General features: G+C 35.7%; 4 protein-coding genes across 7 annotated transcripts; 2 read left to right on the forward strand and 2 right to left on the reverse strand.

The window, feature by feature from the left end:
* Positions 1–4,936: 4,936 nt before the first annotated feature.
* Positions 4,937–17,697, reverse strand: C1AH12orf50 (chromosome 1A C12orf50 homolog). The gene is made up of 11 exons (XM_050969905.1): positions 17,689–17,697; positions 16,054–16,177; positions 13,762–13,938; positions 12,498–12,575; positions 12,289–12,402; positions 10,875–10,994; positions 8,189–8,296; positions 7,766–7,963; positions 6,231–6,317; positions 5,582–5,673; positions 4,937–4,996 (listed from the first exon to the last, which is right to left on the reverse strand). The coding sequence occupies exons 1-11, from the start codon at positions 17,695–17,697 to the stop codon at positions 4,937–4,939; spliced, it is 1,167 nt and encodes a 388-aa protein (XP_050825862.1).
* Positions 17,698–18,517: 820 nt separating this feature from the next.
* C1AH12orf29 (chromosome 1A C12orf29 homolog) lies at positions 18,518–25,053 on the forward strand. Its single transcript, XM_009086687.4, has 7 exons — positions 18,518–18,660; positions 20,381–20,498; positions 21,124–21,219; positions 21,607–21,723; positions 22,090–22,284; positions 23,384–23,553; positions 24,105–25,053. Exons 1-7 carry the CDS (start codon positions 18,571–18,573, stop codon positions 24,291–24,293), a joined length of 975 nt encoding a protein of 324 aa, XP_009084935.1. The 5' UTR covers positions 18,518–18,570; the 3' UTR covers positions 24,294–25,053.
* CEP290 (centrosomal protein 290) lies at positions 25,048–72,557 on the reverse strand. 2 transcript variants are annotated; one of them, XM_030237782.2, is made up of 54 exons: positions 72,315–72,557; positions 70,174–70,230; positions 69,483–69,610; positions 69,267–69,344; positions 68,812–68,881; positions 68,564–68,610; positions 68,143–68,286; positions 67,898–67,951; positions 67,084–67,236; positions 66,562–66,744; positions 66,122–66,211; positions 65,924–66,046; positions 63,933–64,056; positions 63,223–63,395; positions 62,627–62,789; positions 61,914–62,014; positions 61,734–61,821; positions 61,148–61,260; positions 60,339–60,423; positions 59,309–59,451; positions 58,977–59,141; positions 57,924–58,073; positions 56,796–56,911; positions 55,241–55,343; positions 53,700–53,930; positions 52,392–52,565; positions 51,130–51,241; positions 50,162–50,367; positions 47,918–48,069; positions 46,831–46,942; positions 45,600–46,055; positions 44,363–44,527; positions 44,033–44,140; positions 43,820–43,954; positions 42,957–43,220; positions 41,736–41,843; positions 40,965–41,155; positions 40,103–40,316; positions 39,776–39,913; positions 39,443–39,664; positions 38,776–38,892; positions 37,530–37,675; positions 36,512–36,667; positions 35,789–35,912; positions 33,473–33,601; positions 33,110–33,196; positions 31,223–31,387; positions 30,790–30,912; positions 30,337–30,497; positions 28,558–28,699; positions 26,853–26,926; positions 26,601–26,704; positions 26,131–26,234; positions 25,048–25,835 (listed from the first exon to the last, which is right to left on the reverse strand). In XM_030237782.2, the coding sequence occupies exons 3-54, from the start codon at positions 69,582–69,584 to the stop codon at positions 25,650–25,652; spliced, it is 7,374 nt and encodes a 2,457-aa protein (XP_030093642.2). In that variant the 5' UTR covers positions 69,585–69,610; positions 70,174–70,230; positions 72,315–72,557; the 3' UTR covers positions 25,048–25,649. The 2 variants fall into 2 exon arrangements, with proteins under 2 accessions (XP_030093642.2, XP_050839732.1); XM_050983775.1 differs by lacking the exons at positions 25,048–25,835; positions 26,131–26,234; positions 26,601–26,704 and having other exon boundaries at positions 26,872–26,999.
* Positions 72,558–72,631: 74 nt separating this feature from the next.
* Positions 72,632–102,436, forward strand: TMTC3 (transmembrane O-mannosyltransferase targeting cadherins 3). Of its 3 annotated transcripts, XM_050983834.1 has the most exons (16): positions 72,636–72,725; positions 78,748–78,850; positions 80,249–80,365; positions 80,952–81,168; positions 82,239–82,457; positions 86,216–86,315; positions 87,015–87,130; positions 88,804–88,976; positions 89,813–90,065; positions 92,857–93,005; positions 94,847–94,967; positions 95,582–95,693; positions 96,410–96,513; positions 97,613–97,782; positions 98,544–98,770; positions 100,253–102,436. In XM_050983834.1, exons 4-16 carry the CDS (start codon positions 80,980–80,982, stop codon positions 101,062–101,064), a joined length of 2,745 nt encoding a protein of 914 aa, XP_050839791.1. In that variant the 5' UTR covers positions 72,636–72,725; positions 78,748–78,850; positions 80,249–80,365; positions 80,952–80,979; the 3' UTR covers positions 101,065–102,436. The 3 variants fall into 3 exon arrangements, with proteins under 3 accessions (XP_030093907.1, XP_050839791.1, XP_050839797.1); XM_030238047.2 differs by lacking the exon at positions 78,748–78,850 and having other exon boundaries at positions 72,632–72,725; XM_050983840.1 differs by lacking the exons at positions 72,636–72,725; positions 78,748–78,850; positions 80,249–80,365; positions 80,952–81,168 and adding an exon at positions 84,686–84,849 and having other exon boundaries at positions 82,310–82,457.
* The last annotated feature ends 41,743 nt before the right edge of the window (positions 102,437–144,179 follow it).

Raw genomic sequence — 144,179 nt, forward strand, 5'->3', positions numbered from 1 at the left:
TAAGACAACAATCCTCATCCTGTACCATCATGATGTTATTTTTACACTGCTTTTTGCCAATAATATATTTGCAAAAAACCCTCTTTTTATTGTCCCCCACAGTTCTGGCCAGCTTCATCTACAACTGAACTTTGGTGATGCAATTATTTTCCCTACAAGCAGCATCTCTGTATTCTTCCCATGTCACCTGACCTGGCTTCCCCTGGGAATACACCTTCTTTCATTTCCAAATGAAACCTGTGTTCAGCCAAGCTGGCCTTCTACCCCATCTGCTTGACTTACAACTCTTGGGAATTGCTTTCTCCTGGGATCTTAGGAGATGATGTTTAAAAAGTGAGCAGCACTGATGAATGCCAGCACCAGCAAAAATATTTTCCCAGAGGATTTCACCCACTAATCCTCTGAGCAGACTCAAGGCAGTTCTCCTCATATACAAGTGGAGGGTTGAAGTTTTCCTGGCATGTTTCCTCCCGCCAAAAGGGATTTTAATCTTGGCAACTTTGTGGCCACTGAAAGGAAGGATGCCTGAAAGCAAGAATTTACTTTCAGGAAAGAGAATGAAATCTTGTCATTTCAATGAGGATCAATTGGGCAAGCTTTGCTCCATATTCCTGCATTTCATGTCAATCCACTGGCTTTCCTTGTTTTCATGTCATATCAGGGGTTATTTTTGAAATTTAATTTTTTCAGTCCCTTCTCTGTCTCTTTGTTTCCCTTTCTTCACAGATTTTTGGGATTTCAATCAGAATAATTTTGGCAAGTTTTGGTCCTTTTCACTGCACCCAGTTTCATCTCAGTACAATTGGTTGTAGTCACTCCATTTAGAATTTTTGGGATTTTTCAATTTCAGTTTTGATTCAAGAATTTTCTTTCAGGAGAAGGAATGAAATCTTGCAATTACAATGAGGGTTAATTTGGCAAGCTTCGGTCCATATTACCTTTTCAAATGGCCCTGTCAATTTACTATGTAATATTGCTTAACATCCTTTTTTCTTAGGAAGTAAAAAAAGGAAAGAGGGAGTAGGATTTTAAGCATAATGGTTGTGCTTCCATCTGCCTCAAATCTTACATATCACAGTAGCGTGTTTCTGTCATTATTTCTGCTTCTAAAGTACACCAAATATGAAATGAAAGGCATTATAAACATGTAAAATGTTTACAGACGGGAAAGATTAAAGGAGACTCTCAGTCTGGAACATCTCTTTTCAAAGACCTCTCAGTTTCCCTGAGAAGCTTGTGGGGAGAACTGTCCAGAACAGGAGATAACAGAAAACACCTTTGGAAAGTGTGTAGAAAGAGAGATAAGTAGGGTTACATCACCACTCTGTTTTATGAGGAAAAAAAAATGCTATTTAGCAATTTTGAATGTAGGTTGTTGTAGTTCTCCCCGAGCTGGCCATTAAGTGGCCAATAAGGCTACTGTGGCCTTTTCTCTGAATGTGAAGCCCTTGCAGGACAGGGGTGGGAAGGTTTTGGCTGCGCAGGGAGCGAACGCAGCGCCCGCCAAGAAGGGAGGGTCCTGCTGGGCGCTGTTCCAACCCATTCCTGGGACTGCACCGCCCCCTGGTGGCCGCAGGCGCAGCTAAATAATTCACAGACTCGGCTGGTTTTTCAATAAATTTATATTTTTACATAATGTATTGCTGTACAAGGGAGCTTTCATCAGAAAATATCTTTATTGGGGAAAAATGTCAAAATCCTTCTTTTTAAACAACTTCTACAATTCCCAGGGACATTTTACTCTATTTTTATTTTACAGCAACCAATGTTTTTCTTGTTCAGGTGCTAACTTGAGATGGACTTTCCTACCTTAATTAATAAACAGAATACTTAAAATATCAGTGCTGATGAGATACTGGGAGTCAATGGTATTAATTTAGCCATACAGGTTTGTTAAGGAATGCAGGTTCTCAGACTGGAGGCTTTGCAAACTTTTGTCAAAATACAAGCGGTAGCACCGTTATTCTATTTACTAAGGAATATGATTCACCTAGATTCCAAGTCTGATTGCTTTTATAAGTATCATTTGGAAAAAAAATAGCATATTTTAACATGTCTGGGGTGAAATCAACAAATCACTTATTTCCCCTGGGCCTTCCAGTTCAGCAGCAGATTATGGCCATGCATACTTAATATCAGGGCAAGTTCAACTCTGCTTCAGTGGCCCTCGACCTCTGATCTTTGGCTCATTATCTCAGAGCTTATTTTCAACCACTATAAGTGTAAATCAGTGCAGGGGGGGGTTTGTCATGCAGTGATTATGCGGAAGTACAGAAATGCAATCAATCTTAAGGGCCTCACTGCATGAAAAACTGAATATTCTCAGTTTCCTTTGGCTCCTCTCTGGGGTTTTAATGACAGAGAAACCCAGGGAAGATTAAGAAATATAACAGGGAAAGAGTCTGCGATCTGGAAAACAAAAAAGTATTTTTATTATTTTAGAGCATCTTAGTGTCTTTGAAGCCGTGTAAAGGAAATCTTAATTAAGGATTTGATCACACAAAGCACTTGATCCCTTAATGTTCTTCTTATTTCTGTCAAGAGCAGCTAACATCTCACAGGAACTGTAAATATCTTGTTGAGACATATATTTAATGTGCAATGCTGAGATATTTTTTGGTATCTGTGAATTCCTGGGTTGAGCAAGTTATGACTAAAAGAACAGTACTTGTAATTTCTCTACAGGAAGCTCCAATGAAAAGAGTACTGAAGCTGAAATTAAGGATCAGCTCAGTATTACCCTCTTGACCACATCCTTTTCTTTCTGCATTTCCCTGTGTTTGCCTTGAGAAGAGTCTGACACTTAGCCCAACCATCTGCTGGGATATTCATATCTTAAGTTGCTAGAAAATTATTTTCTTTTGGCTTTGGTTTGTTGAGGTGGGTTAAATTGCATAAGGAGGTGCCTTGTTCTTTATGATCCCAGCCAGAAAGGTGCTCAGATTCTATAAAAGACCTCTTAAGATCATGATTTTTTGAGACCACACTAAAAAGAAAAGGAAGATAGTAGAATTAACCCTTCAGATGCTGGGAGCCTCAAGCCAAATGGGGCCTATGACCATAGCCCAGCACACCCTGCAGATTTCACCCGTGGGAAATTACCCTATTTTGGTCGCTCACAGGATTTTCCCAAAGAGGCCAACTCTATTCCTCATTTCTACTGTCAAACAGAAAGGATGCCCACCTGAGAACTTGCTGCACTGCTAAATAAAGGTGAGGCCCAGCAGGGAGGTAATCACCTGTACCAAGCAGGAGGAGCTGCTGATTTTCTCCTGTGGTAAGGGACCTGTGTGGCAGCAGGCAGCACATGCAGCACAGCACAGCACAGCCTGCACTTACAGATCCACATAGTAACAATGTTAAACACTTGCACAAATTGAATATTGAAATCCTTTTTAAAAGAATGCTAAAATCAGACCAGCATAACAACATTTGACCATGCCTATTGTTGGTCTTACCAAACTTAATACTCTAAATTGTGGCGACACCAGACAAATAATAAATGTAACATTTCTATTTCTTTTATGTGAAAAAAAAGGGAATTAAATGCCTTCATTGAGATATTAAAAAATAACTTGATACAACAGCTCTCTGAAATGAGATTTTAAATTGCCTTAGGCAGACAACATGTGAAATGTTGCTTCAAGGCATCATGTGCTACAATTTGAAACACCAATGTCTAATTAGAGGTGGAGGGAATATTTCCAACACATCTAGTGCTTGATTTTAAAAACACGCCTCTTGTTTTGAACATGATTGCTTGGCTAAACCAAATCCTCTACCAAACCATTATTGCAAATCCTCTACGTTCTTCTATTCTTCTCTCAGTTAAGAACAGTGATGCATAACTGCATACATGTCTATAATCAGTACAGCATGTTCTAACTTAAATGATTAAAAATTAAATTTCAAAATAAAATAAAAATTACACCACTATTGAGATAATCAAGTAGGGCAGAGAAACATATGACTATATTTCTCATATAACAATAGAATTATTTCAGGTAGAAGTACCCTGGAAGGTATCTGATCCAGCCTCATGTTCTAAGCAGTCACAGAAGAAAATGCTCCAAGGTGGTAAAATGCTTTCATTCTCACAGTTACAGGGGCCACCAAGATAATTACTGGATCCTAGTGTTACAGAAAGAAGTTTGAAGGGCTCTTTACAAAAACTGATTATGTTCTAAGAAGGAGCAAAAGTCAGGCAAATGCAAAAAACTGAAGAAACAGCTGAGAAATAGGTATGAAGCCATGTATATGTAACACTTCACTAAGAGGTTTGTTTCCCCAGAGAGCAATATTAAAGTATCCTTCTTATCAGTCTTTATAGAACTCTTCATATTTTAGTTTGAAACACATTTCAATACATATCTCAGTTAATTCTGAGTTTTCTTGTGAATTTCATTTAATTCACAACACAGTTATGAACTGCTGCTCAGTTAAAATTGCAAAATCTCAAGATCAAATTCAGAGTGAGTCCCCAAGCATGTGGCAAAGCAGATAAACCATGTAGGAATCTGGCTTTTGTACCAGCAAACCACATTCTAGAATGCATTCCACTATTGCTGTTTACATTAAAAGTCCTCTGAAACTGCTAAGTATAACTAATAGTATTTATTCATATTAGGAATTATTCCTTAAAAATCTATCAAATAAAATAGGGGAAGACTCTGCTTAGGGATTTTTTTTTCTCTATGAACTATCAGTCTATGGTGTAGAGCCGTGGTCTGTAAAAATAACTTCAAGTGCCAAAATTTTATAGTAGATTAAACATAGTGGATATAGATCTTTATATGTCACCATGCAGAGCATACTTTTAAGAATTTTTAACCAGTTTTGAAACACTATAGTGTGCTTCCTTCCTGCACCTTCTTTTTGGAATTTGTAGTTTCTTCATCTCTCTTCATCTTCTATCACATCCGAGTTGATAATTTCCTTATTTCCCTTTAGATGTTTCTTTTTCTCCTTTTTTATTCACTTCCATGTCTTCTTTACTCTGCTGTCAAAACAGATATACACAAAATTTTGAGCATAATTTCTTAGAGTAAAACTACATGCTCCTTCAGAAACATTTTAAGAAGTAACATTTCAACGTGAAACACGAGATAGAGGTTCTAATCTCAGCTTTCAAAGCAGCTGTAAGATGCAGGAATAGTCTTTAGGGAATCTTGCAAACATTTAGCAGCCTGAGTCCTTTCATGGCTTCAGACCTCAGCTGGTTATTGTTCAGCCATTGCTGAAGCTTCAAGAACAATCCAGCAGAGAAATAGATCAAACTCATATGGCCTCTACTGTGTTTGTCTGGTGCTACAATCCAAAACTTGCTTTTTGTAGCACTTCACTTTAGAGTACACACTTTGCTTTCATATGAGCATTATTGTTGAAAGAAACAGAAATCAAGGTTAGTTATTCAGGCAAAGGTACATGACTGAAAACAAAACAATTAACTGCTCTTTCAGCTACTCAACATTGATCAGAATCTCACAGATTTTGAATGAGGAAGTTATACAAGCACTTTTACATTTTCTAGGTGGGCCAATTCTCCTAAGAAGGCTGAACTGTAACCATTTCTATCAATTACCTGAGTGGTTATTTTAAATTTAGAGAATGGTTTTGCTTGTGGATTTCTTTTCCTCCAAGCCGGTGAATTAGAAGATCCTGAAGTATATTTGCCTGTAGGAAAAACATACACATTGTTTCCTAAATTCAGCCACAATTTCAGGAAAGAGTCCCTTATTCTGATATGTGAATTAAATATTGCATTGGCTGAAATTTCAATTAATGTACCAGATGAGTCAGACATTGCCTCTGAAACACAAGCTAGTGTTAAAGGCAGACTCTCTCTAGAACTTAATGGACAATTTGCAATATTGTAGCATTTCTATGAGACTCATGTGATCTTCCAAAAGAGGAGATTCTGCTATCAACATCCTTGCTTATAACAAAGGGAATGTTCCTGGGCTAAAGACCTTCCCGAAGACATCAACAGCTTCTGTTTTATAGGGCTTGTGAAAGCCCTGTATATACAAGGCTATATTATGGCTTTTTGATAGACATTTGATTGTGCCTCAGAAAATGCTGCCTAATCACAAGCCATTTTCTAAGAAATTGATTTAAAATGAATATTATTAATATCTTTTTTTTAATTCCTTCTTAATGCAATTAATTAAAATTACTAATTTTTAAATAATCCTACATTTTTCAGTTTATACAGAATGTGTAAATGTTACCATAGTTTTCTGTTTGTGTCCAAAATCTCCTATTGGTGTCAGGCTGATTCTTTTGTTTGGAGCCTTTCTGACCATAGGACTCGGGTACTGCTGAAAAGAAAGGCAGCAAAAATTTGAATGATTGCTCTTACAAGAAAAATGCTGATTTCCATTTTTTCAAAAATGTTTTATCCTTTTTTAACCTGGAAATTTAATAAAATGCATTCTTCACATAAAGAATGTTCTCTCTACATAATCTCTATACCACCTGGTCCACATTTAATGAAAGCAAACATTCAAAGAAAAAAGAAAAAAGACACACCTATTTGTCCTCAACACAAAGCACCAATGCTGCAATTTGTTTCACTTTACTTTATTCACCTTAAAGTAGGCATTACTCTGTCTGAAGGAGGTCCCTGTTATTAGAAATTAAGACAGGGAGGCACCTCAAAATGGAGAATAAGCCCAGCTTAAGAGAGATGACTGAAACTGCCACGATGAAATCACTTTTTTGATTTCTGATTATTTAAATTATTTACCACTAAATCTGTTGACAAAGTGACAAATGAAAAAACAAATAAGCCAGAGAAACCATGAACAGAGAAACTGAAAATTCAAATAAAGCCCAAATGATGTACCAGACTGGGTAAGGCTATATATATATTAGCAAGATAAAAATAAAGTGAGAGGTGTAATAAATCTGAAGCAGATTGCCAGAAAGAAAGATGCAAGACTCAGAATCCCACCTGTAGGCTTCTTGTCAAATTAATGACATAGCATGTACCATCAAGAAGACAGTAGAGTAAGATGAAGGAAAGTACCATCCTTTATGAGCAGCAGAAAGAATAGATTCAGTCCTCTGTCCAACATAATTAATGTGAAAAAAATAATACTAATGTTAAAAAACAAAGATTTACACTGCATTTGAATTGATACAGAATTGTGAATATGACCCAAACCCTTGTTTATTCAAGACAAAAAAATAATCCTAAATAATGAAAATAAATACAAATTCATAATCATGAAATCTCCAGTGAAATCACAGTTATGGAAATATATGCTGCAAAGCAAGCAGCATATTTCCTACTGGGAAAAATAAGGTTGAACAAGAAACATTTCTCGAGACACGACTGAAATTCTACTGCAAAACATACTTCTACTATAAGTAGTTAGAATAAAATAAGAACTTAAAGGTGGAGTTTTTAAGGTTTATTAAATATTTGAAAAGAATAAATCACATAAGACATGCTGTAAAAAGTAGGGATCACTATATTTTTGACCCCCACTGAATTCACTTCATTGCATCCATGAATTCCTACTGTAAAGATGGCTCAATTATTGCTCATGAATATTCTGTCTGACAAACTGTAAAGCTTTATAAATCTTTACATTTCTGCCTATGGATATGGCTGAAATCTACTTGTGAAAATAATGCTTGATCAAATTTACTCATGCCTGTATTTAAGCATAAATAACTAATTCAGCTGCCGGCGCCCAATTGAGAGCAGCACAAGACAGACAGGCATTTTAAGAATTCTGTGTACGAAGGAACCCACCTGTAGGTCCATTGAATTTTGGTTTTTGAGTGACAGTCCGGTAGACTACATAAGCTGATCGTCGAGGTTCTGGAGAATTTAGATGAGTGTATCTTCCAGTGTCTCTCCCATATGGACTGGAAGAAGCAGTTTCATCCTCCTTACTTTGACCCCTTTGTTGATAACCTGGTTTTACTTTGGGGTCCGGAGTATGAATTCCTAAAGGAGAAAATACAACCAAAAAGGTTGTCCTATTATTCAAAATTTCACAGAGTGCATGCAACTGAAGACCAAAAAGATTAAAAAAATGTTCTTTGTAGATAGATCAGTCCAAGTACGGGCTGTCCATATTTGACACTAAGAACAGAAATTTACTAGACAGTGCTAAAACATCTCACAGTTTTGTAAATAGAAATAAATAAGCTGATGATTTTTTCAAAATACCTTTGCCAGTTAGTGCATTAACTGAATTTCTTCGCTCCTCAGAAATCCTTTTATTTTCCTTTACTTCCTTAAAGTGGTGGTTCTTTACCAGTTCAGTGTAGTTCGTTTCTGAGAGATTAAAATAACATGTATTCACTTTTTAGAAAGCACAAAAAATGTTCATAGCCAAAAATACTGTGGTATTTTTATTTTATAATCTCCTAATTCATAATAGGTCCCTTGGGGTGGAACATAGTTTCAGATGTTAATTATTTTAAAAGTGTCATTCCCCAGAAAGAAAGCAAAAGTGTCTATATTTCCTCTAACAGAAGAAATCTTGAAGACCAACTCAAAAATTAACTCTAAATGCAAAAATCAGGTCATCCTTTCTCTATGTGGACCTCTAGAACACCCATGGCTGAACCCATGGAGGCCAATCCATGCATTTCAAAGGATGCCTGGCTGAACCACGAATGACTTCTGCCTGTAGCATCTGGATACACCCTGGACACGTGCAGTGCATGAACATAACAAAATGCTACAAATGATGGAGAGAAATTTAAACAGCATTTGAATTTTGAACCTGGTTGCCTAGGTAAGCCCACTTCAAACTACAAACTGAACTTCACAGGGAAAGTTGCATATTAAAGTAACCACAGTTCTCTTCTCTTGGCCCTGCTACTCTTTGGGAAGATGGGGTTTTGTTCTCCTTTTTTTCCTGCTAATGTAAATAAGCACTTTTGGTTCCTGTCATTTCAGGCCAAAATGAGGCAGAGATGCTCTACTCTGCTTCAGTTTACGGGGTAGTTTAAAGATCAAAATCTGTCCTTTTTTTTCCCTTTTATTCTAAAACTGCAAAGAAATAACTGGATAACAATCTACTCTCAATAATATTTTGTAAATTGACAAATATATTCTGGAACTCTCCTGTGAAAAGGATGAAACTTATCATTAAGGTCTTTAGTGTAGGTATTTTAATTTGCTGTACATGACTAGTTTTTGATAAACATACTCTATCACAACTATTATGCTCTTTCCTTAATTATATTTTTACTGGTTTTATTAAGTCCTGTGTTCTGTGAGATACTACCTACAATCAAATCTGTTTTACTTGTCCTGAGTAGAAAGCACACAGCATTCCCCATGATCTAATGTGAGCATCAAAGACTTTAGTAACTCAGGGACTCATAACTGAATCTATCAGAGAATGCAAACTGGCTGAAAGAAGCAGAATTAAACCATAACATACAACAACTGCTGTCATCTTGCAGTGAAAGAATTCACACTGTTAATGGAAATTTCACTTCAGATTGGTTTTACACAAAATAAATAATGTTCAACACACTTGCAGAGGAACAAAAGTAATCTAATCTAAAAATTTGCAAATATATAATAATGAAGTACCTTTCACATTGGAATACTTTGATGTAATTGGTTCTTTTTCCCGAGGTAGTGCCTCAAATCTGTTTCCATCAACAAATGTGCTCCTCTGCACCACAGAACCACCACCTCCTGTAGGAAAAGTCTCATAGTTATCTCTACTTGAGAGCACCCTGGGAAAGGTGAACAATGCAGAGTCTGCTTTTTAAATGGCATACTTTCAGCTGAAGTGAGTTGAAACCAAATATCTGATTTAATAAGGTCCACAAAAATTAGAGAAAATAGTCTGCTAAGCAAAGCTGTTAAACAGTCTGTTAAAAGCTTTAAATACATATAATTGTGAACAGAGATTCAATTATTGAATTGTGGCTCAGTGGTAACTGTTTATACAGACATAAAGAATATCTAAAAAAGAACAATACTTTTGTACATAAAGATGTCAGGAAAAGATGTAGAATGTAAGATTCATTTCTACTGAGCAATAGTTCTGGAGCTAGAAGACACACACCAGTTTGCTTCAAGATGGAGCAAGCAGCCCTAGCATGGTATTGCACTATTTTGCATTGACAAACTAAGGAGAAAAAAAGACTACAATTATTGCTATTTTCATCATTAATAAATATTTAAGAAAAAAGGATTGAATATCACTAAGTATTAAGCGAATTCAAGGAGAATGGGGCATTCTTCAACTTTAATGACATGATTCAATACTGAACTCAATCGCTCAACCCAGTTTATGCAGAGGGATCGGATCCTGTTACACAAGTTGCAGGACTGCAGCTTTGCTATTTTTTCTGTATGATAACAGAAAAACACAAAGCTTATTCATCTTATCTATGGATAGTGTCACGAAAGTAAGAGTTTTTGGAAGCATTTTGACTTCAGACAGTCACAGAATCACAGGCACAGAATATTCTGAGTGAGAAGGGACTCACAAGTATCATCAAGTCCAACACTTAAATTAATGGCCCATACAGGGATCAAACACACATCTTGGTGTTACTAGCATCAGGCTCTAACCAATTTGTCTGCATCTCTATGCTTGCTTTTTCATAACTCCACAGAACCTTTTCTTCCCCAAAATCAACTGTAATCTGCATAAAGGATTTTTTCCACTGCAATCCTAAAATAACCATAATATATAATCATAAGCAATGTTTGTGGTTTATTGTTATAATTAATGGTTTAGCATGAGAATGAGTGTCTAGAACATAAAGAACATATAATAACTCAAATGCAAAATGGGGAAGTTTAATGCATGCACATTTAGCTATTTTATTTACCACATGATATTCAGCAATAAATAACTGATGCTACAGTACATTACCTCCACTGTCAAAGGATTTATGATCTGTTCTGGGAATACTCTCTATTGACACTCTTCTTTCTGAATTCTCCTTTTCTTTTCTTGTATTATTAAATCTTGTAGGAATTGTGTTACCATCACCTGGAAAGGTAATAGAAAGAATGTTTAGCTGTGTGTAAGCACAGATAATGGCACTGACATTCTCTTCCTCCCACCCCAATGAGCCATTGATTAGTTTAGTGCAATTTCTCTCAACCTCTCATTTCATAACCTTCTTTCTCTTTTATTAATTATTTTAATCCTGTCTAGTGTAACCGATGTCAAACTTTCATGCTCAATAAGAAAATATCATAATTCATAGACTAAAGATGGCTCCAATGTAAAGACCTATCTATAAATCACCTGCTTGTTCATGAGCTTCTCACTTCCCATGAATTATATTTCTTAATCCTATCTAATGGAATTTATGGCATTTTCAGAATGCATGTCATCATAGTACCTGAAGCCTCAGAGAACTCAATTGAAAAACTGTTTTAGAGAAGCATATCAATCTTTTTCTATTAATGCATCTAATGATAGATGACACTAAATAAAGACACTTCTTAAAAGGTATGTTCACACATCTGTCACTGAGCCTCTCATCTAAAGACTAAATATATCTGTGTATTTGTTAGAAAGAATTTATCAAAACTATCTTAATAACAAACATTCCAAATTTAGAAATTAGAAGAGAATAGTAAATGATGAACAATAAGAACTGGGGTAAATGTTTATAAATTTGTATTCCTTTGACCCTAATTATGTCAGAAAGTCCAGAATTCAAAACAAAATGTAACTCTTTCGTTCTTCTCTTTTACAAGATATTTGAAGGAGGCATTTAATCTAAATTTAGTTTGATAGAAAAGTTTGACTTAACACTACATTTTGACATCAAGACACCCAAGATAGCCAGCAGAGGTCATGGAGCGCCTCTGGAAAAGTGGCTCATCTCAGCCTTTGGCACTGCCTAGTGATTCAATAAAAAGGAGATTCAATGGAGTTCCTGTCTCTCGTCATTTTCATGAGAGAGCCTGGATGAGAAATTTAAACTACATTCCTAACCTTAGGATGGTTAAAATTAGACTACATAAATCTTTATCTTGAAATTATATGAAAAATCTATGTTGTTTATGTCAGAAAAGCTTGGGTTAATAGCCCATTTCTACCTTTTCCATCCACAACTGATGCAGGTCATCAGCACAAGTGTGACTACATATATGGCAAAAAAGAGTGAAGTGTTTGTGTAATTTGCTGACAAACAGAAATATGTTTCTGCAATATTTTATTTTCACTAAATTTAAAAAGAGGGAAGGAAGTGCAAACTATGTAATAGTTTCTCCCTGTTACAGCAGTTTTAGAAGTGGTAAATACAATCCAAAGAAATCAAAATACTTGCCTTTCTGCAAGTTTTGTTCAGTAGTTTCCAAGGGTAATAACTCATCTTGCCATGGTGAAGACACAGTTTTTGTTGATTGGTGTTTGTAAGGATTCTGAATCCCATAATACTCTCCTACACACGCCCCAGGAGGGAAAAAACAAAATCACTAAAGTTTACTGTATTGGAAGCATTGCTTTTAAGGAAAAAAAGATTAATTTCATATTTACCAGATTTATAGCATATATCCCTTATTGCTCTTTCCTCTTCAATATCTATAACAGTCTTAGGCATCCAGCTAGAAACATCTGCAGGAAATGTTTGTAAAAGATTACAAGGTAATCATACGAAGACCTTCAACAATTCTTAATAATAAAATAAGATAATTAATTTAATTTTGTCATTGGTTATTTTAGGTTTTGTCTGCAACCTGTGCTTCTAGACTGAAAAATGATTACTTAATATTAGATATTTCCATGTAGAATGGGATTGCAGTTAAAACACATTTTTATAAGCAAACTTTTGTTAATTCAAACATATCTCCAATATTCATTTTCAAAATAATCTTTCATTTATACCCACAAGGAAATCTCATTCAATGTCTCACCAGAGAGTGCTTGTCACAAAACCTCTGCCTAAAGTTACAAAGCCCTGTAATGCCTGCTGGCAGAGCTGGTGAAATGAGTGCTCTGGATCTCTCTCAGGTAAGGCTATGAAGATTAGCAAAGCCCTGCTTTTCTATATTGTTTAAGTGGCATACTCAGGCTGAGACCAAGTTAGGAAACACTAACAGGCTGGTCTGCCAGCCAACCTGATGGGCAGTGGGAAAGTGAAAAGTGGGTTGGGCAGCACAGTAATTTGCTGAATGCATCCCTGAAAGTAGGTCATTCTTTCATTGTTCACTCTCCAGGAATATGACATTTGTTCCATCCCTATGAGTCTCTTATCTCTAAGTGAGATATGGTCAATGGTTTAACTGTATTAACATATATGCACACATAAATGTCAAAACATTCAGTTCAACTGCTGGAGAGTTTGCATCAATTGTCTTTGCTAGATTTAAGAATAACTTTTTCTAAGAAATTACTGCCTATAGAGTTTAGTAAATCAGCTGAAAAAATTACTTAAGTTAAAGTCACACAACTATCTTTTGTAAAAAACTTGTGACTTCACCTTCACTGATGAGTGCATACAGCCCTTGTTCAAAAATTTCTCAGAAACAAAGTACCTTCTAAACTTGTAATTTCATCCCAAAATTTTGAAGAGTTTTTGATGGCCATTTGAATTGGATTGCAGGCTTTAGAAAATACTGCCATGCTCACATCTGGTGACTACCAGTCCCAAAATTTTAAAGACTAGCTGAAAACTATCTCAAAAAACTTTTCAACTATTTTCTAAAAATTTCCTGGTTATTATAATAAGCCAGTTGTGAGGTACATTGCAAGAGCTGACAAAACCCATACAACTTGCTTATAAAAGAAAAAAACTGCTTACAGTTGTCTTCCTCGTCATCATCCTCATCATCATCCTCTTCGTCATCCTCTTCATCACTGAGGTTTATAATCAGTGGAGGATGAATTGGTACTAAAACATTGTCTTGATTTCTGAGTGAGTCCTGACGATGGGCTGGATGCAAAATGCCTCCTTGGACATCCTGTTTCAATGGGACATCTGCAGACAAGAACATTAAACTTCTTTTGTTAAAAGGAAACTAAAGCATCACATCCAGCTTGACAGCAGCAGGCATACTTCTGAAAACATTATCAAGATTAGACATTATTTTGTGCAGAGGCAGGCAAGAGAGCACCTTCCAACTCCAGGAAGTATGAAAAACACAGGTGCCAGCTCCTCTGAATGGACATGGGCACTGCTGTATAGAGACTTTTGAAAAGAGGAACATTTTCATCACTGCACTATTTTAAAAAGTTGTAAACATGCTGTATCAATCCCTACAGCATCCATTTTGAAGAATTTAGCAATGCCAAGCACAGGATTGCTTATTTTAAATTTGAAGACTTTTTTTTTAATAGCAAACTAAATCTCAACTCTCATTACAAGGTACAAAAATGTAGATTTTGTAAAGGAATGTGAAGTACACAAAAATAATTTACACTGAATCAGAAAAAAAAATTAGAAAAATAAATTATTTTCCTAAGGAATTTATATATTCATTTCCTAAGGAATTTATCTCCACACATAATATTTTCATCAAAATGGCTTTAGTACTGGGATTACACATTCCAAGAGCCGAGAAATACAATGGATTAAAAAGAAAAATTATAAAAGATAATTTGACTGATTTTCAAACACAATATTCTGCACATTGTATTAAAAATATTTAAGTTTGATAAATTTTCCAGTCGAAAAGAAAGTGTGGGAATTTTTCTATTATTCCAGTTGTTTTTATTCTTGTGCATCTCTTGCTTGCTTATGAGCAGCATGCATATAATGTCAAACCTATTCTCATAACATGATTGCAAATTAGATTTGTTGTACCTCATGTAAGAGATGTGTAAGATACAACACTAACTTGATGGAGCCTTTCTAAGAGTTCAGAAAAGGCTATTTTTAGCTCCATGTAGAATAAGCCAAAATAAACTTATAGTTTAACAAGATTTTTAAGCATAAGAACAAAAAAAAAAAAAAAAAAGAAAAAATCACAAAACAAAAAAAAAAAAAAAAAGCAGGAGGCTTGGTATCTGCAATGCTATTGTGGCACACACAGGCTTTGAACTGGTACATATTTCAGTAAAAAGTAAAAGGGTTTGGTCTGTTTTCCAGCTGTGATTGTCAGACACTGCTCTTGCACAGGATACCCTTGCCCACAGTATCTTTTGGGTACAGTCTCTGACTTCCACCACAGCCAAAAGTGTGCTTTGTAAGTGGGAGCTGTGCTGAAGGCAGAATGGACACTTGGAAAAACAGCACTCCAGCTCTTGCCTTGATCCTGTGTGCTTAGTTAAGCTCCACATACACAGATATGACAGGTTACACTTTCCTGGGCAATTTCAGGAACATCAGGTTTCATGGTGACTTGCTTTCCTCACTCCTGCTTCTGACAGCTGTCTTTGTTGTTTGCCCTGGACTCTTATCCTGCTCCAGGTTCCAGCTGTCTACCAGGATTTCTGGTATTTAAGAGTTCCTCTTAGAAATGGTTGAGGAAAAAACTCAACTTGTAAAGGTGGTGTTTTCCACAAGTAAGAGTGCTGCTTTACACACTGTAATATTACTGTACTTCAGTAATATTTAACCAATGTTCAAGCCCCAGATTTTTATTCAAAACAACAAACTGGGAATACATCTGCACAAACAGCTCTGTAATCTGATATTATCTCCACAAGGGGTGTCTCATCCACACATGTTGTGCTCTATCACAGATATTGGTGTCCCTACCAACCTCCTCCTCCCCCCACACACTGCTTTTGATTTGTCTTAAATCATTACCTGCATACTAACCATTTCAACTACTAGAGAGGTTTAATCTATCAGGAATTCAAGTTAAGCAACATTTTTATTCCATGGATCTCAGAAACCTAAATGTGACTTCATTTTTTATATCACTAATAGGTATGAAGATTCTTAATATGACAGCTAAAATAATTCACGTGGCAATCTTATTCAAATTTCTTTCTTTCCCTTAAACTTGCTGGGCTAGCAGATCATACTTGATTGATTTGTCATGGTGCATTTCTTGACCTCATTATATATTACATAAGAACAGGAAGGATGTTTTTGTCTATTTCATTACTCTAATGAACAAATTGTTTAGAAAATACTTTTACTCACTGTTACTAGGTGGCAAATAAAGTCCATTTATATTACGGGGTTTTCTGTGAAAGAAGTCACAGCTTATCCTTCTACAGCCTACGGGCTCTGTCTCCCAGAAACAGGAAAACTTGCTGTAGTTTTGCTGCAGGAGAAAACAGTTTTCAAGTGTTGAAAATATAACAATCAAAATGAATAAATGAATTAGCACATGATGTGTGAACACAGGATTGAATAAATGACAGTTCACACTGCTATAAATGTATGACCAAGATTTTGTGGGACCACATTCTTATAGTTTATAACATTTCAAATTATCTTTTATTACTTTTGTCATAAGCTCTAGATAGCTCTAAAGTTACTGAGTTAAGTCAATGGTGTTTGGTGATGTAAAATTGTTTCTAGATTAGAATAGGGGTAAGACAGTCTACTTAGTTTACTGCAGACTTTTCATGAGCTGGTGGGAAGGAAAAATAAATCTCTTGAGTCATTTAAGTGATATGTGGCTGAGTTTATTTTTCTGCACAATGGAAAAATCAGATCAATCTCCAATCAAATGTGATGTACAAGTTAAAATCTTGTGCTTGTACTGCCTTACTACAAAAGGACAGGAATCTATGGGAAAATGTGGTAAGAAACAAAACCCAGAAAGATTCCCAACAAAAACTAAAAAATTTGGGACTTGATGTTGGCACTACTGCCATTACACTGCTCACAACATCTTTCAGCTTCAGCTGTTTTTAAAGATGACAAACAAAAACCTAATGGGACTAACAGACTGTCTACATGGATTTGTTTAATTATAGCTTCTTTACTCATACATATACTGCTGCTGTCCCTCTATTGATCAGTGTGGCACCAGCTAAAAAGTCTACACAATATAACAGAGATAGTACTTTCACAGTACAAGTCACTTCTTGTACTAACTATGGATAATTGATAACTAACTAATTGAATGGATAACTAACTTCACAAGTTAGTTATCCATTCAATTGTTGTTCCACATCTCCATCTTATCAGAGCTCATAGATTTTAGCACCATGTCTGATGAAGCAATTCACTTATCCTTACAACCTGAGGTATCTTTCTCAAACATATGATAAACTTGTAATTCCAAAGAGTAAGGGCTCATGAGATTTACCCTGAATACGAAAACTCAGGCTTATATCCTGGATGTGAATGGCATTCCACCTAAGAACTGTAAATGCCAGGTTGGAGGTTATTTCAAAATGAGTTTCTGAGTAATTTTTTAAATTAAAACAAGGCCAAATACTTGAAAATATTGGAATATTTGGAAGCAGGTTTCTCCCACTTCCAGACATTAACAGCTATGTCTAAGAGCACCATCTCCAAAAACTTTTGGATTGTAGTCAGTACAACTGAGCCACCCCCTGGGACACAAAGCCCATCTCCCAGGCATTAACACCTAACTCCCTGATCCTTAAAAATGGATGGAATAACCAAGGGCCCTAAAACCATCCCTGGATTTTTACCAGGCGGAATGCAAGTACTTCTTTGAATTAAAGTTATCAGCAGCCAGGCTAATCATCTAATCCTGAAAACAGTTTTCTTCCAAATGCCAAACCTTCAGATGACATAAAACTCAGTGGGATAGTGTAGCTAAAACAAAAAATAGTTGAAGGAAGCATGTGGTACCTTCTCCATGTGGCTGAACTGTTGAACTGAACGGAGAGCAGTTGTTAGCCAGGATGGAATGTTACATTTTAACAGTTGCCAACTGCTCTTCCAGCTTGGGACACCAGCATGATGCTGCTACATGACCTGTCCAGGCTGAACACCTTTCTTTCTCTCTACTGCATCCAAGTAAAATACAGAATATCACATCGTTTCAAAGAGTCGCCCATTCTGGTGCTTTTTTAATGTGAAATAGAACAAGCCAATTTAGCGAAGCCAAACTTCTTGCTGAAGCGACTGTGGTCTTAAAAACAAATCTCTGATACCACAAAGATACCACAGCCTGCTGGGCAACAACAGTAAGAGGGAGGAGTGAGAATATGTGTGAGAGAAAGAACCCTCGGCCACCAAGGTCAGGGAAGAAGATGGGGGTGAAGATGCTCCAGACGCCGGGGCAGAGAGTGTCTCCTGCAGCCCGTGGTGAAGGCCATGGTGAGGCAGCTGTGCCCCTGCAGCCCAAGAAGATCCACGGTGCAGCAGAGATGGACCTGCCGCCTGTGCAGGGCCTCACGCCAGTGCAGGTGGGTGCACCCAAAGGAGGCTGTGACACCATGAGAAGCCCGCGCTGAACTAAGCTCCTGGCAGAATCTATAGACCCGGGAGGCCATAGGAGCCTACTCTCGCAGGAGCCGGTGCTGGAGAAAGCGCAGCTGCCCGGGCCGGGCCGGGCGATCGGAGCCATGGCGCCGCCGGGCCTGATGTTAGACGGGAGGCGGCCCCGCCCCGCGCAGCAGCAGCGCCCCGGCGGAGGCCGCGGCGGACTCCATTTCCCGTGGCGCAGCGCGGCGAGGCGGGCACAGACGCAGGCACGGCGGTGGCGGGCGCGGGTGGCCGGCCGGGGCCATGAGGCGGCGGGGCGCGGTGCAGCGCAAGGTGCCGTGTCTGTTCGTCACCGAGGTGAAGGACGAGCCTTCGGCCAAGCGGGAGCGACAGGTGGCTGGGGCAGCACCGGGACGGGAGGACGGGGGGCAGGCAGATGGGGCTGGGCCCATGCCCGAGCCCAGGGGAAACCTCTGGGCCGCGGCTTGGAACAGCACGGACCCCCAGGCACGGCCGAGTGGCGAGAAGGTCGGCTGCAGATTTAAGGGAATCTCATGGGATAGGCTTGTATAGGGGTCTGCAGCTGAAATGCAGAGAAGAAGGCCCGTCTGAGTGCCGTGTGATGTCAGCCCCACGCTTTTCCTGGCAAGTACATACAGGTGTTCACCCTGATGCTGTGTTTGCTTTTACTAAGTGAAGGCCACTCCAGCATGGCCGCACGGGGAGCCTGTGTGAAGCCGTCCTGTCATTGCCGCCTGTGAGCATTCCTCAGGAAGAAAAATGAGGCTGTGAGATGTTGACAGATTGGGGTGGCACACTCACCTGTCTAGCTGCAGACCTCCAGCTTGTGTTCCCTGATTTTAGTAGCAGCTCTGTGGTGAGATTGAATGCAGCTGTGGGTGACCTTCTCCCCTTGGTGATTGGCTTCTGGATGAAAGAGCTGAAATGGTTTTCAAAACAACAGTAGCATAATTGTTCGACTTAGAGTTAAACCATCTCAATAATGGTAATATAAGGGTACCTTCCTACACTGGTGATTGTTTGCACAGAAAAACCTAACAGGGTAATAGATTTGGAACTGGCATGTGCTATTTTTGTTTGGCTGGTTTTGTCTTGGGGATTTTTGTACTTCTTGTTGTTGCTTTGATTTGTTTTGTTTTTTTAAAGTTCAGGCAAGAATAAAACGTGGTTATGACTGGTAGGGAAGAAAGGGGGTGGTACTGGTGGTAAAGCCAATGGGAATGTTTTGTCACTACCCTGAAATTTTTAATGTAATCTTCATATATGCTGTTAGTTATGGTTAAACATCGTATAATATGAAACAATTATGTCATGTAACACAGGTTCTCATTTTATGAATTCCCCATTCTGTTTCAAGACTTTTGCAAGACAAGGACTTGCTTTGTGTTTTGCTAGCAGAGCGAGTTCAGATTAAAAGACAAAGCTGACTGGGGAGAGAAGAGGGGGGTATGATAATTACAGAGAAAAAGATTTGAATCCAGACATCACTGACTGCATGTTTGCAGTGAAACTGTTAGAGAAGCTGTACAGAAGTTCTAGAAATTTGTACTAGTTGGCTGTTTAAGATCCACAGATCCTGTATTTCTTTGCTCTTTTGAAGTGCGAAAATGTTTAACTGGCATTGCTGATACTAAGTGTTTAATACAGGATGCTTTTGCTACCTTGCAAAAGCACACCTGCTCTGTGTATTGCACTAATATGGTGGTTATTGTCTTTCATCTCCAAACTGAAAGCTGGGGAGAGCTAGTCAGGAGGAATTCCTATTGCAACCCTAATGCAGGAAGATGAATCTCAAAATGCTGCTATGCTGGATGGGAACCCTTGTAGTTTATATGCCCTGTTTAAAGTGGACAGCAAAATCATCTCTAAATAATAATCAAGAATGGGAAAGAGGGAGAGACTTTACAAACAGATTGCCCTAGTTCTTCTGTCTTAGAGAACTTTGCAAACTATCAAGTTTTGAAGAAATTATTAGAAATCAGCCCTATAATGTGTAATACTTCAAGAGCTGGATTTATAGAGGCCAGCTGTAAAAGGAGCAAGGATCTGTACGAGAGCAAGGCAGTAACATAGCCACTTGTCTTCTTTTCAGCCATTTAAAGTTTTGGCAACTGACACTATTACTGGAAAGGCATTAGAGGCAGATGTACACAATGCAGTTCCTACTGAAAAGGTGGATGGAACCTGCTGTTATGTAACAACGTATAAAGGTAATAAGGAAGATCCATTTGTAGATTTCTCATGCTGACTAGAACTCGTTTTTCTTAGTTCTCCCTTTTTTTGTATGATTTATTTACAGCTGTTGTGAATTCAAGTGTCATTAAGCATCTTCACCACAAAGTGATGTTACCATAGTTACCATAGACTTAGAAGGTGTTTCTAAAGTTGTTCTATCTAGCATTTGTTCTCTAAAATATCTCAAGTATGATTTAAGTGAATATGAATATCCAGGAACTATTCCAGCTTTTTAACTTCCCATTAGTAAGTCTTCCTTGCAAACTGGGTCATGTATAATAGAGTGCCTACTTTCCTTGGGGAAGATTTATAGAAGTACAGAGGTTGGGAGGAAATGAGAAGACTGTGGTTCATTGACTCACTCAGGGGCTCATGCCTTCACCTTCTGTATTATGCTAGGCAGGACTGTACACAGAATCCAAAATAGATTTGGAAATTCACACAGTGTACTTTGAATTTAAATAGTTCATGGCTTTGCTTATAAAATTTCTCTAGTGGCAAATGGGAATTTCTATCGTGCCTGTTATGTAGTTGATTTCAGTACTCTGCAGGGTATGGTCAGCTCAGTAAAGTGCTGGTTTTGTCTTTGGAATCTCCTAGGACAGCCCTACCTGTGGGCCAGGTTGGATCGAAAACCCTCCAAACAAGGTGAAAAAAGGTTTAAACGATTCTTGTATTCATTGGAAGATTGCAAAGGTTAGTGAAGATTTCTTTCCTTCTTTTGGACAATGTAAGTTATCCAGTTAGAAAAACAACTAGGCTAACAAATAATCAGTTATCCTGCTCCAGTTTTTTTGACATCACCCTTTACATTGAAGAGCTTTAAACTGGAATAGGTAGCTACATTTTTAATCCTAATTTTTGAACTTTTAACTTCTTAAAGACTAAGTGCATCTTTAAACTATCCTAATGGTAAACCACTTGAGTGTGACAGATGTTGGTGTTAGTACAAAGTAACTGGGACTACTGTCTGTAACAAACAAGGTTTAAATAAATTGTATTTTGATAATTGCATTGAATGACTACTAAAGCAAAGTTGGTTAATGGTTTACCAAAAACAGAGTATTGCATTTATATGTCTAGAATTTGTTTGGAATATTGAAGAGGATTTCAAGCCTGTTCCAGATACCTGGATTCCAGCGAAGGACATAGAGTTCTCTAATGGCAATCCTTTGCCTGATGAAAATGGACATATGCCAGGTACCTATGATGCAGCACAGGTAAAACTGGGGAAAGGTGTGTGTGAATGTCTGAAGTAAATTAGAATTAATTCCAAGGTTAAAAATAGTAGTTAACATATTCAGAAAAAATAAAATTGGAACGTCATTCATTCACTATCCAGAAAGGCTTTGTTCTTCTGACACATGGAGATAATTGCAGTTTGCTGTACAAACTTACAGGCCTTCAGCTGAAGGCATAATTGTCACATTTGCATTCTTCTAACATACAGCAGTTTTTACTCTTTCTGTTTGTAGTTAACCGTAGGGTTTTTTTATAATGCCTGTAATGGTTTCTAGTATGCATTTAATAACTTCAGATATTTTGGTAAAATGTGTTTTCTCATAGGTTGGGTGCCTGTAGAGAAGAACAGTAAGCAGTATTGCTGGCACTCATCTGTTGTAAATTATGAGGCTGGAGTAGCACTGGTATTGAAACACCATGCTGACCCAGGGCTTCTGGAAATCAGTCCCGTGCCATTATCAGAAATTCTAGAACAAACATTGGAGCTTATTGGAACTAATATCAATGCAAATCCATATGGTAAGTTTATATGGACTGTTCTTAAATGCTTTTTTCTTAAGTGGTATTTTTGAGTGAAATCAATGCATTTTCTTTGTGTTAGTTTTTTAAAAGAGTTTTCCAATATCAACTTTATTAGAAAAGAGAGAAAGGGCTGGCTGGAGGAACTCTCACCCAAAAATACTCAACCTTAGAAAGCGGAGTTGTCATGGGACTAGTTATATCTATTAACCTCAGTTACTATAAAAATGCATTGCTGTTGTCTTTTAAAAAATACTTTGACTGGAAAAACTGTTGTAAATATTACTGTTAAAATACTAGTAGAATTTTTTAAGTTTGTTTCTTGGAGCCTTCACTTTTTTGCATACTCTTTTGATGAATTGAAGTAGAAAACTTTATTCAGCCATTTTTTGGAGTCCCTAAAGTTGCAACTTTTAAATCAAGAAATAGGATTTTTTTTAAGGAAATGTAATTTAGGCTAAATTTCAGTTGTGGCTTCTTCCTTTAAAGGCCTTATAGTGAGAAACCAATTACATATGAGCACAAGTGAGCTCTAACTTTTGTGCTTTGCTGTTAAGATAACTTGCCAGGATAGAGGGGAAAAATAGTCCTACCTGGTCCTAAGCATTTCCTCAGTACATACAAGAATTGCAACCAAAAGTTCTAACAGCTGTGTTCTTAAGTGAAGAGTTATGTTAACAGGAAAAGGCAATGCAGTTGTTAACAGCCCAGTTTTAGGTGTTCATGAGAAGATATGCCACATTTTCTGGAACTAAGGTGTGTGTGCCATTGATTGTGATCTAAAGTATGAAGGATTTTGCTGGTAGCTGTATGGTGACTGAGGAGGTGACCACAATGGAAAATAGACAACTGTATAAATCTGTGTCATGTTTATTTTATACAAAGGAGGATGAGGTTTTAATAAATATAAATTAAAATGTGAGGAGAGACAGCTGAATTTGGTACTTGAACATTTAATTAACTGTTCTGTTAAAGGCAGGACAATATTGTAGTATCTAATAGAAGTTTACCTTTACGGAGTGCTTTTAAGATGTCCGCAATAAAAAAAGTCAGGAAACACTTTTAACTAGGAGGAAGGTATTTGTTTCTTTAAATGTAGGATTGGGAAGCAAGAAACACCCTGTACATCTTCTGGTCCCGCATGGAGCTTTTGAAATAAAGAATCCACCTGCCTTGAAGCAAAATGACATACTGTCTTGGTTTGAAAGCTGTACAGAGGGTAAAGTTGAAGGAATTGTGTGGCACTGCAATGATGGGTGTTTAATCAAGGTAAGTATGTGGGTGAACATGTGGAAAGCTGTAAGAATTCATAAAATGTGATGTACTGTATTCATTTTTCTTCTTTTTCTCCAAATTCCTTAATAGTAAATGTTCTCCAACAAATGAGATGACAGTACAATTAGTAAAGCCACTGAATCACTACAATGGCAACATAACATATTGAACTTTTTCATTCCCAACTTGAGAACATATTTTCTTGCCTCTTGGTATAGAAATCATTAGTTTTTAAGCTTAATTCCTCTATTTAAAAATTCAATTCTTGTTATGTTGACTAATAGAACAACTATTATTAATAAGAATGTGATTTCTGATTAATTAGCAGGTTTGTATTATTTCTGAAACTGTGGAGGGCACCTTGGTTCTGGTTTGCCTTTTGCACTTTGTTGTTGTTCATGTTATAGAGAGAACTTATTCATGGTTTTAAGTGCCCTGATGCAGAGGATCCTGGAATCCACAGATACCTACACACTTCCCAAGCTGGGAATTTTTGCACTACTCTATCAAAATGGCTAAACTGATCTTCTTTCCTTTTCTTTTAGCTCCATCGCCATCATCTTGGTTTACCTTGGCCACTTGCAGAGACGTACCTGAATTCTCAGCCTGTTGTAATTTCTTTTAATGGAACTAAATGTGACTATGACTTTGAACCAAAGAGTTTGTTTCACCATTTTTCAATGTTGGATGGACAGAAATTTGACAGACTCAAAGATATCAAGTTTGATGCTTGAAATTATTCTTTGCTTTTAAGCTAATTGTTGTATGTTCTGCATTCCTCTTACTTGTGTCTCTCACAGAATTCTTCATGAATACTCTTCTAGCTTTGGCAACAGCCCAGGTACTACTGTATCATTTGAAGTTTATCCTAAATGACTAAATAACAGAGATATGACAGCTAGAGCAGAGATCTAGCTTCCAGCATGTTTGTTTTATAAAAAATCCCTAACTTTTGAACACATTCCTGGAAACTGTTAGCAGTAAGTGTAAGGAAGTATGTTTTCTAACACTGGCTGGTCCTAAAAGCTTTACTAATGAATGCGATCAACTGGAAAAGTTATGTTGGTTGTGCTTCTACAAATGTAATTATTTTGACACTGTTGTATGTAGATTTGAGACTTAGCATAAAGCTTCTTAACAATAAAAAGATATATTTCACTTGGGACCAGAATTAGTCCTAAAATCTGACAATTTTTTTTGAAGCTGTAACTGTTTCTTATGGGGGAAAAATTCCTGGTATCAGTTAACTGTACATCTGCAGCATTATGCTATTATTTAAAAACCCAGTTAACCTGTTTCTTACAGGCACTTGCACTATTTTGGGACAAAAAGAGTCAATAATAGAAAATAGTTTTATTTTGGAGAGTCTAGTAAGTAGAGAGAAACATGACTTGGCTTAGTAGTTGTAAATGGGAATTGTGTTTCAATAAAGAAACTTATCACGGGCATATTAAGATAAGGTATATAAATAATAAAGGTGAGACTGAATGATCATTTGAGTTGGCTTTATTTCATCTCTGCTATAAAAGTATACATCCAGCAATATAAAATAAGCAAAATGAAAAATCAATTATGTACAAAAATACTAGTGGTTTGGCTGAGATACTATAGCTTCATTTTCAGTTCTTTGTTCTTGGATTTTTTAATATTTAGGTAAAAATAACCAGGAATAATAAGAACAGACATCCAGCACATTCACCCTGAGTTCAGAGTTAAACATTATGGTTGCACAAGACAACAAGAGCAAATTACATAATGTTACTGATCTGGGACTTAGTATACTTCCTATGGTGACAGTTTAAATGTTTATTGACTTTTAAGAGAAGCCTAGTTTCAATTTCACCTGACACCTCATTACCCAAATTAACTGTTCTTAATTAAAATATAATATTGCACAAGAGCTGGGAGAGGTAAAACTCGCTTCTATTTTGACTTTTGTATATAAATACTGACAATGAACTGTTGAATAGTCCAATTCTGCCCTCTTGGGTGTGTGCAAACTAACATAACTTTAAGAGACTTGTATAATTCCAAGCTAAACACAGACAATTTTATTTTTTGTACCAATGATGAGGATACTGACCACTACCCTAATCAACAGAAACATTGCCTGGACTATCCTGAATGCCAAACTCTTCACAAAGCTGCTTCAATCTCTCTTCCAAGATAACATTTTTTTTTACTTCTTCTTTGTAGTTATATTTTAGATCCTCAAGTTCTTCAAAAAAGGAAGGATTATAGGTTTCTAGTTCTCTTCTCAGCTCTTTTGTCTCTTCCTATTGAAAAGAATGAAGGAGTATCACCTTTATTCAGAACTTTGTTAATACCACACAACACCCTTTTTTACCTTTGTCTTGGGGGCATAAAATGATATATGATAAGAGAATAACAATCTTGGCTAGAAGCAAAAAACTACCCATAAACACTACCTTCATAAAAACAAAATAGGCTTTGTAAACAATGTTTAAGAATTGACTTTGTCATTAAATATTAATTCAGCTATTAAACAGCTCTTTCTAGCTAACCATAGTTGTGCTTGTTATCTTGCCTAGGATGATCCTTGCAGCTCACCTTTAATTTCTGTTTTTCGAGCTCTGAAGCCTGCAGTTGTGACTGGAGGTCATCCATTTCTTTCAGTAGTTTGTCAATTTTATTCTCCATACTTTCATTATGTCCTGCAAAAAATAAATATTTTTTATGAAATAATCTTGTTTCAATAATTCTGCATCTCCTGAAAACTGAAACAGGTAAATAAAACCAGTTGAGATCACCAAACAAATAACCCGGGGAAAATCATACAAAGTTTACAGCCTGTTGCTCAAAATAATTGATTATCAAGATTTCTACTGAAAATTCTCCTCAAAAAGCTTGTATATGTACTCAAAAATCCAAGACCTTAATCTGCTTGAGTTTACGCTACTTCAGTATTAATCTACTTCAAATAATTCTGTAGATTTATTATCACTTTGCACACACATGTTAAGTAGTTTCAGACCCTAAATACAAGAAGATCATTATTTTAAGGTATTGAAAATTATTACCAGCTGCAGGACCTTCACTTGTAGAGGTGTGTCTTTCATTCTTATAAGCCTGCATCAGATGCACTAATTCTGCTTTTTCTTTCTCTAATTGATTATTAGTTAATCTGGAATATAAAAAAAAATAGATTGTTTTCATTAGCAAAATATTTTAAAACATAAAAATATTTAACTAAAAATTGCAGTAGCAATTTCCCGATCTTCTTATTTCCTGTATGTTGGCTGAGGTGTTTCGTTAGTTTAGAAGTTCATTACCTTAAAAGCTGAAGCTCCTTCATGATGTTTTGCTCTGTCCCTGCACCTTCAGGAAGATGTTTAAGATGCTCAATCTTAAAAGAAAAATTAAGGAAGTTTTATTCTTGTAAATCAATATCCATGGCAATGGAGTTCACATAGAGTTCTCTTGAATATAAGATTAAAAAAGAACGAAAATAATAAAAAGGATGTAATCAAACATTAAGCTATCAGAAAAAAATAAATTGTTCCTGTACATTTTCTACACACAAAGCTCATTCTTGGCAGTCTTTCCAAAGTTAGTTCATATTTCATGAAGGGTGAAGAAATATTATGTTTAGAATTTAGACTTACAAGGAAAGTTGGATACATAGCTACACCAGCATACTGTATACATGTGCATAAGGAATTCATATGCCTAAATAATTTAAATGCTTTAAAAATATTACACGTGTGCTTATTTGCACATGGTAGTCCCAGTTCATTTTGAAAGAATGTATGAAAACCCTGTGATTTGCAATGACAATCCCAAGGATAGTACACTGACTAGGGGTGACCTGCAGTTAAGATAGAAGAGGTCCCTGACCAGAGAGGGAGGGAGCCTCTGAAAGAGATGCCTGGTAAAGACGCAGGAGCACAACAGTTTAAATAAGTGATTAAATACAGGTAATAAATGCAGTGACAGTTCAGGAACTCGCATGAGGCTACTAGCAATGATAGGTTTTTGTTCTGTTACTACCTAACATGGTAAAGATTTGTTTTGGTTTTTTTTACACCATCAGGTTCAGGTTTTTGAAATGTAGTTAACTTTGATCTCATCCCTTCATCAGTACTTGAGACATGAAAGAAACTGTGTGTTGCTCCCAGAGTAATATAACAAAATGAAAGACTTCTATCTCTGTGTTAAATCTGCTGCTGGTATATACTTCATGTTAATAACACTATTGTTAGAAAAGGAAAAATGGGAAAACTAACAAAGTAATTGTTTTACAGGAATCAATTCCAAGTTCTATTTATTGAACACATCTACTTCCTTAGGTAATATATATATATGACTTCCCAAATTGGAAGTTTTATATTTGATACCTTACACTGAGAAGGGTCAGTACCAAGTGCCTGGGGAAGAAAATCATCTGCATGTAAATAAATGAGAAGATTTAGCACAATTCTAGGACTGCACCTCTGTACTTAAATCCAAAACATGATACATCTTTGCCTGAGTTAAAAATTCATTAACTCTTCCACATGTACAACAGTACTTGTAAGACTACTGGAGACTGCACATAAGAGGTCAGACTGAAAACAGAAATGAGGAGCCTGTTTGGGATAGCGAATTCAATACACTCCTGCCCACCACCAGAAAAACCAAACAAGGGAATAGGGAAATCTCTGCAGCAAGCTCACTGCAGAACAAGCTTGTAAAAAAGACTGTAAGACCTTTTGAAGCATCTGTCTACAGGATTTCATGTGATCACTGAAACTACAGTAAAAAACCCTACAGAAGAACACAGAAAAATAATTGTTTTCCTCAGACTGCAAGTCAAGAATATATATTGATAATATGTGGTAAACCTTATTAATTGGCTAAAATATGTAAATTAGCACCTATGACTGAATAAAACCTAAAAAGTAAAAGATTGGAAAAAAAAACAAGTATTCTGCCACTACAGACATTACAAAGATAAATTAAGCATTCTACTTTCAGAGTTATCTAGCTTTTACTCACTTGTTGTTTTAGATCTTGTAGATTTTTATCAGCACTGTGTTCACGTTCTGTTGCTTCCTGAAGCAGCCGTTTAAGGTTAGCAATGCTTTGGGTTTTTTTAGCAATATCTATTTCCATTTCCTTCAACTTAGTTTCCTGCATTCTGGCAGTATTTTCATTTAGAAAAAATAAGAGCAAAAGTTTATACTTATGCAGAAACAGAGCTTAAAATATCTTTAAGAGAACAAATGCTGTAAAATACACCCTAAAATATGTTTGGGGCATTGGCCTTGAAATAACCACTGGCCTTATAAATACAGTTTGCTGAAAGAAGCATCATGAGAAACACATCTTTAATCCTTGAATAAATAAAGGCTTTTCTAGATATTACACTTCCGTAGTTCTCTTTTTATGCCTACACTTTATTAAAAGGGGACAGGAATCTTTTGATGCTACTGCACATAAACCCCAAACACCTGCTGCTAAAAGTGTACATACTGGTGCAGTATGTACACTAGCTGGATCTTACTTCAGTGTTATACCTTTGAAAGTATTTTTTTAATGATTTAGTAATTTATGGAAAATATACTGAGAAAAGGGCTAATACAGATGGAGAAGATGAAGACTCCAAGGCCAAAACTATTCTGCAGTAAGTTGTTTACCCTGAAGGAAGAGCAATCTGAGGAAGATTCCATTTTGCTTTGAGCTTTACAAGGCTACAAAAAGGTTTGTGTAGAATTTGAAATGTTGTAAGGTACCTCTAGAGGTCACATAGCCCAGTCCCCCATCTGAATCCATCTGGATTTTCAGATAGCAATACAGTGTCCAACACCTTGCTACCTGCCAGTCTTCTGAAGGGTCACTGGGATGACACCCCTTTGTCTGCCCTAAGAAACACTTACTGTTATCATGTATATGCATTGGTAGATGTGCTGGTGAGGTGGATTGCATGTTAAAGTTCCCCAAGCAGCTTCTCTAGGCTAGTAAGGTCATTATGTTATTAAATTACTTTAAATTCATGTTAAAGTAAATGCAAATAGAAGGCTTTATTCACATGAGCTGAAATAGGGAAGTACAATTAAACATGACCACATATTTTGTACCTGTACATAATTATGTATCTAAATAGAACCAAGTAGAAATGTTTTTCAAAAGAGGTGAAGAACAAAAAGAATAAATGTATGAATATTGCTGTGCCAATATGCCAGCTGTTAAGAGCCTATGATCTTCACTGCATGCTCATATCCTCTCTGCTGCAGCCATTAGCTACTTCCATCCAGTCCTGCAGTCGGTTTTGCCCTCCTTCCTTAGACAAATTATGGTTGTCATCTGGCCTTAGAGACATTTTACCTCACTGGATAGTTCAGGGGAAGGTTAAAAACAACCAAATGGCTTTTTGAAGTCTCAATGAACAAATGGCTCAGCAATATGTCAGAGTAGCACTAGACCCTCCAAGGGATCCTGTGGGAGTGCCAGACCAGGAAGGCAGTAAAATCTGGGACATCAACAATGATCTGACCTAAAATGAAATTAGACAAGTCTCTCTCCTGTCCATCTGATTTTATACCCTACCAAGTTTACTGTCAGAGGTTCTGATTTTTGTAGATACCTTCCATTTTCTGTTCATTAAAGAGTACTTTGCAACACATCAACTTACTTCACTCTAAAGTCATGCAGGAGCCCAGGACTAAGTATTTCTTACCAAAACTTGCTCTCTGCCATCCTTACTCAGGACACAAGTTGTTTATTTCTCTTAATTGTATCATTTTTCTGTCCTCTTATTACATTCTCAATTCCTACCTTGTTACAATGGACTTCCAGTTTCTGCTGTCAGCTCCATCAAATTGGCTCTCAGCCAAATTTAGCTTCTTAATGGTTTCCTCCAGCTGAACATTTAACTTCCCATTTAATATCTCCAAGTTATTCTTCTCTATTCGTAGCTTCTCTATACTGTCAGCTTCCTGTTATTCAATAAAAGCAAAGCTTTATGGAATACTTAACCTCACAGGAAGCATCTCAAACAACAGTGAGAGAGGGTCAGTGCTGCTGTAGAGGAAAACTGCAGCCAAGACTACTAGCACAACTTCCAGATTTGGTCTTGGGCTGGTCCTTGGATATCTCCTCTCCACATTTATTTAAATAAAACTGTCATAGCAATATCAGTGTTATATCAACCATGAAAAAAATAAAAACCATATACTTACCATAACCAGTACCTAGTGGAAATAAAGGGATGCATTAAAATGATCATACCTTTTTCAGTTCTTTACGCAGTCTCTCATTTTCAGTAATGAGTTTTTCCATTCCTTTGGTTTTAGATTCACAACGTGCATTCAGCTGCCCCTCCAGATCAAGTTTTGTTTTTTCCATTTCAGACTAAAGATCAAACCATTTGTTAAAACACATTTACATCGCTTAGTAGATTTCAGATTTCCATTTTTAAAGCACAGCATAGTTCAGCTACTTAGCACAGTGAACATTTTATCACAAAGTTAAATATATCCTGAAGGTACAAAGTACCTTAAACTGTGCAGTATATTTTGCTAAAATGAAGTTTTGCCTTTCTGTTCTATATATTTCATAACAGTTTTGTGCCAGTCAGTATCAACAGGCTTGCTATTCCATTTTGTTACTAACTTGCATATAAACTGTTACCTAAATATCATTACTGGAGATAAATCTGTACCTTTAGCCTCTCATTTTCCTGCTCAAGACCAAGTAATTTCTCATTAGAAACCACAGCTGGAGCTTTTTTCAGTTCTTCATTTTCTCTTTGGACTCTCTCTACAACCTTTTTCATCAAGCCAATTGTTTTTTCCAGTTCTGGGACTGTCTTTCCACTTCTACCACCCTACAGAAGGGGGAAGAAAAAAAGTAAAAGTGAGCAAATAGTTCATCTTAATGTTCTGAGATACTCCAAATCTTACTTTATTGCTTATCTTCCCATTGCAATTCATATTATAGGAAAAAAGTATGCTTTATTTTGGTATGATTTGAACCCTAGAATTTCTAGCATACTTACCTCTCCAAAACATCTAATGTTTTATTAATTCCCCAAGTCAACAAAGCAACTCCTTCGTTTTCTACGTTCCCCTAAAGGCCTGCAGTTAAGTCTCAAAATCTGCTGTACTTATGAGTTAAACTGAAACATTAGGAAAATAAATCAAAGAACTACTTAATTTATTTAGCTTTTCTTGTAGAAAAATTCCCCAATCCAACAGACCATGCAATTGCTGTTATGGGCATTGGGGAAAAATGCTGGGCTGGAAGCTTGAGGGAAGAAAAGAGGGCCCCTTTTTAGCAACCCTTCCTCTGCTGACTTAAAGCAACAGAAGAAGTGATTATATATTAAGAAGTGACTATATAATATAATTAAAGTGACTACATATTAAAGCATAAATAGATCTCCCTTTACAAAGAAATATATTCTTCTTGCAAAATGATAAATAAATAAATGTGGGGGAAAATATTGTAATTTCTCTATTTTTCTCTTTTTACTACATTAATAATGAGTTTAAAAAATCTGTTTAGTCTTCAAATCCATTTATTTTCTTATCCTCTTTGTAGCAATTTCCTCAGCAATCATAATTTAAAGATGCTGCTGATTCTAGTTCTGGGGCCATAAGGTATCTCATAAGGAAAATGGGGAGGATTTTACTCCCTGGACTTCTACATAAAGGTATATAGCGACCAAATTTCATTATTAAAAAGTATTTATTTTTCTTTAAAATAATTGGAGGGACTAGGACATTTGTGTTGATACACAGCAGAGTTAAAGAAAAACCTGTCATATCTTGCTGCCTGTGAATGGAGAAAGATTTAGAATTTGCTTTCTCCTCAGAACCTTTGAGTGAAACAGTTGTCTAAACTGAATTTTCTTGTCCAAGAATGCTGCATAAGAGAGACAGGTACACAAGCAGTCCATGCAAAGCATGAGTAAAAAAATGAAAAATATCTGATTTTTTCCAGGTATGCAGAAGCAGAACCCAATTCTCCTTGCATACTAAGCTCCAAAGAGTTACAAAGTCACTTAGGAGCTTTTATGAGTTTGTCTTTCTCTAGAAGGTCACACAAGTCATTTGATAAGTGAGCTGCACTAGACACACTGCTGAGTACTTTTTTCCTTGTAGCTTTGGAAATACTGTTCTATTAAGGTAGTTGACAGTAGCTAAGGTAAAATTTAGCTGTGTCACCTTCCACAGTACAACAAACAAAGACCTTCACTAATAGTAACTTACCCTTTCTACATCTGCATCAAATCATTTACATAAATACATGAATATAATTGTCATTATTATGGTTGTAACTGCTATTTATTGTACAAATATGCTTCTGAAGGTAACTAATCCAAATGACTAAATAAGACCATGATAGTGCAACTATTTAATAGTTATTCTAATGGTCCTGTTAACTTAATGTCATTAATTCATTATTGCATTTTGTCAATAAAATAAACAGAACAATTTATGTTTGACTTTGGTTGATTCCAAATGATTTCACTTCAATAATACTTAGCATTTCTTTTGCATTTTTTTTCATTTATTTATGGTGAAAGTGCTGTTAAAATGCTCACCCCTCTAATGCTGTTCAGCTTTCGTTCAGCTTCTGCTTTCTCTTTTTTGAGAAGTTCACACATTTCTTTTAAGTCCTCTACTTGGTCCTACAAGCCAAAAAAAAAAAAAAAAAGTAATAAACACCTTAGATCTCAAATTGAGGTGAAAAACCAGTGAACAAATTGCAGTCGTTTTACTTGGAAAAATTTTCGAGAAAGCAATCTTCCATCTCAATGATATTTTCCATTTCAACCAACTATTCAACCTTATCTTCTGTAAAAACATAAAAATTTTACAGTATGTACAGAAAAAATGTCCATTTCTTTTTAAGCAATTTCCTGACCAGTGTGAGGGTAAAGGGGACTAAAGTAAGAAGATGTTACCTTTAGTCTTGGCAAATCTTTATTGGCCTGCTCTAGTTGGAATCTTAGCTCAATGTTTTCAGATGACAATCTTATGTTTTCCTTTTCTTGTTCTCTTCTATACTGATCACTTGATCCTGTTCCTGATGTCTTGAGAAAAAAGGGGAAAAATTATTATGAAGTGATAATGTACTAATATAATACAACTATCATTTGTAGCTGATTAAGAGCAACAGAAAACTAGTATTTTTCACAGGAATTAAAAAAGAAAGCATTATTACAGTTTTGATCTAATCTGCTTTGATTTTAACAACTGCATTTCTTAAACTTGCTTAACCTTTAAGGGAAGTTTACTGATCAGTATAAATCAGTAAACATTTCATCAAACTAAAATTACTTCTCAAACTATTCTGTAGAAGTAAACCTCAAGGACTAAAAGATAAAGAAGCTACTGAATGAAGTAAGCTGTGACACTGTACCTGGAAATAGCACCTGATTTTAAGGGCATACTCTGATAGTTTTTTAAGTAGCACATATATCATAAGAAATTTCAATTATGTCAAATGGATCAGAGAGCAAGCCAGAAATAGAAGAATGCAACTCTCATTGAATCTGTTAGTTCCCAAAATCTTAAGTCTTTATCCATGGAGGACAGTGATTTCAATTACACAAAGACAGCTTTGCATACTTAATAGTGCCAACTGAAATCAGTGATGCAGTAAATTATTATGCCTGACTAGTAAAGAGTAAAACCTTTTAATAATTTAATAATCAGTGTTTTTTATTTATGTAATTTGGGAATTACCTGATTAATTACTTTATCACTAACTAGAGCAATCAAGTATTTGCTTCATTAAAGCAGTTGGTTTTTTTAGTGTAAATAATAACATATCATAAGTCTTTTAAAGAATGGAAGATATCAATTAGCTCCTAAAACTGTCTGGATCAAAATTTTAGGATTGACAGCTTACTTGCAAGCTGACATGCATGCTATCATGAATGGACCACTTGGTGAGTACTTCAATACCCCTGCAGACCATGCTTAAAGCACTGCTTTATCAAGATCAAACAATTCTATTTCTACATCATTTGTACTGAGGAAATGCTAGAGGGCCACTACAGTATCAAACCTCAGGCATTTCACAAAATTCTGGGGTAGTTTCAATTCCTTTTGTACAGCTTCGGTCATTTTCCTGTTTACTCTCTGCAATGTGTTGATTCATTTCATTATTCATATTTATTTTCTCTGCTTCACAGTCATTAGCTTGATTAGGAGGCTGCCCTGAATCAGACTGATTGCAGCTCATTTTGTCAGCATCAGGCTCCTCCAGACATTCTTCTTCATCGACATTTGCTTGCTTGAAGATTTCTTGCTTCCTCTCTTCTTCTTCACATTTCTCATTAACTTTTCCATTTTCAGGCTGGGTTATATTTTCTTCTTTTGCACCACAGTTCTCTTTACCAGCTTCAGCTATAATTTTGGTTTTCAGTCCTTCCCTAGAAATCTCTGTGTCCTTGCATTTCTCACCATCTTCAGGGTGCTCTTCAGGAGACACTTCTCTGCTTACAACTGCAGCAGCCTCCTGGACTTCACTAGGCGTGATGCATGCTTGCATGTCTGTGTCCTCATCTGTTTCACTGCCATCGGTAACTCTATTATTAGTCTCATGTTTAATTTCAGCCCTATTTGAAATTGATTTCTTGTGAAGGAAATTTAGATACTTTTGTTTACTGACAGTGATAGGAACAGACTTGGTCAGTTCAGTCTGGTCACATGTACTCTGAGTCAGGTTGAAGACAGAGTGAAGCATGAAAGGAAAGCAGAACACAGTAAAAGAAAACAGGAAATAAAGGAAAGTAGAATGTACTGCTAAGTCTATTCTTGAAAGATTAAGAAAACTTAATAATGCAAAATTTGCAAAGTAAGCAGCCTTGTGAAAATCAAAGTGGGACAAAAACACCTAATGTAACTGAAATAAAGCTCAGTATTTCCCCAAACTCTGTGCATCATTAATTTTTTAATAATTATGTAATATAAAAGTAGTCTCTCAGTTGCAGACTCATGTTTAAAAAGCTATTTTCCTTATTTCTCCACATATGCTAGGATGCTGAATATTCCATCTTCTACCTGTAGGACACAGAAACTTTAAATTTTGGGGTTTTTTGTGTTTGGTTTGTTCGGTTTTTTTTACAACCACTAAAAGTTGAGTATATCATATCCTGCTGTTGGATACTGTCATTTAAATAAAACCAGCTAAATGACATAGAATACCAAATAGAAAACACATACTTCTCCTAAGTAGCATTCTATATACTATGGTTACATAATTAACTTACAGAGGGTTTCAAAAACGTCTCTCTTGAACATTGTTTCTGCAATGCATGAAGTTTTTCCTGCAGGTATTGATTTTTGAAGTGTAAATCTTCTACAACAGAGTCTCGTGGGATTGCTTGCAGTGTTCTACATAAAAAAACGAATCAAGCCAAAATAAACAAATGGCTACTAATTCAGAAAAACATCCCTTCATGTAAAAGCACTGTGAAATTCTGGATTTCTACACTGGACTTTCCCACTGTTTCTAAGCTAGTTATTTTGAATCAACATTGGCCATATTTCAACTAATCCCAATGAATGGAAGATACTTGCTTTGGCAAAAGGAATCCACTCTTTTCAGATGTATACAGTTTCTATTACTCAGGTACATTATACACTGTGATAGTGGACAACTGGTTAAGCACTTCCTAACTGCACTTAGCAGTTCCAGTAACTTTCACCAACTCTAAACTGGAGTTACAATTTTTCACAATAAAAGCCATATGTTTTTCATATTCTTTAGCTTTTTAGAATAATGAACCAATGCTGCATATTTTCTGAACATGCATAACTGCACCAAATACTTTTAAGTTTGGTAATCATGGACTCCAAGAAGAAATTTTAAAATTCCTGTTTCTTTTTTTCCTTCTTGAATTACAGTTTGCTTATTAGAGACTATCTCATTCCACATATTTTTTACTGATTTAGATTTTTCACTTTTTATATTCTTTTAAAAAGTCTCCCACCTCAAGTGTGCAACTTCATTTTCTAACTCTAGATTCTGTTTTCTTAGTTCTTCCACTTCTTTTTCAGTTTCTGTGGCTCTTACTCCAACAACACGGTCAACAGTGACACCAGTAGTTTTCAGTTTCTTCTGCAGCACAATTTTCTCTTTTTCACTCCTGCAACATCCAGTAAATTTACATTTTAAAGCTTATTTGCTAAACTGCTTTCTTGAGTAGAAAATATTTTCTGTCTTAAAGAATCACATTTGGATTTAATCTGCCAACTGAATCACACCCCCTTTTCTATTTAATACGGTTACTGTACAGACAGTAAAGCCTTAACAAAATCTCAACTCAAAGCCCAAAAAAAACCAATGGACATTAAGTCAGAATCATGCACATCATAAACCAGTTGTTGGTGTTGCCTTGTTCTATGTGAAATTCAGGCAAGGCTTGCTAAGAATAAGAGCCAATTTGAAGCAGTTTCAAATCACAGTTTAGTAACAGCTACAATCACCACCATATCTTTTATCAGTGAAATCTTGCCATTACTTCACTGAAGTAAACATCTGCAGAGTGTATGGACAACAGTTGTTTCCTGAAAAGGCTTCCAACTCATAATCCTAGAACTGTCATTACGGCAGTAACACTGCAAGTATCCAGTCCTAGCAACCAAGCTAAATAACACCACTGTGAGAAACAACCTGTCTTCATAAAGCTGTTATTTCCTTTATGAGAATCACAGAATGCTAAACCAGGAAGCTTAAAAAAGGACTTAAATTAATTTTATCTTGGGATACTTTATTCTAATAAGGGTAGTTGAGAAAGTATACTATCCTTTCCCACAAGGGAAAGGATACTAGAAGAGTCAGCAACCTGCTCTTGAAAAGTAACTAATCCTTTTAGTCTCAACAGCAATGTCAAATTCTCACCATCAATTTTATAAACGTAACAAACTGCAATAATTACTGTATGTCAAACATATCTGGATTTCCCTGATGTCATCATTTTGTAGCTGAATCAATTAAAACCAACTCACTTTGTATAAATTTCCTTCAATGTATTCAACTGTTTGGATAAAGCATCTGCTTCTTTTTCCTTTTCCCTTAGTTTGTTCCGCAATCCTTCCATTTTGATTTGCCATTTTTTACCTTCATCCCATCTAATTATCTCCTCCTTGGAGGTCTGTGAGGAACATAAATAGATTCAGTATTTCCCTTTGATTTCTTCTCTTACAGCAAAACAAGCAAACACTTTAGAAAACTAAGAATGATATCTTCTTCATTCATCAGTTTAAAGCAGGAAGCCATAGCAGGCATATATTATTTGCCATAGTTAAGTAGCAGGTTCAGTTGGATACACTGCTGTGATTTGAAGCTAATGCAATTGATTGCTCCTACCAAATTCTTCCTTAGATTTTAATATTCATTTTACAAAAAAAGAAATTAAGCATTTAATGAAATTAGAGGTACTAGTGCAATGTCTCCTTTTACTTCAAATTACACATTTGATTTTAGACAAAGTAGGTTTTTGTATGGCAATTTACAACAGATCTGTCTTCTACAACTCACCAGGGGCTTGCTTGCCCCTGCTGCACAGCTTTTTTTCCTACAAGAAATAGAATCTCTACTTAGAGTTAATACCTCAATAACTATAAATTATACATTGGTTAAAACCCATACCTATAGAATCACAAATGGCTACTGAAAAATCACAGTCAATATTCCTGTATGGAATTTTTGCTTTGGTTTGGGGTTTTCTTTGTTTATTTTTAGTTGCAATTTTTCCTTCTCTGGTTATTCCCTGTACTTTATTTTCTGGTTTTGCTCTAAACAGTTACTGCTATGAAGCGATGGAATGAAAGGAAAATCTTAGAAAACAGGAAAAATGCATGCCAAGTGTGAGAAAAATACCTCTAGACACAAAGCAACAGGTATTTAAACATTTCAAATTATTTGAAAGCACACATGCAGTTGTAGAAGAATATTTCACATCATACATCAATCGTCTGACTCTCATTACACAAGAATGCTATAATATTCCAGCATACTTTATAATTCATATGAGCAGCCACTAATTAGTTACTGACATAGTAACAAGCAAGAAACCAGCAAAAAACTTATAAATTAACATTAACATAAATTAATCTGAGTGATTAACATAAGAAGTTGCTGCTGTTTTTCTGATCAAGTTTGGCTGGTAGGTTTTAGAAGAAACAGGGAGAGGTGAACAACTCTGGCCTCAGCTTTGACCTCTTTCAAAGCCATTATATAAATATCACATACCTTGTCTTCTCTTAGACCTTTTTTTTCTGTTTCTTCACGCTTTTTCTCAAGTTCATTTTCCAACTTTTTAATTTTTTTCTGAAGCACATCTGTCAGATTTTGTTCATCAGCTTTGCTCTGAAAAATTACAAGTTTTTACAGCTTCAAGTTCAGTGACCACTGAGGTTTTTCTCCAGTCAAAAATCATTTTAATTCTAAATTAGTAAAATTAGTTGAAAACTTAAATGATCTTTTAAAAATTATTTTTAAATTATTAAAATATTGAAACTTAATTTTTCTCTGAACTGAATAATCAGCAGTGAGTAGCTGAATTTTAAAAAAAAGATAAGATGATTCTTCTGTAAATCCCTTACTTTTCTTCTAAAAGGAGAAATAAGGAGAGCCAGGAAGAAGACAAAATACCATTTTTCCAAGAAGCTATGAAAGTGGTTATTCAACTCAGACTCTTTCAAACACATTTCAAAAAGTATGTAGTTTTTTTTTTATTATTTTTAATTTTTTAGCTGAGGCAAAGAAACAAGCTAACAGCTTACGTGTAACCCAGCTGATGAGGAAAAAATAAATTTTTTAATCAAGTGTAAGATACTTAAATCTTTCCTCCCCCCAGCCAGCTCACCTATACAGAAACTTGACCAAGATCAAACATAGTTTGAAAAGTTACTTCTACCTGAATGCTACTACTTAGCCTCCTAATCCGGTTCTTCAGTTCTTCATTTTCTTTTTCTATTTCATTTTTTTCCCTCAATATTTTAGCAAGCGCTTTTTCTTTCTTCTGAAACTCTTGGTTTAACTCATCCCTTTCATCAGACAACAAAGCTTCCTTGTTTTTACTTATTTTAAGGTTCTCTGTAAGTTTTGTAATCTGATTATTCAATTCCTCTATCTGTGTCTAGAAGGAAACAAAAAAAGTCAGCAAAGGCACCAAAGCAGGTTGAAGTCCTTTTTCCCTAATTGCGGTAAAGCACAGCAAAGCAGTACAATGACATTACCTAGTACTCACCCTAAGCCCCTTGGTTTCTCTGTCAACCACCTCCTGGACATTCATATATGCCTCTTTTTGTGATGCAGCAGAAATAATTTGCTGTTCAGCATTGGCAGTCATTTCTGCTCGAAGCTCTAGAAGTGCTCTGCTCAAAGCCTGAAAAGAATTAATTCAATTTTTTTTGTAAGTGAAGATGCTTCTACAAAACAAGAGAAGACAGTTATATTTTACTTTGGCATGTTATGCAGTTATATTATATCTTCTGCTCAGCTATACTAAGAATTCTTATGCATTATGAAAAATTTAGCCTTTAAGTGACATAGAGATTAATTTTTGTTGACTAACTTTGTGCTGGTTCTCTTTTATGGCTAACTGGCTCTTCAACTGTTCCACCAGGTTTTTCAGTGTTGCTGTGGGTGCTCTATTATTTGCTTCTTTTTGGACCACTAGTTCAGCTTTAACATTTGCTAATTCCTTCTCCTTCTGAGACAATATGTTCCTTAGCTCATTTACTTCTTCTTTGATTCGCTCCACATCAACTGAGTGCTTCTCTTGAAGCCTAATAAAAAAATAAGCATTAATAGGGTATAGTGTAATAATTAAGGTAGCAAACTCTAAATAAATCACAAAGGACACAATATATTAATTTTACTATTATTAAAGAAAAAGACACTTCTATTTCGAAACAGCAAAGAAAGACTTCTTTAAAAAATGCAGCCCCCATTTAATAAGAGAATTACTCATGAAGGTCAGCAAAATGACATTAGAGCATTGCTAACTTTCATTCCTGGCCCCTACAGGTAAAGCAAGCATCCTATTTTTCCTTTTTAAACATTGGTTAAACTTTCATTAGTTTAAACTCGTTCAGCAGTAAACCCAAATGGATGTGTCATGGGGAGAAAAATGACAGAACAGAAGCCAGCAAATAATGCAGTAACTTAAGAACAACTTTCTTTTTCATTAAATGGCACAAAGCTAACAACTAAACAGCATTTTTCCAAATCACAGTATTAGCCCCAGTGAAGGGCTAGAGACTAAAAATAGCTCACAATTGCCCACAATAGTAATGCTTCTGAGATTTTTTTTTTCAGCTAAATCCTAAAGTCAGCAAAAACATTCTCAATTTGACAGATCAGTCCTGCAGCAGCAATACATAATTTACTTGAACCACTCCAATGTGCCTTATATTAATAGCTTAAAAACTTACTGGGCTTTGATTGTCTCAAACTCATTGATTTTCATCATCGTAATTTGTTTTTGTTTCTCCAAATCAGATGATGTTTTCTTTAATTTTCCAACAAGTGAAGCAAGAGAATTATCCTGTTCTGCTACAGTTTGCTCTAAGTGATGAAAATATTTGCTGTTGGATAGGGACATAGAAGTCTTTTTCCCTAATTCCTGTAAAACACAAGAAATGCAAGTGATAAACATTTTAAGCTTTAAGCAAAAGATAAGCATTGCTGATGCATTTTTAACTCATTTCTAAATATAAACAAGCATTAATAGCTACCATTTATTTACTGGGATGTGATTCTTACTTCATAGAGAAATGGGTCAGGCTGGTTTGAAAAGAGCTTTGTACATCTAACGATCAACAGAATACAGCAGAATACAAGCTTCACCTTATCATAAGGTGCAGGGAGGAATTTTGAATTGAAATGGATTAGCTCAATATAACCATACAATGAATGAGAAGACTAGAAAACAATATATAACTTGCTCCCCTAGAATTCTCCATGAATTAGGATGATATGCAAAATGCCCATATATACTGAGGTCATAACTGTTTTTTTACAGTTGACTTCTAATGCCTCTCACGTGAAATCTCCCAAAAACAATGCAACAATTATAAATCAATCACCACTTCATTTTTCCTGTCACCAGTTATTACTCACTTTTGACTGCCAAACTGTTCTTTCCAGCAATAAAGCAAAAAATATAGGAAAAATTTCACAAATTCAACAAATACATGACTCACCAAAGCAGTTGCTTTGAAGTTATTAAGGGAATTTTCAGTGTACAAATCTAACTTCTGGTGTAGAGTTCTTATGTCTTCCTCATGCTTCTTTGCTATTTCCTCTTGTTCCTGTTAGTTCAAAATAAAACTCTAGTGATGTACATTATCACAAAAAGTCATAACTGCAGTGCCTTCAAGTTGTTTGTTCACTCATTGCTCAATAATGCACCCCAGATTTTTTCCTCTAATTCTGTAAGTTTTTAGAATTCTTTTCTTCTAGCTATAATCAATGATTTTCTTTTTTCCTTTTTACACTTTTTTGGGGAAAAAAATTAACTCTTGTAGTTTTAAACTATGTAGCAAGTAGCGTGGTGTAACAGCACAGAAGCTGGAGAATGAAACAGTTGGTGCTGGTTTTCACCAACTGTGACTATCAGTATGGGCAGTAATATTCATACCAGGTACATTTCAAGTTTATGTACCTTGGATTAGAGTGAGATCCCATGGATGGAATGCTAGCACACAGAGCACAACAGGCTCATTTTAAGATTGCATCTTCTGGGTGTTTTCCAAACAAAACTCTTTGATTTCTCCCAAAAGAAATAGCTCCATGTGTAAACCAAAGTACACTAAGAGAAGATGATAGAAAGTCTGCTTTGGAAATGTGCTTCTGATCTAAAACCAATGCATGTTTGGTCTTGAAGGACCTCTTTGACAAAACATTTATGCTTTAAAATGCACTTTATGGATATAAAGAAAAAACAATATTAATTATGCTTAAATAATATAAAGTATGCTTAGACACATTGTTTATGCTTTAAAAAATGCTTCAGTTTAAAATATGCTTTAAGAGCATATTTTTATCCATAAATGTATGTCTTTCTTATACTTCCCAAACTCACTACCAGATGCAATCCAGATATCTGCTGCAAATACTGAAAAATCCCGAAGAAATATACAACATAGACTGAGACCACATCAGCAGAATTTTGATTTTCTTCATGTCACACTACTTTAATTCCTAGACAGACATTATACATATAACCTCTCAGCTAAGTAAACCTACTATTCTAAAAAGTGAAAAAATTCTATATGAAGGTTCCACATATAAAGTAAGTAATTGTCTCTGTTCTGTGTGAGATCAGAAACTTTTATTTTTAGATTTTACTAGCAATAAGAGCATAAAGAATCAACTAAAACAACTTGAAAATAGAAGAAATTTCAGAAAAAAGGATTAACTACCTCTCTTGCTTTGGCAAGCATATATTGGTATCTTTTTAACACTTCCTCCTTTTGATTTAATCTTGCTTGCATATTTGCAATGGTTTGATGAGCAATTTTAATGGCATGATGGTACTCTGAGTCATCTTCTTGTTTGCTTAATTCAGCCATTATTTTCTCTCCTGATGTTGCAGGTAATCGAAGTCTTAATTCATTTATAACTTTGTCTCTTGATATAACATTTTGTTCAGCTTTCCATAGAGCGGTCTCCTTTTCTTCTAATTTCTACAACAAAAGGCAATTTCTGCATTTCCAGAATTCAAACACTGCAAAAGATCTTATTTATCAAGAAATGTACCAGAAAGATTTGTCTAAAGGTACTCAAAAACACAAAACACTTTGTACTGGGTTCTGTCTGTATGGGATTACTATTGGATGAAAATTTCCTAAAATATAATTACTATGTTTTTATGTATCATTTGCTTGGCTCACGACACTTAACCCATTTTGTCCTACAAAATGAAGAAGCTGGTGTTTTACAAATTATTTAAGAACCACAAAATCTCTTCTGTAGCAATTTCACAACCAAGATAAAAGTATTTTGTAGCACTTGCTAAATTTAACTACACATAGTCAACTGAATTTTGTACAGCAAGAGACATCTTCAGCTACTAAATGAATTATAAAATTCTCCTGTATGATTTTTTCCAATGGAAAAAATATTTCATTTTACTCATGGTCTGATTATATTATTTACATTTTCTGAGTGTTAAGCATGTCTAAATGACATTTTAAAAAGGATATTTTTCATGGGGAAAAAAAAGTAAAGGCATATGGGAACACAAACTTTGTCACGTTAAATCATAATTTATACATTAAATTACCTCCTCCAGTGATCTGCAGGTTGCTCTAGTTTCCAGGATTGTTCGAATATGTTCCTGAATCTTTCTTAAAGCCAGCTCAAGCTGTTGTGGGATTGGCAAACTGGGGTCTGGAACTGAACCTGTAGCGTCTTCAAACTGCACAGAAAGATTCATATTCATGCAATCTGACAGCTCTGAAAAACAGGCTTATGTGCCTACTTTGAGTGCATGTACCTTTAAAGCTGTGCTAAGTATTTCACTTTGTTGATGATCATACTGGTCTAACTGGCGCTGCAGTTCTACTTCTCTCTGGTCCCAAGACATTTGCCTTTCTTCATGAAACTGTAACAAATGTTTGATAAGGTAGTTTATTTATTGCAGGCAATGGGAATTTTACAGAAAACTTCAACTGAAAAAATAGTTACCAAAAGGAAAACACACAAACAAGCTATTAAAAAGGATTATAAAACCAAGATAAAACCACCTGTGTTAAAAAGCTATTAGAAAATCAATCAGTAAAGTAAGGAATAGTATATTTTTTCAATAGCATGCAGGAATACATACCTTGTTCTGCTGTACAATTTCTTCTTCCAGGTTACTGATTGTACATTCATATTCAGAAATTATATTACGCAAATACTTCACCTCTTCTTTTTGCTTGACTAATTCTCGACTGAGTTTAAGTTCCTGCAGACGGAGCTCCTCCATTTTCATGTGCCATACAATTACCTTGCAATGGATAACACACAGTATATTATAATTTACCACAGGCTAACTAGATTCAGCTTCACTCTTTGGCTTTGAGGCAGGATGGAACTTCTCAAACTAACTGACACATGTTCTGCCTTTTTAAGCTTCTTCACTTTTCTTGAGAGAGGAAGCATGACAAGAGTATGAAACTGCAAGGGGAATGACTGGTAAGTACTGCAGCCAACTGGAGAAGCAACAGGTTTCCCTTCCACTGATGAAAGTGCATGGCAAACAATTTTCAAATGATTCAAGTTATACCTTATGTAGCTGTCCAGACTGAACAAAAAAAAGTATGCAAGAAGTTTGGTTCGTATTTTCTAAAAGAGCAAGAGAATTCAAACCATTAAAAACTGTATGTATCCCAAAAAAAGTACATGTACTAAGAATAACAGACATACTTATGTCAAAATGCTCTAGAAAAATGTTTGAAAACTGACTTAAAACTATAGCATGCCTAGAGCATTACAAACATTGCTTACTTGCAGACAACTTCAGTGACAACAGATACAATCATATTATCTAACATACAGTGATCTTGAAGAGAAGTGAGAAAGCATTATTAAGATTTCAGGGTGACATTGCTTATGGTTGCAAAATATGCTTAAGCAGAATTTGCATGAGCATAGTAACATTTCTAACCACGCTGTCCAAATTACTGCCCCTGAATTTTTTTTTAAAAAGACAGGGATCTGGAGTGAAGATTTCACTGCAAGCCCATAGAACAAAACTTCAGAATACTACTCTGTATTTAATTTAATTTATTTCATTATTTAATTATATTTGTAATTTAATTCAATTTAATATAACTGCATTTATAGTTAGGGTCTAGTTTTCCTATGTGCCTTATTTGGCACAAAAGAAGATAATTAGTACATATAACTGCACTGACTTTTACAGAAAACAAAATAGGATAGCTGTCATATTCTAACAGTGCATTTTGAAATCAGTAAGTTTTACATTAAAACATATATCTAGAAAACAAACTGAACTGTAACTTACTTTAAATGCAGATCAGATAAGCAAAGCTACTCAAAGCTATAAAATCACAAACCTTTTGAGCTCCTCTTGTATCCTTCAATGCATTTACTAATTCTTCTAAACTTTTCAGTTTCAACTCCAGCTCTAACGCTCTGTTTTCTGCATTTCTACGCTCCTGCTGGGCATACTGAACTTCTTCCAAGATCTTCAGTTTGTCATTCTGTAGCTGAATCATTGTTTTAGAGAATTTTTCTTGCTGCGCTAAAGGAAGAGCACCACTAAACTGTCGCCGCAAAGACTGAACAGTCTGTTGTAGATGTTTGGCTCTATTTCTTCCTTCAAGTCGGGCAAAATATAAGGCTTGATCTCTCTCATCAAGCTTCTGCTCCAAACGTAGATTATGGATCTCCATCTTCTGTAGTTTCAACTTAAACTTCTCCAATTGGTCTACAGCAACAGATTCACTACCTTGAAGGGCTACGATATCTTGATGCAGTTTTGCAATAATTGCTTTTTCATCTGACTGTGCCTAAGAACAAAATTGATAGAACAAATTTATTTTTTCATTTTAATGTAGAATATGTTAACACAGATTATATGTAAAAATAAACAAGTTATTTTTTAATATATATGTGTTACACATTGCATGTATTTTATTCCACAGAGAAGAGTAAGAATCAGCCTCTAACAGGCTTTTAATTTTTCCACTATTGTTTCTACACCCACATTTTAGAAGTACACCTTTTCAGATACTGATCTTAAAAATGGTCTCTTTCCAAAAGAGAAAGAGAAACTGAGGAAGAAATATGTACCTAAACTCAGAAAATATGATAATGTGAAAGCTGACACAAGTGTTGGGTTTAAGGTCTCAAACCATTTTATAATGTGAAACCAAATTCCAATAAATTGTTTTAGCTAATAACAAATCAAAATAGTAAACCCATTGCAAAACTTTAATATCTACAAGTAATTTCTTGCCTTGTGAAAAACAATCAGACTTTCCTCACCATGAGTTTTTCCTTTACCATGAGTTATTGATGATACAAGAATGAATATTATGTAAACAATATGAAAAAAGGTCAGGATCTGTAATAGCTGCACAGCTAGAAATGGAATAAATAGAGAAGGGAATAATTAATGTAATATGAAACTTTTGAAAGGGTAAGGGCACTACAAGGACTAGCTTGCCAAGATTCTTCTGAAATACTTTCGCAGTTTTCTCATTCATTGAAAAATTACTTCATTTCTTCTCACTCCAGGGAAAAAAGAATCCAAACTGAGTTTTAATAAAGGCTAAACTTTACCTGATAATCTAAAATTTGCTTTCTAAGATATTCCACTTCTTTATCTCTGTATTGTTGGCGTGCCTCCAGAGCTCTAACTTGTGTTTGTGCCACATCAGACAGTTCTCTTAACCTTCCAGAGAAAACAAGAGTATTGTGTCACTTGAAACCAGTGAATAACCTTTCAAGCTTTTCTACATAGAAGATACTAAGAAAAAACATTTAGGTATGTTTCCTCATATCAAAACATTTGGATTTCATTCTTTTCAGCATACTCTACTACTTAGAGTTCTGTTTAAGAAAACTCTTCTATATTGCCTCTCAACTTTTTCACAGGACATTTTCCTATATATTATATAGAAGTTTGCTAGCAGTAACCTACTCCAGAAACACAATGCCATGGGTTTTTTACCTGACCTAATCATCTCTGTTTTCTATTTCCCTCCTACTTCAAGACATAAATACTCAACATTTTCTAAATGCTCAAAACATTTCATTCTCGATTCCCTTCTCTGCTTCCCCAAATCTTCTAATTTACTTGCAGTGCCAAAAATCACTGCAAGTATCCCTATAGATTTTGCTGGTTTAGGCATATAACAGGATTACATTAATTACTCAAAGACCAACACGGCTAAAAAGCTCCATTTTGCAATTTCTGCAAAGTTAATCTCTTCTAAGTAAATGGAAATCCGCCCTCCTACGCTACCTTAATGTTTGAGATATGAGTGTTTCAAAGAAAGAGCTGCTTTCCAATTAGTTCTACGAGACTTTCATACACAGAATGGGGGTTGTGGCACAGAAACAAAATCAACCTTAATTAGTGTAAAAATACTAGTATATGTATCTAATTGCACACTTACCCTATCAATCCCAGCCAGCACTTAACTCCTTGTTCAAATTAAAATGAAACAAATCACATTCTTTATAGTCAGGAATTAAATGCTTCATTTTCCACACCAAATTTGGCACGTATATATGCTCAAAAATACAGGCATTGAAAATTGCATGCTAGTGATACACAAGTAGTGTCATATGTAAGACTAGTATGCCTGAATTTTCACACAGTTCTGAACATACTTAATTCAAAATGTATAAATTCAAGACTTACTTTGATACTTCAATCTTGAGCTCCATCTCACGCTTCTCTAGGTCCATAATTTGTCGTCTATCTGCATCACTTACTGCCTTACTTACACTCTTTGACAGTTCATCTCTTAATTCCTGTTCCACTTTCTGTGCCTCAAGATTGATTTTGGTGAGCTTAAAAAAATCAAAACCAGAAACAAACAAACAAAATGGTATCCTAAGCACATAACTGCTCAAACTCAGCAATGAAATAGCAGCACTAAAAGTATTTTTTCTTCTTCAGTCATTACAAAACACAGTTCAGCTGTGATGAGGTTGTGTTCAAAAACCAGTTTCCCTTACTCTCTGCTTAAACATATTTTTTTGTTTGCAGGATTCCATGCACATAGCAATGGATACACAGTTTGGCATAGAAAAGGATTCTAAACTAAATACAATTTTTATTAGTGAATTTTCTTAAACCATTGCTGCAATAACCTGCTCCTAAACTAAAATGAAAAATAAAAGCAAATTTTAAAAAAGACTTTAAACACTTTGGGAAATGAACAGTCTTACATATTTATATACTGCTTTTTATACTGGCATTGGTAACACAAATAGAGGTTATAAATGGCAAGACTGACAATAATATTGTGTCCTTTTATTCATTCTAAAAAAACCTTTCTTAATTAAATTATATTCTTTCAAGCAGCCTGATTTCTCAAGTTGATTATCCAATACTGAGTAACCAATATTTCAATTCAAACCAAAAAGCATTAAAAGAAATAATCTTAATCTATCTTAATCTTAACACAGAGAAGTCCCAGGACTTAATCAGTGCATACGGTTGTGGGCCATTATTCTGATACCACTTCTTCTTAATAAAATAACTGATTTCCTAAACAAACTAAAAGAAGTGCAGGGTATCCTCACGTATCTGGAAAACTAAAAGTAGAATGCTGAAGTTGATTTATGACTTAAAAAATGTATAGTAGAATTCTAGTTATCAGTTCTTAAACTGGTATTACTTACAGCTTTCATTAATTACATCTGCACAGTCTTGCTATCTCTTTCTCAAACAAAAAGCAAATATACCAGGTTAGGAGGTACTGATAATAGGAGTATATGAAACAGAAAATATATGTCCTGGAACTACAGAAATGGGGGAAAAGAGGGATACAGAGGTACTAATAAGAAAGAATGGCATTAGGAGTTCATCAACTCTGAATGAAGGAAGACCATCAGATCTAAAGTATAAAAGTATCACAAGACAAATAATATATACATAAGAGAATATGAAAAATGTGACACTAGGGTGCATCACCTAAAGAATTCCTTATAGAAATAGAGAACCCATCCCATCAGAAAAGGCTTTAGCAACACTGCTGCTGAAAAGCTTTATACACTTTCAGTTACTCCATCTCACAGATTAAACAAAATCAAAACAATGTAACAAACATTACTAAAAATAACAGAGAACCAGGGAGTCACACAACAGCAATCTAAAATAGACTACACTCTAGCAAAGGACAAGGAGTGGAAATGAATACAATCTATCAGCATTCCTATCAATTATTCTCTTTCTGCCCTTGTGCTTAAATTATAGACCAGTAATGTCACAAAAATAAATCTGTACAATTCCTATAAATAAATTTATTGTAGAAACTATAATAAAGTCTCCTAGTAGAAAAAAAATTCCATTAAAAAATCAAAAACTAATAGTGCAGAGAAAAAAATCTAACAAGTTTAAGACTATTAGGCCAGGTATACTAAGGTTCATCAGCTTCAATGGCACATGACTTCTATTTCTGTAATACAGACAATGTATGGTACAGGACATAGCCAGTCTGTAACAGAATCACAACACTATCATTTGCATTAGGGATGTAAAGTTCAAACTTTATTTTGAATAATTGGTAATTATAATGAAAAAATTATAAGAAAAAGAGATCATATGGATTAGACAAAAGAAATAAGTTTGGAACAGACTTTTTCTTGCAGTCTGCTTGCAAAACTAGGAAACTATCTGTCAAGATGCTCATTGTGTGTTTTATTATCAACTAACTTTAAACTACCAACGAATTAATTAGTTCTATTTTTACCAATGTCTTTCATATGCAAAATTGCAGCTCTTAAAGGCTACAAAACTTTGTTTTGCATCATACGTTTATTTATACACTTATTTGTTGACACAAGTTGATATTATTGATATAAATAATTTTTGAAAAGCTCAAAAATATGTTTTTAAGATGTATCAAATTAGGTTGTAAAATCTCAGCAGATTTACCTCAGCAAATTTTGTTTCCAATTCAAAATTACGTTCTTCTATTTGCTTTACAGTACTCCTTAAATGTTCATACATTCGTTGTGAATGCTCTGCTCTCTGTCTTTCATTTAGTTCCTTCATTTCCAGCATTGTGATCTTCTTAGAAATGGATAAAATCTCACTGTTTGTTATTGCTTTTGTGGCTTTGTCCATGGCATTGTCATCCCCTACAAGAAAAAATATTTAAATTAAGAAATACACAGACTGACTCAACTATGAAAATTATTTCCACCATGAAATTGAACAGGAGTTTTGCTTTATCTGTGTCAAGTAAACTTTAACACAACATCTGTGCACCTGGATGCATGGTTATCTTGCCTTACTACATGTTTGAAAAGTATGTAATTTGAATAAAATACTACTATCAATTATGAATGCATGTATCTGCAACCACGATTACTGAGACTGATAGATATTTTTAATGTAGCCTTTCACCTTATGCTTAATACAACTGGCAAACCTTGAGGAAATTTAATTTAAAATCTGTAAAATAAGCGGGGCTGAATAATAGGAATGAAATCTATACAAAGAAACCCCACCGATTAAGAAAGAATACTCTGTTACAAGGCATGATACCAGCAAAATGAACTCCTTTCTCAACCAACTCTGAAACACTATGACTGACATATTAAGAAAAAAAATTCAGGTAATGTTGTGTTAAAAGCTTTTAGATCCCTGACCCAGTAACACAAGAAAGTCAAAGTGGAAGAGTTTCATGAGAAAAATACTAAACTTGCTTTTAGTCAAATGAAACTTACAACAAAAGAAATTCAACACAAAAATGGACATCACTACTGAAAGACATAAAATAGTTCTGATTTAATTTTCATCATTTTAAGACACATCAATTTTAAAATATTTTAAAGTATTACTTTTATACAGGATGTACCATTTGATGTTTAATGTTGCAATATAATTTTCATACTTGCCCAGTTTAGTCATCTGCTCCCAAGCTTGTTCTACAGTGTGAAGTTTTTCTTTTGTGATCTCCAGTTCCTTATTCAATGAAGTTATCTGTGATTTCAAGGAGTCATTCTCACGCTATATGACAGAAAAGTTGCAACATAACAGCAAACTATTTAATTGTAGCAGATTTCATCTTTAGTAACTACAAAATCTTTTAGACGAACAGACTTTACTTGTGTGTGACCCATAACCTACATATATGGCAACAGAAGACTGTAGGTTGGTAAAGTGTGTATGTTTGTAAAATGTAAAAATATTAGTCTTTGACCTCTGTATCTTACTGTCACAGCAAGTGAGTACTGTCAATATTTACCAGCAACTGTGATTCCTACAGCAGCTGGAATTAGATCAGAAAATCTTTGTCATAGTGACCACCTCATTAACACTGGGAAAGAAGTACTTCTGGAGTACTTCACCCACAAAGAATACTTCATCTTCCACATAAACAAGATCTCTTTGAGACAGATCACATTTCTTTTAGTTCTTTTAGGCATCTACTATGATGCCAAATGTTACTTTTGTAAATGTTCCTTCAATCCTCCAAACAGAAATACAAATTTCCACATTAACCAATAAAACAAATTTAATACTTTATATTAATTTTCAATTTTAGTTTTCTGGACACATTTTTAGTTGATATATTATTCTCTAGCTTTATGAAGTTGCTGTAATAGGCAATGCAAGTTTTCCTACTCACAAAATACCACTAAATAGACATAGGAGTCCTTCATTCTTTACCACCCATGAAAAGCGGGAGGTAGTAACATATCTTTGAAGCCAGCTTCACAGCTCTTGAGAAGAAACTCCCTTCTACTTCAGAATAAAAGTTTCATGAGAAGAGTTAAATATTTGCAGCACCTACAATATTTTGCAAGCACATTACAAACAATCTTTGGCTTCTTTTATGGAAGTAAAATCCAAAGCTTTACTCTTTTTGGAACTAAACATTTCATTCCTGTGAAAGCTGGGAATTAGTAAGAGCACATACTTTGAGAGAAAGCTTTCAAAAGTGTTTACATTAATTCTACTTTCCTTATGACCTCCAAAACTGAAGATGATAGTAAATATTCCTTCTGCTGATCTCATTTTAGTAATCAGAGAACTAAGAAGAATTTCTGAGAGAACATATCCAAAGCTTAGTTTAAAGAGCAAACAAACAAATAAACAAAGAACCAAAACGAAATGCTTTTCTGTCTGCCCATTTAAAATGGAACATAAACATTACCTCCATGTGTTCCATGTTTGTTGTCCGTTGCACAAGCAAATTATCTTTTTGTAACATCTCTCTGTATTTAGCAGTTAATGCATTGTACTGCTTATTGGCCACTTCGAGCTCAGACAACGGCACACTACTGTCCAGCACTTTTTGCAGAGCTGCAATCTTAAAGCAAGCCACTTCCTATGAAAATAAACAACACAATAGGTTACTAAGGTCACTTAGAAATTTAAACATAAAACTACTCCACATAAAAAGAATAATACTTAATACAGTGCTTTAGATGTTAGTTTATTTTTCTAAATTACTGTTCATCTTCAAAAATCACCTGCAATAAACCTTGACAAAAGTTCTCTGATATTCCAACTCTCTGGTTAATTTTATCAAGAGCTGCTTCTCAAGGCACTGTCAAAACATATCTTGTAAAATGAATACAGGCCCTAGCAACCTGCAAGACCAAAAGGTAAGATTCAGTTTCATACGATGATCATAGAATCATAGAATGGTTTGAGTTGGAAGGGCACCTTGAAGATCATCTAGTTCCAAACCACTCTGCCATGGGCAGGGACACCTTCCACTAGACTAGGTTGTTCAGAGCCCCATCCAACCTGGCCTGGAATGCTTCCAAGGACAGGGCATTCATAACTTCTCTAGGCAACATGTGCCAGTGCCTCACCACCCTCATAGCTAAGAATTTCTTCCTAATATCTAATCTAAATCTACTCTCCTTCCTTTGAAGCCTGTCCCCCTTGTCCTGTCACCATATACGACTGTCAAAAGTCTCTCTTTATATTTCTTGTAGGTTCCCTCCAGATACTGGAAGGCCAGATTCAGGTCACTACAGAGGCTTCCTCATTTCCAGTCTGAATAATCCCAATTCTCTCAGCCTTTCCTCATAGCAGCCACACTGCTTTTGATGCAGTCCAGGACACGTTTGGCTTTCTGAGCTGCAAGTGCCCATGATGGGTCATGTCCAGCCTCCCATCCACCAGCACCCCCAAGTCCTTCTCAGCAGAGTTGCTCTCCATCTATTCATCCCCCAGCCTGGGTTGGTACCAGGGGTTGTTCAAACCCAAGTGCAGCACCTTGCACTTCATCTTGTTAAGATGGACCCGCTTACTGAGTTTGTCCAGGTCACAGTAAGTACTGTGACTTACATAAATACAAAGAATATTTCTACAAGATTTGTAACAGCAATTAGAAAGCTTTTGGAAAATGCATTCAAGAAACTAGTAATAACTCCATTTAAAAACAAAGGGTATTTCTTTTCCAACTGTAAAAATAAAAAATGTGTGCTATTACTACTATAAAGTATACCTTGAATCGCTGCAAGTTTCCAATCTTCCCTGTAACTGCAGTCTCCATATGTGTTATTTCACCCTTCAGTTTATCATTTTCTTTTCTCAGGTGCTGTTCCATTTCAAGTAAAGTGGTACACTGCCTTGTTAGTGATTTTTCATTAACTCGTAAAACAGTTATTTTTCTATTATTTTCTGCAAGTATTTTCTTTGTTTCATCAGGATCCATCTGAAGTGCATCGAGTAAATTCTGAAAAACATTTTTTTAACAAGACCCTTTTACAGAAATATGGTAAAGCACAGCTACATACAGGATTTCTTGTATATTTTTTAGTCTAGGTGGAAAAATTCCATTAATTTGTCTGAAATAATTTCTTTTTGCTAATAAAATATATGCACACAATCAACATATGCTCAAACATACAGTATTCTAAGAAAAAGATGAATCTTCAAAACCAGTAGCTAAGTACATTTGACTGACTAACTGCAATTTTAATTAATGCTGACACTTTCAAAATTTAGAACAAGAATGGTTCCCTGCATTCACTGTCATCAGTCTTCCTGTTTACACTAGAGAAAAAAATTGCATTGGAACAATTTTCTAAACAATACAGAAGTCCTGTGGTTCCAAACAAACCCTAATAATTTCCTACTTTGAAGATCAAACCTGTATTTGTAAAGTAAAAAATCAGAGGATTCCTTCCATAGTAACATTTATGTGCATGTGTGCACACACGTGTTTGCATGCATGTGTAAAAAAGATGAATTGCGTCCTGTTTTCCTGAAACACTGATTCATACACATTAACAGCTACATATAATAAGACACAACTGAAAGTAATAACTTTAGTGTAAGCAAATGTGTTTTTCAAGGGCTTGTTTGCACGTTCCTCCTCCTCATCAAACAGCCTAGGTAACAACTGCTGTTCAGAGAGCAGTGTGGCTGGAAAGAGTGTGTGTGAACAGAACTCCTGCCTTAGAAGGCATTTGCTCAAAACTGATAAGGTTGAAGAGAAAGATCACCATTAATCAGACTGAAAAGTAAAATTAGAGACTTCTTTATTTGAAGTTGTCAGCTCAAAATTTATTTGCAGTTGTCAGCTTAAAAACTGGCATAAAAAAAACATACAGACTTCTAATAGCAAGGGCAGAAAGAGTTATAAGCACTCAGAACCTAGTTCAGCTGCAGAAGCCTCTCCACTGTCCCTGTATCTTCTACACATTTGAGAGTGACTCTTCCCTGCTGGACACCACGCCTCAGCTCTCCAGCTTTTGGTCTGGGGGTATTAAAAGCAACAAAAAAATTAAAGACCCACAGCTCGTCAGGTGTGTGATGTGTCCTCCTGGGGTGGTTTCTCCCCAGTGCCTGGATTAGCAGACTGCAGGAGGGCCAACAGGCACACACAACACTGGAGCACCCCCATGCTAACACAGCACCCTGGGACAGGCACAAGAGGTGTGTGTACACATTTTACCCGTCTAACAAACTAGAGCAGTGTATTAAACCTCTGTTCTATGTCCTAAAATCATTTTGAAAATTGAAAATAACAAAATTACTTACAGAATATGCCTTTATTTTCGTAGCATCCTCTTCTTTTTGCTCTTCTAGTTTTTTCATTTCCTTTTTTATATTTTCTGATTCTTTTTGCCAGCTTTCCTTTTGACTAAAACAATACCGAATTTTCATTTATTATGATGATTTTTAAAACTGTAACTTCGAAAGCAATACTGAAATATTGCAAACCAAGGTACTTAATTTTGCCAGTAATATAATTTGAAAAGCACGTGATAAATTGTAGATGGATTATTCAAAAACAATATCCTCTGTTTAGCCTACAGCCAGGTAAATGATGAAAATAATTCTTCAGTGTCTTATTTGTTCTTCAAATGTATATTATAGATACTTAAAGGATGCAACTTCCCACCCTTGTTTTGTTATTTCAGTGAAAACCACACCCAAAACATAAAAAGATTCAGCTCATTCAGCTTCACTTTGGCCCTACTCTCCTCTATCCATTTTTATTTATTTATTTGGGAGAAAAAAAAAACCTATGATCTTTCATACATGTCTAATAAGGAAGTTCCTATAGACTATATGGCACAGTTTAGGATAGTTTAAACAATGGTTCATCACAGGTATTTTAGAAGTGGTATTTTCTCTCCAAAGAGGTACCTAAGTTTCTTAAATAATGGAGTAAACTGGAGGAGACTTAAAGAAAATTCTTTGAAAGTGACTTTAATGGGATGCCAGGTCAAAGAATCTCCTACTGTAACTTCAGTCTGTACTAGATTTAGAGAAGGAATCTTGAATCATCATTTTATCCTTGTTGGATATTGGAGATATCTCACCTAGTAGTAAATGAGGCAGTATATTACAGCCTTCAATAAAAACTGTCTCTTTAATGCCTAAAAAAGATAACATTGTCTGGGAATCTCACTTGATTCAAAGAACAAACAGAAGTTTCTGAAAGGTTAAGCCTTTATTCCAGAAGCCATCTGGGTGCCTGCTCATCCAACCCAGAAAGTATCCAGCTAATAGTTTGTTAATTGAAAACTCCAAACTGTCATATTCATCCCTATCCTCCCAACAGATGAAAACACCTTTTTAATTTTTTTGACCATAAGAATAATTTTATGGAATTTAGTTTCACTGAAGCATATAGAAGAACTAGGAGTCCAAAAGAAAAGAAAACACAAAATCCCAACAACCTGAAATTTTCAGAGATCTCTGACTGTATTTGGACAGCAGTTTGCTTTTTTCCCTCCCCTCCTCTTCACTCCCAAAAACCTATTAGAACCCATACTTGAAAGCAAAAGAAAATGAGGCTAATAACCATCATACCAGGTTCTAGTAAAGTGCAAGATATCAGATGCAGAAAGCACAACGAAATCCTCATGATAAACATGCAAAATGAAAAGAGTCCAGCAGAAGACAGTTTTGTAGGAGTTTTCTGAGCCTTTACAAGACTAAAGAAAATGTATAGAGTACATATCCAAACATGACAGCACTTTTGACATTAACCAAAGAACTACTTCAACACAGCAGCAAATCTTGTTTCAAGACTGTCATATATTTAGATAATTGAACTTTCATAATTCAGGAAAGAGAGCAATACCTTTGATATTCTTTATACAGCAAGCCTTGTTGATGACGAATTACTGCAAATTTTCGCTTGTAGTCCTCCACTGCATCTTCTAATTGTTTAAGCAACTTTTCTTTGTTTTCCAGTTCCTAATTATTATTTTCCAAATAAAAATACAGAAATTATTAATGTAGGTTTTAAACATGAAACAAGCAATTTAATCAAAATGGCAGTCCTTTGTGTTTTCATGATAGATGCTTCAGCCATGAACTGTGTGAACTATGAATATGAAATATGCATTTTCTTTAGAAGCAACAGATGAAAAAAATCCAATGAGCTTCAGCATTCACATTAATCAGTATGAAAGAGCACAACTGCTCTGCAGGTTTCAGCCCCCAAAGTTCAAAATACTATGACCCGTTCCTAGCTCACAAAGAATACTAACTGAATGTCTAACTGGCAAGTGGCATTTTCTTCTCATTTTCTCAAATACTCTTCTACTTTATAAGCACACAGAGTTGAAAAAATATTTTCTAATGAAAAAGTGAAAAAATTATCAAAGACAGAAAAAGATAAATTAACAATATTAAAAGGTAACTTTTTTTTACTCCAATTCTGAAACAGTTCTTCATTACTATATGCCTGTTTGCTATGCTTCCCATAGGAATCACTGGAATTGGTTTCAATGTATTTATGCCTTTATTTAAAATTGCTGATGTAATTTTGACAAATAACAGAATGAAAAATCATATAGTAAATTACTAGAGACCTTGGCTCTATAGGGAAAAACTGTTCAAGTAGGATTTGCACATGCAGACTCAGGTGTGGAATCCAGACAGCAGTAAGAGAGAGGTTCTCATAGAAAGAGTGTAACTGTGGAAGTAGAAGGAAGAGTGGGCAAATATTTAGATCAAAATTCAGATTTAAGACATAAAAATCTGAATTGCTGTCTAAAATTTAGTTAGCTATTACCTTTCAGGTTTACAGCACATCAAAATTACAGCTTTAAATTACAGAATATCCCAGAGAATTTAGTAGATTTTAGAACACCAAAATAATTTTGGAGACATCTCTCATGTCCATACATGGCACTCTACTGGACTTGAAAGGAATTAGATACATGTCACAAATACTCTTTATTTCAATGAATATATAACTTACCTGTGTAAGATGTATTAAATATTCGTTCAGTGAATTAATTGTATTAACACTTGAAGGAGCCATTCCTTCTGGAAGATTCACTGTTTGGAAGACAATATTGGCACCTTCTGACTGATGTAGTAAGCAAATTTCATTTTTCATTCGTTCAATCTAAAGATAAGACACAAAACTCTCATAAAGAAGTAGCTCTTGCTATTAGATTAAAAAAACTTATGAAAAATATATTGCTACATCAGTTGTTATTAATAGTCTAATAATTTTCACTTATATTCTAAAACACTCTAATACTCCTTAAAACAGCCTTTTAAAAATGCTATGATTTCATAAATCAATAAATGCATAATAAATTAAACCAAATTTATCAAATTACCCCAGCAATCAGGGCAACTACACATATCCTCACAGTTTTATTCCAATTGTTTAAAACATGGTGAATTCCTACTCCTTTAGTAAGATTAAGTTTTGGAAAGAATTATTGCAGTGGTTATTTGACAGTTTTTTTTAAATAAGTCTTTGCATATTCATTTAATTTTAAAAATTAAATGTCTGGTTTTTTGACACTATTTTAGAGGATTAGTTTATCACCAAAGCTGTGATGAAAAGCCTACTTAAATTTAGCCTCTTATAAGATAATATTTCATTCATCATTCTGTCCCTGGAAGAACCATTCCACAGACTAAACTGTACAACTTAAAACAAGATATAGAACTGTAAAGACTTAATTTCTGTCACATATTTATAAATAAAAAATGTAAGACTCCTGGCTTTTTTGAAGAAATAGATCTGTGAGCTTTTTTGGACACAGCTGTCCCCATAAAATAGGCATGTTTGCTGTTTATTTAACATGATGGAATATTGCAAGGACAAAGTAACATTAAGAAGACCAAGATCTGAAGCTAAAAAGGACAAATTAGTAGGTCCATTACATAAAATTCAGTAAGATTTGTACAATGACACTGAATTCACTGTCTTATAGATCAAGTGGATTGTTCTAAATCATCAGAACAGCCACTTTTGAAGCTGAAAATAAATTATATAAAATAAATTATATACCTTTTCATTGGCACTTGCCAGCTGATTAGACAAACTTGTTGCCTCCTTCTGAGTCTCCTTTAGCTCCTGTCTCAATTCCTCATTTCGTCCTGTAAGCTGGTCAACCTGGGCTTTCAAGTGTACACTAGCATCAAAGATCCCCTCTGAATTCTTGGACTCCATTGCCTAATGCAGTTAATTAACACAACAAAGAAAAAGTGTAAAAAAAGCTTTAATTTCTTCAGAGTAAACTGGAGCCCTCAAGTTTAGACTACATGAAATTAGCAAAAAGAATGACATATTATCCCTGTAAATCCTACAAAGGTAAATAATAATTTAGAAGGCAAGCTTACATGAACTAAGCGATCCAGACTAGGGATTTTTAAGGCTGTTTCTCCTCCCTTCATACTAGAATCCTTCTGCATTTCCTTGATGGCTTGCAATATTTCTTTCATTCCTTGTTCAAGTTGTTTATTCTCTTCTAATAACTCTTTTACTGTAATAAAAGTTGTAAATCTGTTAAAAAACACTGAAAAATGATTTAAGGTTGCCTAGTACAATTCATCATGATTCTTGTTGATTTGATAAATTAAAAGAATACTCACATTATACATACATAGGCATAAGCAATTATGAAATTAGAATCAAGAGCTGCTAGGAATACCTGGGAGATGTATCTTAGTGATGAAATATCAAAAAAACCCAAAAAAATTTAAATGCTTTATGGGACTCAAGTGACTTTACTGAACCTTCCAGTCTTCAATGTTTACTTCACTTTAAATTTCTTTAGTAGCCTGTCTGACCTTTACCAGTTCAGAAACATGGTCGTGTTGGAAATGTCTGGGTGTGTAACAATGAGGTATCTAGGAACTGTCTGAATTCCTTCTCCAGAATAAGAAAAAAGAGCAATTAAATTATGTGGCTGTCAAGGAGTCTCAAGACTCCTACCACCTGTAGTTTCTCAATGAAATTCCGATTTCCAGGAAAAATGAGACGTCTGAAAACTGAAAAAACAACAACAAACCTGTCAGGACATTCTCTGCATTCAAACAGTATCACTAATCATCCTGAACACCCAGGAGTGAGTTGGATTACTCACACACTTAAAGACTTTACTAAGTCTGAATCAAGAAGGAAAAACATGAGCTAATATTTTAATGTATTTAATGTGAATAAACTATGTTTCATATACTATCATTAGTTTGGTATCATCATAAATGTATATTTACACATAGGTACAAGGATATACACTAATATAAACACAATATTTTTTTACAAGTCAGATATTTATGATCACAATTATAGAAACAGAACAACTAAATAAGCAAACTATCTACAGGTACTTGATAATGTTCCCTAGTTTTAAAACAGGCTGCAACTTACATTTACATTGAAATTTGGCCATTACAGTCCTGTTCTTCTCCAAATCTCTCTCTCTTTCACGTAACTCAGTTGCAAGATATTCATTCTAAAGAAAAAAACAAAGTTTCTCCTAGACAAAAAAATATGCAGAATCTAATTTTAGCAGTTTAATATTTTAGTCTGACTTTTTCAAATTTGAAATAGGCATTCATGAAAATTTCCCCATCGACATACTGATTTCTTGCCTTAATAGGAACAGAAATGGATTCACTGGAATAGTTACAGGAGGTGTATCCCATTTAACACTGTCCACAGCAAAATATGACTCTTGGGTCATGTAGCAGCTGGAATAGTGGTCTGGTACAAACCAGAAGTCTGTGTGGCCTTGTTAGTTGTAGCTCTAGTGATATGAAAACACCAAGAGCTTCAAAATTACATTTGTGTTTAACTAGCTGCCACTCTATCTCATAAAGGAACCAAAAAAGTGGTTTTTTCCAAGTGATCTGAATTCCCATGTATGCCACAAGTTTTTCTAAGATTTCCCACAGCCTTTTTGCTATATTTTTCTCCATCTTCAGAATTTCAGCTGGTGCTATTCTATCTGCAAGTGTGTTTCTCCATTACATGAGCTGCCAGGATGTATTTACAACAAATACAGATTATTCACCTGTCTTCTAAAATATATTACAAATTATTCATTTGGGGATTTTTTAAAAGCAGTTAATAAAAGCCCCCAGAAAAGTATTTTAAGAAATATTTACAAAATAGGTGGTTTTAGTTTTTGAAAAAGAAATACAAGAAATGTTCATAAACTTGCTTTTTGAACCTACTTTTGCTTCTACTTCAGCAATGTCATGTCTGTTCAAGAAATCCAACTTCCTCGTATTCTGTCCCTTCTCTTCTGTAAAGCTATCAGTCATCTGCATATTATCAGCATCCAATCCTAAGTGCAAGCAGATGTAAAAGTAATAAATTATTAGGAGATTTTAACTGGTCTTCACTCAAAAGAATACACTCCATTTGTTATATCTGAATTCTAGTGTTCTGCCTTTCCATCTGAGCATTATGGTACGATGAGCAGAATGGAACTGAAATTTTAAGAATTTTGAAACACATGAATTATGTAGATTTACTGGAAATTTTGGAAAGATCCTCCTACACCTATTGCAAGGCAAAGACAGAAGGCCCAGAGATGCATTCCAAGTCATCACAACTCAAGAAGATACCGGGCTGTAAGATCTGGAAATCCAAAACCAATCACCTCTTCCTACAGATTCAATGCAATGTATTAAGGCCTTTAATTTAAACAAATGAGTAAGCATAACGTAGCCACAGTAACTTTAAACAGAATTTTTATGCCTAAGTATAAACAGAATGTTTTTGAAAGAAGGACAGTTTTTATCAAAAACATCCTACCTATTGTTGCAACTCTTCTTCCTTTCTCCTGAGCCAACTTACGAATGTGTTTTTTCAGTTCAATTCTTTCCTCTTCTAGTCTTTCAATCTGCATATTGTTATACACAGATCAGTATTCCATTTTGTTCAAATGCATTTTTATTACGTAGCTTTTACATAAAAGTAGGATTTATCACCTACCTCTTGCAAAAGAATCTGGTTTTCAGCTCTATATTGCTGCTGCTTCAGTGCTTTGCTGTTTCTGAATTCATTTAAATCAATCATTGTCTTTGGCTCAAGACCTAAACAAAATAGATAATAGTCATTTATTAAGGAGGAAAATTAATGTTAGTTAATGCAGTTAATTTATGTAAGAACATAACTAAAGAAGCAGAGTTAAAAAAATAATTTGTTATGTAACTATCTATATAACATAAACACACATCTTATACTCCATGTATTAAGAGCAGAAGAAAGCTTAATTTTACTCAGTTACTCAAAACCCAAAATAAAATAAAGTGGCACCTCAAATTAAATTTATTTACACTTAAATTCTTTTATTTAAAAATAAGCCTCTCTGAAATTTTCTCTGTGTGTTTCATCTAGCATTACAACTTCAGGATGTTATGGTTTCCAGATACCATATTATGAAGTTTATTAGGCAATGCATGACTGAAGAGGAATCAAAGCCAAAAAAGAGTAGAGAACCTATTCTCCTAGTTTGTTCACTCAAAGGAACCAGTAAGCCAAGTTCATTCATGCAGTTTGTCCAAACTAATTAAAACTACTTGGAAATATTAGCAGAATATAACAAATTATTTCCGGTGACTTGGTACAGTAAAAAATTTCCATTACGGAATCCTATTTGAATTTTTACACAACAAATAATTGAACATATGCTGGGTATAGCATACCTAAGCGCTCTCTGAGTTCTTCATTTTCATCAAGAAGGTCATTTATTTTAAGTTCAAGTTTATTGATTTCCTTAATTAATGACTCAATCTCATGTTCTCGTATTTTGACTTGCTTTGTTAAACCTTTGATTTCAGCAACAGCTTCTTCCAAACCATATATTCCCTGTAAAAACCCCACACAGGAAGTAAGAACAAAACAAGTAAGAACAAAATAACCAATAGAAGACTTACTAAAACAGCCATGAATCTTTCTTTCATTATTACACAGACAAGAAAAAACGTTTTTCAACCTCCATCACTCTTCTGCACTATGCTTAGTGGAAATGATTACTGAATAAAAAGTAAATCCTTTAAATCTGTCTTTGACTACAGAGGAGCTTGCATATTTCAAAAGTGAGTCCTCCAGCTACATGATCCTTTGAAGAATGGTATCTTGAGCATTCAATTACTGTTCAATAGGGAGAAGAAGAACGAAGGGGAAGGGCAGCAAAGTAATTTATTTAATTTTTATTTAGAACAATTAAATAAATATGGGAAGACAAAACAATCTCCTAAAAACATGATTAATATCCTCTCCACTCTTACAAACTGTTTACCAGTTCATAGTCTCTCATTCTTTTCAAAGTCTCAACAAGCTCTTTGTCTTTTTCTCTAGCATGTGCTTCTGCCAATTCTGCTGATTTCTCAGCCTCCATAGTTCTCTCTTCTAGCATTTTAAACTTTTCTTGCATATCCCCAGTTTGGTTCGGCTGAGCAAGAGATGAGTGACCTGGAAAGAAAAACTTTGATGTTTACAATTCAACTAGGAACTCTTGCTATCTGCTATTAATCAAGACAGAAACACATCAGAAAACACTTTAAAGGAGATTTTAATTTCCTGCTCTTTTTAATTAGGAAATTACAAGACACTACATATAAGAGGTTGGGTTCTCTTCCCCCTAACATTTCCTTCAAACAGTATTTATCATAAGTGAGTGCACAGAAAGGACACCAGAATTTATTTGGAATTGCAAGCTATTACTCCCTTTCAATTCTTCATGGAGCTGAGACATTATATTTTATGCTCTAACTTTTACAGATCAGGAATAATTTTATTGCCCATCAAACCCACTGAGGTAATCTGGATAAATTCAAACTCTTCATGAATGTTTAATAAAAGAAAATTAAGAAAAAATATTAGAGACTAAAATTACTCAAATACTGCAATTTTTTTCCCCTGTGTTTTTTAAAAAAATAAAGAATGCTAAGTAAATTTGTGGTTTCTGATTTTCCTGATTTTTACATTAATACAAAACAGTCATTTTACCTTTATCTTTTTGGAGATCATCTTTTAATTTCTCAATAACGAAGGCATTTTTCTCCATTTCTTTGGTATACTGTTCAACTTGCTCAGTGAGCAATCTTATCTGAGCATCTCGTTCTTGAACACCCTATGCATGCAAAATAAGAAAAGAAACTCCATTAAAGGATCCTTCTTTACTGACAGGCAAACTAGCAATACAGAACACCACATGGGAAATGAAGAAATTACATGTAGCTAATACAAAACAATTTACAGAACATCAAATATACTATACTCACAACAGAGAGTTAAGATATTATCTAGAAGTTTGGCATATAAATGTAAAGCAGGAAAAATAAAAAAGTAAAACTAAAGCACTCAAACACAGCAAAATAAGCAGCATTTCCATATAATGACTTTAAATAAAAACAGTTCTCTCAGAGTTTCCCAGTGTTAGAGGAAAAGTTTTGGATAATACAGATTTCTTGGCAGCTTCTTCATAAACAACTGCTGCCATTGGGAACTGAGAGATACAAGTTCAAGATAGCTAGGACTAACAATCCATCATACATGACACATGAATTGCAGACAGTCTTTCAGCAAGTCATCTAAATGTTCAAAATTCATATTCTATCTTGTTTTGGATGCATATACATTCATAGGTACACACAGACTGTGAACATGACTTCGGTGTATACTCTCCTATTTCTGTACTTGTACATGAACTTCAGAAACAACATAGAAATCTTAATGTAATTTTTTCTGTGGTTAATAAAAAGTGGTAAAAGATAAAAAAGAGACTTGAAAAATATTTACAGGCATTAGCAACAATAAAATAATAGTAATAAGGTAACAATAAAAAGACAAAAAAATCTCAATATCCTTACTTTATATCAATGTTCTGAAAAACAACTTTTAGGATTTCTTACAAATAGAGCCTAAATTTGAAACCTAAAAGTACAGAGGTTAGCAATTTGTAAAAGCTTAAATACAACCCTTTAGAAGATAAACACACATTGAAGGATAGCAAGATCAGTCCCTTTTGAGTAAAAACCAGAGCAGTAACTTGATTAATTTTTAAAAGTCTGCTTAAAATACATGCTTATTTACACAAAACATTACAAAATGCCCTGCTAAGAATGCCCCCTCCTCCCCCCAGCCCCCACAAAAAAGCCTCTATAGCCATCTCTATAGCCATCTAATCAGCTAAAACCAAACAAATGCTTATCAAAGTTACTTTCAGCTGCTTTTCTCTTCTGAATCTTAAGGCTGATTTGTAATTTAGGGTGTTTTTCTCTTGAGAAGCTATCTGTCTCTAGGTTTGGAAGACTGAATAAATATATCTCACCACACTGCTCAGTTTACAAGAACCCCAAATGTCATTAATAAATGTCATTACACATTTGCTTAAAAAACTTGAAGCAAGGCAGGAAATCATCCTGGAATCAGAGAGTATGCTTTCCAAAGAGACTATTTCTGGATTCCTAATGGGCCACATTATTCTGGGGGGACGGGGAGGAGGGTTATGTTTTTAAAGAAAGTGGAGACGTTCAAAATGATGAAGAACTATGTAATTTTGTAATTTTGAATATGAGAGATACGCAAATTCAGACAGTTCTATCATATCATCAACCACAGAGTTAATGAGACAAACGAACATAAAAAATAATGTACTAGGTAAGACCGTTCCTTTACTAATAAATTTAGTGGAAGCTAAAGCCGTATTTTAGAAGCACTACACAACAGTTTAGAAACACTACATAATAATAAAAGATAAATATGAAAGTAACAGAGCCAGCCATCAAGAGTTCAGATCATACACACATACATAAAGAGAAGTTTCCTTTGTACATTTTCTATTAAGCTAACTTTGCAGTGGAATGAATCAACTTATCACTTAATTCTCAAAATTAAGTATTTTGTATTTGCAAACTACGAAAGACTAAATACATATTTGGTCAATAGCATATGTGATTAATGGTGATTTCTATGTGTGCAATGTGAATGAACTGTACCTGCTGAAGGGACAGTATACTGTTTCTGTCCACATCAAGTTGGACCATTTTCATTTTCTCTTCCAAGTTAAATAACATTTGCTGATACTCTAGGAGTTCATCATCTTTTGAAGCTAAGATTTTCTGAAAAGAAGATAAAATAACATCAGAACACTTGAAGTAATTCCTAGAAAGGACTTTAAAAATACTAAAAAATACCTTCCATTCTTCAACTTTTGCATTTACAGCTGCCATGAGTGGATCATCTTCCTCGTTCTTTGCTTTCAGCTGGTCTGAAAGATCCTGAACCTAGACATGAACATCACATTAGGTCCAAAAAGGTTTGGACCTAACAAATATATATGTACAAACACACTACACCAAGGACATAATACTTAACAGGTTAGTATTACAACAGCAAGGGAATGACTTTTGAGAACAGTGCATGACTAACATTCTATATAAAAAAATTTTTGTGATCTGCAGTAAAATTTTAAAATCTATACCACATTCAAAGATCACACTACTTTTAAAGAGCATTACTTTAGAGGAGTGTGTGGTTTTAACTGCATATACAGAAGGTTTTAACTTAAGCTAAAATATGAAAACAGAGTAGAAACCTAAAAAAGAATTATACTAAATCATGAGTCATTTCTTACTTGAAATTTGTATTGATCTTTCTCTTTTCTCAACTCATCCATAATAATATCAGACTGTTGCACAATTAGTTTCATTTTGCTATATTCATCAGTCATCTTCTCCATTTCTTGCACTGATTCCTCAAGGTTTTTCCTCATTTCTTGGTTTTGAATCTCTAACTTCTCATTAGCTTCAGTCAAATTCTGCAAAAATAAAGAAAAATCTGCTTTTACAAAGTGCCCATCTTAATACCTGAAAAAGAACTTGAAAGTCTTATACAAAACTAGCACAGAATAGAGTATTTCCCCTCCAGTTTATCAATTTTAACAAACCCAAACAGCAAGTAAGACATAGTTCTCTCCCTGTCAGTAATTTCATTACCTCTACCAAATTCAGAGATGCAGACTGTATGAATGACTGTATCCTTATTATGAATTCCCTTACTCCACATGACTTTATCTGTAAACTGACATAAGTGCAATGAAACACACTATGGTCAGTAAAACTCCAATAGCTGCTCAATACAATGCATAGACTTTCACCTGAATTTCATCCAAATACTGGACAAGCTCAGAGCTTCTTTTGGACAGCTGTGATGTGTAATCAGATACCTCTCCTCTTCGTAATGGAATTGCTTCTTTTTGAGAATCTATTTGCCTCTGATAGTCAACCACATCCTGACGCAATTGTTCATTCTGCACAAAAAGCAATCCAAACTTAAATCCATTTCTAAGAGCTGAGGACAAAGTTGTTGCATTTCTAGCAAGCTAACACATAGAGCTAAGACACGCAAAACCCATCCAAACTCCTACAGTCTGCTTTTAGAAGACTTAGAAGCCTCACCTTTTTCTTTATGCGCTTTTTCTTCATATTAAAAAGGAGAAAACAAGACCAAGAGAACAAAGCATGGAAAATATTAGAAATTAGCTTTGCTTTTGGAAGACTAAATATTAATCAATATAGAGACAAAACAAAATAGCTTTTGTTATACCTCTGCAGGCATATACATATATACAGAAGGGTATTTTGACAAATGATTATCAAGGTTTTACCCCAGGACAATAATGAAACAAATTTACTAGGAAATAATATCTAACAAAAATTTTAAAAACTCAAAACCCAAAATCCAGGCAAAGCTAATGCACAGTAGGACTGTTCAAATTGAAATGCAGAGACTTCCTGACCTCAATTAACTACATTTCACTGGAGCAGATGTACCACATATTTACTTTGCACTAGTACTCAGAAAATGTTCCAAAATTAAACACCACACCAAAAATTCTAAATACAGAAATATAGTAGTATATTTATAAAAAAAGTTGAAAATACAGTAAATCAGCAATAATTTCTGCTAACCTCTCTCCTGAATCTGATGTTTTCATTTTCAGCATCTTCAATTCGAAGAGCAAGCTACAAGACAGAAAACCTTAATATGCATCACTGACACCACAAAGAACTCCAGAAACAAAAAAAGAAATGCATAGCAATCCTGTCATCAGTGCTTTTTTTTTTTTTGCATTTCAGATGCGTTTTTCAGAATGCAACTTTTCAGAATATTTGACAGAACACTTCTAGAGATGTCAAGCTCAAGTCCTTCATACCTGTTCATTCACTTTCTTCTCCTTTTCCAACTCTTTTTCTGTATCTGTTAACTGTCTCTCTTTTTGTTCCAATTGCTTTTCCAGTTGGCGAATCTCATCACGCAAAAAACGAGTATCACGACCACCAGCAGATTTTTGTGCCATCTAATGAGCATTAAAATAAGATTATAAATATAGTAGATATTCAAAGTAGAAACAACTAAAAAACCAAAACAGATACTAAGACTAAAATAAATGGGATTTCAAGTGTAAAAAACTCATTTATTCATCCAAGAGTGGTGCATATTCAAAAAACATAAAAAGCATTTGCTAAAATGTAGGGCTATTTCATGACTTTCCAAGACTAACTACTAGTCTAAAATAAAATAATTAGAAGACCCCACCTGAGCAGTCTATGCACTAACAAAATTTTCAAACATACCTCTAATTCATTTTGAAGTTTCACCAGCTTGGTTTTAAAATTATTTTCTGTTAAAATAGAACAGATACAGTGAATTACCCAATAAGGTAAAAAACACATAAAAACATACATTAAACCAACTGTCTTCAGAGCAGTTGGTATTTTGTCCAGCTCTCTAAACCTTACAAAAAGCAACAAAACAGCAAGAACAAAAACCTAAAAGCACATTTAACAAATCTTTTAAGAACAGTATACAAAAGCTTGCTTACCACATTTGGCTTGCTCCTCCCCGGCTTTTTCAACTTCTTCTAGTGCCAGTTCTACCTCTTGAGCTTTCATCTGAGAAAAGAAGCACAGCAAGCAAAGAAGAAATATTTACTACTACCATAAACTAAAAGATTTTTCCGTAGACCTTATGTTTAAAACATATTTATTTTGAGAAATTTATTTCCATTTATCATCTATATAACTATGTTATTGCATTTCACTTCACTTCCCACTGCTAAATTTCAACAGCTACACAAGAAAGTGCTCTGGTGCAAGCAGGAATTTGGCATATAAATTACCTTAGGAGTAAGCAGTATTTTCAGCAACAGGGGAAAAGAAGATCAATTTATACAAAAAACGCCAAACAAACAAACAAAAAAACAACAACAACAGAAAAAACCCACAAAGCAAAAGAAATGCATCTGCAAAATTGAAGAAAGTAAGCCTTAATACAAACCTTCAGTAGTGATTGAGTAATTTTAAAAAGGTGTATCATTTTTTCTGGAGTTTCAGTTTTTAACTCTTTCCCATCAACCTAACAAAAGAAACAAAACTGGTTTTACACTAATATCAATGAAATACACAAAATAAATCTTTCATGTATTTGAAGGACCAGAGACAATTTAGGGAAGAAGGTATGACAGAACCCTCATGATCCCTTCTTCTCCAGCACCTTGATCATGATATCCAGCAATTTGTCCGCTAGCTCCTCTTGACGAGGCAGAGTATCTGGATCAACATTCATGAGTTTCTTCCAATCTAAAACAGGTGCCATAGTGATTGTATGACTTTTTTTTCCCCCTAGAATAAAGAATAAAATAACAGTTATCAGGTATTATCAGTGCAAACCAATTTTAGGTCAAATGTTTTAATGGAGGATGGCCACTGAACACACCAGATGATTCTAACAACTGTAACACATTTTGATCTATTGCAAATTAGCAGTAATATAATAATAATAATAATAATAATAATATAATAATAATAATAATAATAATAATAATAATAATAATAATAATACCATTTTTTCTTTATGTTAAGAATTACACCATGCATACTCAATAAATTCTTAGAACTATCAGTGAAGATTAGGACACTCATGAAACCTGTACTTTAATTTCAATATCCTTGTTTTCTTCCCCATCTCTTAATGTGGTATTTTTATGCCGATGAATAAACACAAAAATCATTACTTCCAATATTCAAAACACAACCAACACTTTCATACTGTGAGCACCAACTTCTTGACATTGTATTAAACATAATTTCTTTTTGATTAGAATACCTGAATTGACAAAGGACATTAATCAACCTGGAAACTGAGAAAAAAAGGAAGTGGTAGAAAGTTGTTTTCTACTGCTTACCTATTGGTTGTTGTGGGCCACAGTGATTTCTCACATACCTGAAAGTCAATGCAGTATCTGAAAAAGGCAGAAGGGATTGGAAATCTTGGATTATTCTGTTCTTTGGAGCTGTCTCTAGACTTTCTGATCAATATTTCAAAAAGTAAATTCTGCCAAGTTTAGAACAGAACATTTTTAATCTACTTATTGCCCTAAATTATGACTATAGCACAAATGGTTAAGAAAAATTAAGAAAGAAATAAAGCTAACTAGAATAGTAAATGCAGTATTATTCAAAAAACGAATGACACAGCAGGGGTATGCATTTTACAGAAAAAAAAAAATCAAGCTCAATCAATAACTTCAGCAATGCTGTACGCTGAGCACAGTATTTTGAGATCTGATCCATCATGCACCCTGTTCCTCATTCAGCAATTTAAAGACTCAACAACTGACATCTCCTTCATTAATAAAAGGCTGAAACTCGTATTACTTCCAAAACTAACATGCCCAAGCACTCTGAAAGAAGAGCTGTCAGACTCAGAAATACAATAGTATGCTTAAGGGAAGATAAAAATTACCTTCATCCTTTCTGAATACGTGAACTACTTGAAAGGTCCTCTATATTTACTATATTTCTTCAATGTTTGCTAACCATAAAGCATGCATTACATTGAATCCATGACTTCACAAGGATGACACCTTATATGCATTATTGCTTTTCTGTTTTGTTGCAATGGCAAAGGATAATACAAGGACAGTACTGGCTCTTTGACTTACTCAGTTAACTGAATACTACTTGATTTCAGTAACATACTTGTCTAAGGATCAGAGTTCTTAAACATATTCATTTTATCTGAAGTTGTTTGAAGTTTGAAATGCTCAACAATCAAAACTATTCTGAAAGCAAATACATAAACTTACTACTGTCAATCCTTTCCCACCTTCCATCTCTCATTTATCTTTTTCCCTTAACTTACAAAATAATGTCCTAAGAAAATATCAACCCTAAAATTTTATCCAAAAGGATAAAACAAGTTGGATTGTACAAAAACAACTGAATCCAACTTGTTGGGAGACCAGCTACAGTAAGGTAGGGGGCACAACCTATGCACAGAGTATGTTCTACAGTATGTACATACTGTGAGAGAATTTATTTAATTGAAAAGTTTTTCATCTTCGCTCATCTGTTGCCAGCAACTAAAACCCGTGGTTTTAGTAAACAGATTATCCATGAGGTGAGATGTTGAGCTCATGGTCTACAAAATGTTTGAAATAGATGGGGATTTGGTATTAGTTACCACAGATTTTCTGGACTTACTCAGGGAATTAATCCTACATAAAACGGCCAGATGTAGTAAAGTTCAGCAGCCTCAGCTGGGAAAGGAAGTCTGGAGTACTTCCAGAACAATCATACTACAAAAGTACTACCAGAGCAACCTTGCCCTGGTCTGACTACAGGAAAACACGCAGAGGCAGCCAAGCTCACATGGCGACAGCTTACCATCACAGTGAGATCAAGCATCACTGGGAAGAGCTGATCTTCTCCCCCCAGGGTGAGTATAATGGGCACCACAGAGTCATGTGCACACGAGGGGGACGTAACATCAAGAAGTACCAGTCACACGGGAGATGCCCTCTGCTAACTCCGCATTTGTTTACATGGCGTAATCCAGTTTAAACTACTTTTGACTTTCAAATTGCATTTACCCGGAGTAGTTCCGAGAACCACAAGATCTTAATTACAAAGCCTCAATCAAGAGAGAACCTTCGCAGGTTCCCATTCTCTCCTCTTTGGCATATCCCAGGCACAGGATATAGTGACAGCCCAGGATCCCTCCAGGATGCTGCCGAGACAATTTTGTCCCCGCTTCATACCAGCTATGCTGAACTAACAATCTGCCTTACTCGGCAGCCGCCTTCCCAGCGAGGCGGAGCAGAGGCAGCAGCCGAGCGCAGACCCGGCGGGGCGCTCCCTCCCCGGGCTCAACCTGAGCCGCCGCCGGCGCCCGGACGCGCCTGCCCGGGACCCGCGGCCGGCCCGCAGCAGCGGAGCGGCCCCGCCGCCCCCAGCCCCGCTGCTCCCGGCGGAGCGCGGGCCTCTGCGGCCGGGGGCACCTTTGGTCTCCTCGCCCGGAGCACCCCCCGCCCCGTGGCCTCACCGCTCCCGGAGGATGACGGCGGCCGCTGCCAGGCGACGCCATCAGACTCTCCCGCGGACCCGGATACTCGTGGGAGCAGGGAAAGTCAGCGCTTCCGTGGCACCCACAGACAAAGCCCCACGGTGCCAAGCGGGCTCTCCCAGTCCCGAAGGGCAGCCAGGCGCGGAGGGCGCGACCCCGCCCGAGAGCGCCGCTTCGCCGGGGCAACGGCCCCGAGCACCACCCCCGCCACCGGGCGGGCTCCCCGGGACTACAGCTCCCGGCATGCATCTAGGCTGGCCGCCCCGCCCACTTTTTCCCGGCAGCCTCTGCGGGACGGCGCGCGTGCGCCGTGTGCGGTGGCGGCGGAGCGCGCGGTGGGTGGCGGCTGCGGTGGTGGGGCCGCGGCTCCAGCCTTGGTGCCGGCCACAGGTAGGGCGGGCACGGCGCGCTGTGGGCCTTGCTGGGGAGGAAGGGAGGGAGGGAGGAAGGAGTGGGTCCTGTGTAGCTGCTGCCCGCCGAAGCTTCGGTTCGCTGGCCGTGCCTGCAGTGCCCGCCGTGCCCCATCGGTGAGCCCCCCGCGCCTGCCGGGCTGCGGTGCGGCCTCGACCGCTGACTGCGGCGCTTGAGCGGTGTACGGGACCGCGCCCTGGCCCTGCCGCCTCCGCCGCCCAGGCTGCCCTTGCCTTGCCTTGCCTTGCCTTGCCTGCCTCGCCCCAGCGCTGCGGGCAGCGTGCTGGGTCCTGCCCGGCCGGCGGGAGGGCTGCGGGACTGCCCGGGTACGCGTGTGCTTTGGGGGTAGGAAGGGAACAGTGGAGCCCAGAAGGCACGGGGGAAATCACACCTATAAACTACTTGCATCCGTTGGGTACTACTAGCCAGCAAGTTTGGTGAAGTCTGGTAGCCGAGAAAGTTTGGGATCCTGTGTTTTAGTTAAATGGGTGTGAAGGCATCTTTTCAAATAAAAAAGGAAAACTAGTAACCAACCATTCCAGGCGTGTTTATCTCTTTGTATTTGTTTGTACAACAGCTCTGGAGAGCTGAAGTGGATTTGTTTTTGTTTTTAATGGTAAAAGAAAACGTTATAACCATCTATCTTTGTACTTTTGTCCTATTTTGGATTAATAATTGTTTTCATTATTTTGCTGTATCTTGATCAGTGTTGATATGTAATGGAGACTGACAAGATACAAGATGCCTTGCACTCCTTATAGTTATGCAGCTTTTTCCACTCATAGTACAACTCCAAAGACTTCTATATCTCAGCCAGGGATTGGTTAATTATAGTTCTATATTGGGTGCAAAAGGCAAACTGTAGTTTGGGAAGGGAAGGAGACCAGGTTATATTTAATGAATGGGTAATGTTACTAAAAATAAAATTAATTATGGTTAGGTGTAAAACAATGATTTAATAGTAGCAGGGACTTTTTTAGGTGTAGGAAGTGACACTGAAAATAATGACACCTTAGCCACAAACTAAGCCTTCAGGAAATGAATCCTTCTCTGGTAGAGAAAATAATCCACTGATGCTGCCATGCTGCTGTATAGGAGGCTTTTTTTAAATCATCTTCATCATCTTAACCAGCTTTTAATGCCAGTCTAGCTATTTAATATGCTTTATTTAATATACATCAACATTTTTGAGTGTTCTGTTGCAGAATCAGCAGAAAACACATTTACTGGTAGTGAAACCATAACTGGGTTGTAATTGTGTAGTGCAGCTAGTAAAGACCATTGGTGCAGAAGTAAAAGGTATTTGGATTTGAAGTGGGCATGGAAACTCCAAAAGTGAAAAAAGAGTAAAGGGAATTGAAGTATTAACCCCACACAAAATGAGAAAACATTTAAAGTACAGCGTGGCTTGGACCAAGTAAATTAGTATGTTTTGCATCACCTCACATGATGAACTTGGTGTAAGTGAATCTTCTTTTAGTGGGAATAGATACTTACAGTTCTGGAGGCAAGAAATCAATTCAGCTCCATAGTAAATGGTTTGACCTACTCTGATAGAAGAGTTAGGCATACATGTTAAATCACAGCTTTGATAACAGTGTGCCCTTGCAAAGACCTAATAGAAAAACTGCACCATGAAAAGCCTAATGGAATGTTATTTAATGTACACAAGAAATCTCATGCAGACCCAGCATACTAAGTAAGGACAGAGTAGCAGAGTCTAAAGGCTGTGTTTTCAGCTTATACCTCACATGTAGCTTTTGCATACAGTTTCTGCTGTTGCATTTCTGGAACACAGAGTGGTGATAAGTGTTATTTTAGAGCCACTATTTTTGCATCAGTGCGGCCACAAAAGATGTTTTGTGTAGTTGCTCTAAATAGAATGGAAGTTATTTTGCTACTGTTTGAGTGTAGCAAAAACCCCTAAAGATTTGGAATGTGAGATTCTGTTACTGATTTAAATTTCTAAGTTATGAAGTACAAGCTGGACCAGTGTGGTTTGTATTTCAACTGGAGTGTACCAGTTGCATTGAACAAATTGAAGCTAAACCGCCAGGTAAACCAGGATCTTCATCTCACCCATTTTAAATTGTGTTACATTTTGGTCCTTGCTTGTATCAGAGTAACCTAAAATGTCCCTAGTGTTAGTCCAGCCTAGCTGCCAGCAAGTTCTTTCCCCATGGGAGATGTTTCATCTGGCCTGCAGCACGTGTTCTGACTTTGTATCAGAACTGCCAGTGCTCCTCTTGTTAATCCTTCAGAGCCATGTGAAGAGAGGGCTGGAGGCCTAATGGCTTTCTTGAGTAGTGAAGAGTATTTCCTAGTAGTCCCACACCTCTTGAGCTGGTAGTGAAAACCTTGCAGAAGGTTTTCACAATAAAACTTTTCTTGTTATATGTATCCTGGTCTAGGATTTCAGCAAGATGAAAAGGAAATTCAGGTGTTTTGTATTATTTATCCTCTCATCTTTCCAAATACTTCTTGCTTTCTAGATCAGATTCAAGTCCAATCATTTAAATCTCAGCTGTGCATCTAAGTTATTTCATATTGGAGTTGTACCTTGGAGTGGCATGAGTAGATAAAGTTTAAGGCTTTGTTGGAAAGGCAAAACAAAAACAGAATTATGATCTCTCTCTGTCAGTAAACACTTGTACTAAATAAGCAGAAAGAATGTTCAGTTTACTCAGAATAAAAATAAACAGGGGCTAGCTAGTAGGCAGTACAATTTCGGACATTAGTGGAGCCTAAAATTAAATTATTAAATGAATTTTAAATGCTATTTAAGTGGCTGCTATGTGCTATTGGTTTGTATATATCTGCTGATATTCATCAGTTCAGCTACCAACTCTTAGATGAACTAGTTGCTCACCTGTTTAAAAATAAAAATAACCCTAGGAGTGGTTTTAACAGCTTTTCACTTTCTTCTGCCTTTGAGAATTTGAATGTTTTCTCTGTGAACTGTAAGTAATGTTCTAAACAGTTCAGAACCTTCAGTGATTAATAAAGTTTCTGTCTCTAGTAAATAAATCTCTAGTATTGCCTGATTATTTTTTAGTAAATTGGCATAACACGTTATTAATGCTTTTCAATCAATGCAAGCGCCATTACTCTGTAGAAGAAAAAAATTTAAATGTATGTTTAAGTTTCTAAAGTTTGATAGTCAGATGTGTCTAACAGACAAAAACATATTTCTTCTGACAAGGGTCTTTTAATGTAGGGTGGCAGATAGCTAATTCTGGAATGGTAACATGTTTCTGGGATTGCATTTGTGTTCTTGCCAAGATACATGCTTGCCAATTTTTTCTAAGTTCTGATGGACAGAAAATGGCTTCTGCACTCCCAAATTTCCCAACTGAGGATACTCCTAGAACATCATTATGCATTTTTTATTTGTGACAGAGGTTTTCTTATGCAGACTGCTGCATCTTGCAACATGTGGTGTGCTAAACCATCTGTAGTGTCATGGATTTAGTAGCAATCGTTGAAAAATACTGTTGTTTTCTTACCTGCTAAAAGTACTTTGGCTCTTTTGGTGGCTGTTACATGGTTTTTTGTCCATGCATTTTTTCAGTTTTGTGAGACTTTCCTACATTTTACTCTTGTCTGTTATTCTTGAAGACTGGATGAACTATTGGAGTGATCTGAAGAAGCTGGAACAGGAAAACTATTTACTTTATGAGCCAAATGGGCTTGAGAGTTCTGGTTCTCTTCTGTCCTTTCTATTTAATGTCTCTGTACAAATGTGAAAATGGTGTGGTGCCAAGTGCAGATTTCTGTGCCAAACAGCCTAAGAGATTTAGTCCAATGATAGGCTGTTTTGCACAGCCTGGGTATTCTTTTTTTTACAGTTGTCTCTGATGACTCCTGTGCATTTTTTGACTCTCAAGGTTTACCTTGCTGCTTATTGTTTTCAGCTGTATATTCTTCATGACATGGTCAGATATTGTTGTAAATTAAAGCATCCAACAGAAGTCTTTGTAATAAAGTATGTGAAGTATGTGTCTGTCCTGATTTCATCCAGTCAAATGGTAGCTCTGTGGCTGTACCCTAAACCGCAAGCTGGCAGTCATACAGCCCAGGGGTTGGTTAAGGTATCTCAGGGGCAGTCTTAGTAGCTGTGAAAGTAGCAGGAAGGTGAGATGAAAAAATAACCTGAGGGATGGTAAGTCTGTTTGCATGTTTAGGACTAGGCAGTGATGTGGCTCTCCCTCGCAGCAAGTCTGTTTTAACAAAGAAGTTGTTAGGCAGCATTTTGCAGGTGTTTATCAAATCCATCCATCACTGGAAGTGAAGTACTGGCACTTGCAAGACCATACTTGGGTTGATCAACATGTCAGTTGGGTAAGAAGGAGAATATATCCACTCACATGAGCAGCCCAGTCATGTCAGGGCTTCAGCAGCCTCTTGCACATCTGTGATTTGCAAGGTTCTCAGTCTTATATACTCCTTACATGGATTCTTTCTTTCCAACATCAAACTGATAATAGATTAGTTGGCGTGAAAGTAATTTTGGTTGTCAAGAAGCAGTTGCTGTTTTCCACTGAGTTTAAAGGCAGTCATACTTTTGCCTGGCTTACCAAGTACAGATGATCTTTTACAAACCTCTGCTTTAGTTCTGCATTCTCAACATGTTGTTGATCATTGCAGGTTTGGAGCTTGGAGTGTGAGGGTGGACCCAGCTACAGTAGCAGATAGGAAGTAGTAGTTCTGATGGCAAGACTTGCTCAAAATCTGCATTGTTATGCTAACATTAAGGACTGCAAATTTTTTATTCCATATTTGTGCTTTAGGTCAGCAAGAACATTAAAAGTACCCTGTAATCAGACCAGGTGAAAAAAGTAATTTTCCTAACTCTGTGTATCTTTACAGTACATTTCAGGAAAATAAGACCTTAGAATGCAAGTCAGAAGTAGTAAAGTACCTGTACTGCAGTTTTGTGCAATCTACAGGTTTTATATGGCCTTATGTTTTCGGTTTTTTTTTCTTTGTGCTTAGCCTGGAAGCAGTGTTTGAATATGGAGGCTTTACCAGATTGCCATTATGCCTCCCTGTATTCAAGACCTAGTGCTTCAGCACACAGCTAAAATTTGAGGGGGGTATGGTGTGATGCTTTAGAGGTTACCAAGTTTGATACAGTTTGAGCAGGGTGACTTGCTGCTAAAACCAGAACAGGGCATTTTGTTGCATATAGTCATTTCTTACAGTTAATTTAGTAAAACTGTTCAGGATTTCCTGGAGTGTCTGTGGCTGAAATACTTGCCTTGAAAGACCAAGGTATAGCCATGTATTCACATGTAGTTGTGATTGCATCTGTGATTGAAATGTGCCTGTAAAAGAGAGTGTGAATTGCAATAAAAGCTTTCAGTGTTAAATGTGGATATTTTCTGGAGTTCTCTGATGGTGGGCTAGCCACTAAAGCATGAACTTTGGATTTATGTAATATCTGAATTTATTTCTGCTTAAGAGGTCCCTTTCATTCAAATAAAAACAGTATTTTCCCTACAGCTGTCATGTAGGCAAGTGGAGTTCTGTCAGGGGGCAGCATGGTCAATAGTAGTATAGAGTGTGGAGTTCTGAGTGAAAGGAATACTAGAAATTCAGAGCAAAATGAAAGGCTTGTGAATAGCATCAGAATCACCTGGGATTAAGGGATAAGTATAGTGGATGTTTTGACATACTTTTTCACATGTGGAAAAGTGAAAACCTACTTAAAGTTGAAAACGCTATTAATTAAGGCTGGTTAAGCTTTTCATTTTGATAAGATGCAGTACTTAGGAATCAATTTTGGGTTTTTTGCTAGTTGGGTAATGGTAGCTGTTTCTGAATAAATGTTGTTAAAGAATTAGAAGTCACCAAGACCCTACTCACCTAACAAAGCCTTTTCTTAATGGTTGAATTTAAATAAATTTTACTGTTGATTCTGTGTGGTAATATTACTATGTCACAGTATTTAAAATAATAAAGGCTTGTATGTTGGGAAATCCTGACATGTTTATTGTAGATCTTTTTCAGATATCACTTTTTTCAGTAGAATTGAAGTTCAAGAAGAAGGAAGTGGACTCTTTAGAACTTGTTGCAAAAAAGGAATTTCAAATTCTGGCAGGGTAAAAGCATATGTTTCATATCTACCTTCTTTGAAGGGGGATCTAAAAAAGTGATGAGTTCAAGTTCCAAAGTGTATTCCTGTGGCATGCTTTGTTTTCTTTTTTTAATAAGGTTTCTCTGGCTGCCAAGAGGACCTTAGATATGTTCAGTTGTAAACTTATCTTAGTGTTTTAAAGTACTTAGATCGAGCCAATGGCAGGGGGATTAGAACTAGATGATCTTTAATGTCCCTTCCAACCCAAACCATTGTGTTGTGATTCTATGAAAAAGGTGTAGCACCATCCTTCAACATTGTGGTGGTTTTTTTACTTATTTTTGTTAATTACAAAGGTGGTGGCAGCTTTTAAAAGAGGCTTTCTTTGTTGGAGTAACATAAATAGCAGTGTTCCAACTACTACAAAAGCCCTTAACTGCCATTATGTGAGGAACACCAAATGGTTTGGTTTAATTTCTTTGAAATTAAATGTTTTAAGTTTAGCTGCACCTGCATCTTTTTGCACGTGTATTCCTTCCTGTACCTACTGCTCCTTTGCTAGTAGTTGTGGTGGTGAGTGATTGTGAGCTCTCAGGTCCACGCTGCAAGCTACAAACAGGATCACCTATCCAGATCTTTGTGGCCTGTATTAAGAGTTCAAGTGTGGAGTATTAAGAGTTCAAGAAGCATTTGGACAACACTCAGGCATGTTGTGTGATTCTTGCGGTTGTCCTGTGCAGGGCCAGAAGTTGGACTCAGTGATCCTTGTGAGTCCTTTCCAGCTCATCATGTTTTATGATAAATCTGAACACAATTTTTAAAAAGCCCAGTAGACCAAAGAAAACAAAATCACCAGGATTTCAGGGTTTAGGACATTAAAGCAGACTCAAATAGCTTTCAAATAGCTCATCAGCTTTGATGTGTGAACTGTGATAAACATAAGGCTGCACTCATTATGTATTAATGGATCCACATTATCTAGCTAATATTAGCTGCTCTGTGTCCTTAGAGATGCTCCCCCTCTGCAGTTCAGGGGGGAAAATACTCTTGTTCAATCATGTCCATAGTCTCAAAATGAAGTCAGTGTTCAACTGTCTGTAGCTTTTCGGTATCTTCAGTCCCAGCAGTTGGCAGTGATCTATGCAGGATCAACTAGTGGTCAGAAGAAATACCTTTGACCTGTAAGTTACCTTCTTATTTTTCCGAGGCAGAACAGTATTCTCGAGCAACCCAGTCCACAGTGATCTCACCTTTTGATCAGTTCACCCATATAATATTATGTAAATAATCATAAATAATCATAAATAATCAGTCATAAAGCTGCTGATTAATAATTTCTCGGGCTTAGGAAATTAAGCAAGAATAGAGAAATTAATATATGATAAAGTTAATTTTGGGGTTTTTTTCATACTATTTTTTTTAGACAGTAGTCTCATGAACAGTCAATGACATCAGAGGAACTGGCAGAGTTGAGCAAGAAAAAAGACCTTTTCATGAACTTCTACAAAGAATGCAAATGAGGCTAGTGTGACTTTCAATGGTAAGTTTAACTTTTTTTTATTATTAATGTCAAAGGACATTGAACCCCTGTTTTATGAAGTTCTACAAGTTTCCCGTTTGTTCATCAGAATGTTTGAAGTTTGTTTTAGTTTTAATTGATTTTGAGATATTTTGAGAAAACCTTTAAATCTAAATCCCATAAATAATTGACTCAGTATCTGCCTCTTTGCTAACTTAGAATTTTGTGTGTGTTAAATTACTCGGGATTCCAGAGAACTTATTTTTCATAGTTTATCAGTTCACAGCACTCTCTTGAACTGCCATAGCTCTCTGCTGAAAGCAACATCACAATTTATTATCAGTGCTTTTTTTTCTTTGCCCGCAAGCAAAGCATGAGAAGTAGCAGTGTATCCACCTTTTGTTAGGCTTTTTAAGGGTAAGATATTTTAATGACAGTATTTACTTTAAACACTAAACCCTGTTACATGTGTGACTTGAGGAAACTTTTCTTACTGAGTTATAGCTATGGAGTGTCATTAACTTTTAAAATATTTGATGTCTAAATTTGACTTTTTTAATCAAGTTTAGTAAGTAAAACTACTCAAGTTTCTCTACATATATTTCAGCTTTTGTCCATGAAACCTCCTTGAGAAGATGGCTGATGTAAGCCTAAAGGAAGCAGCCCTTATTGTTGGTGTGGTGGCAGCCTGCTACTGGAACAGTCTCTTTTGTGGGTTTGTTTTTGATGATGTTTCAGCAATTTTGGACAATAAAGATTTGCATCCTTCTACTCCACTAAGAAATCTGTTTCAGAATGACTTCTGGGGCACTCCAATGTCTGAGGTAAATGGTTTGTGAAATGCTTTGAAATGTTTAGGAAATGAGAAAAAGACCTTGCAGAGTGTTTTTGCACTCCTTTGTCCTAGTGTGGTTTTAACAGAATAGCTAGGATTTGTGGAATTTGGTGGTGTTAGGGTTTTGTACAATAATATCAGGAATACACGTAGCTTATATTCTTTCCCTTTGTTCAGTAAAAAAAACTGGTAAGAAAATGAAGATGAAAATGCATGATGTTATTTCCTTGTAATCACAATATCAAAATTGATCAACTCTGACCAGTTTCTTTTCTCCTGCAAAAATTAGATATTGCCATGCAAGGACATTTATTTCTGGATGCAACCTGGAAGGAAAAATAACACTTAAACAACATAGCTTGGAATTAGGATATTGATTCCTTTAAATTTATTTAAGTATATATATATAGATAAATATGAATTCAGAGTTTCTGATTTGTAGCCCATATAGGGTGGCTATCTATTATCTGAAAAGCTGCACTGGCATTGAAGCTCTTGATAAACATTGTTAAATGGCAATAGCTAAAGTATTTTGATACAATTTTAAAAGTCATACATGGTGTTATTGTTGAGTAAATGAATAAAAATTCTCTCCCATTCATACATTCTCTGCTTATCAAGACATTCCACTTTATAATCTTTTGTTATGTTCATAACCTCCAGGGTTAGTTCCTGGTGACATACTATTCTCTAGCTCTGCAAATAGACTCTGATACATACTTTTCATATAACCCTGTAACCAAAGTTTCCAGATGCCATTTAGTTCTGTATTCATTGAGGGTTAAATAGGTTCCTAAATTCTCTCAGTGAAGTTTCAAATAGCACATTTTTTATTTTTACCGTTTTCACTGAAAAAAATCCTTAACCATGTGCAGTGGAAAAGAGCCCTTTTTTTTTTTTTTTTTTTTGGTTGGGCCACTGCTTTTCATATCTTTGTTTTGAAGGTAGATGCCTGACAGTAGAAGGGTATTCAGGTATGGATAGGTGTTTAGGAAGGTATTTTAGAGTGAAAGTAATTTTGTAAGTTAGTGGTGACTGATTGTATTTGTTTTCTTTCAGGAGCGGAGTCATAAATCTTATCGTCCCCTTACAGTTCTAACGTTTCGCCTAAACTACTTGTTCAGCGAGTTAAATGCAGTTTCTTACCACTTTCTAAATCTGGTCTTTCATGTGGTGGTGTGCATAGTCTTCCTCAAGGTCTGTAAGCTCTTCCTGGACAACAGGAGCAGTGTAGTTGCATCCTTGCTCTTTGCAGTGCACCCAATACATACTGAAGCGGTAGGTACAGCTGTGATGTGCTTAATTTGGTTGAACTGTGTTAATTAAACTTAAATTTCCTGGTGTTTGGATCTGCTTGTATATATATATACCTTCAGAAAGTATGATTTTATTCATAGTTACTCTTTACTTTGCAATGACTGGTGGAAGTGGCAAATTTCCATGCTCAAGTGTTGTTTTATATTACATGCAGCTACTGGAAAATAATTAAAGAAACATGAATTTAGTTGCTGAATAATTTAGGCCTCTGCTATGCACATCGGCTTTTATGACTTCAGTTTACGTAGAATTTGTGTTCTGTGTGATTCATACAGTATCCTATTTTGCAAATATTATGAATGCCTCTTAATTCATTTCCAGAATCCCTTGTGGCTAATCACCATGCCTATTCTGTCTACTTTCTTTTATGTCAATTGTCTGTCTCAGTGGGACTTTGTCTAGGATTGTTGTTCCTATACTATAGCCAGCTTAGGCCCAATTCTGTCTGAACCTTCCACTTTTTTAACAGATAGGATACAAGGAAGAAGAAAGACATTTCTCTCCTCTCTTCTTTTCTTTGATTCTGAAGGACTTCTTCACTGCTATTTAAAAAAACTAAAAAGCTTTGTTTGTACAGGTTTCTGATTATTTACTTTTTAATGGCCAACCAGGCTTGCAATGTTGTGGAGGAAATGAAGTCTTGTGATCACCATTCATTAGATTTCTTTCTGCCAGAAAATCTGATAAAGCAAATTCGTGGCATTTTCTGCTGTTAGTTCTGCTCCCCTTCTAATTTACTTTCCTGGATTTTAGTACACAGCTATTGCAGAGTCCTGTCTCTTTTTTTTTTCTTTAATAGTATTAGCTTATTTCCAGAAAACTGAAAATGTTTGAATCTTTTGCTGCTTTGGAGATTATACCACTTCATTGAGTAAAAGGTGGTTTTTTGGGTGGGGGAGGGAGGAGTAGAGTCTTTTGATTTTAATAAAATGAGGGGGCTTTATGTTCTAATTTTTTTGGTCCTGATTTTGGGAGTAAAGAGTTTGCATCTACCTCTTATTCACTAGTAGTACAGTTCCCTTTAAGCAGTAATTAAGAAGCCTGCATCCTTGTATTTTGAGCAAATTTTACAGGAATTGAGTTGATAAAGTTGGCTGTTACTTAAGCTACTGATATGTCCTTGCTAGAAGTTAATGGAATGTTTAAAATGAGGAAGTTCGGCACCTAAAAATTCCTGCTTGCTCCAAAGCACAAACTGCTATAAAAACTTGGGTAAAACATGAGTTAAAAATCGAAATTCTTTATTTAATTTGGTTTTCTGGTTCTTTGAAAAAACATGCTTTCAATTGCCAAACTTGGCTTTACCTCTTTGTAGTAAATGGGATAGGATCTTTGCAGCAGTGTTAGCAAGTTGCCATGACTTAGGTTAGTGGCTCACAGGTTAGATCAGCCAGTGTAATTTTATCACTTTCATTCTAAATTTCAGTGATTCTTTATTATGCCTGAACTTTCAGATTTTGCCCGAAATAGCAAGTAGCACAGATGCTTTTAGTCCTGTGCATCAGTTAGTAAGAAGTGCCGTGCAAATCCTGCAACCCCTTGTGTAACCGAAGCTAGTTGTGTAAGGCAATGTTCTGGAGCGATTTGGCAGAGCGTGTGTAAGGCCTGGTGTCGGCCACGTGAGGGCGCTGCAACACAAGGATCGCTCCAACCTGGTGCTGGCCTGGAAACACCGCGAAACTGCAATTCTAGTTAAATCCCCCTGCTGTTGTACTCAGGTACTCAGTGAAGAGTCAGATAAGGGCTTGCTTTCTTCTTACCCTCACCTCTTTCACTATGTAAAAAGAACAAATGGAAGCTTCCTTACACAGAAAAGAGAAGGTAATAATTAGATGTATATTAGGACTAGGAATTTTTGTATCTTTTATAATTATAATTAAAAGGTCTCTGGTCTTAATTCCTTCAAATTAATCTCCTACTTATTGCTTATTACTTATAAATCATCTGTACAAGAGTTTGAAACAGCAGATACAATAAATAAATATTTCAGCATTTTGCCTATCTTAAGATATAGAGATTTTTCCTGGAAAAGTTATCAGAGCAGGATAAGTAGATTATTTTCTGCTTTAGTTCAGAAAGAAGCTAGGCTATTGCAGTGATACATCTGTTTTTCTGAGAAAGACATTTTTAGGAAATGAGTTGAATAACAGCATCATAGTTGCATTTGTCCCTGCCTTTTTCAATTCCAGTTCAGTCTTCCTCGCTACTTTACAACTGTTCTGGCCAGAAGTATGTAAACCACCTTTATTGCTACAGGATGTCAACTAACCTTGTGAGTGCTGGAATTTTCTCTCATAAGTCACATTTGCATCCAGAAATAGAACCTCTCTTTTGTTGGCAGTCAACTGTGGAGGTACACCAACATGCTTTATTCATGTTCTCTTTCAGCCGATCTGCAGATAAAGTTCTCTTTAATGTCTTAATACTAGACAGTTTTGGAATCCAGACCAGGAATGTTTGAAACATCTTAAGATATTTTGGAAACAAATACTTAGATGCTCTTTAAAATATTAACACAAACCTGAGGTGTCTTACTAAATGTGAAACATGCTTTGTCTGTGCATGATTCAGTGAATCTTTTGGTAAACATACAGTTGTCCCAAGAGAAATGCTAGAGTATGATTTCAGATGCAGATTAGAATGCTTTTCTTTACACTGTGACCTTGGATACTGACTTACTTTCTCATTTTATGCTGTGCTGAATCAATCATGCTTGACCAAGAATGTTCTAGTAATAAAATTTCTAGCTGGGTCCAGATGGTAAAAAGTCAGTTTTCAGCATCATCGTAGTTAAATCATGAGCTATGCAGTTTCCTTAGCTAAATACGACCATGTAACTCAGGACATGTCACTTGCTTCAGCCATGTTACTTGTAAAAATTTGGAAGCAGTCAGAGGCACTACAGAAGAGGACAGGTGAGGAAGAATGGTAGTCCTAGGAGGTGGTATAGGCAACACAGCAGCTTCTGCAATAACCATGAGCATAATGACCTATATTCCATATGCAATTGTTGTTTTCACTTTAGCATTTTTTAAAAACACTTCTTGAAATGGGAATGAATCTGTATTTCTTTGGGGATTTTGAAACAACCCTTTGCCCTATGCATTTTAACTCTTCTCTGAATTTCATAAAATCCACTCCTCTCTGTCTCATCAAGGGAAGAGAGGTTGCGACTGAACACTGAGGCAGAAATATTGTAGAGTACCTCAGCCTTCTCCTTGTCCATTGTTACCAGTTGTTCAGCACTGCTGGTGTGGCGAGGTACACCTCTGACATTCCTTTTCTGGTTAACCTATCTGTAGAAACCTTTCTTGTTATTCTTTATGTCTATTGCCACATTCAGTTCCAGCTCTGCCTTGGCCTTCCACACCCTATCTCTGCACAACTGAGCTTTGTCCCAGGTTTTTTTTCCCAGGTTACTGCTCCTTGTTTCCACTGCCTGGGCATTTGCTTCTTTCACTTTAGTTTGACGAACATCTTTCTACCCAGCAACACTGACCTCTCACTTTCTTTACCCAATTTCTTGCTCCTGAGGATTGGGAACTCCTGTGCTATATGGAATACTTCCTTAGAGATCTGCTATCTATATAATAATAACTATCTAGTAATATATAAATGGCATAGCTAGATTATTAATAAAAACTCAACAAATGCTATCTTGAAATATCAAATAATAATACTTAATAATAATTACGGTTTTTCTTCTTTTATTTTTCCAGGTGACTGGAGTTGTGGGCAGAGCAGAGCTTTTATCATCTATTTTTTTCCTAGCTGCTTTTTTGTCATACACAAAGTCTAAAGGGCCGGATAATACCATAGGTAAATGATTGACAAATAGAGATATAAGTTAGTTTGTTTACCACTGATAAAAATGCTCTTAAAACCATAATAGGGGTGAACTGGTTATTCAGCAAGCATGTACCAAACCTCCTTCAGAGCCAAGATACCCACGTAATACTACTTTCCATTATAAATTGCATTTTTTCCCCAAGACATATGCATTTCTTTAATTAGTTTTATAACACCTACCCTAGGATATGCTTGCACTGACTTTTATTACTGCAATTTAAGTGGAAGTGTGCTGAGTTGCCTCAGATGATCAGTCACAAGTAAACTCCAAAGTTTCAATGCAGATAAAGGAGGCTTCCATCTTTGCCAGAGTCAGATTGACATAGTGAGAAGTCATGACTCCCTATAAAATATTCCATTTGAAAAAGTGCTCTGGTGATTTAGGAGATACTGAGTTATTTTGTTTTACTTATTATAAATCAGTTTTTTACCCTTCATTTATTTTATTCAATTTAAGGGAGACAGTTTTAACATTGATGCATGTGTGTTATTTTCTGTAGAATAAATGTGATTGTCTTTCATAAAACATTACATATACTAAACAAGTTTACAAGACATGGCATATTCAGATATGAGGAGCCAAAGCCTTCACTTTTTAAAGTAATTTACTCTATTAAATGTGTTTTTTGTATGATGGAACATTTTCAAAAATATCTTCTTTATTTGCAGTGTGGACACCAATTGCAGTGACTGTATTTCTAGTAGCTGTTGCAACACTGTGTAAAGAACAAGGAATAACAGTGGTGGGGATATGCTGTGTGTATGAAGTCTTTATTGCTCAAGGGGTAAGCTGTTGAAAAATAAAGTGAATTTTTTTTATGAGACATTAAGTACTTGGAAGCATCATATTTCGGCACTGATCTTTCTCAGTTAAGGTTAACCCAATATATTTGGGTTATATTTTCTGTTTCTGTTATATTTTTCAGATTTTTTTGGGTCAGTTCACTTTTGATAGTTGACAGTGAGGGAATCAAATAACTTCCAAGTTGTCCTTTACATGCCATGCAGAGATGTTAGCAAATATCCTCAGTAAAGACTTGACAGGTCTTAATGGAAGCCTATGGTTTAGGTGACTGAGGTTTGCAAATCCTAACTTATAACAGTCTTGATTAAAGTTTTGAGGTGCATAAAGGTGGAGGATTATTTGGTTTTAATCCATGTAGTAAAAATAGAGAACATATTATATACATATTCATTTCATCATTTTCTATTGAGTAACCAAATGCTTTAGAGTAGTCCTATTTGAATAAGCAATATTACTAAGAAATTTGTTGTTCTAAGAATACTGTTATCTGATATATTTCATTTAAGCCTTTAAATTAATAGTAACTTTTCCTTAAAGAAACAAGAGTTTCCTGCAATTGAATAATTCTAGACTTTTTAATAACCAAAATAAATTAAAAATTAAAATGGAGCAATTAAAAATGTAGCATTCCATATTTTAAGAAAATTTTATAGTTATTATTCCTTAATTGCTTGCAGAAAATTTTGCAAAAAATGCACCAATAAAAGCTGAAAGATTGTCTATCCTGGGGACACATAATCAAGGCCGAAATACCAAAATCACATAGATGTCTTTGTAACTATTGCCTTTGCAATAGTTAATTAATAGGTCTAGTGAATTAAAATACTGTTTTCTAGCTGGATTTCTTAGGAAATCACCAGTACGTGACCGGTTTTTAGCTCACTCTTCTTTTCTTTTAGTAACTTTTGATCTGATCTTCAATTTCCCTGAAGTTTAATAAGATTATGTAAGTCAGTTAAGTAGGAAAGATAAAATGCAAACTACGGCTTCTTCTGAAAGCACAGGTGTCACATGAACTTAGAGTTTTACCAGTCCTCAAAAACCTTTCAGTTTCTGTAGTTTAGCCAGCCTGTATATGAAAGGCAATAAATCATCACAGAAGTCAGGAAGACAAAGGGAAAGAGGTACACTGAGAAGAAATTAGCTTATGTAATGGAAAACTGTGCAAGATGATGATGTTGATGAGGCAAGGAGGGATGATTTACTGCAGTAGAGGTATAAAAAAGAAAGCCAGGGCTAATCAGGAAGCAAATAGTATTTCTGTCATTCGTAAGGGATTTTGTTTATAGGGCAAGTTTTCAGAGGGGCTGATAATTCTGAAAATAGTAATTTTTCTTATTGAGAGTTCCTTTCATTTTTTTGATTCATTTGTTCAAGCCTCTGAAGATGGTACAATTTTTTTATCTGTCAGCACAAAATAGCTGCAGGTGTACAGGTTCAGCTGTTATAGAGTTAGCAAGAATACTTGACTAGTTTATTAGAATGGAGACCTTATTTTGAGGACTTGTCATGAAGGCATTAAGAAGCTGAAGTAATTAACTATTGGAAGCAGACGTTTTCAGAAAACCAAAGAAGAAAGTATTAGGAAGCTCATATTTATCTAAGGAACTAATGAGTACCCTGTCTGATTATAAACAATTTTTTAATTTGCAGTACACCTTGCCAGCATTATTGGACACAGCTGTACAGATTCTTCGAGGAAAGGGCAGTATTCCTTTCTCTATGCTCCAAACACTGTTGAAACTCATAGTCCTAATGTTCAGTACACTCCTGCTTGTAGTTGTCAGAGTCCAGGTTATCCAGTCTCAGCTTCCAGTGTTTACAAGGTAATAGTAAAGTGCTTCTTATTTTCAGTTGTTTATAAATAAGATGTGACTTAATGAAGTTGGAATGAAATGGCCAAAAATATATGAACTTTAATGTTATTCACCTGTTTTAATATTATTATTCAGTGTCTGTACAATATTGCATTTTCTGTGAAATTGCTAAATGATATACTTCAGCAACAGTTGAATAAAATGTTCAAAATATTGAGGTATCTGAGCAGGCAGCCATTTAAAAAAAGTTTACAGTTGATAGTTCATCTTACTAATTCAGAAATTAAATGTCTTATTGCTTAAGTATTTTTTATTGTCTCTTTATTTGAACCTTGTCCGAATTCTACAAACCTCTTACATTTTTCCTCTTCTACATACAGAATATATTTTATATTTTAGGTATGTACTATGCAGAAAACATGGTTGTCTTCAGATAGACTACTTGAAGATGTATATGAATGATGTTAGAACTGAAAAACTAATTTATCTTAAGCTTGAGCAATGTAGAAACACAAGAATCTAAAACTGTCCCTGAAAAAATGAGACAAACTATTAAAAACATGAACAAGGACCACTGAACTCAACTTGGGGTGTAAATTATTCTGTTTCTTCAAACTTATGTTGATTATATCCCAAAACAGTTTCATAAACATGGGGGAGGCTCTGTCCCTCTCTTCAGTGAATCACTGTGCATGGTTTCACACCTGACAAATGCAGAAAGATTAGGATATTATACATGTCTGTAATTAGTAGTTCTAGCTATGACTCTAAAGTTTGCCACAAAGTGAATCAAGTTCATATCTTTCCTCATTAAAAGTTCCTTTTTCTCCTTTCTTTTGCTTTAGGTTTGATAACCCAGCTGCTGTTAGTCCATCCCCAGCAAGACAGCTGACTTTCAACTACCTCCTCCCTGTAAATGCTTGGCTTCTTCTCAATCCCTCAGAATTATGCTGTGACTGGACAATGGGAACTATTCCTCTTGTGGAGTCTTTGTTAGATGTTAGAAATATTGCCACCCTTACCTTCTTTTGCTTTCTGGGATCTTTGATGGTCTTCAGTCTCCGATACCCTGGAGACTCGTCCAAGACAGTATTGATGGTATGAATGATGCACTGTTTTTGTCCTTTTGTTAACAGTAAGTGCCTCAGGTTGTATGGTGACACGTGTAATCTGCTGTGACCCAGAGATACTATGTGTGTCTCCTTTTAGGCTAGAATGAACACATAAGAGAAAAATTGGCTAGCAACAAAACTGCTAAATTGCAATTAAGTATGTGATTGTGTTAGAGATGAAAATAAATATGCCCCTTGTTATGTATTTGTAAACTGTATTGCAGCCTTCCTCAGATACTCAGAGCTCAACTGGCACATGGGGGCTTTCAGTAGAATTTAAATATGTTTCAAGGACCAGAATGCATTTTCATCCTGCAAGCTGTCTACTTTATTTAAATGTCAGTAGTCGTGATATGTGTTTAGCAAGAGATTTGATTTTCTTTCTTATAGGTGTAAAAGAAAGGACATATTTTTGCATTTAGGAAAAAGTTTCCACTTTTGTTATTGTTGTTTTGTTTTTCTTCTGTAAGTTGTTTTCATATTATGAAAAACTAGTTTTGTCAGGCTGTAAGATCAGTTCCTGTGTCTGTTCACTATTATATATGATCTTAAAACTGAGATGGATTAACAGAAAAGAATATTTTGGAAGAAATAGAAAGGATCAAAGGAGCTGGTATTTTTGAAAAAAAAAAAAAAAAAACAGTCATCAATTATTGATCCATTACAAATTTTCACAAGGTGAATGATAACCTGATACCATATTTTTTATTAGTTCTGTGGTGAACTTATGTGTACAACAAACCTGCATGCATTTATCTTAGTCTGCTTCAGAAATAATGCATTTTTTTAGTATGTTGATCAGCGAACAAAAGTTTCAGATGGGTGGAAATATTTATGCATAACCTAAGGTTTAAGTAGTTCTTTGCTAAGCAGCTGACAAATTTTGATGCTCCTCTAAAAGACCTAGCATTATAGTTCTGACTCACATGTTTTTTCTTGTCTTGTCACTGGAGCAAGGCAATATATTTCCCTAGAAGACCAGTGAAAATGATATCTAGTATTGCTGATGAAATTTCTTTTCTTGAATTTGGAAACTGTGTATGAAGAGAAGAAATTATTGATATCATAAATGTGCAAGGTGACATGCTTGGAAAATAAGTTTGACAGCACTTCAAATATGCAGAGTATTTGCATTTTCCTCCTTATATAAGCTGAGGCATAAACTTTTCTCCACTGCACTGTTAGCAGGAAAAATGTGTGTGGGGTGTGGTTCACATTTTTTACAGGACAGCTCCTGAATTTTAAGGCTGTTTATTTCCTTTCATTTCTGTTTATTCCCTACCTGGTGAAGTTCACAGGAGGACAGGGTTAATGGGTTTCTTAGCATATGTTGTTGTAAGTCAGTTAGTTTTTGTTTGAGGGTGGTATTTTTGCATGTGTTTTTATTATTCCAAGTGAGTTTTATAGGAAAAGATTTTCTGAAATCATTCACTCCAGCCTGCAAGCCTCAATGTCACCTGACACAGTATAGTCCTGGTTTAATGCAAGTTGTTTTCCTTTAATCTATATCTAGGCTGTGTATATGTTGATTTTCTTCAGCATTGAAATGCCTGGAAGCAAATTTCATAGGAAATGGGAATGCAGTCTTTTATATTAAATATTAATTATGTGCTACAAATGAAACAATATGATAGGCCAAAACCTATTGCTGCATTCCAGCAATCCATTAATATCCCCAAGTAATCAATGTATTCTGTATGTTGGAAGGCTCAGTTGTGTTTTTGTTTTCATGGACCTTAATGGAATGCTGTGGATCAGCAGGTGAGCTGTGTTAAAGATCCATGTGCATATTCCTGAAATATCCTTGAAATATGAGATAAAATCTTACTTGAAGTTTTAAATCAGTGTTGCATTTTTATATATGTAATCCTGGGCTGATTTTCAAACTGGATTATTTAACAGTTTTAGCATGGAAGAGGCAGTTAATGTCATGCTTAACTCTAGACAACCAGTTGTACTGAATGTTTCTAGAAAATTCCTCTTTCTTCAAAGAAAAATTACATTTCTGTAGGTATGTTTTTGTGGGGTTTTTTTGAAACTTGGAGGCCAGATATTTTGAAATAATTATTCATGGCTTTCCTGGAACCAGAGATGGGAAATCTGCTACTTAACAGTCATCCAGGACTTAAAGCAACTGATCATGTCCACTTTCTTTGCAACAGATGGATTTCTTTGTCACTTACTAAACACAATTTTTGATAAGAAGTCAGTCCCCAACCTAAGAACTATTATTGTGCAGTTCTTAAGTTCATGGTAATTTCAGATACTTTGGGGAACTCTTAGCACTCTGTCCAAAAACTGGTGTTTATTCAGTGACTGATGCTGATTTTGCTGTTCACATTTCTTACAGAAACACACAACTAACTCTGTTGTACTGTAAAAATAGCTGCTTTATGCCTCAAATAAGCTGATGCAATTTTTTAATTGTCAGATAATGTCCAAGGTTTTTACACTATCTTGTTTCTGTATCTGGAACTCTTACTAAAACATTGTTATGAATTTAATTAATCTGTTGATCCTATTTATTTGTCCTCTTTTTGTAGTATAGTAAAGCAAATAGATTACCAAGCCCTTAAGTAAGGTATAGAATCATTTGCAGGTTACTACTTGCCATATTCAGTGGAATCTCAATGTAAAACAGATCTGAATATTAAAGACCAAATATCTACTATTTATGTCTGGTTTTATGGGATTATTTTTTGTAATTTGTAACTTGTTACTTGGGTACAGTTTATCACTGTCAATATCTTGATTACTAATTTGTATTTCCTTTCTAGGCTCTCTGCTTAATAGTGCTACCGTTCATTCCTGCATCAAACCTGTTTTTTCCTGTTGGATTTGTAGTAGCAGAGCGAGTGTTATATGTTCCTAGCATGGGATTCTGCATTTTAGTAGCGCATGGATGGAAGAAATTATCAACTAAAAGGTAAATAAATTCAAACTGATAAAAGCCCCAATGGGAAAGCTTGCATAGCCATAAATATAGTTATCTTCCATGAAAATCATAGATGAGTATAAGTCAAAACTGGTTTACCTTTATTCAGAGTTGATTACTGACTGAAGTTTATACAATGCATGTGCGTCAGCCAGTTAAAGTTGCTGAAAATTTAATCAGTAAAAAATTAAATTTTCAGAAATGCCGTGCTAGGAGTGGATATCAAAGCCATTCAGTATTTGTTAAACAAAACAATCTTTTGGTTAACAATTTCTCCTTAAAAATTGTGCTCTAAAAGCATGTTTTGCACATGCTTTTGTGTTTTCTGGTATCTTCTGTGTTGATTTGGATGTACTCCCTCTGATGTGGATGCTTTACCCTTAGCCCAGTGGTATCCTAATGCCAGTTCAGACAAATGGAAAGGCAGCAATTTGCAGTCTGTGTTGTCTGCTATTGTTAGAGATGAGGCCTTGCGGTAAAATTTACACTAACTGGTGCTGCTGAAGCTGACAGCACTGGATAATGAGAAATTAGTGATATATTGTGGGAGTGTGGATTTCTCACAAATCCCACTATGAGGCAGTAAAAATAGAAGTGATGTGAAAGAAAGCAAGGAACCAAAAGAGCATGGCTGGGGAGAAAAACTAGGCAGCTAGTGTAATTTACTACAATGATACTGGAAATCAGTTCTTTAAAATGAGAAAGAAAAGGTCCTTGCTTTAGAAATATGTGGAAAGAAGAAAACGTTCATAAAAGCCTGATGGGTTTACAGATTAGTGTGTATGCTGATTCTTATTGATCACTTTGGTAGTGTTTTAAAATTACTCTTTACAGTTCCCCTTTTTTTAGTATTTTTAAAGCCAAACATGGTAGACAAAACATGCATTTTATTTATCTTAGAAGTGGATGAGGTGGGGTGAAAAAATCCTTGCAGTTTTTAATAAACCCTTGTGAAGTAGGTAGCAGAGTGAACAACTGTTCCGTGAGTCAAATGTGAGAAATAGCAATTAAACATGAACACCTGCATGTCCACTCAAGAATGAGATTTTTTTTAAAACAAATTGTATTCATAATTGTGGGAAGGCTATTGAATGTTTGGCATCTTTTTCATAATTGAATTAGAATCCAAAATCCAAATGATCGGCATGTGAATGTGTATGTTTTATATCTGTCATGTTTAAATTCCAGAAAAATAAACTGAACAAAGTGAATATTATTCCTGACAAACTTGTCACAGAGAGTGGCCTTTGCCCCAGTTTGCAGCTTTATAAATATAATTGCTAGAAAGGCACTAAACTTTTCTCCTACTTAGATATTACAGTAGCACTAGGATTACATTTGGGTAGTCTCCACAGACCTCTCCATTAAGGTGTGTTCTGCAGTGTGGGAAAAGTTTGCAAAATGTGCAGTGAAGAATATGTGTGGAATTGTCTGCTGTGAAACAAAAGTATGAGAGAATTTTTTTAGTTGCTTTTTTCATTTTTTAGCATTTTGTGTAGTGTTTTGGAGAGCCTCACTTTTTGGCATCATATTTATTGTCCTAAATTACAGCTAAGTTTTAAGAGAAGTAAAATTTCTGTAAGCATTTTATACAAATTCTGTTGTGTTGTGTGAATTTGGCTTGTTCTTATTAAAGGACTTGCATGGACATAACAACGAAAGCAGGTAAACAAATTAATTTGTAATCGAACATTATTTCCTTTCAAACTCTGGAGTGTGCTAATCACAAATTTGGTGCTTTGTTTGCCTTTTAGCATATGAGATACTTATTCTAATAAAAATTAGAATTTTTGGTGTGCTTACAACAAGTCTTTGTTTGTTTTATTTAATAGTGTGCTAAGAAAAATTTCTTGGGTTTGTTTGGCTGCTGTGCTGTTCACTCATGCCTTAAAAACACTGCACAGAAACTGGGATTGGGAGTCGGAGTACACTTTGTTTATGTCTGCTTTAAAGGTACTGTATTCTGTTTGGAAAGGCTTATGGGAAGTTCTTGTTGCTGTTCTTAAGAAGCTGCAGTGGAACATGATAAAAACTGACAAAAATGATGCTTGTTTCAGCACATTAATTTCTATATTGAGAGTATTGGCATCTAATTAGTTGCTTTTGGGAATCCTTTAAAAGCAGCGTAATGCACACATAGAAGTTCATACGCAGAAAATAGATGATAATTTTTCTTGTGTCAAAGCAGTTGAATTTATTCTCTTGTCTGGATAAAAGCCAGATATGTTTCAGTACAAAAATCTACAAAAAGTTTGAGGCATAGAATTACTTTTTCTCAGTTTATATTGCATGATAATGCAGTTTGCAAAATGTCCTGTAACAGTTAAAATGAATTTTAAGATGTTTGGTAATTCTAGGAGCAAATAACTAAAACAAATTGATGTTGCACAACAGGATGAATGTAATCATTCTGTAGGTAGTGTTCTGTTATTCTTTGCATATAGAAGCTTGATGAATTCTGTCATTTGCACTACATTTTAATGACTTAAGATATTGTTAAGAGAAACTCAATTGTTAAGTAATTTCAACTTAATACCTTATGCTGTGGTATCTTTTTCTGGTTTTAGGTAAATAAGAACAATGCAAAACTATGGAACAATGTGGGGCATGCATTAGAAAATGAAAAAAATTTTGAAAGAGCTCTGCAGTTTTTCATACAGGCCACACAAGTGCAACCAGGTAAAGCTTTGACTAGTTGCCATCTCTTCACTCCTGGTATTTCAGTATACTTAGCTTACTAACAGCTTCACAATGGACTATTTTGCTTCAACTGAACATCAGACATAGGCACATGATAAGTTAATTGGTCCAGGGTTTTTGAAAATAAACTAAAAAAGTCCTCTAGAAGAAGTTTTTATCTAGAAAAAGCTGCAAATACTTTCAAAACTATTCCTTGTATGACATTTTTTATGTATTAACTCGAACTGTGATTTCCTGTGGAGTATAAATATGGCTTTATTTTTTTATTTAAAACTAATCAAGTGTGTAAGAAAATTTTAAAAACTTGATAATATCAAAATGCACATTTAATCCATTTTACATATTGTTACAAAAGAAGTTCTAGGTAGTACTGGACAATCCTTCCTTTTCAAAGATTAATAAATAACCTTCCATTTAAATGCCTCTATTATAGCAAAAAATTAAATACAGGGAAGTATGATAGAACCTTAAACTTTTTACTGTGTTAATTTTATGATCCATCTTTTAGCAGCTCCTGGTTAAATTATTAGCTTCATAATTAAAATGAAAATTGGTAGAATTGCTTTCTTCTTTTGGTGATTGAGATGTTTCATCAGAAATATCTGTACTTCATGCTACTCTGAATGCAGAAGTGTTTCATTTCATGATACTCAGTGCATGGAAATGTTTTAAATTTCATTCTTTTCTTTATTAAGATGATATTGGTGCCCACATGAATGTAGGAAGAACTTACAAGAACCTAAACAAAACAAAAGAAGCTGAAGAATCATATATGATTGCTAAATCATTGATGCCACAGGTAATTAGTAACTTCATCTACCACCACAGCACAAGACCTATATTTGTGATACATTTTTGGGTTTTTTTTTTTTTTCCCTGTGGCTCTGTATATTTTAGTTTATCAGTGTTCTTTTAAAAGATATCTATGAAAAAAAATAGGCTGTATACATTCATGGCTGTTAAAAAAATGCTAACTTGAAACTCTGCTACAACTGTTTTAATTTACCTTTTATAATGCTGTGTTGTGTTTTGGAGTTTGGTTTCTTTTCTGAAATTGAGGTTATAAAAGAAAGCAGCAGCCAAAACATACAGTTTCTAGTCACAATTGGCTTATTTTCACTCACAGCTAATACATTGATGGTGACTGAGTTTCATTTTTTAAATTATATTTATGCCTAGGAAATTTTACTTGATCAAGCTGTTTAGAGAAAAAGAGAATAGGATTTTGAAGAATATGTGGAGGTAATAAAAGTTGTGGTGAAAATGAGACTGGCCACAAAAATGAGCTTGTTGAGTAGAAGCATGGCATTTAGAAGTTTGTTCTGTGGAACAATATGAAGATTCTAAATGGATAAAGTATAAACAGTTCAGCAGTTGCAATGTCATAGTATTTTCATCTCTCCTCACTACTTTTCATTTTCTATATCAGTTGGCAAATCATTGGCTGTAAAACCTTATTTTCACTTTCCTTAGGCTGAAGGATCATAAAAAGGAATTAACATGTCTGACAGAATGTCAGTTTGGGCTTTTGGAAATATCTTGTTGACTGGGGAAAGTTTTGCAAGGTCCGTTTGGTTTCAATTGGCTATCTACATGAACCAAGTGAAGTAGTTGCAGAGCTTAAATATTGTACAAGCAATACAGCTAAGTTTTGCAGAGCTTAAATATTGTACAAGTTTTTTATTCTTTATTTCTGTGAAAACATAGATAATATTATATTTATTTTCTGATATGATTTTTCTAGAAAAGAATTACTGTTCTTTGTCATTTTCAAGAGCCTACACGATAATGTCCAGTAGTACCCTAAAATAAATGCGGCAGAGTGAAAAGGAGTTCTATACTGATCATCTTTCATATTTTTCCTTGTCTGTGTTTGGTACATATATTGTCTTTGACAGATTATTCCAGGGAAAAAGTATGCAGCAAGAGTTGCTCCTAACCATCTAAATGTTTATATCAATCTTGCAAACTTAATTCGAGCAAACGAATCTCGCCTTGAAGAAGCGGATCAGTTATATCGACAAGCAATTAGTATGAGGCCAGATTTCAAGCAGGCTTACATCAGCAGGTATATTTTCTAATTTTAGAGATACATGTTCTTGAATAAATTATTTATATTTGTAGTACTATGAACACTATTTAGCTTGTACAGTTCAATTGGCTTCTGAAATTGTTTCATTTCCAAGTGAGAAGATGAAAATTTGGGACAATAATCACTTATTTGCTACAAGTCCTGTTCTTTTAAATTCCTGCTTCAAATCGCGTATTTCCATGTAGATTTTATAAAAAGACACTTCCATTAGATTTCTTTATGAATCTCTAACTCTTAATTTCCAACCTCATAGTTCAGTTTTGAACTAAAAAGCTTTTGGTTAGTGTGAATCATGGAGCATTCTTTATACTTTTTGTTAAAGATGGTCCAGAAAATGCAAGTACAAAGTAACCATTTAGTTGACATTATTGCATTTTAGTTAAGAGTAATGTGGATGTGGGTATTGAGGCTTCTGTCCACTGTTTTGTTTGTTGTGATTCCCCCTGGGATGTTCAAAGATGCCTGAACTATAGCTTTGCCTGTAATTGCAGAGCCAAATCAGGCACCCTTCATCAGTTCCTTTTTTGTTCTTGTCCTGCTTATACATTTGTTGTATACAGGTTTTTGAGAACTGAAAGCTTTAGGAATAGACTGTAAAATAGTGTCTTGTATTGTTTTGTGCTTAAAACTAAATAAAAAAACACTGTAATCTGACACCTACTGTCTGTAGGAAGTCAAACTTTAAAAAACCTGTCAATTTTCATATGGGTAACAAGAAAAGTATGTTTCTTCAACAGGGGAGAATTACTTTTAAAAATGAACAAACCTCTGAAAGCTAAGGAAGCATACCTTAGAGCTCTAGAACTAGACAGAACCAATGCAGACCTGTGGTACAACTTGGCAATTGTTTACATTGAACTGAAAGATCCAACAGAAGCCCTGAAGAATTTCAACCGAGCACTAGAACTCAACCCAACGCATAAACTGGCATTATTCAACTCAGCACTGCTAATGCAGGAATCTGGTACGTTAATTGTCCCTTCTGTGCATATTGCATATTTGCATTTACAGGATCCATACTGTTTCATTTTTTATTCACTCTTTTGGTTTTGGAAAGGAGAAGTACATTGCATGATCAAAAAGGAATCTATTTATTATAGCTTTGTAATTTGTAGTGTATGGAATTGGTGCAAAGTACAAACACCTTAGCTGATCAGCATCTTTATTACAAGTGCTATTTTACAATATAATTTACACGTATAAAGAATAGTGTTACGCAAGCATCTTCAAAATAATGCCTGTATAATCTTTAATGATCATAGTTAGTAAAATACTTTTAATACCTGATTTGCATTTATAGTGATTGATTTAATTATTGACTCAATCTAGCTTAAGTCCTGGGTTTAAATCCTGCTCTAGAAATATGAATGTCTTCATAGGTTTTTCTGTGGTACTGCTTATTAGGATGAATTCAGTTAGATTTTCATGAGTTTGTTTTTTCATATGTATAGCTCAGTGGATAAGGGTGAGCCCTTAGTGAATTAAGGCTGTTGAAAAGAGTATTTGGCAGGTGAGCTGCTAAGATTTGTTTCCCTTTTGTTGAGTTGGTAAACTGTCCCCAAGAAAGATAAAACAGAGTTGATTGAAGCTGAAGACACTTGATAATTTTCCATCTCTTCTCACATTGTAAATTAGGTAGTTGAAGACATTCCTTGTTCCTTGTCTGTAGAAGTACAAGCAGAAGTATTAACTGTTTAGTGCTCACTTATTCATATTAGAAGGTGCAATATTGTTTCAGGGCATGAAAGAGGGCAGATGAAAGCAGCTCCCCTATCCTTCAATAAGTCTGTGTCTGGAATTCGTTACTAAAATATGTTCACTGTATTATTCAGTAAAATAGCACAGACCACAAGCATGTCTAGCTAATCCTGGGTTTGTCAGATAAAATGGTTTTACTAAATCTTTTTTAAACTTCGATGCAAATTAAAATATAGCGTTAAGGTTTTATTGCTTTGGTGTTAGAAGATGTCTTAGCCTAGCTATATTAGAAGTCACCCTATATGCTCTTTGTTTAAACTCTTTCAATCAGTCTTTAATACAATGAGATCTTCCACTCAACGTTTGCCTCTGTAAGAGCTGGTTTGTCAGAACTGATGTCTGCTCTGCATTCCATTTGTTCAACTGTGCATGAAAATAATTTCTCTTAAGCTTGTAGAGACACTTCTTGTATCTGTTTTACCAAACCTAAATATCATTTAACAGCTAATAGAGTAATGATGCTGAATTTGGCTAGAAGTCAACTGTATATAGTTTCATTCTATAAAGAAGGTAGATAACATTTGGTTTTGCTGTTACACAGCTACAATGAAAAATAGCATTTTAAACCCTTTCACTTTTACAGTTGCATTATAATTTGTATAAAGATTAGCATTTTACAGTCTAAAAATCCTTCAGAATAAATGTTTCAGGAAATATCTTGAGAATTAAATGCATTTTTTTCACTTAGGTGATGCTCGACTTAGACCTGAAGCCAAGCAAAGACTGCTACATTATGTGAAAGAAGAACCGCAGGATTCAAATGGATACTTCAACTTGGGTATGCTAGCAATGGATGACAAAAAAGACATGGAAGCAGAGGCATGGATGAAGAAAGCTATAAGGTTACAACCCAACTTCCGAAGTGCTTTGTTCAATTTGGCCCTGCTTTATTCTCAGACAGGAAAAGAATTGATGGCTTTGCCTGTCTTGGAAGACTTACTGAGATACTACCCTGATCATACCAAAGGTCTGATTTTGAAAGGTGATATCCTTATGAACCAAAAGAAGGATATTGTTGGAGCAAAAATGTGTTTTGAAAAAATTTTGGAACTGGATCCCAACAATGTACAAGGAAAACATAATCTCTGTGTGGTTTATTTTGAAGAAAAAGATTTAATAAAGGCAGAAAAATGTCTGGTTGAAACACTAGCACTGGCACCTCATGAAGAGTATATTCAGCGTCATCTAAACATAGTTAGAAGTAAAATTGCATCACTTGGTGCTGTGGAACAATCATCACTTCCATCAGATGGGACTGCAGCTACAGAAGCAAAAAAAAAATCAGTTCAGAATTTGAAAGAAGCAAAAAGCGAGAAGGCAACCACCCAATCAACAGCTGATAATAAAGAGCACTCAAAAAACAAGAAACTAACAGAGAAAAGCAGTGTGGACAAAGAGACTCCCAAAAAATCTACAAAAGAAATTAAAGACATTGAGAAAAAGAGAGTTGCTGCATTGAAAAGACTGGAAGAAATTGAGCGTATATTAAATGGTGAATAGTCTTTACCATGTCACAAACAAATAAGGGGAGAATACTATTTTTAATTATTGTTTAATTTGTGAGCCAACTGGAAAGTGTTCTCAGTGCTTTGAAAATAGAAATAATGTTGACTGCATATCACTTATCAAGCAGCAAAAGGCATTACAATGCTCTATGTGAGAAAACCACAACTTTTAAATATGATGGAGGGATGGGTGGGAATTGAAGGATAAAGGGTTGAGAAAAATCTTCAATACAGAATCCTTAATAATGAAAAAATAGCACTCATAAACGTCATTGGTAGTCAGGGATATTAAGTAATGCTACTTTCAAAGATTCAGTAGAAGAATTGAATGGTGAATTAGTGGGATAAGCCAGACACTCCTTCTTTCCCCCAACAAATCTGTTTGTATTCTCATTATCTACATTTCAGTTTAAAAATCAGCTGAAATTTTCCTAGACCTCTGCTGTAGAAGAAAAACATTTTTTCTTTACATTATTTGTTTCCAGAACTTAACAAATTCATCAAAATGCCACTGGGTGTAGTATAGGAGGATGCAACAACACACTAAAATTTTCAGTTGCATTCTAAATATGGAATGATATATTAACTCTTAGATGTTCTTTATTTACAGTGCTAATGGTTTGTACTCTTTTACCTGATAAGAAGTCTTATGGTGCTTTTAAGATCTTTAGACTCTGCTTTTTTATTTTAAAGGAAATGTGTGGGGTTTCTTCAACTGTCAATCCTCTGATTGTTTTTAAAAATTATATTGTAAAGGGTGGTTTCTTCCCCAGTTCATTGAATGCTGATAAATGCACTTTGGTACAGTAACCAGTATGCTATGCAGTAGTCCATTTTGTTGACTTTGTATCAATGGCTGTGGATTGACTCCTTGATGTAGTAAATTCTTCCTTGTTTATAGCAATCTGGTTTTACTATTTCTGTCATTGCAACAGTATTTCTATTCTCATGACTTTTTACAACACTAAAATAAGCAATGTTTGCTCAATGCAGTGCGATAATAATTAAACCATTGAATTTAGTCATGTTTAACACAAGAGAATGTAGGTAGTGTCCTTTCAAATACTAAGTTCTGTTATTTTGATACTTTGTCTTGGGTGTGTGGTTTTTATTAAATATTTATTTTGACTACTAAAATATTCCCATTTACACTTTTTCACTAGTGCATCATTTTAATTTCTTACACGAAATAAAAATCTTTCAAATTTCAGTACTGCTTTTATCCTTATGCAATGCATATGTTTTTGTTTAAATATGCTACAGATTACCTAAACCTGATGTTTTCTTTAATTCTCAGAAAGAAAAGAAGTGTAAGAGATGAGTTCACTCATAATTTTCATTGATCATTAAATCTAACTCTTACTCTTCATGTTTTGTCTTATTTCATGATGTGGAAGTATTCCTTAACAATTCTACCATTTAAACTTAATCCTTTCCGTACCTGCTCAGCTTTCTGCCTCAGGCAGTAATCCAGCTGTAAGATGTATTATCTCTGTGGGAGAGATCTGAAATAGGTAAAGGGCTTCCTTGCACAGACCTTTTATTTATTGCTTATCATTCTTAATGTTAGCACAATAATTGCTTGCGTGGTAATAACTGGTGTGGGGGGGGTAAGTGTGTTTTTAAAAATGTTTATTACAAGCAGCTGACAGGAACAAGTATATGGTGTGCAGCTGTTCATCATACAAAAGAATATTTCAGTGCTGCTTTTAAAGAAGTGCTCAAAGGGATCTGTTGGCCACACCTTGAAAATCACTTGTCTGTGAATAACTCAGATACTTGCACCTAAAATAGAGAGTCTGTTGACTTTTATAGAAACATTAACTTGCATATAAAGTCTTCCTCCAAATCTTTGTTTCAGAAAAGGATTAGCCATTGTTCTGGGCAAGACGAAGGAACATTCATGTGAAAATGGCAGGAACTGCGTAGTATGAAAAGGTATTCTGATAGAGAAGGTCAGGATTCTCCACTCTTCTATATGAAGATCTATTGCCCATGCCCCACCATTTTTATTTGGTGTGTAAATTGAAGAGGGGAGCAAAGACACAGTCTCAGTCTCTGCATCTGAGCCTCTGTCGTGTCTCATCTTGACCATCCAAGTAGCTCTTTAGGTACTAGCAAGAACTGTTAGATTTATGGGTGCTAAGAAGTGCCATCAGGTTGAACTAAAATCATCAGATGGATGGAAATTGGATGTTGCTGGATGTCTTTTCAAGTGTGTTCTCAAGTTGTATTTCCCCCTTTGTCTCTCTCAAAGAAATGTTAGTAAAAACAAGTATTTTGACTAACAAGTTGTATTTATCCTGTTAGGATGGGTCAGCCATTTTAAAATTAGGCTTTCACAAGAGAAATGGTTCATTAAATTAAAGTGACATAGCTTGTGAAAAACTATCAAAATAGCATTTACACCTAGGAAAACTGTCAGAAAGAGTAATTTTAGCTTTTTCTGCTTGCAGGTAGAACAGAATAATCAACAGGTATTTTCCCCCTTCTAGTTCAGCCCATCTTTTCTCTCCCCGCCACCATCATGTGCAAAATGCCATAAATATCCCTTTTCAGAATTCCCCAATTTCACTAAAGAAGTAGGAATTCCCCAATTTCACATTCAAGAAGTAGGAATTTCTAAGAGTGGGACAGACATACTAAAATAATTTGTAGCTCTCTATTCATACAGTGCAATTACTGTGGTTGCTGAAAAATGGAATGGATGTCATATATCATCTTTGCATGCATGTGCAAAATTTTTCCCACTTACACATACAGCTGCAGAGTAAGCATTTTAAGTATTACACGTATTTGTGCATTTTAGGTATTACACATTTGAGTACAGATGCATATATTTATCAGAATTTGTTTTGGATCTTTTGCAGGTGAGTATATACATAGATAGACTCGTAAGCATATGGATTAATTGGATATGCATGCATATAGTTGGGACACTCGGATACCTAGAGGTTGTGCAGTTGCAGAGGAGCAACAAAAAAGTACTTTTGTTACTCAAAAACTTTTTCCTTCACTTCCCTTAATTCCTCCTGTGTCAAACTGTGACAGCCTTGTAACTCACATGCCTTCTTCAGGGGTGTGGACCTTTGGGCTTAGAATGCAGCTATTTGTGCCTTCCTGGAATTTCTTATGGAAAGATTCGATGAAGATCAAAGCAATTCAGGGAAGTTTTCAGCCCATCCCAGTCTCTTGCAAACTTTGCATTGCACAAAACCTCCAGGAAGGGTCCTCGTTTGGGTGAGTGTATGTGGCTAGGCTTTTCCTTGCAAGTTCTGTAATTCACTTCTGCCTGGCACAATGTCTGGAATTGCAGCAGAACCTGCTGTTCCAGGAAAGTCCTGCTTCACCTGCTGCTATGTAAGCAAAACTATGCTTGGACTTTGAGCCTAGGAATCCTGCTTTGCTTAGACAGAAGCCATGAGAACAGAAAGGCTGTAAGACACCTTCCACCCATCCTTTTCCTCACTTCCTTCCCATACAAAAATACAACACTGTGCAGTGTTTCAACTCCAGCCAGAAGAATCTGTCTCCCAAATATCCAACAGAGCTTATAAAAAGATAAGTCATTGCTTCTTTAATTCAAAATAACATAGTATGTTACAAATATTGCAATGCTATGCTTTGTTTTAAATAATCTTAGACAGATATGACATTTTTATAGCTCTGAGTGGTAGTGCAGTTAATATTCTTAGAAAAACTTTAAAACTGCTTTCTACAGTCTAGTGCCTGTCTACAAACTAGTGGTTCGTCATGTGGGTTATGTGTCCCTTGCAAACAGCCAGAGGAAATCACATACAGATATCAACTAACAAAAAACAATAATGACAAAACCAAACCAGGAAAAAAAAAAAAAAACAAACAAATCAGAGAACTTAATACATAATTATCCTGGTTTGGGAGCAGCATAATAAACTGTATTTCCTGGGCTAGGAAATCATCCCAGAAAAACACATTTAACCTCTGGCATGGTCATAATTTAAAAGATTGCTGGAAAGAGAATTGGAATTTATGGATACCATCAACTAAGGAATTCTGTTTAGTATAAAATTAATATCATGTTATTACTCCAGCATAATGTGAAGAACTGTTAGCTTCTGCATCTTTATCAATATAAGAAAGGCACTACCAAAAAAAAGGGAGTAAAAATTCCTTGTTCAGCTTGTGTCTTCACCAGTGCTTACAGAGCTGTAAATGTCTTTTGCTGAATACTCATACAGAGGCGCTAACATTACAGCAAATTTATGGGTTACTTGCATGGGTGAGTTCAGTCTTTTGTAGTTACGGACAGAAACAAAGAAATTTAAAATTGGCTTGGGGTGTTGCATGCAAGACTCCACCTTGGCATTGAGGAAAAAATGTATATATACTTTCCAAAATTTTAGTTACTCATAGATCACTGTAGCAGGCAATTTGGTGTATTTGATACAGTTTTTTTGAGGATGATACAACTTAGAAGATTTATATGAGGCTGTGAATTTGTAACTGTAGTGAATGTGAAGCCTTGAAGGACTCCACATCGTACTCTATGCATTGGAATAAAGCATGTTGTTCAGATATCCTACCCCTATTTAGCATATATGTTTGTTCCTCACATGTAATTATCCAGGGTATTGTCTTTTTAAATAGGCATGGCAAGGTATTTTTAATTACATGAGTATTCATCTGCTCACAATGAGAGTAGGTGGAGGAGGAAAATACAACAATTACAGGATGTCTTACCAAAAGCAGAAGTCATAAATCCTGATTTTTAAAATACCATCTAGAACATGCACTCACCTTGATTTCATTTGCAGTTGTTAACCCAGCCTGACACTTTAGTTGTACGTGAGCATCACTGGAGCATGGTCTGTGGCGCCGACTCCCCAGTACCGAGAGCTGGCAGGAGATGGTGACATTGGGAGCTGACAGATTGGGGGATTAGCTGTTACCACTCCTCAGCCTCCAGCTGAATAATCAAGGTTTGCTTGTTTGCTTGGGTGCACTGCTCATTTCATCTGCAGGAATATCAGACATTATGGATGATTGTCTTAGTTTGCAAGATACAGTAATTTTTCTGTTGATAAAACAGGCTTAAAGGGAGCTTCTGAACCCCCTTTCTACCCCTTGAACAAATTTTGAACAGTTCTGGGATACTGGGTTTCCTTCAATTCTATGCATATACTTTCATCAGTTTTCAAGTGTTTTCAAGTATAAATAGCTGCAAACAAATAAAAAAAAAAAGAATGGGAAGGAATGTGACAGCTTAAATCTCATGCAATTCAAATACTGGGCAAAAACATAAAAGGAGCTGAATTCTGTACTACTTCTTTAGATGTATTTATATGAGAGGGTTTTCATGAAGTTACAGTATGATCTGTAACACTGACTACTATTTGTATAATTCACACTGTATTTCTGCCCCTTACTTGGATGAACATAGTCAAAGTTTTAGTACAAATATTTAGGTTTAAATTTACCATTCCAAGGATAATCCTTCAGATGGTTTAACAGATATTGCCAAGGAGCTAATTTGCATGTTCAGGAAAAGCAAAAATAATATAACTGAGTTTAGGGAGTTTTTCATTCTGATTAATATAGATGAAAAATTATGTGTTTGACCAAAAAAATATATGTATTGCATGAAGATAAAAGCACCACTGACATTACAAAGATGCATAAAGATTTTTCAAAGATTTGCCAATTATCTACAATGGTTTATCTTGTACTAAAAAGGATCCTTCTTTCCATTGGCTTCCTTTACATTCTGATCATTTAACTGACTGTAAGGCTTTTTCCCCTAAATAACAGCTTTATTAAAAATTCTGAGTATAAAATTGACTGATGATCCTTCAGCTTACAAACACAAAACACATTGTGACTAGAAAAAGAGAAAACCACATAAAACAGAAAGCAACTGAAATGCAAAAAAACAAATGGGGGAGTTTAGTTTAAAAATTAATAACAAAAAAACAAACACTGTAATCTTAGGCTGTTTTGTGTCTGGGTGTCTTAAAAGCCTTCTGGCTTATGAGGAAAAAAAGTAAAATTTTAACTCATCAATTACTGACAATCTCAACTTTGGAGTCTAAAAGCTGTGTCATTTTGCTGTGTTTTTAGTACTTATGCTGCTCCTCCTTCAGCTCTAGATGAACCTACATAAAGGGATTGGAAGTGAGATTGAATTTCAGTAGCACGGTCTCTGTATTGTTTTTGATGTCTTTATGATCTCTTTCCTTTGTTCTCTTGTCTTTTTTTTGTTTCTGTGGCAGTGTTACTTTCTCACACTGCCAATGTTCCAGGACAGAGGGCTGAAAAGAGATGGTAACTGAAGGATTAAAGTCTTTACATATAGCTAATAAGCATCTTCAGTGTTCTGTTCTTTGCTTTTGGTTAAATACATATGAATATATGTATTTATAAATGTGTATAAATTGCATATGTAAGTCTCTGCTAAAAAAGTGGAACACAAATATTTCAACATTCACCATGAAAAGTGCTCATTTTGCTATATTATTCAAAACTTTCATTGTTGTCCTTGGAACAGCAATGTAGAAAAATACCTACAGGGACTGATGACCAAGTAACTGCTTCAGGTTATTACCCATTGTGAGGCAGCTACAGAAATCACACAAATGATCAGCTAAAAGCAGAGGCTTACATAAACAAATCAGCACAGTTGTATAATATATAGAGCAGAACACCATGTGGCTGATTTTTGCTGTTGTGTATTGTGATTGGATTTCTTTTGCTCGTGATCTGGCAGGGTTTTGAGAAGGTGGGAGTTTCTGCTTCCAAGGGCAGCAGCTGTTCAAAGGGTTGTTATCTGCTGTTCATTATCACTTCAGAGGTGAAGGCTGCTATCTTTGTGCTTTGTGGTAAGTATCTCGTCAAAATGTGAAACAGAGGGTTCATTCAACAGGCTAAACTAGAACACGATTTGCAGAAGATCGTGATTGTGTCACTCTACATATGAGGACAAAATTAGACAGAATTGTTCTGTGTTTCTGTCCTGAATTCACCTATTTACAGAATGTTTTCTTCACAGTCCTAGTAGCAACTTTTGTATACCTTAGGCCAGTAACTATAAATCTTAAGCAGCAATCCAACCTATGTTCTCCATGTGACTGGATAAATTGCAGTGCTCTAAATAACACTGCTGTAAGATGTGGCCTCTGACCTGAGAAGCTTATCATCATGGAAGAATGTGATGATCTAAACTAGGAAATAAATAAAAATGGCATTTTTGTTATATATTTAGGACTAGCAAAAAAGCATCTAGGGTCTTACAAAGCGTCTTAATTCTACTGAAATATGGAAGTCTTCATAGTATTTTTTGTTAACCTTCCTCCAAGCCTGTGATTTTCTTCTGAAGAATTTATTGCTTTTCTTCAACTGCTTAATTAAAGAGAAAATACTAATTTGCTTTTAAATGTTACAGTCAATTTCCCTATCAAAGTTTTCTAGTTTTAATTCAAGATGATTATACATAGATCCTGAAGCTTATGTACATACCATAGCACCAAATAGTGAGACAGCTGTGAAGACCATGTTTGGAATATTGCAGGTACAACATGACTGGAAAGGCTTAAGTGGAATAATAAAAATTGAATATGATTTTTGTGCACAAAAGTACCACCAATGAGTCAAGGCATGTATACTCCACAGATTACTGGATGCTTGAGAATAATATCACTTCCAACTTGCTTTACACTTTTGCTAAGCATTTGCTTTCAGATGCTGACAGTGGGTTACATAGACTGGTTTCATTTGGTGTGGCCATCTGAGAAGGAGTTCTGCAGCGTACCCTAGGGGGCCAGGGGCTGTGGCATGTGATGTGTGAAGAGAAACTGAAACAGCTGATTCATTTTTGCCTCAAGAGACAGGATTTACAGGGGCTTCTTACAGCCACCTTCAACTCTGGGATGTTATTTGCACAGAATCAAATAATTTGAAAGGTAATGAGCACAAGCTGCAGCAAGGGTAGTTCTAACTAAATGCAAGAAAATAATTGCTCTCAGAATTTCCATTTGCACATGATCCCGCTGTTCAGAGGCTGGTCATCCCCTTGGGATATTGCCTTGTTCAACTCCTCAGCAGTCATGCCCTGGTGAGGACAGCACTGTGCTGGCCAACCACTTCGGCAGAGCCAGTGAGACAGTTTGCATGACAGATACCACTGGAGCTAACTCCTGGTGTATGTGATAGAATTCAAAAATGTACAGAGAAAGATAACAGCAACTAAATTAATGCAGAGGCATTGCAAAATCATGCATTACTTATACAAGGATTTTCCAGGGAAGAATCATGCAACTTGCAGTACAGGTGAACAGGAAGTGACACACACTATTCCTCTTAACAGCAGGCCGAGTGACTTAAATGGATGAAAATTTTATTGGTAAAAATAATATCTTTACAGAGCACAAGTTTTGTTGTTTGTTGCAAGATGTTAGGATTGGTGAGGTATAAAAGATGACAAGAGTCACATAACTGCATTCATGAGAATGAAGATCTGTAAAATGCCATGCAACTTTTGATTTAGGAAGGTATTTGTGTGCAAACTCCCAAAACGTCATAGGACGTACCAAGAGAGGAATCTACCATGCACAGTTCCAAAGCTTGTTCCTAAACTCTTCCCCTGACCTTTTGGCAGTAGAAGCAGTCAGGGATTCCATAAAGATAAATGGACTTTAGGTCTGTCCTATGCCATAAAAAATATTATTATTAACTTCAAAACCGTTAGAGGAAAAAAAGTTGAAATGTTTCACTTGGAGTAACATAGAATGAACAATTATCTGTTGTAACCCAGCTTTGGCTATATCAATATAAATGAAGGTCTTGTCTGGAATGTTTTTGACCAGAGAAATGTTTGGGAACTTTGACTTTGCAGGTACAGACTGGGGAAAAATGCTGGGAAAAAGACCTGGATATTTGTATGCATACTGACCAGCCATTTTTTAGTTAGGTTATGAACCTGCAGAAAGTAGCATTATTTAAAATGATTTTTGATAAGAAGTAGAGTATTTACAAGATTATGACTGCAAAAAAATCCCAGCATATCAAAACTGGACTTTCATGAAAAAAAAAAAAAAAAAACAAAACAAAGGATTAATTTAAAATTAAATGGAATTAAATAGCTGCAATCCATGTCTGTATCTGCAAAAGGAAAATTTTATGCACAGATATACTGAGACAATTCAATGGACCACAGAAAAATGTGGAAGTAAAACACCATAAAGTTCGCAGTCCATGTAAATTGAGATGCTGTTTTTTGGTTGATTTAACAGATGAATAAAACACTTGATACAATCTTCCTGAAACTGAGCTCAGGAGAAACTAAGAATTAAACTACAAATGACAAGAATTAATGGAACTATTAGAAGATGGATGAGAGCTTTCCAACAGGGAAAGACAGCTCTGCAATATCTGATAGCACAGTGGTTACTAGAGATGTTCTAAAAATAACTTGTCACTGAACTAGTGTAATAATGTCAGCCATGACCATGGTGGAAATACAGTAAAAATACTGATTGTGTTTGATGATGGTACAAATATGTAAGCATTGTCAATAGAAGGTATGGTATTGTATAAAAATCACTTTTTTCACCTGGGTTAATAGAAATCAGACTAAATTCCATAATAAATAATATAAAGTGAGGCGCCCTTCCCCTAGAGGGTGGGTCATCACAACCCTGCTACTGGTATCCCACTTCTGTTGAAAGCTAGAATTTAGCAAAGAAATAAGGTGGAAATGTACTTGGCTGTCCTACATAACTGCAAGATTAAAAATTAGTGAATTAATTTAGCCCAAAAATGATATGACTGTATCAGAAAGGCAACTCCAAGAGAAACAAAGACTCTAGTGATGCTTATCTGGAATACTTTCTTCGTTTAGATTGTCTATGTCCAAGATTAATAAATTAAAACTAAAATAATTACACAAAATCTCTGCTGGATGGATAAGTAAAGAAGGAGGAATGTCTTCTGCAAAGAGCCAGAGCTTGTTATCTGAGGCTAAACAAGTCAAAAGGGCATGTCTTTGTTAAGATATTCAGTAGGAGAGTTAAAACTGGAAGAAATATTGCCATTTAGGCTAAAAGCCAATGTTTGTACAAGAACAAAAAGGGAGAAAACAATTATAAATACACTCAAGCTGGAAATGAGGCAAAAGGCTCAGTCTACTGGAACAATATATTTTGGGACTATCTTTGAAGGAGAATGGTTAGGGAAGGAAAAAAGTTATTTTAAGCTAAGGCTATGAACAGTTTTGAAAGTGAATTCATCAAATGCTACCTGTAATAGTAAAGAAGTAAATTTGGTGATCCAGGAAGTTTATTCTAATTTTGTCCTTCCTTAGAGCACTCTAAGCTAAGAAATGATAGGAATTTGCATCCTAGCCTCTGTTTATTTTAAAGCATATGTTTAAATTGGAGGTACTCTTGTGAAAGCAACAATGCCTATTGCAAACTGATGTATTTGACATATTTGTCTAAGCTTGTGTGTTTATTGTCTTCTGGAATTATTTTGCCATCTTATTCCTTTGTACTGAGATGCTCTCTCTACAGGTTAAATAAATGACCTTTTAAAGAGCCAACCCAATGATGTTAAGACAAATCCCTTGATGTACAAGTCCCACAGTTATGTGTGCCAAATTACTGGTGCAATTCATGTGTAGAAAGAGGTTAACTGAAAATTTGCAGTAGAATTCATTTTTTTTCTGAAGATGCAAATAATTGCCTTTTAATGTGTATTAGAGATGGTAGTGAAAGCCCTACAAAAGATAGGAGTGAATCAGTATTGTGAAGGTAGAGAAGAATATGCAGTTCTCTGCCTTTCTATTTTTGCTTCCATGCCTTCTACCTGGTAGGCTATTTTGCTAAAAATATTTATATAATGAAAGGTGCTTATTCTAAATAATAATAATATAATAACAATAATAACAATAATAATAGAATTATGATTATGAAAAACTGGTTGTAAATTAAAAAAAAGAAAATATATTATTAGTGCTGGATTATATTCTTGGTTTCTAATACAATTCTGACTTTATATGAAAAGTCAATTATAGGCACAGAATTTTTTCCCAGAAACATTTTAACTACTTAAGCTAAAAAATAATTACTATGCAATAGTAGAATTTACAGTATTCTGTTATTCAAGAAATAAGGGAGAAATTGTTGCTAAAGTAATTTGTTACCTTTCAAAACCAAAAAAAAACCAAAAAAAAGACAAACAAAAAAAAGAAACTCAGAAGAAGAGCAGTGAAAACAAGTCTAAGCTCAGAAGTCAAGGATGGCAATCCCAAAGAACATAGAGAATGTATCCTTAAATATAAAACGTTGTGCCTCATTTAAAATACTCTTCCTGAGCAGCAGAGGTTTAATCCAAAACCTAGGAATGTGTCCCAGTATTCAACCCTCAGTGCCTTCTTGGTGTATAAAAACCTCTTTTCCAGAGTTTACTTTCCTCTTGGCACAGGTCCCTCTGTGTCTCTACCTGCTGTGCTAGAGTCAAATCCTTGTGCATCTGTATTCTAAAAAAAAATGGATACAGGCACTTTGTCATCCATGCCTATTCAACAAATTAGTAAAAGTAAATGTAGCTTCATTTCAGATTCTTATTACACAAAACCAGTTAACTACACAGTTAATTTAACAACCCAAAGAGGCTTTTTTGGTGTTTCCTCTGATATTGTAGCTTTTCCCACTTTTTTCCTCCCTTGAAGATCGTATTCTCCTCTTACCTGAAATCATTCCAGCTACTCTTGGCTGCCTTCAAATCTTTTATTTCCCAGAAGATTCATGGTTTCACCTGTTTCTGAGCAATTCTGTGCATTCATGTGCTAGACCTGTGAGGTGCTTAAATGTCTGGCATGGGGGATACAAGGCTGAAGGGCCAGTCCTCAGTAACCCTGCTCTGCTGCCCTGCAGAGGTTTCCTTATGCACACACCTCAAGAACACCTTTAGCTCCTGCTTGTCCAGATCTTTTGGGGTGATGTTTCTGTCTCTTGTGTGTTCCCAAGTCCTTAAAGGCACCCAAGTGCTCAGTTCTTAGCCTGCAGGGGGTGGAAAGAGGTGAGCTCATGTTCCTATGGACTCTTGCTCCCTTGGCCATTCTTAAAATACATTAGGAAGATTCAGCTTTGCCCAAAACATAAGTCAAGAAAAACGCATTTAATTTTTTTACATCAAATCTTTTTTTAGATGTTGGGTTGTTTGTTTCTTTCTTTGGTTGGTGCTGGGGTTTTTTTGTTGATTTTTGAGGGGTTGGCTTTTTTGTATCTAGCAACTGTCAGTACAAGTTTGGTTTTTAGGCATAAGTTTGGGGTATAAAGGTAGACTCTTGATGGAGACTGGCCTCAGTCTGCAGAGGGGCTGTGTTCTAAGGCAAGCTTCTCATACTCTCTGCCTGAGAATATTCCTTTGAGAGAAATAGGGATCTAGTTTAGTTCTTCATTAGGACACAAGCTGTTAGGAGTCAGGAATTCCCCTGACACTGGACCTATTCACATTACATCTGAATTCTTGCATCATCTTTCATACTGCTTTATCTCATCTTTATTGAAAATGACAGTTTGGGGTTTGTTGGTTTTGGTTTTTTTTTTATTTAATTCTCTCTGTATTCACAGAGAAGATCTTGTTTGTGTGGATTTTTTTTCTAGCTAGAATGATCTATTTTGTAAAGGAAAGGAAAAGTAATTTTTAAACTATTTAATAGAAAACTATAAGGATTTTGCCTCTTAGATATCTCTGAGTTCTGACCTACAACAAAGTGCTCAATTATTCTGCTTTGTACTCAGACCCCAGATATGTCTCATACATGAAAAGAATCTTGATTAGATTTTTCCCCCAATCTGGGATAAATGAGGCTAGTTATGGGAAAAAATGTTTCCTCCTCCTCCTCCTCCTCCTGTCACTTCTATTCCAGAGTAAGGTGGTTTTTTTTGTTTCTTTGTTTTGTACTATGAATATGGTGAAGAAAAACTGTTTTGCTTTAATTTTCTTTTCAGGAAAAATGTCTGCTTGTAAGTTATCTCATAATGTAGAAAACATATTCAATTAACCCGGGAAAAAACTGATTCAATTTCAGAAGAAGATCTTGCATTCTTCTATAATTATAGAAAAACATATGAAGTAGAGAGGGAGAGATGGATTGGATATGGGCAGCCATAATCACTGAACACATTTTATTAAGGTTAGCATCAATAGGAAATGTTAAAGGTAATACAAGGATAACCATAATAGGGCAAATAAGTCTCAGGCAAAAGCAACTCTCATTAATCTATTGAGCCAGTTTTACTTCCAAAATATAATTGGAGTGTAATTTGAAAGGAATATGTTGAAAAGACCCATGGGAGTAAGGAAGAGGGGAAATTATACATATATATTATATATGTATATGCAATATTTGTATGCACCTACATATGCTATTACACATTGGTATATAATACTGTCTACTAAAGATTATATATTATATAATTTATATGACTTAAAAGTTTTCTGGCTGTTTTACCACATTGTTATTTACAAATTTTAATGAGTTTCTTAGGAGAGGCTACGCCTGTATGTTATTTTTCATAGCTCTGTATCCTTTTCTGAATCCTTTTTTTTTAAGGCAGAAAGCACATTTGATCAGATCCTGGGTGGGGGTTTGAAATTTTCAGAAAGATTTTAACTGGCCACATGGATAAGCTATGTTATGACTGAAGTAGAAAATCTAGTGTGACTGAAGAAATTTTTGCAGTGTGCTCGCCCCATCCTATTTAATTGTGCCCATGTCTTCTTTCCACAGTAAATGAAAGGAGTGTAACCCTAGGCTGAAGGTGGCAGTTTCCAGTCAACTAATGCATCACAGATTCATAACCTGCCTTTTTCTCACAATAAGGGAGTGAGAGCCAAAACAGTTTTGATTGCACTGATGCTTGAATTTTGACTTTTGTATTTTCTAGATTCTGTACTGCATATAGTATATAACTCTGAACTTCATATAGAGTGTTAGCAAGTTCTCTTCACAGTTTAGTTAGACTAAAACAATCCTTTTCTAGCCTGAGAACCAAGGAGAACCTCAATCCACTGTTATAAACAACAGTGAATTGAGGAGAGCAATCTGGGAGGATGGGACTTCAAAGGGATTGTCAGCCTGCCATATCGCTCAAATGAGTCAGTAAATAAACTAAAAAAAATTACATACTACTTTGATTAAGTGGAATTTTGTGTAATGAATGTGGAGTTTTCCTTGTATTCCCTATTCAAATAGTATTTCCAGAAAGATTTCTTAAGTCATTATCACAGCTGTTCTCACAGATGTTTTTTACTATGTAAACACATTGAAAATATTTAAAATGGAAGCTGTGCTTCTGCTTACACTTTGGTTCCTCTTTTATTACTCTTGAGTAATTACATTTGGAAATAATACTACCCAAATAGAAGAACTCCTTTAATAATAGAAATTTTTGCACACATTTTCAGGTAACCTGTGTAAGTGCATCACACAGAGAGATAAATGAAATCAGATGTGGAAGAAAACTGTGTGGGATCTAGAGCAGGAGGACTTGGAAGAAAAGAAGGTCCTGGGGTTAAATCTCCTCTTTCATAACTCTGACATGCTTATAAACTGTTCTGCTCTTAAACCAACCACAGTGTTTGCTTGGATTTTTAAATGTCTAATGAATTAAATACATGAAAAAACACATGAACTCCAAAGAAATTCATGTGGGTTTAATACACTCTGACTATTCAGGTACCTGAGTGTTAAAGTCAGCAATGAATTCATTTAACTTTGATGTAAAATCCTGATTAAAGATTAAATTTTTCATGAGATTTTAAAAACATAAGCAATGTGGTGGAGGGAATATAATTTTGAGATGGCTAATCACAAATTCTGTAGACCGGTACTTCAGGATGTGAGATCTTTGTTGACAGCAATATTTTAAAAAGAGAATATTTGTAAAGACTTTAATAATAATATACACACTTTTCTGTGTATTAGAAGGTACATACCAGAAACCAAACCTAACAGACTGAGAATCTGAGGAATAGTTTTCAAAGTGACCTGAAAGATGAATGCTGAAAATCTGTTGGTTAATAATTTGTTGCAGTTAGCCTGTTAATAATTAATGCTGCTAATAGCAGGTATTTAACAGTATGCAAAATGTTAAACTCCTCAGAGTATCTCAATAATCCCTGTGTTTATTTGACCTTACTGGAGATTTAGCTTTTATTTCACATTTGTAGAGGTCAGCACTTCTGATTGCAAACCAGACCATTTTTTCTAGTAGGTCTATAATATCTCATGCTGTTGGAATAAACTCTGGGTTTTCTTTTTCTGCGTGATCAGAAGAAAACACTGAAGATGTGACTTTTGGTTTTCTTTCTTTTTGCATTTTTATATGACTAAAATAAAAATTCTTAGCTTTTAAGGTCAAAAACATATTTAAAATTAGTATGAAATACTGCCCTCCATGAAAATTTTGGTGTAATATTTTCCAGTATACTTCTTCTTGAAATGCTGGGTAGTGAACTGAATGAAGTGCAAATTGTCTATATATTCTGAGCAGAAATTAATTCCATGTACATATTGTGCATTAATTGCACAATGGCATTGAACACTTCAAAACTTGTACAAAAAATGAAGTTCTTGTGACTTTTGCTTCAATGAATTTTCAGAGATTAAATTTTTCCACTCAGAATGGAACTAAGGATCAAATAATTAAATTCCAAAGAAATCTCTGTGGTGTCAATTACCACTGGTCTTTCTTTCTTGGTGGTAGTGATGTATGTTTCTATCTCACAGGACATACTATGTATGTATTCTAAAGTCAGGTTTTAAAATACTCTGTTTTGAACCCAAGACACCAACATTATTACTGGACCACTGCCATCATACACGAGCTAGCAGATCAACTTAGGAAAGAATCATTTAGGAAAATCAGTAAATAAAAATAAATAATCAAATTGGAATAAATATTCCCATTTAAAATAGATATTTGTATATAAATTGTTTAGTAATTATTCCCATGCTTCAGAAAATTTATGATTAAAAGGGGAATTAATTATATCAAAGGTCGTAGGAAAATCATTTATGCTATTCCTGAGTCATATTTGAGTGGTTCAACAGTGTACTGGATAATAAATATTCTTAAGTAAAGCATTGTTGAAAAAGCAAATTTATAGAGCTTCATTGTGTATTGCTCAAATGAGCTTTTGAGGATTCAATAAATTCTGGGCAATGTTGACACAGCAGTCTCTTTGGGATAGAAAAATCTGCCAGGATGTTTGGTGGATGAGCAGCAGGTTGAGAAAAGCTGCATTGCTGGAAGCAGCGTGGCCACCAATCTTGTAATGACCTGGTAATTGACCCTGTGAGTAATCTTGTAAATGACCTTGTGACTTAGGTCTTCTTAGGAGATTTGCTAATTCTCTTAGCAGTGAGGTAGCCAAGTACATAGGAGGAGAGTCAGGGCCAAAATCTTCCAATTTACTGGAAAGTACTTTCAAAAAGTAAACAAATTCTGTCAAAGCAGAATCCCAGTCTTCAGGGGCATTGTATGTTTATTAGAAATACCATGTGTGAATATTTTTTGCCTTCTCTGAGAGATAGCCCTTAGTTACAAATCTGAATTCTAAAGTGCAGTTTGAAGGCACTCGTGCTTCTCAGTGCACAAAGGTTCTTTGTGAAGGCACACAGGTTCTCACTGCTGTGCAGTAAAACATTCATGACTGAAGTATCTTACATAAGATCTTGGTAATGTCCAGCTTGCAAATGAAAATACTTTTTGGCTTTGTAAAAGGTTCATTAGTTTGGGTTACATTTGACCTTCTTCTTCTAAAGCCTGTCAGTCTGAAAAATCCCAAAAGCAGTAAATTGAGTTACACTGAATTGGGCCATTTGCATGGTTAACATAGTAATCAGTATTAATTATGCTATGAATATATGTATAAAAGTACAGTCATTCATTGTGACCCAAATCTAGAAAAAAAAATTAAAAACTAAAGAAGAAGGAAAAAATCATCAATTGTGTAGCTAATGAGGATGAAAAAATATTTGGGAAATATTTCCATTTCAAAAATTAAGGTTAAATAGATAAAAAACTTCCTATCTGTGAATGTAGGTAACAAACCTGCATCGCTTCTCTTGTTCTGTTTATGATGTTTTGATTTTAGTAGTCATAAGAAATTATGGCCCAGTTTCTTCTGAAATAAACCCATAATACCCTGCAATACTATCCGACCTACAGAGTCAAAGATCGTGGCATTTGCCAGTACTTGATTACCTCTCTCTTCAAATCGATATTATTATATTTATTTACAAGTATTTAAATGTAAAACTTTGTGCAATAAAAGCCTGATAGCTCTTTTAAGTGCAAATTAGTGGCTGATGTGCAAAGATAGGAAGATACTTAAGTACTCTAATTAATTATCACTAAGAAAAAGATAAAGAAAGACTTTTACATTTTTTTACATTGAAATATATTTATTTCTTGGTTCAAAGAAAGTTTTTATTAGTATTACCTCCCAACAGAATTACAACACCAATGAACCAATATAGCTAGAACATTAATATTAAGGACATTTAATAAAACAAAACAACAACAACAACAAAATAAAGCAATGAAGTAGAAGATTTTGTATTAAGAAAACTGAAGTCAAGAAAACAGAAAAGTTTATTTTGATTACAGTTTTGAAAACTGAAAAACATTGAAGGCCATTACCTGTGTACAACTAAGTCGAGAAACCTCCTCCATCTTTGGTGAGACCTTGGAGAAAGATGAATAATTATTCTGGTTTTGCTTCCTGATTTCTAGTTTTCTCTACCATACAATTTTTTCTCGTGCTCTTTCAGCACTGAGATCAGTCTTCATTAGCAAACTGTAAACAATAGCAAAACAACAGAAAGGAGGAAAGAACCATGGTACAGTACCAAAATCAACATTTAGTTTAATGGAGCATCTGGAACATACTAAATTTACTGAGGCTTTCTTATTAGTGATACAATGTTCAGCTTAGTGCTGTTACAGACATACTAATTTTAATTTTTCTATCAATAATTATTAAACAAGCCTGAAGTTAGTTTTAATGCTCAAACCTTTTAATTTGCTGCACTTAGGTAAGACCTGCTATGGGTATGGAGAAATAAATTTTGATCTTCTGTCTTTTGTAGGAGATCAGATTAATTATTGTTCTGACATCCTGAAACTGTGATGTTTGTTGGTCCCTTTGAATTGGACAATCAGAAATTATCATTGAAGTGTTAACTAAGAATTTGGGAAGTTTTTTTCTATGTTGCAATTTTATTGCATTTATTTAGATTGTTTCCTTTTTTAAATTATTTTCATTAGTATGGTAGCTATTTTTAAGAGGTGTGTGTAGTTTACTTGTCTTTGTGCTGCCTCTTTTAAATCAGTGTAGGTGAGGAGTAGTTAAGAAAATTAATCCACAAACATCAGAGGTTTATGTCCAAAAAGGAGACAGAGGAGTCCTTTTACTTTATTTGAATAAAGGGAGAGGTCATGGGGCATTCCCCTGGGATCTCTCCAATTTTTGGAGGACACAGCCTCCTTTTTATCCCAATTTCCCAGCTGCATTTCCCTTCTCTCTTTCCCCATTGGCTGAGGTACTTGAGAGGTACAGACTCCCTGATACCAAAGATTTCCCTCTAATGCATAACCCTCCCTTTTTAATTTTTAATTCTTATGGAATTTAGGGGTTTTTCTTCCCCATTGTTTCTTTCATCTCTCAATGTCTAATTTCATATACCAGCAAACCTGAAGTTTATTTGTTAAAGCAAATATCTTTTTCCATTTCTCAATCAGTGGAATCCTACCAGTTGTTTCTTTTATCTAGTTTTATCCACCAGCAGACCCATAGCTTGTTTGTAAAGAAAAATCTGCTATTCCTCTAAGAGTGAAAACTCCCTGACCAGCTCCCAGTAGTTCCCACTACCACACTATTTTCAGGAAATATTTGGATGGCCTTTTCTTTTCCTGTAGCCTATGTATTAGTACAAATCTGGGGGACAAAATTACCTGGTGCTTATCAGCAAAAGTCACTTTCTGATAAGTGACTGATGAGGCAGATCTGAGAGGAAGCTGTAGCCATGGATAGCATGGAGTGATGATATTTGTAAGAGAGAACCTGGCTCATACTCCACTTTTACAGGAAACACTCAGAGCATGACAGGATTTGTTTTGATTCATCTCCCAACAGATGTGAAATCCCAAGTTTTGCAGATGAAGCTCTTTTCTTTTTTTGATAAATATTTATCTTTTGAGTCGCTTTAGGCCATGTATCTCTACCCTCTTTCAGTAGAAATTCAGAAATTATAGAACTTCAGTTTCATTCTTCGAAAGATTTTGCTATATGAATTTGGAAAATGTCCATTTCTTTGGCTGTTCTTATCCTATCTCAGCTTCTGGATGGAGCAACCTTTCTTTTAACTAACTATAATTCTATAATTTTTTCTTTTTTTTTTTTTTTCTTTTTTTTTTCTTTTTTTTTTGTGAGAATCCTATGCCTCAGTTGAGCAAATCCATGATATTGTTTGGTATTGTTTTCTGATCTTGCTTTTTCTACCAATTCTGCATGTGGTATATTTAACTTTATTCTGCTTTTCTCTTAAATGTCCTAGTCTGTTTTAATTTCCAGAAGTACTTTTGAATATCTTTGAACTTTTATTTATTTTAATGTATTTGGGTTTTGGGCACTGAACAAACTAAATACACCAAACATCAGAGGTCATCCATCTGGATTTCTACTCTGTTCTCTGTGTTCTGTACAGCTTTAATTCTGTGCAGTTCTTAAATTTTTGCAACATATATTAGGCCTATTGATTATTATTGACTGAAGCTAATAATTTCTACTTCAGACAGTCAGTGGGTTTGATAGACTTTTGAGATAAGGTGACCTTCCTGCACAGCCCATTAAATCAAGCTGTGTAATTTATATTGATACTTAACAGAATCAGAATATACTATTTACATTTATTACAAAGCATTTCATAATGTTCTGCTAACAGAGTTTGTGCTCTGACTGAAATATGGATCAGAAGTTCTAACTAAAAACCCTTTAGTTCATACCAAAAGCAGTAACTATGTAGTTCATCACCTTAATTTTTGTGGTTTGTATGTATGTCAAATCTGTCTTATTGATGTAAAAAGTGCAGGTAGAGTTTAGACAACTTTCTCAATGCCATGTGCTGTAACACCTAGTCCTGCTAGAAATCAAAACTGGCTGAGTTTTCCTGGCAGCATTTCACTGTGCTTTTAACCATGACAAATATTTTTTGCAAGATGATTGTTTTTCTAGGGAAACAAAGTACTTTCTCTGTAAAATCTGAATTAATGATGTGAGTTCAGCAGGCATAATTTTCTGATATCAGTAGACAATGTTCAAAACAAAAGAAGTTGATATAAGTTGATGAGTTCAGTGTTCCACATTCATCTGGTATGAAGGATGAAAACAAAAATTCTCAGTCAAATACCAAACAATATTAAATATTGTGCAGATACTAGTTCAAGATCCTCACTTTGAGGTCATGTTCCAAGGAGTGTGTCTGTGTACAAGGGATAAAGAGGAGCAAATATCTAATTTCCTCCACTCTTAGAGCCAATACAGAGCCAGGTTGTTTTGATGGCTTGCTCTGCTCCAGTGCTGTGGCCAACACGAGGACATCCTCACTCCAGCTTGATTTTAACCTGTCACAGCCTTTTCCCCTTTCACCAACAAGCCTAAATTTCAGCCCTGGCAGATTTAAAACACTGAGGCCTGCAAACTGAGGGAATAGATGGAGTAGGAAAAGAATGTCTCTATTTCTTGCATTGTGTCCTGTGTGAAAGTGTTAGGTTGAATCATGGTGATTCAGCTGGTCACTACCTTCACTTACCATAAACGAGACCAATGCTTGCTGCTAGGGAATGCTTCATTATTTCACCATAAGCAGTCAGTGGAAAGGGGATTAGAAATCACCTTTCACAGTCACTAAGGAGTTCATCAATGCAGCACATTATTACCAAATTGTGTTAAGACTGTTCAGATAAGTTTGTTTCAAGGAAATTTTAAAGAAAAGTAGTATTGCAAAACTACCCGATCTCGCTGAATTTTACATTCTAAAGGAATCAGAAATTTATCTGATTCTTAGAAAGGTCATTCAAGAGTGCTTTTTTTTTTTTACTGAACAATTAATTAGGCCTGAATTAAAAAGCAAAAAAAAAAAAAAGATTAATCTGCTATATAGTTCTAAAGAGAGCTACTTCCTGTAGGCCACAGTTTCAGAAGATGCATAAAACCCTCACTAAGCATGAACTGGGAAAGGTTGGCACTGCAGCTGCATAACAAACATACTTCAGATTTATAATTTTCTTCACTAAGAAAATGTGGGAACTGTGGAAACCCAGGGCACCAAGAATATTTCTCTGTCTGCTCTGGGGTGCCCTGACCCCCAGGGGAGCACTGACTTTGACCCTCATTCATGGAGAAAGTTTCTTAGACTTCAAGATAGACTAGAATCTACAAAAGTAGGAAATAGATTATAGAGAGTAGTGTAGGTGTATCACTTGGTGAGAAACTTAGGGTTTGGGATTTTTAGTGTGTTGTGGATGGAAACAAGATGGAGGGCACTGGATGCCGTCCTGAATTTCTTCTTCAAGCTTCTTCTTCCTTCTTCTTCATGGGTTTGGGTGACATTTTGTAATTGGGCAGAAAATTCCTCATTGCGGGCTCTTTGGGATCAGTTATTGGGTTAAAAGGGAAAATAATCCAGGTGTCAGTTCTTAATTGGATAGTTTAGTCTTAAAAGACCTTCTAACAATTGTGAGCCATTTTGTGCCTTCTAATGAAGAGCTGCCAAACTCACAGTAGTGAGACTGTTTTACTGATAAGAAATAATAAACACCTGAGTCCGAACATGAATTACTGAACATGAATTATCGTCTCAAGCGCCTTCAATCCAGACCTGGAGAAACCACAACTGGTACCCCCACGGGGAACTTCAGTACTTGCAGTATGTTGAGAGTAAATTCTTACAGCAGACTGTGGTGGGCTTGCACACAATGACCTCCCAGAGATGAGCAGATTGACAACAGAGCTGAGACTGCTTTGCATTACATGTTAATTATGCTGTTGAAGTCGTTCCTTATTTTTAGAAAATGGAAGATAAATTTTGCTTTTCCATGCTTTGAAATAAAAATGGGGTTTGTATTTCTGATCTTAAACACTGTACTTTATTAAATACAATGACACAATTTCTTACTTTAGAGTCTTGGATTTTATTTTTCCTTTTATTTTCTATGTATCTTACCTTTTTCTTGCCTGCTGCTCCTCTCTGTAAACATTGATGACTTGATGTGTTTAAAAAAAAAGTAATCACGTGTAATGTAATGTATTTAATCAAAATTGTATCTGATGATCTTGTTAAAAAATCTTATGCTGTAAATTAACAAGACATTTTAAAAACAGAATATTTGTTTTTCTGAACAGTTTTCTGAATTCATTTAAAATGTTAGGACTGCTTATCACATAGGCTCCATTCTCCTGAACACAGAGAAGATATATGACTTTTTCAGAAAAGCTGCACTCTGACACACTCATTTATTGACAAAAGAAAAATCTCAGGTAGCTATGCAGATGAGAGGAAGCACAAGACTTTAAATTACCTTTTCACATTCAAGTGCTGGCTTAATGAATATTATGAGAACAGAATAAATTGAAATAAGAAGAGATGTGAGAAAAAATTCTTGTCAGAATTTTTCACTAATTATTACCAAAAGGAAATAATTTGAAAATCCTTTAAAAGCCCATACCTGCTTTACTTATTATTGGTTAATTTTTTTAACAAGGACATTAATCACTTTTTCTGACACTGCTAAATTCTTATCTCTTGCAATCAAGGGTCTTTATTCAGTTTTTAATAAAATATGCACTGTCCTTTATAATAACAAATGTTTCTGCATGAAGACACATTACAGTTCTTTTGTTTGTTTGTATGATTTCCAGGAAAAAAAAAAAAAAGAATTTATTTTAAAAATCAAGACTTAAGAATTATTGAAGCAATATGATTCTATGAAATTAAGAATTTGTAAACTTAAAGATTCAGCACTGTTTTTCAGGTAGGTGTTCCTGTGAAAGATTTTAGGGGATTAGATGGATGAAGGTGCACTGCCATGACTGAGTCAAAGGCAGAGTGCCTTAGCCCAGCTAATGAGAGCTTTATCTCCTTCAAAATGACCTTTGCCTAAGAATTACAATTTGATCCTCTTCTTAGAAAACCTTAATGAGGTTAAATTAAGTTAATATTAAATTAATATTTAATTAAATTAATGACATTTAATACTTGCCTTAACCTGTAGTTATTTGTTGTACTGGTTTTTAATTTGGTTACTGGGTCAGTCTTTAAACAAAATTAAGCCTCTGTTTCACTCAGAAAAAACCAACCAAACAAAACAAAACTTAATATGACATCCAGATTTTTAGAATAGTGTTAGTAGCAAGTAGTAGAACTAGAATTAATGATCAATAGGTCAAGGCAGGTAATTCTCCCCCTCTTCTCTGCTCTAATGAGTCCCTGCCTGGAATAGTGTGTCCAGCTCCTGGGCCCGCAGCAGAAGGAGGACATGGACCTGCTTGAGCAGGTGCAGAGGAGGGCCATGAAGCTGATCAGAGGGCTGGAACTTGTCTCCTGTGCAGACAGGCTGAGAGAGTTGGGGCTCTTCAGTCTGGAGAAGCCATGGGTGCCCCATTCTTCTCAGTGTTCAGGGCCAGGTTGGATGGGGCTTTGAGTAACCTGGTCTAGAGGAAGGTGTCCCTGCCCATGGCAGAGGGGATGGAAATAGATTATATTTAAGGTCTTTTTCAATCCAAGCCATTCTAGAATTCTGTGAACCTCTGTGTATTACTGATGTTTGGGTGTTTTAATGGGAAGGTGGTATGAGAAGTGGATGGTAGAGCTGATGTGTTTTGAACATACGAAGCAGTGTGCAGATGAGATATGTCAAAGCAATTAAATCAGATAGGTGTCATGGGAGAAGTGATCAAAGCCCACAGTTCACCTGAATGAGGCAAAATTTGGTGGCTAAACATTGCTCTCCAGTGTCTCTGTTTGAGTTTTAGAGTCAACAGTTGTCTAAATGTCACTTCAAGAAAAGTAATTTTCCCCTCAATGTTCCGTGCTAAGAAAGGACAAACAACTTCAAGCTGCCATGTTTGTAACCTGTCAAGTCATCAAATCACACAGACCATTCTATGATTCATCATTCTTTGATTACATCAAATAAAACACTAATTTTCTTTCCCAAATTTGTCTAGAAGCCATGCTAGCATGATCCCATTACTGTCAACAAGAAAGGACATCTTTTTAGAGAATGGAGAATAGACTAATTGCAGAACTTGAAGCATTTTTAATGGTTTCCCCTTTAAAGAAAAACTTTCTAGTAATGGGACAACTGAAAAGCAAATATAGACCTCATGTGAGAATTAATCCAAATAATTGAGATGGTAGGACTTCTATTTTGAAATTACATCCAGATATTCCATGGCCAGATATTCCATTACTTATGCAGAAGCAGTTACACAGGCAAGTGTATATATGTGAATATATTTGTTAGGAGTAATAACAGACCAACAGGCAAATTAAAAATATCTGAATTAAATGCAGGTTTTGTTATTTCCAGAAGGTAATTAAAATCTTGGCAAGATTTGGCAAGATTTTTTTCTTTGATGTTCTATATATTATTGTTCTTTAAAAATGGATACTTTTGATAAACTTCCTAGAATTGTCTGGCATCTTTAAAGACGCAGTTAGTGTAGTCAGTACCTTGTCCCCTGTTCTAAAAGTTAACATTGCCTTTGTTCTTTGAACGCAGAACATGTCCGTATTGTCACTTCCAATTTCGATTTAAGCTTGCCAGAGAATTAAAACAGTTTGAATTCTGGAGCAAGTAGGTCTTTCATGTCAAACTGCATCAAAGGGTCATCTTTACCTTATATTTCATCAACCTATATGTAGCTTCATTCATATATCATCGTTAGATTGCAAAGGGATGCTCTTAAAATTTAGGAAACATTCGAAATAAATTTGCCTTTGCAATATTATGTCAATGCCCCTTTTGTACATTGCAGTTTTAATTCTATCTTTAGCTTTAAGATGTGCTTACAATTAACTTTACAAATACTTCTTTGCTTTTTCTGTAATCATTCACTCAGGCATAAAAAGATGGACCTGAAACAGAAGGTGCAATAGAAGATAATTGACTGAAAATTTGTCTGGGGTATTTGAGTTAATTCACATACATTTTATGCTTTAACCATATACTTAACTCTTATTTTAAAACATCTTCAATTTCTAAAGAGCTTAACGCTAAGCAAGAACAAATTCAGCATATATATATATATATATATATATATATACACAATACACATATATTATAATTCTCTTGAGTAAAAGTTTTTCTCGTAGTGAAGAATAATCTGGTTATAAAGAAAATATATATGTATGTATATATTTGTGTGTGTACAAATGTTTGTGAACTATGAAAATAGATACAGAAACTTTTTTAAGAACAAAGAAGGAGTAATTTATATGAATCATGGCATACAGAGACTTAAACATCAACACTGATTTTATTGGAAGTTGTAAGAGATGTCCAACAGATCATGGCTGGCCAGCTGAAAGAGGCAGCTCTATTTTTGACTGTCATGTAACCCTGACTCAGTTCTCAAAGTTTTAGTTAACTCAGTAGAAGACACTAATGGTTTGGATATGCTAGATTTGGCAAAACCAAGGAGTACCCACCAAGGCTTATGGAAGACAAAACTATGCCTTGCATCTGACTAAGTACAAGTACTTTCAAGGCAGGACCCTCTGTTTGTGAATTAACAGGGCATGCTCTAGCTGAGATCTGAAATGACTGGACATTGAGGTGCTGGATCATGCCAAAATGTATTGGGTTTATGTGACGAGGTTTTGATGGTGAAGGAGCTGCAAGGGTGGTGGCATCTGTGAGAAGATGTCAGAAGCTGCTCCCACATTGGACAGAGCCAGATGCAGCCAGCTGTCCAAACTGATCCTGTCAGTGATGCAGGGAACATCTTCGTGATAGTGTTCCAAAGAAGGGGTAAAAACACACTGCACAACAGCAGGTGAGAGAAAGAAGTAAAAGTATTTGAGAGAAACAGCCTGCAGACAGCAAGGCCACTGCAGATGGAGGAGGAGGAGGTGCTTTGGGTGCCAGAGCAGAGATTCCCTGAAGCCGTGGTGAGGCAGCTGTGCCCCTGCAGCCCATGGAGATCCAGTGTGGAGTAGATATTCCCACCACACCTTTATATAGACAATCTCTCTCAGAGAGTCTTAGTTTCTCCTGGTTTTGTTTTCCTTGGCAGCTGGCACTGTAGACAAATTTAGAGAGGGGAGGATTGCTGCAAGACTTGGAACTAATTCCTAAAATAAAAAAATAAAGTTTCCAAGCTATGAAAATCATGAGTGAATGAATACAGCAGCTTGAGTTATTGGTATATTTAAAGATTAAAACAATAGAAGCTGAAATATGCACATTCCTCCTAAAGGAGCATGTGAAATATGGACATTGGTGAATAACAACACATTTAAAGAGATATATTGTAGTACAAAGAAAAATAGCTGCTGGCTCCTATTGGACTGGCCAAGCACCAAGGTCTATGCTATTGTCAGAAGGATATCCTCATGGTGGGTTCAGGGGTTCAGGACAATTCAGTGGTTAAAAAAGATCTCCCAGAGAACAGAGAAACCCTTAATATAGACAAAAGGGAGCTGAAAGAAATTAAGACAGGACATGCATACATAGGTCAGAGCACAGCTGAGATCACCACCAACGTGTCTGCCTTTACTGGTGAGGAGAGTGTCCATGACACAGATTATTCTTGAAAATTTTTATTCAGTTTTGTTACTTAAGCTGGTGTCTTGCAAATGCTGTTGAGCAATGTTTCTGTGGAGAAACATTGCTCAAAGCATTTGCAATGAAGATAAAAGACTGAAAAAATGAAAACTTACAAAGGTTTAAATTCCCAGTCAGAACTATGAAATTTAGTTCCCCACAGGTACTTCCATGGAGAGCTATAGTTCTCTTCTAAAGGATTAGGAGCAAATGTAGAGATTTAGGAATTTTGAGCACTAATGACAATTGAAAGTATAATTCATCCTAAGGTATTTATTATTGTACTTTGAAACCTCCACTGAAATGCTTCTGTCTGTGTTGAACAAGATGGCCTTTGAGAAAATGGAAAAGAACGGGAGGGATTATTCTTCTTTATTTATTGTTTATTAGGATTTGGTCATATTGCACCTACTTTAAGTACCTCCAAATACATACATACATATATATATATATATATATATATATATATATATATATATATATATATAAAGTTGGTTTGAACAGATGACTCAATGCAAAGTTTCATGTCTTTAACTAAGTCTGTTTGAATCAGATTATAAACCAATGCTGCTGTTTAAAACTGGATCGAAAATAAATGCATGTCGCAGACACAATCTCTAAAAAAACTTGCAAAAATGCAATTAAACAAAGTACAAAGGTAATTTTTACAGCAGCACGTTGTAAAATGGAGGTGGACACTCCACAGCCCAGTGGGAATGGGGCCTACAGCCATGTGATATGCTGTGAGATATGTGGTGATAGGATTCCCAGGGACATGGTGGCCTGAGAGGTTACCAGGTGGAGGCTGGACAACCCTGGTGGTGTCATCAGCCAGCTGGATGAGGCAGTGTTACTAAGATGTCACAGTTCTGTTCTACCCTTGCACAAGACCCACAGCCTTTGTAATCTTTCTTTTTCTAATATTTCTAACATTTCTGATGGCAGTAGCAGAATATTTGACTACAGTCTCACTTTCACTCTCCCAAAAGTATAAATTGGAATTTGAAATCCTCAGTGGCAGAGGATGAGCATATGACCACCTACAGGTAAGCTGGTGGGCTTTCTCATCTCTCCTCCATAAACCAAGGACACCTCTTTGGCAATATTTGCACCTCCAACCACATCAGACTAAACTCAGGAACACTCGTGCACAGCACTATACATTTAAATTTTGCAAGTCTAGTGAATTTATCATCATCAGTCTAAAATAAACTAATCTGTTGCTCCTACTATCTGAGAATCTGTTGAACTCAACCAGACTTAAAGTGTTGAATTGGTAAACCACACTATATGTGAACCTGTGGTCATGAATGAGAGCAAACATATATAGTATAATACACACTATTGGGTGCATCTGGGATCTTAGAGAATGTGATTGGATTTATGGTGTTGAATGGGTTAGAATGTGCATCCCACCTGGCTCAAAGGTCTTAAGGATGTGCTGCTTGTTTAAGCATCCCCTAAAATTGTTGTTACTTCACAAAGGGTCTTTGTTCCTGATTTTCTCACTTGTCTCAGGAAATTTGGATTACTGAAGGTTAGTCTAACTGGTAAAGACCAAGCCAAAGAAAACATTGCACACCTCAGCCTATTCCATGTTCTTTGTCACCAGGTGTCCCACCCATGTCAGCTGTAGGTCTGCTTTCCTTTCTCTTACTTTACTGCTTATCTCTCTGCGGAAGCCTTTCATGTTGTCCTTCATGACCCTTACCAGATTCAGCTCCTTTTGGGTGTTTCATAACACCATCTCTGCACAGCTGGGCAGTGGTTTTGTATTCCTTTTGTGAGATGTGATCCTGCTTCCATTTCTTGTGTGTCTGCTTTTCAAGTTGGGATTTTTAAAGGTTACTTGGGTATCTATGAAGGCCTCCTGCCACCCTTGCCTGATTTCTGACTCATCAAGATCGATCTTTCTTGTTTCTGTAGGAGATTATCCCTGAAAATCACCAGCTCTCCTGAAATTCTCTTCTTTACAGGACAGTTTTCCAGAGGAGCCTTCTAAATAGACCCTTCTTCCGTGCAGGGCAGAAGAAGGCCAAAGTTCACTGGAGTGGTTTATTTGACAGCTTCAAGATCACAACTATTTAGTTATTAGAAAATCTGACCTTCCCTGCATACCAGTTAATATACAGCACTAAGCATTCTTGGTTGGTGGTGAAGAGAGGTTGCAAGCTTTTATAGTCTCTCTCCGTGCCATGTTCTTTTTTTTATTCCATCTTTCAGTAGTGTATTCATCCCTAAAACCAGAAATGTTGAGGGAACTTGGTCTTTTATATATATACCAAACTGTGAGGAAATAAAGTAAATATGTATAAACAGGTTTGAATTCACCTAATTATTCCTTTACTTTAATTATTTTCCTTCTATTAGATAAGCAGTAGATAATGTGTTTCAGTTTCTGTTTTTTTCAGTCTTGCTATATTCACAGGGGTCTATTTTTTGAGAGATTTGGGCACGATTTCAGCAGTTTACAATGAAATATGGATTTAGATATGTAACTGCTAGTGCTTATAACCCAGTGTCAGAGGTTGACAGAAAGAAAATACTCACACTAATAAAATGCATACTGAAAAAGAATACAGTCAGACACAGATCCATATTTAGTATGGTTGCCATGGAAGAGCACAGATTAACATGTTATTAGCCACTGACATAATACTCAAGAACTGGGAATTAAAGGGAAAAAAAAAGAAATGGACAGATAGGACTTCAAAATTACTTATATAATATTGTATTTCAGAAGAAAAGTGCAGGTGCTAGAGATGGTAGGAAACAATGATTGCCAGACATTGGAACATTAAAGTTGTTGTTATACATGCACCCTAGTTAGACTCATAATGGAAAGGATTTACTGACATGCTTCCTATGTTCAGTTGGTGAGGCAAAAGAACATTTATTCTGCACTTTTTCCTGGGAAGAGACATCAATTTCAGACAAGTAAATAGCAGGACATGGTACTGTTATAAGAAATTGCTTTTTCCATCTCTCAGCAATACTTAGAACAAGAAGTTTTCCGAGTCCAAAAGGCAGAGGAAGGTATGTCAGAGGCTGACTGAACAATTTCAGAAGGCCTTGAAGCCCTGTATTACATAAGAGCTACTGCTGGTGCTATGCTGGTCTGGCAAGTGAAGCTGTTACAAACAGTCCTTGTAGCAACTTCACTTTGAAGACAGGATGTCTGGGACAGACATTGGTGCTTTATTAAAACAACTCTCGGGAGATAAATGAAACAGAACTGTGTCATTTTTAATTAAGCTGTTCCCCTTATGCAAGATCTTTGGGTTTGATTACAGGTGTGCTACAGTGGGCCAGCCCTGCCATTCAAACAGCAATTGCTGGTACAAGCACTGGGAGACTTTCTCAGCAATGTGTTTTTGTCAATAAATATGCACTTCTGTATTGTCCATGTTAAAACAGAGTTCCTGGTATAGAAAAAACAAGGGCATATGTTATTTTATTCATTAGGAAAAAGATTTGCCTGACAATTGTTTCTTTTTAAGCAGATGATCCATAAGGTAAAGAAAATATCAAAAGAATGTGGTGACTGCATAATCTGAGCATATATTGTTGGTGTCTTGGTCCTAATGGTTGTTTGTTGTTCACATATTGCCTATTACTTGCAAAATTCAGATAAGCTGTATTTCAGTTGATTACTTGGAGAGGAGAGGCCGGCTTTTATACTGTTAGATCTTTGTATGCTATACTTTTCTCTTTTGCCTTAAATTATGGATGCATATAATACATAAACTAGAAACACTGAAACTCCTTGGACATCTTAGGCACATCACTAGACCTTACACTTTAGGAATGTCATGGGACATTGCCCTCCTCCCCTCACCCCCAAACTGTAACATGGCCACCTGAATTTGTCACTCAATAATGTATAGGAAAAAAAAGTAATTATAGAAAAAAAGACTGCAGTTATGTAACTTTTCAGAGTATACTAAAGAGGAATGATTTTATAAATGTTCATTCAAACTGGTTTTGATATGATGCTGCTCTTCTTATCTCTTCCCTTACAGAGAAGCAGGAAGAGACTCCTGTTGCATTCATGTCAGGAAACAATGAATAGAGGAAGTCTTCAACAACAGAGGTTTATTTTAGTTCAGAAAAGTCAGCCATAACAGCGAGATATGCATGTATATGACACTTCAGAACATATTTCTTACTACATAATACTTTTCTTGCAGTGATCATTTGTTAGAGTTTAGTTTTTAGTCAGAACTAGCTGCTTTCAATTCCCATAATAACATCTTCCTTTTACATGAGTTTTTCTCCTGCTTTGTAAGAAATTTTAGGAATAAATTGTACACTGCGAACCTGGAATGATCAATATGACCAAGTAGCTACTTCGAAATGATGAATGCTGAAATTTAGCTAGCAAGATTTGCAATAAATATCTTTAAGAAGGTATTAACAAAACATTCCAAAGACAGGGGACATATTATTCATGATACATGAAACATTTCATTGCTTCTGTCTTATATTTATGGGTTTGGTATTCCCTTTGAATTTGCTTGGATTTCTTAGAAATGGTTGTGATTTTTGTTGGGTAAACAAACAATCTTGTTGACAGATTATGAAAGGATAAATGTTGTACTGACAACACAGTTTTCAGTCAATCTACACTGTCTGAGGGGTATCTAGGTGATCTCTTGTCAAAGATGGTATCTCAGAATGGTTGCAAAGGGTAAGGTTTAGCTAACAGTAGCGGTAATGAACTTTTCCATACTAATTCTGGTTTACAAAAGGAGTTTATTGCTTTCCCCAGTTGTTTTGGAATCAAATTAACAAACCTGAAAGTTATAAACATTTATTTCTGGCAGATAAACATGTCAGTGCTAAATAAGTGCTACTAGTCATTTAGCTTCAATTTTGGAGACTAGCTAGATCTTCAGCTAGAAATTCTACTACTTTTCAATAAATCAGGGAGCAGAAAATTCTGATAATTTCGTTTGCGAGATTCCTGTCAAAGTACAAAAGGAAAAAGTCAACAAACTAAAGAATATAAATGTATCTAATCTGTACACAGTATTATTCCACACACAAATATATTTATGTGCAATTCCTATAATGCATTACCTGTGTTGACTATGTATTAGCCCACATATATTTAAAAACATTATATATGTATAAAATATACACATCGCATACATGTAATGCACACACACATCCATATATATATATATATGTGTGTGTGTGTATATATATATATGTGTGTGTGTGTGTGTGTGTATATATATATATATATATATATATATATATATAAAAAATACCTAATGGTTTCTTTGAAAATAAATAAATGCAAGACATGAAATGCAATCTTGCCTTAATTAAACTTGTTAACTGCTCCTAAAAATGAAGGTGTAATTTAAAACAATTGGATGTGTGCAGAGCCCCAGATATTCAGTAAGTTGTAGTTCATTATGAGCCTGGATGGTAAGGCAAATGAAAGCAATGGGTGCTTCCCCAGTGCAGCAGTTCCACAAGTAATGCCAGATTATGGGCTTCCTTCCTTTCCCTTTCTTTGGCCATTTATTTCTGCTCCTGCAAGACAGTTCAATTCCTCTATCCCCTCCTGAGACACTAATCTGTTTTGTATTAACTGAGAGAAAGCCATTGCACAAGATATGAGGCAAACCATGAATATCATTGCCCTACTTGTGCCTGGTTGCCTTTTCTTGTGTGTTAGGGGGATCTACTGTCTCCAGAAATCCCATACTTTTGTATCAGCACAGATTCTAGGCCATTTTTGCTAATATAAGCAAGAATAAAGATTCATGAGAACACAGCTATTGTCTCTCTTTCAGACTACTGGAAAAGCAGGCTGTTATTCACAGCAATGTTACTTGTAATGTGCAGCTCAGTACTCTGCATTTCAGCATATCTCTCTGAGTGTAAATGACAGGAGCTGGGTGCCATGAACAGCCTGCAGCAGTGTGTTTGCTTCTGTACTGTGCTGGCACTTACCTGACAGAATATCCCTGGTATTTTGTGTAATACTTTTTTGGTTTTTGTTTATTTGCTTGGTTTTTTTCCTGTACATCTTTCCTCTCCTGAAAGAATTTTTGGAAGGGAGTAACTGAAGCATGCCTAACTGTCCCAACATGCTGAATGCTTCTTTACACTGCAGAGTGTAAATAAGAGAAAAGCAAGGTAATATATTTAGAGGGATATCAGATTGCTTTATGGACCTGACTGAAGAGTGCAGAAAACATACTGACAAACTGTTTTAACTGCCAGGGTTACTTTCTTGTGAGTGAGCCTGAAAGGAAGAAGTCAGATCCCTTGGAGATTCTAAAACAATAAACAAAAAGTGAAGAACTGCTTCAAAAACTATTTCTTTCATGTCTGCATGTAATTAGTGGTTCCAGATAGTCATTATTTTGTTTTATCAAGCCATGAAGCATGGCAGCACATCAGATGTAGAAAGAAGAATTTAAATGTGGAGCTCTCTTTAGGTGGGTGCAGTATCAGTGATCCCAGCAAATGCCACTGATGATGTGCTCAACAGAGATGAGGGAGAGCACATGAAGTTGAAAGGCTGATGTGCTTTTACAGCAGGTGGTGGAGGGGTGCATTGGAAGCTAAGGATTAGTGTCTTTGGAGCCAGGAACAGATTTTAGGGAAGAGAAACTGAGGGTCAGAAGTGGCAGTACATCTTTTTTACACTACATATGATACCTTCTGCTTGTTATTTGAGGAGCAGTATTTGCCCTTGATTATGACACATTGGATTCACATTCAAAACTTGGACACACCAAGCTACCATAATTCAAGTGAACATAAGAAAGTCCTGATTGCAGCACCTACATATGGTAACTGATCATTATTGTTTTCTGATGTGTTTGATTTTAGATTGTCACACTTTCTTCCACTGTATTTTTAAGGTTTTATTGGTTGATCTGATTAATCAGGCCAGCTACTGACAGGAGATAGAAATTTTAGATATACTACTCATAGGCCTACATATTTGTTAAAGAATTAAAAATTTGTAAAAATGTAGATGTAAAAATAGTAGATGTAAATATTCACAGTTGCACTTGAGTGCATGTGTGATACTTTAGCAATGGAAAAGTTCAGTGAGCTTATACAATGAGAAAGCACTGCAAAATAACAGATCTCGTGGGAATGGAAGATAAGAGCCTGGGACTTGTCTCCCAACCCACCAGTAGCCCTTGGCTGTGCCTGTGCTCTGAGAGCATCAACAGAAGCTGTGTGATGGATATGGCAGGGCTGCAGAACCCACATGTCATACTTACAAGCTATTTTCTGCCTGAAACCTCTTGAGCTTTATCTCTGCCAGTGCAATTCTACCTGTCAGGGGCTTTTGCAATTAGAGATGTCCATGTCCTCCCACAGCAGCAGGCATTATGGATCCTTTTAACCAGGTGTTGGAATCTGAATTCTTCATTCATGGGGATAAATAGGGTTGGGAATTCTGCTGTGGTTATAGGAAACAAAAACTATTTCTAATGTTTTTTAAATTCTTTTTCTTTCCCAAGGTACTTTTTTTTTTTTTTTTTTTTTTTTTTTTTTGTGAAAAGTTAGTCATCTGAGAGATCTTAGCCCAGTGGTGCTTTCTTGCTTCTTTTCTTCTTCTTTGTAGATACACACCAGCACAACCCCATCCAACCATACCTTATTCCACAGCAGACACATTCCTATTATTCTACAGTTCCTTTGTTTGAAAGAACACGTGACAGGGATTTCTATTCAAGTTAGAAATTATCAACTTACAGCATACTAAATAAAACAAAGCAAAAACTTGAACACTTTGGTTTCTCCTGTAGAATTTACCCAACATAGAAAGAATTATCTCTTAAAATATATTTTAAAATGGTGTTTTGAGCCCACAGCTTGTAGTCAGCTCTGTTAGGAACAGCAACCCATGTAAAATTCTAGTGATTTCTAGGGATTGACATACAGCATCTTCAAATCAAAAATAAACCTATTTTCTTTGACTATTCAATATTACAACTGTTTGCATTTCAGTTTATGAAAATTATTAAGATAAACAGAAAATCCTACTGAGTTTTGACAGCGCACTCAGTTCACTTAAAGCTCAGAACTTGCTGTTGCTCAGAACTTGGAATGGTCTCTGTATTTCATCTTGAGTAGTTAATTATGCATCTTATAAGGAAAGAAAATGACTAATAGAGGAAGAAGCACTTTGAGTGATGAGTGGAAAGTGATTATTTATAATGCAGTAATTTGATACATCTTGTTCAGGTTGTAGCTGAAAGATATTTTAATGTGCAAAAGGTAAGATAATATTTACCAGCAGTTGCTCATATGACTGCTCCTCCCTTTACTGGAAGTAGAGTGCAAGCAATAATAATTCTTCCCTAGACTTCCTTCTTCAGTGGATCTGCAAAAAACCCTGTGAAAATCAGTATAATCAGTATAAGGTAGACATGGCCCACGACATTTAAGGCAGTAATTTCATTTTGAGAAGCATGTCAAGAAATAAAACTCAAAGAAAGTTTTAGGTTTTCTGTCTGTAATGCCACCAGTATTCAGAATTTCTCAGAGAAATTCAGATGGTCAGAGAGCAGGAAAGATATTATCATTTCTCTCAGGGTGGCATCCCAGGGACATCCAAGAACAGAGCTCCATTGTGCTAAACAGTATAGAAATGCATGAGCTGACATCATGTGCCCTGACAAGGATGCCAGGAATTCCTGATCAGACCTAAGTGTTGCTCAAAGTTGTGGGGTGTGTCCTCCTGAAAAGGGAGGCAGTAGGCAGAACTACTAGCTTTAGTCCCAGAAGTGATAGTGCATCTGTGGATAGCAGGATTACCCTCCAGGAAAAATCTGAACCTTGATCTATGTCTCATTAAATATTTCAACCTGTTGTTGCAGCAGAGTTCAGGGCCAAAAATGGTATGAAGTTGTATGGTTTTGAGAACAGAATATGAAATATACAATCTGGATTCATGAAATAACATGAAGGATTTTAAAGAAGATTCAGGGAAAACTACTAAAAACACTGTGAAAAGGTTTTTTCATCAAAGAGCGTGGGACCAAAGTCATTCCATGACAAAAGACTTCCCTTAGCTAAGGAGACAATTCCATTTTCTCAGGAGCCTTTCTATGATGTCCAATTCTTATCAATCACAATACCAAATTCTTGTAAAGTTTTCCCCCTTGTACTCTTCATTTCTAGGATATAGTTAGGAGCCATTTCAGCTGTGTTAGAGTAAGAAACATCTGCTGTAAGTAACAGTGTGCCAGTGATACCAGGGTTGGCTCTCCAACTGAATTTTTACTAGGCATTACCTTAGCAAACATGCTGTGCTTGTCAGCATTATGTAAAAAGGGAATCATCTCAGGTCTTTCTGTAATAGATCTATCCTTTGGATTGAGAAAGTTAAAAAAAATGTCCTAAGTGAATATCCTTGTAAAAGCAACCCTATGCTTTTTACAAACATTTTCAATAATAGGTAGTAAATAGAAAAAGGTGTGCTGCCTGTTACTTATTTTGTGTGAAGCCTACTTGATCTTTCATCTCTTTGTTTAAATCCTGCTAAAATTGATTAATCAATTCTGTTTTCTGCTACAATTTTTTTAAAACAGATTTAATTTTTTTTTCCTAATAAAGCCTTTTTTTTTTTCCCAGTGCATTTCATTTGGCAGATATAATTTCAGTTATATGATGGAGATGGCATATTTATCTCTTGCTGATACTTTCTCAATAACTTTTGAACTTACTGTGTAATTGCAACCAAATTTATCAGAGCAGTAGAGCTATCAAAATTACACCAGACAGTATAAGCTTTGTAAAAAAATTGAAGTTGGGCAGAGAAGAGGTTTATTTTTCTTTCCTTTTTAGGAAAGGTTTCTGAAGGAGAGCCAAAGAAGGGTTTTACTGTGCTCTGATGTGCTCTGGCATACAAGGAAAAAGAAATCAGAGCAGCACACCGCCGTTCTTACAGTAACAGTGGAATGGGATGTGCGTGGACAGTGGTCACATCCATAATCCAAAGGTAAGGGGGAAACATAGTGGAAGAGTTGGAGCTCCTGCAGAATGGCTCATGTGCAGAGCTGGCTGCTTCTAGTGCTGGGGACAGCACTGTCATAAATCAGAGGAATAAGGCTTTGTAGGTCTTTAACCCACTGGAGCGGAGTTCAGTTTACAAATCCTTGGCTCCTACTGCTGTGCCTCATTTCCATACTTGCTAAAGTACAATATTTACTGCAATTGCTACTACTGCTACTGCAAAAATAAGTGAGCAAATAAATAAAACCCATAGACTTTCCACTGGAAGCAGCATGACCAATCCATCACTTTATTTCTGAGTGGTAATGCCAACTAACTGCAATGTGATCTAAAGCTCTGCTGTTCCTCTAACATGTGGATCCCAGGTGTTGAACTGCTGCATTTGCTTTGCTGCTGGTCATTAAAAGTGCAGGATCAATCCACATTGGAACTGACAGGGAGTTAGCATCTATAGCTGTCAAATCCTTAGGCTTAAAGAAGAAATCTTACACATCAATGATATCCACGTCACTTTTTTAATTTAAGTCATAATAAGTTCCTTGTAACAATAACAGTGAGAGGAAAAAAATCTAGTAATTTTGTGTCCAGGATAAGAACTGACCCTTAAATTTTATATTTTGCTTGGCTTTGTTTTTGACTGCATAGGAGTGAACAAAAAATTTTATTATCTCAGCTGTTTTTAACCCAGGGGTTTTATGCAGAAATTTATTTAAATTATTTATCTATTTTTACTAGCAAGCAATTTTGAGTAAATTTCTTATCTTCAAATTTCTCATTATGCGTTTTCTAGCTTATACATCTTTCTCTCTAGCTAACTTCCATTTTTATTTCTGACTTGAAATTTGTTTCAATAAATACAGAGATGCACTGCTTGGTTCTGTGATTTTTGGATGCATTATTTTCATTAGCAGTTCTACATATTGATCCTAACTTTTATTTTTTGGTGCAGAAAAAACATTTTCTGTCTGTACTGTAAAAATATTTGCTGCAAGTTAAAAGATGCAGTTTGTTCAGATGATCATTGTTGTTTCCATGGAGTTTTAAAACTCGCTCATCCCATGAAAGACCAGAAAGTTATAACCAAGCAAACACATTTTTATTTAGATAAATAAAATAAAAATTCCCTTGAAGACTCTGGGGAAAAAAAAACCCAAAAACACAGGGTCAGAAGTCAGTACTTCTCTACTGCTCTTATTTTGTTTCCAACATCACATAGGAGAAATCCTATTTTTTAATATAAAGGCATTGTCTGTAAACATTGATAACAATATTTTCAAAAATAATTCATTTGCAGAGCCCATTTTGTAAAAAATCTCTGCTGATTTCAGCCACGATAAGATTGCGCAAAGTAAATGGAAATTGTATCCCAGATTTTTCTTTTATTACAAAGACTGGGGTTTGTCTTTGTGTATCTGCAGTTGCTACTTTATATGGGGCTTTCCTTATGGTATTATAGGGTGTGAATTATTAGTTACAGTCAGCATTTCTCAGGAGTAGCTTTTTGCAAACAGGCTTAAATATATCACAGGTGCTTCTCCTTCTAATTAAAGCATCTTCTAGTTCTTCAAACTCAAAGATAACATTTAGATTTAATTTCTGTTATATAATGATCTACTGTATCCACCTGGAGGTTAATGAAGAAGTGATGGCTTTCATAAATGTTGCATTTGAGACGGAACAATTTAACTACATGGAGTCTCCTTCCATGACATTTGCATAAATTGATGGCATTAAGCTCCCAGTGGTGCTCTTCCCATCATACACAAGATCAAAGAGCTATTATGCTCTGTCTGCAGCTGTTAAATGCTTTCAAGGGCTGCTTTCAGCCTCTCAATTTTTCAAGAGTGTTTGCCATAGGGGTGTATCGGCGTTCCCACTGTACTCGAGCTGTGATTTTCCCAAAGCAGCGCTGTGTTCGGGGGACTGCCACGTTCAATTGCTTGGGATTCAGCTGTGGAGTCATGTAACACGTGGCAGGCCATGGTGGTGAAATGTGGTCTCTTTTTCTCAGGAACCAGAGCTCCCTCGGGAGCTGCCTCCTGCTGAGGGCTGCTAGCACCTCCTCAGTTCTCTGCGTATGGAAATAATGACTTGGGCAGCCAAAACAGCGAGGAAACAGGATGCAAGGACGTGCATGTGTGCATGGGAATGTGAGGGAGAGGGACTCAGATGAGGAAGAAGCACATGGATGAGACTCAAATTTAAATGTTTTTGGCTCTTTTCGGTATGGTGTCAGAAACTTAACTCTCAGTGCAAGGCTAGTTGTGCTTTGAACATTGTAACTAGTGTTTATGTTGTAATAAACTGTCTTTTCTTATCCTCCCATTTCCTGGTAAAACAACTTTTCATCTTGATACTAAGTTCAGAATTTTCACAACTTATCACACAACATTAGGCTGCTTAAATCCACAAATTACAATCTCCCATAAAATCAATCACTTTGCAAATTGCCGATAACACAGAAGACTTGCAGACGAATTATCAAAGAAGTAATTTACTTTTGAATGACAAAGGTAGTTAACAGAAGAAAGTACTTTAAGTGATACAAAATCTTCCTTGGCATTTTAGGATGTGTTTAATATTGCAGCCTTTAGTGCAATTACCAGGAATTCTCAGAGGGCTTGTTATGGACCATTCTAGAAGCAGATGCCTATTATACAAAGAAAAGCTTTCCCTGGGCAGATCTGCAAAAGATGCATGATAGCATTATATAAGTTAGCACTGCTTGTTCATCCCAACATTTGCATTTTAAGTTTATTTTTTACCCAGCTCTCAGGCAAACAAACTTACGCTTCTTACAGACCTGCAACAGAAACATTGAGCATAAAAATCACCTGTTAAAAGTTTTAGTCAAACATAGTGGCAGTGGCTGAGAACATATGCTCATATGCATGGCAAGCTCTAGATGATGCCTCTGTGCTAGTGTTTCTTCCCACTCTCCTCCTTGTGCTTATGCCATGGAAATATTTTCTTAAATGTGACTACAAGACTACAGCAGGTGTACCAGCCCCTTGTAGTACTGAGAGTCAAAACCAGCCTGCTAGGGGAAGACTGGATGTCAAGCCTTGACATTGGTCAGATCCATCAGAAACATCATGAGCTCTTTTTTTAAATCAGAACAGATTGACAAAAGTCCTCACAAAACCCGTGTGTCAAAAAAAACCCAAAACAAACAAACCCAAATCAAACCCAAGACACCAAAACCACCTTAAAACTTTTCCCAAATTACTGCTAGCACAGAACCTGGAAGACACTAGTGTCCCCAGTTGGTTTGATGGCACTGGCAGACGGACTGCCCAAGGGTCTCTCCTTGGGGAATGCTTCCTTGAGTAACTGCTCTGAGCACCAGCACTGGAGCTGGGGGGCTGACAGACTGGCAGCACAGGCACTGCATGAATATGCACTGTGTGAATGTAAATGCACACTGGCAAATAAAACATGCCTGGGCCACCAGGCCAGCTGCTCCCTTTGGGATGAGGGGTGGAAACAGCAGGGGTTCACACGGAGCAGCCAGGGAGCATATCTGACACATGAATGGCAGCCAGGACTGACCTCCAGTCCAGATCAGTAGTACAGTGAGGGAGTAGGTCTGAAGTCAAGCCTGGAATTCAATCTGTGGATCAGGATTGGGTCCAGAAAAAGCCTGACAGGCACATAGTGGTGAGGCAAGGCTCAGTAAAATCAGGGAGTTAGCCTGCAAGTTGGTGCTGGGTCAACATGGTCACCACCAGCCATGACTTGGCTAAACCACCCACCAGTGCTTCTCTAGCTCAGGGCCAGGTCTCTTCTGGACCCATGGCTATGGGTATCGTCCCAGGTGAGGCAGCTTCAGAATTCTGGATTTTTTGAGCACAACAGAGGCCAGAAAGAGAAAGCACCAGAAAGAGAAAACCAGCTTGCTGGGGATAGTGAGGAGAAGAACCATGGGACAGGCATCCCTTTGGCTAAAACCTCATAAATTCAGGCTATCAAAAAGCTGGTTTGTTTTCTAACCAGTCATGCCATCACATGTTGTCTTATTCTGTTCATGCTGCAGACCAAGTCCCCTCATGCCTTGGCACCAGCTGAACTCATGGCAAGTTTATAGAGGTGTGCCCATCGAGGGTATCTGGCAGCTGTAGATCCCCCCCTGTGTCTGGCAGGGTGAGAGTCAAGTGTCATTAGGAGGAGCCCCTCGCATCAGCACAGAGAGTGCACCTCGAGGCACAGCAGCCCACAGTGCAGGCAGCCTTCACAAACCTGCAGGCAGAGGACACTCTTTGTGGAAATAACCTACCTCCACAGAACACTCTTTGCTTTGTTGATGTAAGACAACAGAATAGTTTAAATATCACCTGTCCTTCACAGTTTGGGCGACCAAGTGCAAATGGAGAACAGTCTGCCTGGACGCTGTAGTCAGCGTCTTTGCCTCATCTTGTAATTTCTCAGTGTGATCACAAATAATTATGGTCATACCATCCTTTTCCTTAAGGGCTGTTGCCCCACAAAGATCAGTATGGGCTCTGAGAGAAGGAAGACTTCAGATCTGCATCATTCCTGTATGGGGTGTTTGTGTTAGGCCGTCTGCTTTCTTTTAAAGGATACTAGAAATACACTTTTCACACCTCCACTTTTAGAATACATCTGTTGCATGAAGCAGTTTGTAGGGAGTTTGGCTGTTGAAAGATTTAGTACTTGTTCCCAGTTCCATCTCATCTAACTGCTTTTCAGGACAAGAATTAGTCTTTTTATTTGGTTGTATTATACTCAAATCCTGAAGTCCAGTGTACTTCTGTATAGCCTACCTGTGGGCAGGCCAAAAAATTATTGCATTTGCCAAACTCCTAGTAATGAGATCGATTTGATATAAACCGGACATTTTCTTCCTTTTTTTTTTTTTTCTTCTTTTTTTGGTGTGTGGAGGAACTTATGAGAGCTACTGTTAGTTGCTAATATAAGATGCTAATGTTAGATGCATCTGTTCGCAGCCAAGCACAACAAAAGGTACCCACAGATGGAGTTTGCAATAAATATTATGTGCCTGAGAACCACTATAAAATCTAATAAACAGCTATCTACATTGGACACATTTCCACAAAATAGATTCTAAACTACTACTGGCATTGAAAATACTTTTTTTTAACTCAGCAGAACAAATTTAGTTCTACGTGAATGCTCAGACGTTACCCAGTTCTAGGGTTACAAAGAGAATTGCAATTGAACCCTCAAGCTGCTCAAGTATAATGATAACTCCTTTATTCCTCCTTATTTTATACTTAAAATGTGAAAATTTAAAGAGATTAACAGTGTGAATTCTTGGTATATATATTTCCCTTTTGTTCAGTCTTTATCAGAAGCAAAAATCTTGGATAAGTCCTGTTTACTTTTCACATGAACTGAAGTAGTTTTCTCCTAAAGCCCTAGTCTGTTTTTTTCATATTTCAGTAAATTTTAATCAGCTTCATTGTTATTTGAGAAATTCAGTCTCTAGAGAGAATTTTTGGTCACATGGTGAATACTAAACTAGTGTTTGATTCCTTGACACCACAAACTCATTAAATGTCCTAGAATCCACCCAAATTTCTAGCTTTTCAGTGCCAGTTCTGAAAATACTCTGTTTAATTCTCATGTAGATGATAACTGTGGGCAATTTGCAGGTAGAGCTGGTACATGGATGCAGAACTGTTACAAATTGTGGTATACATTTTGTATTTTCTATTTCTGAAGAACTGCTATAAAATATCTTTATACCCTTCCCTTTAGCATACAGAGTAACACAATATATTTTGAAATTTCAGTCGTGCCTTTCTACCACTGTTGCTACCAAAAATGCTCTTCAAGAAAAACAAAACTTCCCCTCTCTTCTCTGTTACTCTGCTGTGTCTGAATTCAGTCTTGTTTCTGGAGACATCTCAAGTCATGTGGACTTTTTTTTTTTGTAGTCATGGCTGCTCTTACACTCTGATTTTATATTTTTTCTGATTAATTCATGTTCTTAGAGTATTGAATTGCCAACTGCGAGAAAAAGAATATTAATCTTCTTTTTTTCTTTGGATTAGCACTGAAAAGTATAAAATTGTAGATCAAAACCAGACTATCAATAGAAGCCTGGTATTTCATACCTCAAGCAATTTAATTTTTTTTGCCTAAATTTAAGAATTACAGATTAGGGGGAAAATCATCCCAAGTTTGTATAAGTTTTTAAAAATTTCTTCTGATATTATATCTAAAAAATAGAACTTTAATA

The sequence above is a fragment of the Serinus canaria genome, chromosome 1A (genome assembly GCF_022539315.1).
Source record: "Serinus canaria isolate serCan28SL12 chromosome 1A, serCan2020, whole genome shotgun sequence".
Lineage (NCBI taxonomy): Eukaryota > Metazoa > Chordata > Aves > Passeriformes > Fringillidae > Serinus > Serinus canaria.

Excerpts from the sequence above, each read along its gene's own strand:
- C1AH12orf50 (XM_050969905.1), bottom strand. Across the intron at positions 13,939-16,053 it reads TTATTTGCCACCTAGTAACA|ATGTCCCATTGAAACAGGAT; the intron begins GTGAGTAAAAGT and ends TCTTGTCTGCAG. Across the intron at positions 8,297-10,874 it reads TAAATCCTTTGACAGTGGAG|AAACGAACTACACTGAACTG; the intron begins GTAATGTACTGT and ends TTAATCTCTCAG.
- C1AH12orf29 (XM_009086687.4), top strand. The coding sequence starts at position 18,571 with ATGAGGCGGCGGGGCGCGGTGCAGCGCAAGGTGCCGTGTCTGTTCGTC. Across the intron at positions 20,499-21,123 it reads TTATGTAACAACGTATAAAG|GACAGCCCTACCTGTGGGCC; the intron begins GTAATAAGGAAG and ends GGAATCTCCTAG. Across the intron at positions 21,220-21,606 it reads TTCATTGGAAGATTGCAAAG|AATTTGTTTGGAATATTGAA; the intron begins GTTAGTGAAGAT and ends TTATATGTCTAG.
- CEP290 (XM_030237782.2), bottom strand. The coding sequence starts at position 69,584 with ATGGCACCTGTTTTAGATTGGAAGAAACTCATGAATGTTGATCCAGAT. Across the intron at positions 67,237-67,897 it reads ACATCAGATTCAGGAGAGAG|AATGAACAATTGCGTCAGGA; the intron begins GTTAGCAGAAAT and ends CTTTTTGTGCAG. Across the intron at positions 51,242-52,391 it reads CAAACATGGAACACATGGAG|CGTGAGAATGACTCCTTGAA; the intron begins GTAATGTTTATG and ends TCTGTCATATAG.
- TMTC3 (XM_030238047.2), top strand. The coding sequence starts at position 80,980 with ATGGCTGATGTAAGCCTAAAGGAAGCAGCCCTTATTGTTGGTGTGGTG. Across the intron at positions 86,316-87,014 it reads AGGGCCGGATAATACCATAG|TGTGGACACCAATTGCAGTG; the intron begins GTAAATGATTGA and ends CTTTATTTGCAG. Across the intron at positions 93,006-94,846 it reads AAGAAATTATCAACTAAAAG|TGTGCTAAGAAAAATTTCTT; the intron begins GTAAATAAATTC and ends TTTATTTAATAG.